The sequence below is a fragment of the Callorhinus ursinus genome, unplaced genomic scaffold (genome assembly GCF_003265705.2).
Source record: "Callorhinus ursinus isolate GAN/ISIS: 27379988/994484 unplaced genomic scaffold, GSC_fseal_2.0 scaffold30, whole genome shotgun sequence".
NCBI classification, from domain to species: Eukaryota; Metazoa; Chordata; class Mammalia; order Carnivora; family Otariidae; genus Callorhinus; species Callorhinus ursinus.
Window position 1 is genome coordinate 11,419,760 of NW_027397092.1, and position 115,464 is coordinate 11,535,223.

The window sequence follows — 115,464 nt, forward strand, 5'->3', positions numbered from 1 at the left end:
CTTTTTGAGGAACCTCCATACTGTCTTTCAGAGTGGCTGCACCAGTTTGCATTTCTACCAGCAGTGTAAGAGGTAGAACCCTTTACGTTCTTGGGGCACCCGGGTGGCTCAGTCGTTAAGCATCTGCCTTTGGCTCAGGTCGTGATCCCAGGGTCCTGGGATCGAGCCCCACATCGGGCTCCCTGCTCCGTGGGAAGCCTGCTTCCCCTCTTCCACTCCCCCTGCTTGTGTTCCCTCTCTCGTTGTCTCTCTCTGTGTGAAAACAACAAAAACAACAACAAAAACCCTTTACATTCTTAAAAGTTATTGAAGATCTTAAAAGAGTTTTTGTTTATGTGGGTTCTGCATTGGACATTAAAACCAAAATGAAAAATTAATTAATTTATTTGAGAGAAAGAGTGCATGAATTGGGGGGAAGGGGGGGAGAGAGAGAATCCCAAGCAGACACCCCGCTGAGTGGGGAGCCTCACACGGGGCTCGATCCCATAATGCATGAGATCATAACTGGAGCTGAAACCAAGAGTTGGACGCTCAACCTATTGAGCCACATAGGCACCCCTGAAAATGCAAGATTAATTAATAATTAACTCACAGGCTAACATAATGTTTAAAAACATTATAGTTAAGAAAAATAACTATTTGCCAAAACAAAAAGCAACTTCATGAGTAAAAGAATCCGTGACTCTCTCTCTCTCTCTTTTTTTTTTGACAGATTTTATTTATTTATTTGTCAGGGAGAGAGCACAAGCAGGGGGAGCAGCAGAGAGAGGGAGAAGCAGGCTCCCCAACGTGGGGCTCGATCCCAGGACCCTGGGATCATGACCTGAGCTAAAGGCAGATGCTTAGCCGACTGAGCCACCCAGGCGCCCCGGTGCATCTCTTTCACGTCTTGTTTAATTGAAGGCAGCTAGAGTCTCCTAGCTGCTTCTGCTTTCCCTCTGCTGTGATACTTCCTGTTACGGGGAGTTTTCAGCAAATGCCATTGTAGGCTAGTGTAAGAACAGGGATGAAAAGGCCAGATAATTGTTTGTAGTGCAAATAGTTTTGGCCTTATAGACCCTCCCCGAAAGGTCTCTAGGAACCTCAGGCATCCCTGGATCACACTTGGACAACCACTGCTGGACAACATGTGTGTATTTAGAAGAGTTTGCCCACCGGGGAGTTTTATAAAGAGAGCAGACCTCTGAGGCCCCCTGAGACCCCACAATCTTGGGCTGTTGGCCACCACAACCCATAACTTTCACAACTTTACTGCAAAAAGAATTCCTCAGGAAAGGAGCTAAATAGAAAAACTTTACCCTGGCTCTCCTAGTCTGTTTGGGCCGCTATGACAGACCGAGTGGGTGGCTGATAAACGTGAGAAATGTATTTCTCACAGTCTGGAGGTAGGGAAGTCCAAGATGGAGGCACCAGCAGATAGGGTGTCTGGTGAGGACTCTGTTCCTGGTTCATGTCAGAGTCTTTTCTTTCCGCTGTGTCCTTACACCGAGGAAGGGGCAGGGCGCTCGGTGGGGTCTCTTTCATTAAGGCACTAATGCAGCACTTCCCAAAGTCTCTCCCACCAATACCCTCCATATTGGGTAATTCACATTTAATACATGACTTTGGGGAGAGGAGGGAAAACGACAGGAGACAAGCATTCAGTCGATAGACCTTACTTGAAAAATACTGTAACTGAAAGTTTTTTAAAGCTTTTTTAAGTTTATTTATCTAAAGATTTTATTTTTAAGCAATCTCTACACCCAACGTGGGGCTTGAACCCACAACCCTAAGATCAAGAGTCGCATGCTCTTTGGACTGAGACAGCCAGACATCCCCTAAAAAGGTTTTTAAACAGAGATTTAAAGTGCTCTCATGACACAAAGTGTTTCGAAAGGAAAGGAAATTAGCTTTAAACTTAATTCTTCATAGTAAAGTTTTTGTTTATAGACTGCATTATGACTTTTATTGCCAGATATTTTATTTGCCCGACATCTAAAACCTTCGTTTTCCCAGGTAATGTTTGGCATCGTTGGTGGTTTTAATCTTTCCAGTGCATTATCTTCTCTGCACTACATTTTATAGGGTGCTATTTATTTCCATTCAGAAAGACACGTTTAAACAACACGTTTTGGTCAACATTCTGCTAGTAATACATTATATTTTTAAAAATAACTTATTCATTTATTTCTGATTATAAAAGTAAAATATACCTAGTGAAAAAATTTTAGAAAAAAACCCAGCAAGAGGCACTTGTGTGGTTCAGTCAACTGAGCGACAGACTCTTTGGTTTCAGCTCAGGTCACGATCTCAGGGTTGTGAGATCGAGCTCCATTCCTTCCTGGGCATGGAGCCTGCTTAAGATTTTCTCTCTCCCTCTCCCTCTGCCCCTCCCTCACCCCCCTACTTGCATACACACGCTCTCACTCTCTAAAAAAAAAAAGAAAAAAGAAAAGAAAAGAAAAAAACCCAGCAAAATATAAAAAAGAAAATAAAGATTATATATAATCCCAGCTTCTAGAGACAAGCACCATCAATGTATTGTGGCTTAGTCCCCCAGATTTTTTTTTTAAGATTTTATTTATTTATTTGAGAGAGAGAGTGAGCAAGAGAGAAAGAGAGAGAGAGAGCACAAGCAGGGGGAGCAGCAGGAAGAGAGAGAGGGAGAAGCAAACTCCCCGTTGAGCAGGGAGCCCGATGCAGGACTCGATCCCAGCACCCTGGGATCATGACCTGTGCCGAAGGCAGATGCTTAACTGACTGAGCCACCCAGGTGCTCCAGTGCTCCAGATTTTATTCTACATACACAGTGGTAGATATCTTACAGTCAGATGTAGCAAACAATTAAAATGCGACCCATTTCCTTTAATGTCTGGAGTAAACTGAAGCCTGTGAGTGACAGACATAGCAAAAACACATGGCTTTGACTTTTATTAAAAGAGCATTTTATGAATCTAGGAAGTTACTGTTAAACTGTTTTTTTCATAATTTACTAAGGCTGTGAAGGGTTAATTTATTGATGCTATTAATCCATCTAGATTTTGAGCTCAGGGGCAAATAAACCAGAGTTTACCAACTTGTTGGCAAGACTATAGCTTTGCAAATGATAAGGCCTGATACACACATCATATAATTTTATACAGACGCTACGGTAAGAGAAGTGTCTGATGAAATCTTGCAAATGAACCAAATATGGTTTTGTAGGTCTTCTCGTTGTTTAGCTTACCACATTAATTACCCTTTCACATGTTTTCTCTCAAGTGTTCATCCAGTTATTTTCTGAACAGATGGTTCCTTGAAGTCACCTCATTCAAGGTAGGGTAATTAAGCGTGAAAATTATGATATGAAATATGGCCCTGTCTTCCATAAGAGATGCTACAAAGTCTTGCAGGTGGGGTGAATTTAAACAGTGTCTTCAGGTATGTTGTGTTTGAACAGAGAGTGAAGGAGGCTCATACTTATGTAAAACAGGTTATAAAAACAATAGAAGCAGTTGTTCCTGTATTTCTGGTTAGTAAGGGAAGAACTTTCAGAGCTCACTGGCTATCCCAACCACCTGGGGTTTTCCGCAACAAATCCTGAGTGAGTATGTCAGATTTTTCTAGGGCTTGACTTTTCTGCATGGACCTTTTGGATTATAAAACAGTTGTGAAGCATTTACTGTTTTAGTATATTTACTATCTTGGTTCTTTATTTTTTAATTATTATTTGACAGAGAGAGAGAGGGAGTGCAAGCAGGGGGAGGGGCAGGCAGAGGGAGAAGCAGACTCCCTGCTGAGCAGGGAGCCTGATGCGGGACTCCATCCCAGGACCCTGGGATCATGACCTGACCAGAAGGCGGACGCTTAACTGACCTAACCTCCCAGGTGCCCTAACGATCTTGGTTTTTAAGTCAGGCATTTGCAAGTTGCATTGAATCTTCAAGATGGAAAGTTTAGTCTAGTCTAGTTGACGATCTGTGCAGAGGTGGACAGCATCCTAAAGTGTATTTTAGTATTTGTAGGGATCTTTTTATGCCCCATAAGGATTGGAGGCTGCAGTACTAGTATTTAATGAGTGGGAACCAGGAATGCTAAACCACCTGCAGGGTGTGGAAATGTCTCACACAAGAAAGAATGACCCTCATTTTGTACAATTTCCTGTGTTCCATCAGAGTTAACCTACCACAAATATAAATTAATGGTAATTTGGTAGATTTTAATAATGAAGAGTTTATTGTTGTTTTACAGGAAGTTACCAAAAAACCCTGTAATTTAGGGGAAGGTGGTATGGACAAGGAAACCCAAATGAATTAAAGACATAGTCTTTGGGGTGTCTGGGTGGCTCAGTTGGTTAAGCCTTCCGCTCAGGTCGTGATCTCAGAGTCCTGGGATCAAGCTCCTCATAGGGCTCCCTGCTCAGTGGGGAGTCTGCTTCTTCCTCTACCCCTCCCCCCTGCTCCTGCATGTGTGTGTGTGAGTGTGTGCTCTCTCTCTCTCTCTCAAATAAATGAGATCTTTAAAAAAAAAAAGACATAGTCTTTGAATAATTTACTAAATCTGAGCTTCTTCCTTATGTGATGTATGATTATAATACTAAAAAAAATTGGCAGTAAATAAACTGGAAAGGGGGCTATTAGTGCTGATTGAATCATTTCCCATTTTAAAAACACTGTATTTGCTCTCACTGAGGATACATGGTGGGCATCCCATTGTGTCACCTGTAGTAGTATTGAAATTATGCAGTGGCATGAAAAAGGATTTTGTAAATTTGCAGTTTGGAAAATGTGACAGCGCTGGTGGGGTATATTAACACTCTTCACTTATTCACTTTGGGTGGGGGGATATGCTACCTCGTCATTTTCTCCACTAAGATGGTATGTTGTCTTGGCATGGTATCCTTATTTCATTTAAATTTCTTTCTCTTATCATTTACAAGTATGAATCACATTTGTTCCCCTGCTGTTTCATTTTTCTGTTTTTCTTGTGTGGAATATCTTCTGATGCAGTTATTTCTCAAAGCCAAACCTTTCGATGACAAGGAGGTGCAAGGATCGGACTACTTCATATCTTGTCATGCTTCACTACTACCCAGAGTGGAGTCCCCTGGGGGCAAAGCCTCAGCCTTGCTTGGAGCTGGATAGTCTTACAGAATCCACGGCCCTCCCAGAACTACTGAATCACAATCTGCATTTTTGACAAGATCCGAAGGGCATTCATAAGTGCATCTAAAGTTGGAGAAGCACCGTGATAATGTAGCCATGCCCTAGGGTTCCTATATGGAAATATTGAAAAATTATGTAATATTTTTAAATTTTATTTAAATTCAATTAATTAACATATACTGTATCATTAGTTTCAGAAGTAGAGTTCAGTGATTGATCAGTTGCATAGAATACCCAGTGCTCATCATATCACGTGCCCTCTGTAATGCCCATCACCCAGTGACCCCCATCCCCCCACCCCTCGCCCTCCCCTCCAGCAACCCTCAGTTTGTTTCCTAAGAGTCTCTTACGGTTTGTCTCCCATATAATATTTTAACATAAATTTTGTTACAGGCTGAATTGTGTCCCGTCGAAATTCATATATTGAAGCCCGGATGCCCTTGACCCCAGAATGTGACTGTATTTGGAGACAGAACCTTTACAGAGGTGATTAAGTTAAAATGAGGCCCTTAGGGTGGGACTTAATCCAATCTGGGAACAAAAGAGTCGTATTGCAAACAAAAACAAAAACAAAAACAAAAAAACGGACACATCTATCATTGGAACAGAATAGAGAGCCCAGAAATAAGCCCAGACTTATATGGCTAATTAATCTATGACAAGGGAGCCAAGAATCTACAATGCGGAAGGGACAGTCTGTTCAATAAACGGTGTTGGGAAAACTGGACAGCCACATACAGAAGAATGAAACTGAACCCCTAACCTACACCAAACACAAAAATAAACTCAAACTGGATTAAAGACGCAAACCTAAGACCTGAAACCATAAAACTCCTAGAAGAAAACGTAGGGGGTAAGCTCTTTGTCATTGGTCCTTATTGCTCCTTTCCCTTGTACTGTTCTAGAAAGTAGAACGGCCATTTATTTTTCTCACTGGTAATCCCTAAAACGTAAATATTTATTTATTATTTGACAAAATAAAAAATTGATGATTTTGACTGATGCACAATTCAAGAACATGGGTGGTTGCCTAGTATTTCAGTATATCCCTCTTGATCCAAGATACAAGAGAATTTGTTTTCTTTACATGTTTGGGTACAAGGGCCTTTATTTTGTGATAATGTTAGTAAGTCTTGCTTTATTGTACTGTGACTAAAGAATGTGGTCTGTATTATGTCTACTGCTGGAAATGTGTTCCGGTTTTTTTGTGGACTCGTATATGGTCAGGTTTCAATGGGCACTTGGAATGCAGATGTATTACCAACTCTGAGGGAAAAAATATACCATGTTTTATTGAATCTAAGTCACAATGTCTTAATTTTACATTTTAAAATCCCTGGTTGAGATTCATCTTTCCATTTTGGCATCTTCTAATTACTCTTGGCCAGATGGCACTCGAATGTGGTTGTTATTGCTGGCGCATGGACAAGCTTGGTCCCAGCTGTGTATGTCATTGACTCTTCAACTGAGTTATGTTTGCATTGCTGGCTCTGTACATGTTGGGTTTAATTACCATTTTGAATGTGGGTGAAAAGATTATAGTATGTTTTGGCACTGAAACTAAAAGTTACTGGGCACAGAGAAAAGCTTGGAAATAAAGGCAGAAAGGTATAAATTTGATGTTGGTAAGGCAAATATTGTTGATGGAAGAATTGCTGTAATTCTACATTTTCTTGCAAAAACAACCAAAGACCTTCTAGAACCTTAAAACAATAAAGGACGGTAACTATGAGTAGATGGATCTGTGTGGCATTTTGTTCTTGAGATACATACAGGAGTATACTTATTGTACACCAAACAGAGCGACTGATTTTAGGAGAAATTGCCAAATCCCTCAAAAGAGATGAAAGAGATTTCACAATAAGCAGAAGATGAGACTTGTTCATGTATTTTGCAGGTCTACAATTAAGGCATTGTTTCATACTTTGATAGCATTTATTCTGTCCATGCTACATAAAAAGTGTTACGTTTCACAATTGATGGCATCTTTCATTTAAAGAAATGTGATGCATTGACCAGTTCTACCTTATCATGTTATTTACATCCTCATATCCTTCTTAAAAAATCTATTTGGGGGCGCCTGGGTGGCTCAGTTGGTTAAGCGACTGCCTTCAGCTCAGGTCATGATCTTGGAGTCCCGGGATCGAGTCCCGCATCGGGCTCCCTGCTCAACAGGGAGTCTGCTTCTCCCTTGGACCCTCCCCCCTCTCATGCTCTCTCTCTATCTCATTCTCTCTCTCAAATAAATAAATAAAATCTTAAAAAAAATTTAAAAAAATAAAATGAAATAAAAAATCTATTTGATCTGCTTTCGACTTACAGGTGCAATTAAAGTCTCCTAAGGTAGATGTGTCTAATTCTGTCTGTTATCTCCTGTAGTATCTTCTCTTTGCAGATATTACCACATTTTGGGGGCATCTCTATCCATGACCGTTATATCATCATTGTAGATTCCATCAATTAATATTTTCAGTAGCCCTACTTGGTCTCATTTCATGTGTTTTTGGCATAAATTCCTATTCAATGATATTAAGATTGCAATTCCTGCTTTCTTTTACTTTGCATTTGCCTAGTTTACTTTTGCCCATCCTTTTATTTTCAACCTTGGTGAATCACTTTGTTTCAGGTGTGTTTCTCATACAAGATACAGAGTTTGGTTTTTGCTTTGTGATCTAATCTGAAAATCTGTTTATTTGTAAAAGGTGAGTAAGCACATTTGCATTTTTTTTGATGTGAGAGGCATATTTTATTTTTTAATGTCCTTTTTTATATTTTCTGTTTTTGGAATTTTAAAATTCTTTTGTGATGTAATTTGTTTTCTTCGCTGTTTTGATAATTCTGATATTTGGTGAAGTTTGCATTTTTGATGACTTTTCTTTTTTTAAGATTTTCTTTTCTTTCTTTTTTATTTTTTAAAAAGATTTTATTTATTTATTTGACAGAGAGATAGAGAGCACAAGTAGGCAGAGAGGCAGGCAGAGGGAGAGGGAGAAGTAGGCTCCCCGCCGAGCAGGAAGCCCGATGCGGGACTCGATCCCAGGACCCTGGGATCATGACCTGAGCTGAAGGCAGCCGCTTAACCAACTGAGCCACCCAGGTGCCCCTAAGATTTTATTTTTAGGTAATCTCTACACCCAACATGGGTCTTAAACTTGGATCCGTGAGATTAAGAGTCGCGTGTTCTGTTGGGGCTAGCAGGTGCCCCCATTTTTTCATGACTTTTATAATTTAAAATGTTTAGTTTAGAAAATATATATTTAGCAAATCATATATCTGATAAAGGAATTATATCCAGAATATATAAAAGACTCTCACAATTCAATTATAGAAGACAAAAACCCAATTTAAAAACGGACAAAGGATTTGAATACACATAGCCCTAAAAAAGATACATGAATGGATAATAAAACACATGAAAAGATGCTCAAGTGATTACTCTCAGACAAATGCAGATCAAACCCACAATGAGATACTACTTTATATTTTCTACGTTATGGACTAAATGTTTGCCTCCTTCCAAAATTCATATGTTGAAGCCCTAACCTCCTATGAGACTGTATTTGGAGTCAGTGGCTTTATGGAAGTAATTAAGTTAAACGAAGTCATAAGGGCAGGGCCCTAATCTAATAGGATTAGTGTCCTTGTAAGGAGAGGAGAGACCATAGCTCGCTCTCTTTACACACACAAAGAAGTCATGTGAGCACACAGCAAGATGGTGCCCACCCACATGCCAGAAATAGAGTCTCACCAGGAACCAGATTGGCCACCACCTTGATCTTGGACTTACTACCCTCTAGAACTATGAGAAATCTTTCTGGTATTTAAGCCATTCGGTCTGTGGTATTGCCTATGGCAGCCCAACCTCATACATCCTTGAATAGCTATAGTCACAAATATAAATCACTACATGTATTGTTGAAGATGTAGAGAAATTAAAATTCTCATACAGTGCTGGTGGGACTGCAAAATGATGCAAGCTGCTTAGAGAACAGTTCGTCTGTTTCTCAAAATGTTAAACCTACACTTTCTTTAAGACTCAGCAATTCCCTCTAGGCATCTACCCAAAGAAACGTACATGTGGAAAGCACATGTCCATACAAAACTTGCTCATGAATGTTCATAACGGCATTATTCACAATAACTGAAAAGTGGAAGTCACCCAAACGTCCATCACCTGACGAATGTATAAACAAATGTGGTATGTGCAGACAATAAAATATTCACCAGTGGAAAGGAATGAGGTATGTATTACAAACTTGAAAATATCATGCTAAGTGAAATGAGCCAGACCCCAAAGGACAAATACCGTATGATTCCATTTATGTGAGATACCTGGAAGAGTCAAATTCATAGAGAAGGGAAGTAGATTAGTGGTTACCAGGGGCTGCAGGAGGGCGGGGGGACAGGCAGAAAATGCAGAGTGATTGCTGATGTGTGTGGTCTTTTTGGAGTGACAAAAACGTTCTAATACTGTGGTGATGGTGGCACAACTCTGTGAAGACCACTGAATTGTATACTTTGAGTGGGTGGCCTTTATGGTGTATAAATTATATCTCAATAAAACTGTTAAAAACCAGGGGCGTCTGGGTGGCTCAATTAGTTAAGCATCTGACTCTTGATTTTGGCTCAGGTCATGAAATCAGGGTTGTAAGATTGAGCCAATAAATTTTTATTTTTATTTTATTTTTCCAATAAAAGACATGATGACATAATTTAAAGTTCCATGCATTTCAAACATGGAAAAATATATACAAATAATATGTAAAAGAGAGAAAGGCATAGTAGTATCAGGCTATAGGAATAAGCTATAAGAGAAAAAAACATTACTAGAGTCAAAAAGGATCACTACATATTAATATAAGGCTCAATTCAGATAGAAGATATACAAATTCTAAAGTTTTATCCATTTGCTAACATAGCAACAAATATAGAAAGCAAAATTTATTAGCACTTTGAGAGGAAATGGGATAATTCCCTATGCAAGAAGGAGATTTTATTTATTTATTTATTTATTTTTAAGATTTTATTTATTTATTTGAGAGAGAGAGAGACACAGCGAGAGAGGGAACACAAGCAGGGGGAGTGGGAGAGGGAGAAGCAGGCTTCCCGCTGAGCAGGGAGCCTGATGCGGGGCTCCATCCCAGGACCCTGGGATCCTGACCCAAGCCGAAGGCAGGCAGATGCTTAACAACTGAGCCACCCAGGCACTCCAAGAAGGAGATTTTAATATATCTCTCTCACTAAATGATCTTTCAAGCAGAAAAAAATCATCAGGGTATTAAAGACTTAAACAACACGATTAACAAGCTAGATCTAAAGGATGTATAATCAGATACATTCTTGTCAAGCACATATGGAATTTTTAAGATTTACTTATGTGGTAGCCACAAAATAAAACACATCCAAAACTATCCAAAAAAAGACCACAATCTCTGTAACACATATAAATTTTACTGCAATATTTTAAAAACTAACAAGTTTCTAAGCTTAAAAGTTAAATCTTGAAGACGATTCTTTGGAAGGAACAAAAATTTCACTACCATCTACAAGATCAAGAAAAAAAAGGAAGACAATATTATGAATGAAAAGGGAGACATCAGTATAGATGCAGGACAGATTAATACGAAAGGACAAATTAGGGACAATATTATCCTAATATATTTGAAAACTCCATGAAATAGATAAATTTATGTAAAATATGACCTAATAAAATAGTTCAAGGTGAAAGAAAGAATCCGTATAGTCTTCTAACTATTAATAAATTGAATTAGTAAGTTTAAAAGCTTTCCCTACAGGGGCACCTGGGTGGCTTAGTCAGTTAAGTGTCTGCCTTCAGCTCAGGTCATGATTCCAGTGTCCTCGGATTGAGCCCCGCATCGGGCTCCCTGCTCAGTGGGAAGCCTGCTTCTCCCTCACCTCCCCACTCATGCTCTCCCTCGCTATCTCTGTCTCTCTCAAATAAATAAATAACATCTTAAAAAAAAAACTTTCCCTACAGAATAAACCTAATAATTTGGTTCAAATAATTTGATAAGCAAGTTTTACCATAAATTCAAGTGCCAGATAGTTGTAATCTTATTACTGAGCGTAGAAAAAGAATAAGCCCTTCCCAAATCATCTTAATAAACTGGTATAACCTTGATACCAAAAAGAAGTGTAAGAGAAAAATACAATTTAGCCTCACTCATTAACATAACGATAATAAAAATTCCAAGCAAATTTATAAATTGAATTCAGCAGTATATAACAAATATCTCACAGTGGATTTGGGTTGACTCCAGATATGCAAGGATGAGCCAACAGGAAACAATGTGTTAGCGTACTTCACCCATGCTGAAACATTTCAACATGTGCAGAAAATTTTTTCCAGACGCAATTCCAGATGAAAGGTAAAACAATAAAGCTTTTAGAGGAAAACATATGAGAATTATCTTCTTGATCTTGGAAGAGGGCAAGATTTCTTAAACAGGACATAAAATACACTAACCATAAAAGAAAAAATTATAAAATGGACTATATTAATATCTGAAATTTTAGTTCATCAGTAGATAGCGTTAAGAGATGATGAAAGCAATTCACAGAGAGAAGATATCCAGTAAACCTATATCTGATAAAGGATTTATGTCTAGAATGTATAATAACTCCTACAAATCAATAGGAAAAGGACAAACAATCCTAGTAGGAAAAATAGGGACATGATGTAAACAGTGACACCACATAGGAGGATGTCCAAATAGACAACACGCATAGAAAACACATTCAACTTTATTAGTAGTCAGGAAAATGCAAACTCAAGCCATAGTGAGATACCATTACAAACCCACAAAAAAGGTTAATATTAACGAGGCAGAAAACACCAAATGTTGGCAAGGCTGTAGAAGGACAGGGATTCTCAGACATTCCTGGCAAGACTATGTAAGTCAGGGCGCCTGGGTGGCTCAGTTGGTTAAGCGACTGCCTTCGGCTCAGGTCATGATCCTGGAGTCCCGGGATCGAGTCCCACATTGGGCTCCTTGCTCAGCGGGGAGCCTGCCTCTCCCTCTCCCTCTGCCTACTACTCTCCTGTTTGTGTTCTCTCTGTCAAATAAATAAGTAAAATCTTAAAAAAAAGAAGAAGAAGAAGAAGACTATGTAAGTCAGTCCAACAAATACTGGAAAATGTTTGGTGATACCTATTTTCTCTGAACACATTGCATCTCCTATACCAGAAATTTCACCCCGAAGTGTATATGCAACAAAGATTCTTACATAAGTCACCAAAAACCATGCACTAGAATTTTCATGGCAGGGCTATTTGTAATAGTCCCCAGTTGGAAGTAATCCAAAAGCCTATCAACAGAAAAATGAAAAAACAAACTGATATGTTTACACAGTAGACGACCATACAGCGCTAAAAATGATGAATCACTCACATACCTTTTCTCAGGAGGCTACCAGACAATGTGGCTTTAATTAAGGGAGTAAACCAAGATAAAGATATGGTTCTGAGAAAACAAGGATCCAACACAATGGACAGATGAAAGGATTCTCCAGAAAAATGTTGATGAGACGTCCCGGAGCAAGGGCTGTTCGGCAGACCTGGAGAGCCCCCTACCCTGACTGGAGCCCACTGGCATGCTCCAGGAGGGAGTGCTACACGGAGGATGGACTGAATACCTTATATATCTGAACTTATTGAGAAAAGAATTTCAAAACTGAGGGAAAGTTTAGGGTTTGCTGTGACCTGAATGTTTGTGTGTCCCCCGCCTCCCAGTTTGAAATTTCATTGTTGAAATCCTAACTCCCAAAGGTGATGGTATCAGTAGGTTCAGGCTTTGGAAGTGATTAGGTTATGAAGGTGGAGCCCTCACGAATGGGATTAGTGCCTTTATGAGGAGAGACCCCACAGAGCTTCCCAGCTTCTTCACCATGAGAGGATGCGGTAAGAAGTCTTCAGTCCAGAAGGGGGCCCCACCTCCACCAGGCTGGTGCTCTGGTCTTGGGCTTCTAGTCTCCAGAACTATGAGAAATATGTATCTGTGGTTTATAAGCTGCCCAGTCGGTGGTATTTTGTGATAGCAGCCCAAATGCACTGAGTTAGGGTTGAACTAGGAAGAAGCTCTACACAGAGAAGACTGAGCAAATGGGGGGGGGGGGTAAGTAATTATTAAATCTAGGTAAGATAGGGAAATAGAGATGAGGCAGGGATATATGATATACAGAAAAGAGGGAATATTTAAGTATACCACGTGGCTAGTGTTTACATAGTCATAACAAGGAAATACTGGATATTTAAGTACTTTTGTATTTATTTATTTTTATTATTTTTTAAAGATTTTATTTATTTATTTGACAGAGAGAGACACAGTGAGAGAGGGAACACAAGCAGGGGGAGTGGGAGAGGGAGAAGCAGGCTTCCCGCTGAGCAGGGAGCCCGATGCGGGGCTCGATCCCAGGACCCTGGGATCATGACCTGAGCCGAAGGCAGATGCTTAGCCAACTGAGCCACCCAGGTGTCCCTTAAGTACTTTTATAATATAACTCTATTTGGAGTCAAGGGGATGAGAAGTATGCTTATTGCCAAGTGCAATGTATATGGAGTTTGTGTGTGTGTGCGTGTAAGAGAGAGGATAGACAGACTGACAGACTTACCAAATCCATATTAATTCCTCATCACCCATAGCATGAAATCAGTAGATAGTGTCTAAAATGGGAAATTCAAGAAGTGGTGTCATATGCACATTAGAGACTTGGAGCTCAGTATCAAGAGAATGAGCAAAAATAGTCCAAAGCTCTGGGAAATGGGAAATGGAAGCAGTATGTGAGTGGGGTGACAGGCTGGGAGGTAGGAAGAGCAGGGATTGAAAAAAAATTTTTTTAAAGATTTTATTTATTTATTTGAGAGAGAGAGAATGAGAGATAGAGAGCACGAGAGGGAAGAGGGTCAGAGGGAGAAGCAGACTCCCCGCTGAGCAGGGAGCCCGATGTGGGACTCGATCCCGGGACTCCAGGATCGTGACCTGAGCCGAAGGCAGTCGCTTAACCAACTGAGCCACCCAGGCGCCCGAAAAAAATTTTTTAATTTGAATTCAATTAGCCAACATATATGCCTCATTAGTTTCAGATGTATAGTTCTATAATTCATAAGTTGCATATAACACCCAGTGCTCACAACATCACGTGCCCTCCTTAATTGCCCATCACCCAATTAACCCATCCCCCCACCCACCTCCCCTGAAAAAAATTTTTTTAATTTAACTTTAAAAATAAACCTTATGGAATCATTTGACTCTTTATACCATGTATTTAAAATTTTTGGTAAAAAAAAAAAAGAATGTGTGGTCATCTGTGTTGAATGCCCCCTTACGAACACAGAAAACAGAAAAGAAGTGATTTTTTTGGCAACATGGGTTCTTTGATGACCCTGGGAAAGAACAATTTAATTTTACTACAGAAATTAAGGACAGATCTGGGTGCCTGGCTGGCTCAGTCAGTGAGCATGTGGCTCCTGATCTCAGGGTTGTAAGTTTGAGCCCCACGCTGGGGGTAGAGGTTACTTAAAAATAAAATCTTTTAAAACCGTAGATAATGATAAACATTGAAAATACTTAGCCAACATTACTTTTCCAAAGAATGGCACATATTCTCATTAAGGCTGTTATTTTTATTTTTATGGGTTTTCTCTCATCTCACTTAACGTGCAGAACCTAGAGGAATTACCCACATAAATTACCCACATACTTTTAGTTTGTTATTAATTACAGGTTATCCATTGCCTTTCTCTCTAAAGTCATTTGGTTGTAGAAAACTTCAAAGGATAAATCATGTGTAACCTTCATGTCTTCCCGCCCACCCCGTGCTCACCATGATTCTTTCCTTGCACCTGAGGGCTTCTCCCACGTGAACTAGTTATGAGTCATTCTTTGCTTTCTGGGATGGGTTCCACTATCGGCCTGTGGAAGTTATGAAGCCAGCGGTCTAGGTGAAGGCTGAATAATTAAGATACACAGTTACAGTTTCCCACCCTGTTCTCTGCACCAACCCCTTCTCACCTTCCAACCAACTTGGAATTCCATTGGAGAAGAGGAGGGAAGGAGGGAAGAGACCACACGGGAAGAAGTGGGTGGTAAAAGGTCTCGGTGTTCAGCCTGAGCAAGGAGGACCAGTGTCTTGGCAGGTCGGCTCCTAGAGGCCCTCCAGGCTCCAGCCTAGTAAGGATGCTTCACTGCTCTGCTGCGTGGTTCACAGAGCACCGTCTAAATGCAATCTCCACCTCTAGAAATTCCATCCAGAGACCGGGACCCTGGGGGTGGTGGAGAGGGAGGTCCAGTCCTGCATGTAGCTTTGTCCATCTGCACACCAGGGAGTAAGACACTTAACCTTTTTGTAGGGTGACTACATTAATATCAATAGTTTTATTCTTTTATTCAGCATTTTTTCAATGAGTTTGCGAATGAAAACCATTATTTTTCTCTGCTTTTAGAAAAATAAAATATTTCCGGAATATCAACACCAAAGTTCGCCAAAAATATTTCGTACTCTTCTCTTTACGGCATTACACGTTGGATAAGGCCATGGATGGCTCGAGGCCAAATGTGATTTAAAATACATACAATTCCAAGGAATGATGAAGTATGAAGTAACTAATTTTGAACTAGTTTCAGCTGAAGTGTTTGTAAGATTTTTTTTTAAATGACCCAAATATTGTTTTTGAAAAACCTGGAAATGCTCATACTTATAAAGAACTTGGCAAATTCCATGTGCTTGGCTAGACAAATATGAAGGCCTGGCAGTTCCAAGCACCGTAATCTTGCACTGACACTGCTTGTGTAAAAATGATTTCTGAGGTTTTAAGTACTTACCTAACCGTAGCTAAAAGAGGCAACAATCTTTTGTTGAAAAATCCTGTAAGATTTCCTAAACATTGCTAACACTGACTTTCATTTTAATCTTTTTTCTAACCCTTGGAGAGACTAAAAAGTGAATTCTCATTTTACATTTCAAGAGTTCGGCTTTATGATGATAAAAGTCGCCGTTTCCCTGACAGTTCTAAAGATGGGTCTCTAAGCTTCATCCAAACGCTAGTATATTTTCCTAAGACTCCATTGTTTCAAAACTGAGGGTTGCTGGAGTGGTTGGGGGTGGGGGAGGGATGGGGTGGCTGGGTGATAGACATTGGGGAGGGTATGTGCTATGGTGAGTGCTGTGAATTGTGCAAGACTGTTGAATCACAGATCTGTACCCCTGAAACAAATAATGCAATATATGTTAAGAAAAAAAAAAGAAGATAGCAGGAGGGGAAAAATGAAGGGGGGGAAATCGGAGGGGGAGATGAACCATGACAGACGATGGACTCTGAAAAACAAACTGAGGGTTCTAGAGGGGAGGCAGGTGGGGGGATGGGTTAGCCTGATGATGGGTATTAAAGAGGGCACGTTCTGCGTGGAGCACTGGGTGCTATGCACAAACAATGAATCATGGAACACTACATCAAAAACTAATGATGTAATGTATGGTGATTAACATAACAATAAAAAATGAAAAAAAAAGACTCCATTGTTTCAGAACTGAAAGAGTAAAGATATTTCTAAATGAAACCTACATTTTATCTGGAAACCAAAAAATGCCTATCATCCTTAGGCCGTTTCCACATTTGCATAGCGAAGCATAATGGCTAAAACGTTAGGGAATCGGGCACCCTCCCTGGCATTTTAAAAGATGTTAAATCATTTTTTTAGAAGAAGATATGACGTGTGACTGAATGCATGAGATTGTCTTGCATCTGGAAACACAGATTTAGTAATATTGGATGGACTCTTCCTTCTGTTGCTGGAACATACCCCCGAGGGCATTTGAGTGTCCCAAGAGTACAGCAGTTGCCTTGAGCAAAGCAAAAGCAGGGTTTAGAAACAACTCATGAGAGCATGATTTAGGGAATGTGGCCAGCAGTTATATCAATTTCCACCCATTTTGAGGTTTCCACCAAAAAAAAGAAGAAGAAGAAGAAGAAGAAGAAGCCAGTATGCTCTTGGTCTGCATTAATAGCTAAGCATAGTGGACAGTTGCTCCCTACTTCAGAAACGTGACATTTAATTCTGGATGTTGTGTTTTGGAAGAAAAAGAGACAACTGCCAAGTCCTCATGGAGAGAGATCAGGAGCATGAAGCGCCTGGACCCGCGTCACACAAGGAACAGTGAAACAAATTAACCTGAGCGTGGTTAGCTTTGAAAAGTGTTATCTCCCTTATGCTGGCTGCCTTCACATTTTTGGAAGGTGTTTTGTGGAAGATTGATTAGACCTAGCCCATATTGCCTCAGGGTGTAGAACCTAGACCAAAGAATGAACGTTACAGGGAGACAGATTTTGGCAAAATTTTCAAAAGACCATTTTTATTAATGTTTTCCAAACACGGGAGGAGGTGCTTCAAAAAATATTGAATCGCAGTCTTGAGATCTGTCGAAATAGGCTGGACAACTCTTGGCAAGGAGATTCAAATATCGGGTGGGTTGTCAATGAGGGCATCTTTAAAGCCAATGCCAGTGTCCAATATAAGATTTCGGAACTTGGAGCTACAGTGCAAACGTTCTGTTCTCTTCAAGAAGTAACTGCGGTATCCCGTATGATAATTTGCAGCGCAGTGTTTCCCCTGTGCACATCCTCCAATGATCCCCCACCCCCCACAACCAATGTGATTAGGACTTTCTCAAGGTGCTTTTTCATTCCAAGGAGTGGTCCTTGTTCATGTCTCACCACTGGAGCCAAAAATCAGAGGCGCAACCTCCACCCTTCTCACTCCTGCCTTAGGGACATCCATGTCTAAAGAAAGTGGCTCGAGATTAGAAGGAACTTCCATACTGTTATTGCTGCAGCCAGAAGGAGGGAGTCTGGTATCCAGCTGAAACCGGGAAAATCAAAGCAATTCTCGACTCACATCTGTTGCTGTCACGTGGCATTGCTCATCCTGTCCAAAGCTCCGAGGCTGAAACTGTGTCACTAACACAGACCCATCTCGCACCCTGGGCAGTTCTGCAAGACGTTTCAAAGAGCCATGAAGAGCAGTACCTGCCCTGGTCAGTCACAGGGCCTGGACTCCCAGTGGGACAACCTTTCAGACTCAGTCACGCAAGCCAGCCCCCCCAGGATGCAGGCTAAGTTCTTGTCTGTATGTCCCCAGAGCTTAACCTCTATGCACCACACTGGGCAGCCAGGAGAGAGAGATTGAGTTTGGAAATGTGGGAAGACTTGATGCATCCCCATGAAGTTCGGCCAGTAAAAAAGGACAAACCAAGTTAGGAGAATCGGAGCCCCTTTGACCCAAATAACTAGTTTTTATGTGTCCTCTAGATTTCCTAGCCAACTGGGATATTGCCACTTAGTGGCTGGGGGGTGGGGTGTTCTGGTTCCTGTCTGCCTGGATTCATATCCCAGTCATGACTTCTCGAAACCTCTGCTCCTCATCTTCCTGTTCAGGATCAGAGGAGCATCTGTCTTATTGGGCAGTTGTGCAAATTAAATCAAGTGATCCACATAAGAAAAAGATTTTAGAAAATAATGAGCATTCAGTAAATTCTGGCTATAAGCCAGATGCTTCTCACCAAGGTCCAGGGTGCTAAAAACCCTAAGATTCTCAGGTGCAACGGGGAACACCTGCACAGAGGGTTTTATGCTAAAATCACATAATAAGTTAGTATAAGTTAGTATAAATCCAATGATTTCGGGGCTAGTTTTCCATAGCATCTAGTTATCTCCTTTTTCTTTCTTTTTTCTCAAGATTTTTACTTATTTATTTGAGAGAGAGAGGGAAGTCACAAGCAGGGGGGAAGGAGCAGAGGCAGAGGGAGAAGCAGACTCTCTGCTGAGCAGGGAGCCTGAGGGGGGACTCGATCCCAGGACCCTGGGATCATGACCTGAGCGGAAGGCAGACGCTTAACCGACGGAGCCACCCAGGCGCCCCTCCTTTTTCTTTATACATATCTTTAGGATTCTATTTTTTTTCTCATACTTCAGTGTATCTGTCCTCAGAAGCACTAAGCCTCCTTTTTTTTTTTTTCCCCAACCTACTCCTTTCGACTGGCCCAGCACCTTCTCTCTTATGGCAGAGAGGCACACGAAGGTATGAGGAAGTTAAGGAGAGACAAAAAGGAGGAAGGAGAGGAAGAAGAAGAAAAAGAAAGCAGTTTCCTACTTAAAAGAGAGACTGCTTGTCATCTGTCGTGGCCAGGTGCAAATTTTCTGCCCTTCACACACACAAGTCTTTGTTCCCAGCCCTGATTATTTTCTTAGGCTGAATCTCCAGAAGTAAACGGCTGAGAGAGTGAATGAACACGTTAAGCTTTTTCGGACATATTATCAAGTTCCCCGGCCGCAACTCCTTTGGCCTGGCTTCTGGAAATCTCTCCTTGACTGGATTTAGGCATTCTACTGGCCACTCAGCTTGCCTTGCCCACACTTGGGTTTGCAAGGTTTGGGTGGTATAAAAGTTGTTCCCTGCCACCCTCTACTTAAACTTTAAAAAATCTGGAGAGTTCTATGGTGGATGATCATAGAAATCACATTTGCTTATTGCTGGCATGCAAGGGTTTCTGGTGTTTCACCATTAAATATAATGTTGGCTTTTGGCTTAAGGTAGACACTCTTAAAATCAGGTCAAGAAAATATTCATCTTGCACTAGTCAAAATTCTTGGTTTCAAGGTTCTTTCCCCTCAGAAACAGAATCTGGGTGACTTACTGGAAGAAAATTTCGCAAGGCTATTTGATCACTCATGGAATCTCTGGGAAGACTGAAGATCCAAACTCAACATATAAAAACAAGAAAGGCTGGGAATCATGAAATCGGGGATTCCCTTGAAGTGTGGGGGTTTTGCTTATTCCTTGAATATCCTGTGGGAAGTGTCCATTAATACCTATCAGGCTTGCAAATCAAATCACCTGAACTCATCTAGTTTAAGGACGCATCTGATATTTGAGTCTTTGATGCAACATTCCTACCAAGTGGTGACCCATCCATCTCTGCAAATGCCAGTCATGGTCTTGCCAAGTTTCTTTGACTTCCTGTAGCATTTACCCATTATTTCTCTTTCTATCCCTTAGGTCGTCAGAAAAAATCTAATGCATTCTGTTTCCTTTGCCTACAATGTTTTTTTTATAAAGCTTTCATAAGACGCGATCTTACTGATCTTTTAAAAGTAAATTCAAATTTTATCTCTTATAAAAGATGAAAAGCTGGGTAGCTTGATTGCAGCCAAAATTGTTCCCCAAAACTAGTTAGGTTGAGATGCCTCTGCCACCCTTTGCAGATTCTACCATCTCTGCCGTCCGCAGAGGAAGTTCTAACTCACCCCTGCTTCTTTGCATTACCCACTCCTGACTCAGAGTCCTGGGTGAGGTTCTCTGGTTGCTCAGGTTTGGTTAGTGTTTGTTCTGTGGGTCCCAGGGTCAGGAAAACAAGCGACTGGCTTTTTAAGTGGTTCCCCTCATCCCACCAAGAGTCACGAAACTCCATACCCCATAATAGGATACTGACACCGGATAGTCAAAAACAGAAATGTCAAAGTCGGCTACCCATCTATTCTGACTTTACTAAACTATTTTACCGGGAGTCAGTAATGATTACCCTTCCAGCATTTGAAATGACCATATGATTTTTTGCTTCAGACCTAATGCTACAGTAACTATATTTGTAGATTTAGTTGAATCATCTTCCCGTTCTTGGAATAAAAGCCACTTGGTTTTGACAGTGCATTCTTTGAATGTACAGCTGGATTCTATTTGCTACTATTTTATTTAGGGTTTTCATGGTTGGTTAATTCATGGGTGACATAGGTGCACATGATCCTTTTTAGGGTTTGAGACTGATATTTTGATTCCATCATAAAATACTTTGGATGATCTCCCTCTCTATTTCTTGGAGCAATTTAAACACTTGCAAACACTTCTCTATTGCATATTATGTACTTCTAAGTGTAATGTAGTGTATGTATGCAGTGTAGTGTATTATGTATATTAATTAACTCATTGGATCTCTGCAACAACCATATGAAGTTAGTACCATTATTTTCCATTTTACACAAGAAAAAATTGGCAAAGTGGTTAAGTAACTTGCCCAAGGCCACAATGTTAATCAGCATCAGAATGATACGTTCCTGAACATTAGAAAACTTACCCGTGAAATATATCCAGGAATGGTATTTATTTGGATAAGATGCTCTTTGACAATTAAAAAATAAAATCCTAGAACAGTGGTTCTCAAAGTATGGTTCTCCAACCAGCAGCATCAGCATCACTTGGAAAAAGACCTAGTGACTCAGAAACTCTGGGGTGGGTCCCAACGATCTGTGTTTTAGATGTTTCTGATGCTAGCTGAAGTTGAAGAATCACGAAGCTAGAAATATAACCATACTCGTCAAACATTCAGTGGAGCACTGCTGAACCAAGAGGTAAGGGCAGATTCAAAGTTTAGGATTGGAATCTTCAAGACTGTCTTTTGATGTTGTTTGCATAGCTCCTCTTCCTTTGGGGAACTGGTTCTCCCCTACAGCAATGCAATCGTGTGATTTTTGGTGGGGTTGCTCAACCAGGACCCTGCTCCGTGGACACAGAACATTCCAGACATTCCTAATATCCTATTTATCTGGTTTTAGTAGGCCAAGCCTGCAACCCAAGTCAGGCCAACGAAAATCCCTTCTGGGCTTTACATTTAGAGCTGTTTTGCTTTTTGCATTATGGAGGTGAGGGTAGATGATAACTGGGGGATATTGTCTGATGATTTCCCTGTCATGTGGAGAAGGTCCACCTGCATAGAAAAGAACAGGTTCAGAACAGTGAAAAAAAAAAAAAAGTTGAGAGAGAAACCTGACAAGCTTATCTGAGACCCTGGATGTGTTATCCTGAAACCAGCCCTCCCCTGAATTTACCGGTTACACAAGCCAATAAACTCTCGCACGCTCGGGCTACTTTGAGTTGGGTTTCTGTCACTTGCAACAAACGGAAAGCTTGCTGGCACTAGAAGTAGGAAGTATAGAGAGAGTGCTAACCTATTTCATCGTGGCAATATGTTAATTTTCAAATCGACTAGGATTTTTCTTTTTTAAGATTTATTTATTTGACAGAGAGAGAGAGAGACAGCAAGAGAGGGAACGCAAGCAGGGGGAGTGGGAGAGGGAGAAGCAGGCTTCCGGCAGAGCAGGGAGCCCCATGTGGGGCTCGATCCCAGGAGCCTGGGATCATGACCTGAGCCGAAGGCAGACGCTTAATGACTGAGCCACCCAGGTGCCCCAAATCGACTAGAATTTTGACAACACCAAAGGGCTTACCTAAATTATACTTTTGTACTCCTTCGTACCTTACACATGGTGTAGCCGGTTAAAATAATTTGGCCTTTTTATGCAGTTGGCCCATAAACTTGCATTTTGTTTGAACCCAAGCCATTACTTCCATCTGTCCCCAGTCATCTATGATACTTTTGTTCCCCCCACAGCCGGTAGCTGCCACAGAAAATATCAATTCTAAACTGCAGACTCCTTTGGGAGTTTGCTCACTTGGGAAGAAACTCAAAAGGGCAAACCTTGGCGGCTCTCTTTCCTCTGGCTTAACCGTAAGGGAAACCCTAACACATAGGAAGCACTCAATAAATATTTGTTGAATACATGAAATGAAACCCAGGAGAAAATTTTATTAAAATAATAACTTTTAAAAAATCGAGGATTTTATTTCAGCAGCTCAATTCAGCCTCCATGCATCAATGTGGGGAATGTATTCACTTTGGCAAATCTTAAGTATCGGGGCCGAGTGCAATTACGGTAACAGATGCTGGCTCACGGAGCATTTAAGCCTTAGGCCGGCACAACCAGGGCACCTGCACCACATGGCCCTGGGCCTATGGGCTTTGTCAGGTGGTAGGTGAGCTGTGAGCCTTCAGCCAGGGGCTACTTATCTCTGACCCAACTTTACCTCCTCAGCTGTCCAAGTGGATTACTGTATTGTCTTGGCTCCTAGCCAAAGCTGGCTTAGATGTGTATTTCTGAAATGTTTATGGCCAGTGAGATTCCTGCCTGAGTTGTGCTCAGCACATTACTCTGCTGAGATATCCCTAATGGGATATAAATTCCAATGAAAAATAACCTCAGGGAGATCTGTTCATTCCAGTTGGAGTACTGGAAGAATCCCTGCAAACATTGTTGTGGTTTTCTTTGTGATTCTGGCTTTTTTTTTTTTTTAATTGGCCTTGTTAAGAAGAAAACGATTAGGTCTCCCGGTAGATCATTTTTATTTTTTTTTTCCAAAAGCAAATTTGTTTAACCTACAAACGTCAGTATCCTTTGGCTACCCGAGTCCAAAAAGCATATACTTTAAAGAATGAACTCCAGGGTGCCTGGGTGGCTCAGTTGGTTGGGCGACTGCCTTCGGCTCAGGTCATGATCCTGGAGTCCCGGGATCGAGTCCCGCATCGGGCTCCCTGCTGCTCAGTGGGGAGTCTGCTTCTCCCTTGGACCCTCCCCCCTCTCATGTGTTCTCTCTCTCTCTCATTCTCGCTCTCTCAAATAAATAAATAAAATCTTTAAAAAAAAAGAATGAACTCCATGTTTTTAAAATTTTTTTTATCATTTTTTAAAAGATTTTATTTATTTATTTGAGAGAGAGAGAGCACAAGCAGGAGGGGCAGCAGAGGGAGAGGGAGAAACAGGCTTCTCACTGAGTAGGGAGCCTGACATGGGGCTCGATCCCAGGACCCCGGGATCATGGGCGGAAGGCAGACACCCAACCGAATGAGCCACCTAGATGCCCCCAGAATGAATTCTTTGAAAAAAATCCATAGAATTGCAAATTTCATGTATTCCAGCTATAGTTCACTAATCCTTTCTGGGTATTCTTGACATTCATAGAACAGAAAAATATGTCTCATGTTTAAAATCAATAGTCTAGGGGCACCTGGGTGGCTCAGATGGTTAAGCGTCTGCCTTCGGCTCAGGTCGTGATCCCAGGGTCCTGGGATGGAGCCCCGCATTGGGCCCCCTGCTCAGTGGAGAGCCTGCTTCTGCCTCTCCCCCTACTCATGCTCTCTCTCTGTATGTCTCTGTCTCGAATAAATAAAATCTTCAAAAAAAAAGTCTTTTAAAAAAATCAAAGTCTATTTTTTAAAATATTTATTTGAGAGAGAGAGAGAGAGCATGTGAGTGGGGGGAGGGGCAGAGGGAGAGAGAGACGGACAGACTCCCCACTGAACGTGGAACCTGATGAGGGGCTGGATCTCACGACCTTGCGATCTTGACCTGAGCTGAAATCAAGAGACCAACGCTTAACTGACTGAACCACCCAGGCTCCCCTTTGTTTGAGTTTTGAAAGGGCACAATTCCACCTCCCTTGAGTGGTTGAGAAATAAACAGAATCACATTGTTTATTATGGAAATATACAAGTTCCAATTTGCCAAAATAAAGTGTCTGACGCATACCTGGGAGGTTTTGGCATGCCCTAAAGATGCTGTTTCTCTTGTCATTATACATTTACCAAATGATTGTGGATTTTGAATAATGCAGCAGACACTCCCATTTGGGCATGGAAAGCTTTGAGAACGTAAACTAAAAAATTAAAACAGCACCTTCTCTTAGAGAGTATTTTATACGGGTATGGACTTTTACAAAAATAGAAGTCAGTTCCTTTAAAAACCCAAAGTCACATAATACCAAGGATGATGATGATGAAAAAAAGTTCAAAGATGTTTAAGAGCAAAAAAATATATACTTTAAATACAAACATCCCAATATCCTTACTTCTTTACTCCTGTAAGCCAGCTGTCAAGCAAAGTTCAAGAGTTTAAAACCACATAAACAATATTTTCCAAAACTTGCTGACTCAATTAGCTCTCCCAAGTAGTTGAATCTAATTTGGGGGGTGGGGGATTGTCAGAGCCACCTGGCTCCCTCTGCTCAATCATATCCTATGTTTTGTGACACTGACCTAAACCCCCATTTAAACTTTCTTGTTCCTTCCATGCATTCCATTCTGGAAGAGTCCAAAGCACCCAGCCTGATGAAGCAACATTCTATTAATAAAATGTAAAGCTCAACTTTAGGCAATAACTTAAACCTCTGAAATTGCTGTTCTTCTGCCCTCTTGGATGCTCTTTATTCTCATCTTCGCTGGCTCTGCACCTTCTCCTATTACCTGCCTCAGGACATTTGCACACTCTGATCATTCATTTTGGACACACCTCCCTGGTTGATGCTCTCTAGGAGAGATTGGATCTGTGCACTGTCTCTGAGGATGAAAGATGCTCCCATCCCCAGCCTGACCCTGAGGACCAGCAGAACCAGAAAGCCAACCACCTGTGGTCAGCAGGCCAGCCCTGCCCATCTCTTTTGGGGGCCCCACCTCTGCTCTTAGTCGTGTCTAATCAACGCTTTCAGGCTTTCCATGAGAGATAGACTCAGATCCTCCCCTCTAAAAAGTAAAGCTGAGGCGCCTGGGTGGCATAGTCAGTTAAGAGTTTGACTCTTGAGGTTTTGGCTCAGGTGTGATCTCAGGGTCTTGGGATTGAGCCCCATGTGGGGCTCTGCGCTCATGGTGGAGTCTGCTTGGGTTTCTCTTGCTCCCTCTCCCTCTGCCCGGCACCCCCACCATGTGTGCATGTGGGTCTCCCTCTCTCTCTCTCTCTCTCAAATAAATAAATCTTTAAAAAAAAAAGTAAGGCCAAAGAAATCACCATATTTAACGCAAAAAATAACAAATTAAATATAGATTTCCTTAAAATACTTTTTACTGTGTCAAAAAGAGCTAAACACTATTCCAAAAGGTGTTTAGTGTATGTTGATGACACTAATGTAAAAAAATTTTTAATCTCTGAATTTCTTTAAATTTTTTTATTCACCAGGCTCCTATAAAGCACCAAATGGCAAAAGGGACTCTCTGTCCTGTGCACACACCTCCATTATGCCTCTCCCCCGATTTTTTTAACATGATATGACCCTAGAAGTTATGTCATCAAAAGCAAACCATTTTAGCAAGAGAAAAGGTAGTTTTCTGCTTGGGGATGCATCTGCAAGCCAAGGAGAGAGGTCTCAGAAGAAACCAAACTTGCCAACACCTTGATTTTGGCCTCCTAGTCTCCAACACTATGAGAAAATAAATTTGTTGGTTAAGCCACTCAATCTCTGGTATTTTGCTATGGCAACAATTGCAAGCTAATATAGTATGTGTACCAGCAATTTCACTCCTAGTCATGTCGCCAAGAGAATTAAAAGCATATGACCCCACAAAAAATTTGTACATAAATGTTCACATTATTCATAATAATCCAAACCCCAAATATCCATCAAATGATGAATAGATAAAATGTGGCATATCCATACTGTGAAATATTATTCAGTAATTAAACAGAATGAATTACTGATAAATGTTACAACACAGGTGAATCTTAAAAACATTAGGCTAAATGAAAGCAGCCAGACACAAAAGACTACCTATTATATGATTCCATTTAGTCTTTATTTTTTTAATTAAAAAAACTTTTTTTTATTAGAGGGAGAGACAGAGAGAGAGAGAGGGAGGCAGATGGAAAGGGAAAGAGAATCTTAAGCAGGTTCCATGCCCAGCCTGGAGCCAGACCTGGGGCTCGATCTCAAGACCCTGAGATCCTGACCTGAGCTAAAACCAAGAGTGGGATGCTCAAGTGACTGAGTCACCCAGATGTCCCTATATGATTCCATTTAAATGCAATGTCCGGAATAGGCACATCTATAGTGACAGAAAGTCATTGCCAAGGGGCGCCTGGATGGCTCAGTCGGTTAAGCATCTGGCTCTTGAATTTGACTAAGGTGATGATCTCAGGGTCTTGAGATCAAGCCTCGTGTTGGTCTCTGCACCAGCTGTGGAGCCTGCTTAAGATTGTCTCTCTTCCTCTCCTTCTACCTCTCCCCTGCCACGCGTGGATGCGTGGACTCTCTCTCCAAAAAAAAAAAGAAAAGAAAAGAAAAGAAAAAAGCCCTTGCCAAAGATTGGAGCTAGGAGGGAATGGTGGCTGATGAGTAGGTTTCTTTTAGGGGGGATGAAAATGTTTTGGAATTAGTGGTGATGGTTGCATAACTAAAAACCACTGAATTGTATATTTAAAAAGACAATTTTATAGTATGTAAGGTATACTCAGTAAGAAATCCAATCTGTCCCATCTTATAAATATTATTTATTATTCATCCAATATGTCACCTAGAGAGGAGGTAAATAGCCAATGGTCAAACACGTGGTCAGACAAATTTGGGTTTGTATTTTAGCATCAGGAGGCTCAAATTCTTTTTTTTTTTCCACTTTTTATTTTGTTGTAAAATCAGAATTACAAGTAAGTTTCAGCAATAGCACACAGAATCCCCAAGTATCTTTCACCCAGATTTCACAAATGTTAGTATTTTTATCACATTTGTTTTATCCCTTTTTCTTTGCATTTGTTTATGTACCAGTATAACATAATACATAATATAGATAAAAATATACTATGGATATACACACACTTTTTCTAAATTTTTTGAGAATAAGTTGCAGATATGATGCCCCTTTATTCCTAAGTACTCCAGTGTCTACTTCCTAAAAATAAGAGTATTCCTTTACATAACTACAAAATCAGGAAACTGTCATTGATACAATATTACTACTTCACCTGCAGATTTTATTCAGATCTTTCCAATTATCTGCATAATGTCCTTTATAGCAAGAGAAGATACAAGAACAAATGCTGCATTCAGTTTTCTGTCTCTTTAGTCTCAATCGGTGGGGAACAGTTCCTCTGTCTTTTTGGTGTTTCCTTATGGTTAAACTGAGATTAGGCATTTGTGGCAGAAATTCCACAGAATTCTCAGGGCACTATGTCAAGAAGCACTTTATATCAATTCGTTATTTATCTGGTGACTTTAGCTTTGACCCTTGGATGAAGAGGTCTACCCATTTCCTCCCTGGGAGGGTAACTATTTTTCTCTTGGTAGTTAAGAACATTGTGGGGAGATGCATGTCACAAGCTGCCTCATCTGCCCGGTGATGCTAAGGGTGCCAAGGGGCTGTTCCTGCTGATGCAAACTCACCTTCTCATCTGCCACGCCCCGGGCTTTGCCTGAGCTCTCTGCCCTGCTGGTGGGTCTGCTCCACCTGCCCCAACCTCTGGATCCAGTTCCTTCCTAGCCCTGATCACTAGGGACACTTTCTGGGCTGTGTTGTGATTTGCCCTTTAGTAAATGCTTACCTAATGGTCAATAGACTGCATACTTCTTGGGGGCAAGATTGGGTTTCATTCACAGTTGTATCTTGGAAGGCAGTAAATTGTGGGTTTTTTCAATGAATGGGTGAGGAGAGACCCAGTGAAAATGATTTGCTTGGTTTTTAATGTTTTTGTCCCTTCCCTGGGCCTTTAGACTTAACTCGTATGGAAAAAAGCCCTTTTGAAAGATAAGAATAAAGATGTAAATCCCTCTTGCTTCAAAATCAAACAGTTTGCTTTGGGAAGAGACCTGGGTGACCACATATTCCAATCTTGGTAATTTATAAAAGAAATTGTAAAGATTCCCCGAGATGAACCCGAGCTGGGACCAAAATTCAGGTCCCTGTCCAGGATTTCTTCACAGGGCTAAATTACCTTCAGTCTTGGCCCAATGCTTATAACACACAAAGTACTGTGGACAAATTTCATGACCTTGGCAAATTAAGGTGGCAAATTAAGGTTGCTCCATTCTTTTTTTTTTTTTTTATCCAGGTAAAAGTCATATAACATAAAATTAACTGTTAATCATTTTATTTATTTATTTTTAAAGATTTATTTATTTGACAGAGAGAGAGAGAGAGTGCACAAACAGGGGGAGTGGCAGGCAGAGGGAGAGGGAGAGGGAGAGGGAGAAGCAGGCTTCCTGCCGAGCAGGGAGCCGATGCGGGACTTGATCCCAGGACCCCGGGATCATGACCTGAGCCGAAGGCAGTCGCTTAACAACTGAGCCACTCAGGCGCCCCTACTGTTAACCATTTTAAAGTGTACAATTCAATGGCATTTGTTGCATTAGATTTTTATTTCTTCCTTCCTTATTAAAAAAATGTTTTAATCTCACATGTGATGTTCCATTAGACCCTTGTTCCACTTAAACTCCAGATAAAGTTATTTTCAGAGGCAGGATGGGCGAAAGCTTGAGCAAAGAAGGGATGAAATCAGTCCTTCTCCCCACCCCCTACTTCCTACCCCATATACTCCAGCAAGGGAGATGCTTAGTTAACCTTTTAGTGGACACTTATAAAGACAATAAATAAGTCACTCCTTCAAGTGCACTATTTTATTTATTATGGGTTTTTGTTGTCTTCTTATTTTCCCTGTTATGCTTTGGGTAAAAAAAAAAAAAAAAACGGGGGGAGGCAGGGGAAGGCCTAGCAGCTTTGATGACAGTTTTGGTTTGACTCATCATCTAACTGAAAAGAGTGGGGTGATGACTATTTAGGAACCCCTGCGGAGGTGGGAGTGGTGGCTTTGTCTCTTTGTCTCTCACCCAGTCTTTGCAGCCCAAATGGGCTCCACCTCTCACATGAGTCTTTCCCCCAATTTCCAGCCCACCGTGGTTCCCCCACTCTGGAGCTTGCTTTTGGGGCTACTCATCTGCTTCCAAGAGCAAAGCCCTGAGTTTTTTGAGTGGTCTTTTGATACATCTTGCTCATTCTCTACAATTTGCCTGAAGACTCTTTATATTTGAAATCTCTTTGTATTTACTGCTTTGCTTTAATTGGATAAATATGTATTAAGATATAACTGAAGTTCTTTGCCCGTGCATGCAATTTGTCAGACTTGTGTGGCACCTAAAGTTTAAATACACATGGCTCTTACTCCCTCTGAGAACTAAATCCGAATAGGAAAGGTGAATAAGATACGCTTATTTGACAAAGGTTTTTGGAGCTTGCATGATGGTAGGTGCTAAGGATGCAAAGATGAATTGGACGAGGTTTTGGCACTCAAGGACTTACAGTGTCGTGAGAATTGTTACTGTGGGCTCACACGAACACTCATTCCGTGAACTCCACTGAGAGACCCCTAGGAAATGTTTGAAATTCTCATTTAGATCAGCGGAAGTTGGTCTTATAAGACATCCTTAGGAAAAGCTAAGCCTATGAATTCTTTTTTTAAATTTTTATTTATTTTTGAGAGAGAGAGCACAAGCAGGGGGAGAGGCAGAGGGAGAAGCAGGCTTCCCGCTGAGCAGGGAGCCAATTCGGACTCAATCCCAGGACCCTGGGATCATGACCTGAGCCAAAGGCAGATGCTTAACCAACTGAGCCACCCAGGCGCCCCCTATGAATTCTTTTAATATCTTCTCTTGTAAAGAATTCCTTGAAGGATAAAGAACACTAATTAATTGGTGGGAGGAGGTAAGAATCAATAAAAGGATGTTCTAGTTTGGTACAGATTGGAACTCTAACCAAATCAACACATTTAATCTTCCCCAACACTGCCCCCGGTTTTAGGCCATTTCTTTTGGGGCACAGAAAAGATCAGACACATTCTACCCATGCCCTGGATGGAGATTTTCAGGTACAGCTAGATATTGGTGTTTCCAGAAGAAAAGGAGGAGGGGCAATTCATTTTCATGAGAGAGATCGTGAAGAAGACACCACAGGTGCTTACTAGGATTTTAGTTTAATGGGAAACACACCCTGAGTGTTAGACAAAAACAAGATTGCTGCTTTCGTCTGAACTTGAGAAGCTGGAGAGTCTCTGGGTATAATGACGCTACCCTGCCTCACACTAGACAATATGCACCTGTTAAGTTCCTCCAGCATTAACTGGGTCTATGAGACAACATCAGCCAGCCCAGTGAAGGTGGCACAACAGGATACCGCAGACTCTCTGGCTCCTACTGCAGTCTGCATGTGTTGCTAAGAGTTCTGCTCCATTTCCTGCTGTCTACGTTTTTTTGAAACCTCCCTACCATCTAATGACTTAGGACTTTTACATCCTGAGTAGGTCAGCATGAGCATTCGTAATCTGGTGCTCAACCAGAGAGAAGTCTCTCATTTGGTTATGAGAAACTGAATGGTAACTTTCAGGGACAGTTCACAAACAGTCTCCTGTGTGATGTTGGGATTCTGAAAGGAAGTCGAACAGACATCCTTTTTTTTTTTTTTCCAGCCATTCTTTACTCAAAAAAAAAAAAGTTTAGTGTTTAAGTTAACAGGCCCCACATTTTCCTGCAAATTCCTTAAATCATTTTCTAACACACAGCTTTAACTCACCTTCAAATTCCAAGCACATCAGTTGTGGCCATTTAGAGTTCTTGTACGCCAGCAAGGACGGAATTAGCCAGAACATGACCCTGTGATCTTCAGTTAACCAGAAACCATAAATTCCATGTTAGCACTGAAGTAACATCCTATTAGACATGCGTATCCTTTTATGTTAAATTGAGTTTCCTCTGGTTACAGGTGACAAAAAAAAGGGGGGGGGAAGAATAAAAAGAAGAGAGAGAGAGAGAGTTTAAGCCAAAAACCAAGGGGTTGAGGTACTGTGGGAGAACTTTGGAGCATCTCCTCAGTACAGGGAGGAGGGACCCCAGGCCTTGAGAGGGCAGAAGCAGGGCGTCTCTGTTGACCTCGCTGAACATGAACACATCCAGGGACTTTCTCCATAGAGCGCTTGCTGCCTCAAACATTTCTAGATCAAAATGTTCGCTTCCTGGGAGAGAGACACTGACTGTTCTTTCCTCAGGATTCAGCTCTGGACCAGTCAGTCTTGATGATAGGGTAGAACCAGACAGCAGAAGCAAGACTTAGAAGAATCAAGAATCCACTCTTGTGGGCTCCGTGGAAGCTCTCAGAGAGAAGGGGGCAGTTCACTGCCACCCACACACCGGCTTTAATTCTATAACCACATATTACGGTTAAAGGCAAACCTTGGTTATTTTCCATTGTAGAGTGATGAATGCATTAAATGATACATCCTTTCCTAATATTTTATTTTTGCGACTTTTTTTTTTTTTGCATTAAATGAGGACTGGTGCAGTAATAAGAGGGAGAGGTGTGACCAGTGGAAAATCCAGGATGAATCTGGCATCTCGGTATGCAACGGGAGATATGTGAGAGGCAAAAAACTGGCAATTATTATGAACACACAGTCAAGGACAAATCTCTTATTTAGTTAGCTTTTTAAGTAGAATTTAACTTTTGGGGCACCTGGGCAGCTTAACTGACTGACTCTTGGTTTTGGCTCAGGTTGTGATCTCAGGGTCATGGGATTGAGGCCTGTGCTCAGCGGGGAGTTTGCTTGAGATTCTCTCTCTCTCTCCCCCCCCACGCCCCCCCAGCATATGCTCTTTCTCTCTTTTTTCTTTTTTTAAATGTAAACTTGTTTTGTTTTTTTTTTAGATTATTTATTTATTTATTTATTTATTTATTTGAGAGAGCAACAATGAGAGATGGAGAGAGAGCACATGAGAGGGGGGAGGGTCAGAGGGAGAAGCAGACTCCCCGCCGAGCAGGGAGCCCCATGTGGGACTCCAGAATCATGACCTGAGCCGAAGGCAGTCGCTTAACCAACCGAGCCACCCAGGTGCCCCTCTCTCTCTCTTTCTAAAAAATAAAGAAAGAAAATCTTAAATAGAATTTAACTTTTAAAAAAGGTCCAAAAATATATCATTATTTTGATATGTCATAGGGGTTAATTGGCTTCTAGTCTTAAATATGTGTATCTGTATAAACACAGGCATGGATTTTTTTGATATCGTCATACTTCATCACATCCAAACGTTATGCTATCTACAGTCTTTCTAAATATGTAGACGGAAAACTATAATTAACTATGTCTAAGTTATGTACATGTAATTATAACTGTTGGAGTCACTATTTTGGTAGTCTGTCTTTATATGAAGTCCCATTTCTTTGTCTCCTACTAATGTCCTAAGTCTCTTCCCCATGATATATTGGACCTCATACAGCTAATGCAAGACCCAAGCTGGAAAGATGGTGGAAATGCTTTTCTGGAAATCCACAGGACAACTCAGTATGCCCGCGGTGACCCCAGAGTGGACAAACACTTCATTACCAGGAAGGGGTTTATGTCAGTCCCTCCCTGTCCTCAGCTCATGGTGTTGTCAGAAAACTACCAAATGCAGGCCAAGCATGCACAGATCAGTTTCCTGCCTGGTTAATATATTATGTTCATTTCTCGAGAAGCATATAAGCAAATGTTTCTTCCTCTTCCAGAACTTAATCCTGAAAATTCTCATTCTAGACTGCAGCAAACATTGACATTTCCTATGAATCAATGAAGATGTCATCTCTTGAACTATTTGTCTCCTTATCATCCCATAAGCTGGTTTGTTTTTTTTTTTACAGTTCTCTAAAAAATAAACTCTTGGGGATATTTTCCTTCTTTTCATTATTCAGGAATGGAAAAGATGCCTATTTTACTCCCTCTGTCAACCTCAGCCCACAGACTGTGAAAACACATTAGTCACTCAATTTACACTTCTGAAGGAAAACAAAACAGCAAAAAAAACACACAAACAAACAAACACAAAAAAACAAACCCTAACAAAGCAAGCTCTATGGTTCTCAGATCATCAGATGTTTCCAAATAAAGTTTATCAGTTTGCATCTCAACTGCCACACCAAAATTCCTAAAAACCCAGGGTAACAAAGCAAAAGAAAGGGACTTCTGCTCCCGTTGGAATCCTGGTGACACTCCTGGGGGCAGCCTGGGCATGCACCCCTTAGCTCAGCTCTTCCGAGTTCCCCCAAGGAAGCAAGGCTAGTATCTTGTGCAGCCTTTCTTTCTGCCCCTTGTTCTTGAAATACTTTCCGGGAAAGCATAGAAAGAGATCATGGTTTGCAGTCAAGCTGTCCCGGATTCCACTTACTCCTCAGACCCTTGGTTGTGAGGCCTTGACCAGTTCTGTCCTCATTTGCTTCTTCCTTTAAGTGGAAAGAAGCAGTATTTGCTCTCAGGCCTGTGGCAGAATGGTCAGCAATAGCTACTGTTCCTGGTGGAAGAGAGATTGCAAAAGGGACACCCTACGAAACTGACCGGCGCTCTCCCTTGTTCCACACGCACCTGATACTTGAGTCATTTTTTCAGAGGATAGTAGCCGTGGGGAGGGGGTCCTACTCGGGCATTCCTCCTCTGTGTTGTGACACGGAGAAATGCCTTGGGATGTGAGCTGACATTCTGCCTTGGGGAGGCTGGAGGGCCTGAGGCTGCCAGAATCCAGGGCCTGTTTTCCTTATCTTTTCACCCTGATGTGCTGTACAAATATTCTCATCTCCATGCCAAGTGTGAGTGTGGTTGTCGGCCTGTTGGAAACCTTAGGCACAGCGTTTAGACTAGTGTAGGCAGCAGTCCGGGGAGCAGTGGCCGGTACTTCTTCACGATAAATGTCTGTATCTCCTGTGATCTAACAGATCCTTCTCAGGTCCGAGAGGGGGCATGTACAAGGGTTTCACCATGGCAGCCGACGCAGAGGCAGGCACTGGGTGGGTGCCAGACATGGGTGTCCACCATGAAGCCCTGAGTAATAGACTAGCTGTAGACACAGCAAGACCTTGCTCAGGGAATAAAGGAAGAAAGTGAATGAGATCTACAACATGGTATCACTTATACAAGTGTATCAATGTATACAAAATGTATACATTTTATAATTACACAGTAGACCAAATAATATACATTAAACATTCAAAATGGTTCCCTATGGGAACTGGAAATAAGAGTGGAGAATGGAAGTTACAAGGAATGGATGAATGGGTAGATAGATAAATGAATGAAAATAAACGAATGAATGGATGAATGAATGAATGAATGAGCTGGGGATATGATACAGAGGAATTGGGGATATGGTTGACTTAGCCCAGGGGCGCCTGGGTGGTTCAGTCGATTAAGCATCTGATTCTTGATTTCGGCTCAGATCATGATCTTGGGATCGTGAGATTGAGCCCCACGATGGCTCTGCACTCAGCACAGAGTCTGCTTGGGGTTCTCCCTTCCTCTCTCTCTTGCCCTTCCCCCCACTCAGGCATGCACAGACTCTCTCTCTCCCAAATAAATAAATGGAATCTTTTTAAAAAATGATTCACTTAGCCTGTTGCTTCTGTATTCCTAAATGAAAAATAATTATCATTTTTTTCTGTGTGTGACTTTTTTTTAAGATTATATTTATTTATTTGACAAAGAGAGAGACAACGAGAGAGGGAACATAAGCAGGGGGAGTGGGAGAGGGAGAAAGCAGGCTTCCTGCTGAGCAGGGAGCCCGATGCGGGGCTCAATCCCAAGACCCTGGGATCATGACCTGAGCTGAAGGCAGATGCTTAACGACTGAGCCACCCAGGTGCCCCTGTGTGTGTGACTTTTAAAAAAATTGGGAGGCAAATGTTCTGGGCAATGCAAACATTTCCTTGGAAGCCACGGAAAGTGGGAACGAATAGCAATTTAACAAAAGTTAAATGTCAAACCAGGAGAGAAAAGATATGTATGTAGCCTGTTTTTCCCATAATAATTATAGAAAGGTGATTTTTGTAAAGAGAGACCATTACTTTGAATTAAGATGTTAAAATCACTAGGTGTATTACATTAATAGTTTTAAAGAAATGCGTTCTTCCATATTGTAAGAAGATCACTAGGTGATCTAGGAGGTCTAAACTTGTAGTTTCCACGTAGATTCGTGAGAATGATAGGGGTTAGTAGGGAGGATATTTTCCCTTAGCCAATTCTGTTTTGCTTGCCTTACCCCTGCCAACAATGAGAACCTGTTAGACCCTTCTGATTTCCATCCCCTATTCTCTTCCTGGCCAAAAATATCGGAGAAAGGTGTCTACAGTCATTCTGATAACAGTTTGGTTTGTCTTGAAGGTGGCTCTCCAGCGGGGCACTAGGAACCTTGAGGGCTAGGTGGGATTCCGACATGTGCTGACAAGTGGAAAGGACATCGCAGGTGGAGGGAGCAGCATGACTGACGGCCTGGGGATAGAAATGTGCCGGGCAAATTCAGGCACCTGTCTAGAAATGAAGAGACCGTACCCTGCCCAGCTGCGGGCTTGACCAGGCTCCCAGGAGAGCTCAGACCCTGCGGCTGCCGGTGATGGAGCGTGGGGAGGGTGCTGTCTTACATGGGGAGGGCCCGGAGCCGGCAGCTTCTCGTTGAAATAGCATAGATTAAAACAAAAAGCCCATTATAGCCAAGCACGGTTTTCATTTTCACTAGATAATTCTTTTTTTTTTAAAGATTTTATTTATTTATTTATTTGAGACAGAGAATGAGAGAGAGAGAGAGCACATGAGAGGGGGGAGGGTCAGAGGGAGAAGCAGACTCTCCGCTGAGCAGGGAGCCCGATGCGGGACTCGATCCAGGGACTCCAGGATCATGACCTGAGCCGAAGGCAGTCGCTGAACCGACTGAGCCACCCAGGCGCCCTTCACTAAATAATTCTTAACTTCCTTCTGGCAGGGCTGCCAATTTCTAGATGAGGTTGTCCATCTCTGCCAGGTTCTTCTTACTTGTTCCCTTCTGTTTCTTTTCAATGATGAACTTCTGATGGATTTCAAACCCGGGGGTGTTTCTGTTTCTATTGTCCCTGATATACCTGTTTAATGTGCTATGAAAGGAAGTGGCTAGTTATCCATTAGACAAGAGGAACAATTTCTCGGTTCCCAAAAGGCTGTATTGTTTAACACCAAGTGCCAAATTCTTAAAAGCGAAAATCCTAATAGCTTTGAAAAATTTGTAACAGTTTTGTTGAAATATCAGTCACATACAATTCACCCATTCAAAGTGTATACACTTCCAAAGGGTTTTGGTATATTACATTCTTAATATTTTTTAATTGTGATAAAACATATATAAAAAACCTTGGCATTTCCCCTATTTTTATTACAATTCAAGTTAGTTAACATACACTGTAATATTAGTTTCAGGTGTAGAATTTAGTGATTCAACACTTACATATAACACCAGTGCTCATCACAAGTACCCTCCTTACTACCCATCACCTATTTAACTCATTCCCCCACCTACCTCCCCTCTGGTAACCACCAGCTTATTCTCTACAGTTAAGTATTTGTTTCTTGGTTTGCCTCCCCACCCCCATATTCATTTATTTTGTTTCTTAAATTCCACATAGGAGTGGGGTGTCTGGGGGCTCAGTCGGTTTAATGTCCGACTCTTGATCTCAGTTCAGGTCTTGACCTCAGCTCAGGTCTTGATTTCAGGGTCGTAAGTTCAAGCCCCTCACTGGGCTCCAAGTTGGGCGGGGAGCCTACTTAAAAAAAAAATTCCACATGAGTAAAATAATATGCTATTTGTCTTTCTCTGACTGACTTATTTTGCTTAGCATAATACGCTCTAGCTCCATCTATGTCATTGCAAATGGCAAGATTTCATTTTTATGGCTGAGTAATATTCCTTTGTGTGTACATGTGTATACACACACACACACACACCCCATATCTTCTTTATCCATTCATCAGTCATGGGTATTTGGGCTCTTTCCATAATTTGGCTATTGTTGATAATGCTGCTATAAATATCAGGGTGCATGTGTCCTTTGGAATCAATCTTTTTGTATCCTCTGTTAGTAAATACCTAATAGTGCAATTGCTAGATGATAGGATAGTTCTATTTTTAACTTTTTGAGGAATCGCCATGCTGACAAACCTTGGCATTTTATGTGTACAATTCAGTGCTGTTAGTTACTTTCATGATGTTGTGCAATCATCACCACAATCTATTACCAACTGTTTCATCACCCCCAAACATGATGCTGAGAATATGGTTATGCCATAATTAGGCCTAGATGGGGGAGAGTTTTGTTTATAAAAGAGGGTGTTTAACATCATCATCCTCTGAACATGGATCCCCATTGCAGGTAATCTGCCAACCCCCCGCTGCCTATCTACACCTGGGCGGGGGGCAGCATCCTGGGGGTCAGTCCCTACGCACAGGCTGCTTTGTGCTTTGCTCATCTCCATGCCTGAAGGTTGGAGACCTGGAGAGTTTCTTTCTCTTCTGGAGATCACAGGGATCGAGGAAATGTCACCAGGCACAAGGGCCAGAGGCCTTAAGACACAAGCCCTGGATTTTGCACCCGAGTTGGGGCAACCATTCCCTCCACCTCTGTCCTCCGGTTCCTACTCCCAACTCCCCCACTTACCCATTTTCATGTGTTTAATGTACTTTATTTTGTTTTATGTATTTGGTTTTATATAATTGTGAGATGCATCAGTTAATTTGTACTCCTGCCGTTTTAACTGTGTAAGTCATCTTTACCCGGACCCAGATAAAAGGATAAGGTTTCCCTTCCTTGTTTCTAGATTATCACTGAAACTGGCCTTTTCCTCATATATTCCCCTGGACACAGCTCCCTGACTTACCTTAAGGAAAAATACACACATGGCTTTTTACTAATGCTCTTACCTTCAACTACATGTCTTTCATGAGCAGTATGTAGTTTATAAGAGAAACTGTATTCCCTGGTTCCTCTCTTTTTAATTCTAAGTCACTTTTCCAGAAGCTCTGTATCCCTTAGGGTTCCTGGTTGCAAGCACAGAAGCTGATTCTGACTTACGTAGAAAAGGAAGGCACTGACGACTACCAGGTAGCTCACAGGATCATGGGACGGCTAGAGCCCTAGATCAAAAGAAGCTACCTGGGGCGCCTGGGTGGCTCAGTCGTTAAGCATCTGCCTTCGGCTCAGGTCACGATCCCAGGGTCCTGGGATCAAGTCCCGCATCGGGCTCCCTGCTCAGCGGGAAGCCTGCTTCTCCCTCTCCCACTCCCCCTGCTTGTGTTCCCTCTCTCCCTGTCTCTCTCTGTCAAATAAATAAATAAAATCTTAAAAAAAAAAAAAAAAGAAGAAGCTACCTGCCAAGGGTCCCAGAACCTCTCTGGGAAGGTCATTGTTGCTGCCAAGGAAGGGAAGATTCTGTAGCTGCCACCCCCGCCAACACTGCATCTAGGCTGGTGCCGGTGCTCTGTCCCGGCTGCCTTTGGAAACTGGATGTAGCTACAGGAAAAAATTTGCGGCTCTTCCATGGCTTTGAGTCGAGTTCTGGGGCTGGTGCCTCTGCTTGGCCAAACTTGGCCTACAAAAGAAATGGCTGGTTGGTTGGCTTTTTTAGCATCTAGAGCAGGAGGCAGACCTTGTCTCTTTGCTAAGACTCCTAGGGTGAGGGATTCCCCAAATGGAGGAAGACCGTTCAGAGAGTGAGCAGCCGAAAAAGTCACAGATGTCCCCTACAGGTAGGAAGCATCTGGCGTTCTGTACGGGTCTGAGTCATAGCTTAATTTTATCTAATTCAGAAAAATTCTCTAAACCAAAGTTTGTTGGTCTCCCTTTCCTCTGGTTAGGAAAATGAAAAGATACACTTGGGTAATTTCTTTCAGCAAGTTTGTTTGGTAAAGCAAAAATTTTGACATCAAAACCTCACGGTATTTTTTTGTTTTTCAAATTTACACTGCTGTGTTTGAGATACAGCTCTGGAGCAAGTCTTTTTCATAGTAAGCTTAACTGAAGCTTATCTCCAATATTCTAATCATCTTCTTATTCTGAGCCAGTGTTCACAGCTTTATAATTTTCAAAGTTTGTTTTCTACCACCTTTCATCCTTTAAGCGGGCACTGTTAGATTTTCTTTAAAAAAGTATATTGCTTATATTACTATAAGGTAGGAAGAAAGAAAAAAGTCAGAGCAAGAACAAAATACAGAAAAAAATACTGTTGTATTTGTAACCAAATCCAAGTAACCTAGTAACAAAGATTTTTGTTAGTGAAACATCAGTTTATCCACATTGCATTATTTTTCAGGTAAATAGGAAAATCATAATTCTTGTCTGTTAATAGCTGGTCTGTATTTGTTTACCAGTTAGAAGTTTCACTCTTTTTATTCCATGAAGTCTCAAAATCTTAATCTGCTTCACTGATGTCCTATTTTTCTGACATCTTTAATAAGTGATGACATCTGAGTTGTCATTGCTGCCTCATATCAAAGGTACTTCTCACCATTTCCTGTGGCTTTATACTGAAATGTACTATATTTACTTAATGATTTTATATCCCACCGCTGTCCCCAAAACCCCAAAGTGGTGACAGAGACTCAGTGCGGAAACTAGGTGCTTGCCTATCCTTAGACAATTGTCAATTACAAAACAAATTGGATTCCAGACCTAATGATTTTCCTGGGCAGAGATGTTTCCAGTAAGATAACAGGCACCAGAGACAGAGAGCATTGCTCGTGGGAGGGGAGAGAAAGTGATTTGTGCAATTCCCTTCAAAATTTTAGAAATTCATGGTCCAGGCTGCTGCTGAAGCCTGTTCTTATCTCTTGCTAGGAGAGGCAAAGGATTCTGACCTCCCCAAGCCACAGGATGCAGAAAGAAGCTGGTGCGGTAGAGGAAAGGGAGGCCAGCCAGATGGTGGAGGCATGGAGAGCAGGGAGAAGTAAGGGTGAGGGTTGGGGTGCTAATTAGCTTTTCTTGTCTCACCAGCAGTCTGTGGCAAGCAGATGGCTACACCCTTAATACTACCCTTTTCCTGGCCAGGACGCAGTAGTGGTTGATCTTGTGGTCGTGCAGAGAGTGTGCATTTTTTTTTCCCTCTTCAAAACGTGGAAGTGGTAGAGGGACACACAAAGTCAAAATCTAAGTTTAAGTATTATATGATCTAAGAAAAATAGATCTTATCTCCTATCTTTTGCAAGATGCCCATTAACTAGGTGCCAATTGATGTTTTGATAACATTAACTAAAAGACATGTATTCTTTCTGTTATAAAAATCAATCCAAACCAATCAAACTATGCCTGAATATCTACATAATTATCAATAAAATGACAAAAACTGGCTAAGAAGTTTAAACTCAACAGACATAGCATGTTGTGTTTGGAGAGAGGTTGGCTTAGAGATAATTATAAAAAGATTCAGGAGCGCACATGTCAGAGGGCCTAACATTGGCTTTTCCTTACATACTCTGTCAGTTTCTGTGCGGTGGGAACTGTGTCTTGATTACTTCGTAGTTTCTCTAGAGCTGGCCATACTGGTACTCACTGAAAGTTTGTGAAATGGAATCAAATTCTAGGAAGTCGATCGCTACATGTACTATGCAATATTTGTATAGGTATTGACTCTCTACCGAATAAACATTAGTGAGCATGACAAAGTAAAACAGTTAACATTTTGAAAATGCAGTGTTGTAAGAGGCACTGATTTTTCTCAGTACTGGTATAATGTTCTAAGTGGAATAGAAGCTTTTAAAATTGGGAAGTAAAAATTCTAATATCTCTTTTTGTAGAGGAAAGGAATAAGTACTTACTTAGCCCTGAATAAGTACCACATACACTGTGTGTACATGAATGTTTTCAATCCTATCAACATCCCTGTGAGGCAGTTCTTTCTCTGGTTTTTACAAATGAGGAAATGGAGCTTCACAGATGTTAAGTAACTTGCTAGGGGTCACACAGCGTGTGACTATGCAGGATTCACACTTGGATATTCCTGATTCTAAAGCTTGTGCTGTCCTGCCTTTATGCTACCTAAACCCTAACATATCTCCATTGGTTTCCCCAAATATTCTCAGTTTTCTTTGTTTAGCGATGGGTCAAATCAGCCTCTGAAGTGTTCTCGGTGTTCTTTCTCTTTGCCTGTCCCAATGGCAGAAGAGATCAGGCATCCAGCTATTGACTGCTTAATCTCCTAACTCAAATCATTTGGGGAGTTTAAGAGACAAATGGGAGGAGAAAGTGTATTTCTGGTGATCCAGAACAGAGCACTAATTCTGATCCTAACATGCAATTCTGTACCTCCCTTCCACCGAATTTCCAAGCTTTCACATTCACTTATGTTTGCTAATACATGATACATGTATCTTACTCTTGTATGTGATATTTATCCTATTGGCTGAACATCTTTTAGATGTCCCAGCATATCTGATGTTAACCAGATTCCATTTCGGGTGGATGATATATCTATGGTTCGCTTACTCATTGCTTTAGCATGCACATTTAATTTTTAAAATATGCATTTTAAAAAAATATGCATTTTTAAACAAGTGGTTCATTTCCTGAAATTTCTTCATCAACAATCGTGACCAAAGTTGGAGGAAGCATGTGAGATGACATAGTAAACCTGAAACTGAAATAGGCTATTTGTGTTTAAGGAGAAAAACCTTTCCATTATATCTTATTATTGATGACTCTTAGTACTACTTTATCAATAATAGTTACAGATCACATTCTTACTTTCAGACAAGAATAATGTTACAGATCACATTCTTACTTTCAGACAAGAATAATAAAAAAATAAGTTTTCCAAATGGAATTCTTACAAAGTCTTTAAATCATTGTTTTGAGACGTTTTAAGTGTATCTCTTGACTCATGACTACCAGAGTCCTTTGCTCAAAGGAAGTATGCAGAAGTATCTCTTAGATAATGCAGACTCATGAAAAATGAGAGATCGGTGAAGGCCAGGGTACTTAGATCATCCCTTGTTGTATATTGCTCTACTCAAATAAGGGGGCCCATGAACAGAAAAGTAACTGTATTTCATCATCTGCAGTGTCTCCCAAGGACATTCATCTGCCGTAAAGAGTCTTATGATTTGGTTGAAATGACAGACCCAAAAGCAATATGCTAGGTTCTAAATGACTGCTCTAGATGATAATGCCATAGGAGTTCATAGGAGGAATGACATTTTAAATATTTGGGGGTGAAGCCCACATTTTGGATCCCTTTTACTTTTGAAAAGAAAAATGCTGGGCTCACTCCTGTGACTTCCCTATGACAATTGAGACCTCTTTTCTCCATTGCTCACTTTGAGTTCAGCCCAATTTAAATCTCTTTCAGGAAGTATATAGTAAATGACAAAAAACTCAGAGGTTAAGATTAGAGAAATGAAACCAGTTTCTTTTAAATGACAAAGGGTTTCTGAAAACCTCATCAAGGAGCTGATTCAAGTCACCACAGGGTGATTTTTCCAAGGGGATGTCACAGCGGAACTTTTCTGCAGTCATGGCTGACATGGTGGGCTGTCTGACCCAGTTACTTCTGACAGGTAATTGTATACTCGCTTATATGGTTCTGGCTGTAATTCAAGAGCCCCAGCGAGACCAAGGGCAGGAGCCGTGTGCTCTACTTCCTGTCTGTTCTCCACAGCAGTGTCTCATAACGTTGTCATCCCATGAGCTCCTGTGATAAACACAAAATTCTCATCTGCCCCCTCAAATCGAAAAAAACCCCTTAGAGGCAGGCGGATTTCTATCTTCTCCCACCACAGCCAGTTTAGAAAAAACAATTATTTTCAAACAAAGCCCGTTTGGCTGAGAAAATTTAGTAAAAAATTTAAAATAGATATTATTGAAATTACAGGTAATTTTTTGGCTTTTAAAATATAAAATATAAAATAATAATATTAAATAGCTTTTATAAGTCTCCCTTCTCCTAATCCCCCTTTTAAAAATTACTTTTTCACTCTTACTGAATTAAACTTACGGTGTGCCTTCAGTTGTTTAGAAAGTTGTTATGTCATTAAAAGAATTCAGGTCCCTGGATTGCTAGAGATCAGTATTTGTATGTGAGCAACAGAATGATCAATGTCCAAATATGTAATCTTACAAAGTAAAATGAATATAATAGTGAAAAGCATAATTTCATAGGTAGAAACTACTTTTTTAGATTTCTTTCTTTCTTCTTTATGAAGTTCTCAGTTTTGTAGTATTCGTATTCCCATATATTCCAATCTTTCCAAGACCAAAATGGGAAAGTTCTCTTTAAGTCACTGGTTTCAGCCTGAACAACTGTGTCTTCATTACTCAAATACATCTTATATTATTTTCTTATTTAAAAACTTTTTTAAAGATTTTATTTATTTGTTTATTTGAGAGAGAGAGAAAATGCAAGTGGGGGGAGGGACAGAGGCAAATAATCTCAAGCAGACTCTGTGCTGAGCGCTAAACCCGACATGGGGCTTGATCTCATGACCCTGAGATCACCACCTGAGCTGAAATCAAGAGTGAGGTGCTTAATTGACTGAGCTGCCCAGGCACCCCTTTAAAAATTTTTTTAATTGAAAAAAATAATAAAAAATTTAATTGAAGTTTAATTAACATACAGCGTTATATTCATTTAAATTCATCTTTTAAATCTGATCAAGTCACTTCTTAAAAAAATGACTGTGTACAATTTCTGTCTCCTGAAGAAATCACACAGGTATTAGAGTCCACAGAATATTTAGAACTCAAGCAACAAGTAAGGTGGAAACTTGTCTATTTACAAAAAATTTACAAAGTACATCTCAGGAGTTTTATAATCTAATCTATAAGAGACCAGAATATGTTTATTTTTATTGTGGTAAAATTTACATATAGTGAAATGCACATGTTAACTGTATAATTTAGTGAGCTCTTGATAATTTTGTCCACATACCCATGAACTTATCATCCCAGAAAGTTCTTCAATGCCCCCTTCCAATCAATTCTCCCCCCTTGGACATCCACTGTTCTGATTTCTTTTACAAAGATTACACTTATTTGTTCTTGAATTTCATGTAAATGAATCATATAAAATGCACTTTTTCTAATTGCTCAATATTAATGTTCGTGAGATTTATCCACATTGTTGAAGGTATCTGTAACTCATTCTTTTTAATTGCTGAGTGGTCCTTATACCATGATTTATTTGTCTATTCTCTCGATGGGCATTTGGATTGTTTCCATTTTGGGCTATTATAAATAACGCTAGTATAAACTCTGCAAGTCTTTCAGTAGCCATGTGCTTTCATTTGTCTTGGGAGCAGAATTGCTGGCCTGCAGGGTAGGTGCATTTTTAACTTGATAAGGAACAGTTGTTTCTGAAGTGGTTGTACTCTCATAAGCAATATAGGAGAGTTTTAGTTGCTCCTTTACTCAACATATATGCAAATCAATGAGGTCTCTACTTTTCTATGTCTTGTCTTTCAGGGACTTTAACAGAATACTTTTGGTAGCATTAAATCCTAGGTGTGCCTACTCAACATTCATTAATACATATACTTTATACAAAATACAGAGTCATCTAGTTCTATCCCTGAAAAATTGGGTGTGTAAAGCTAATTTTTTGGTAAATCAAATCACTTACTGAAGTAAGTCTTCCCCTACTTTGATGTCTAGTTCAAATTCTCTTTTTCCACGACATTCTCTCATGCTGCTCTGGACTGTGGGGATTTATTCATTCTCCAGATTTTAGCAGCCCCGGTGATTTGAACTTGTCATCAACGTCACTCCTTTGGACCTACATCATTCATAGCTTGATTGATTCACCTACTTATTCTGTGTATATATTTCATTTCTTTTTTTTTTTTTTCAAGATTTTATTTATTTATTTGAGAGAGAGAGAGAGCATGTGCGGGGGAATGGGCAGAGGGAGAGGGAGAAGCAGACTCCCCGTTGAGCAGGGAGGCTGATGTGGGGCTCAATCCCAGGACCCTGGGATTATGACCTGAGCTGAAGGCGGACACTTAACCGACTGAGCCATCCAGGCACCCCTACATATTTCATTTTTACACACACAATACCTTTACTGAGGGAACGAATCACAGTTCACACTTAAAAAAATATTTCTTTCATAGGCTACAGTGTAATGCCTTGCACACAGGAGTTACTGAACAAAATTTCCTGCTTAATTTGTTTTCTACCTTAGGTTTGCCTTAGGCAAGGCATTAACACAGTTTAAGTAATTTACTTGTTTTAATTATATGACAATTTCCTTAATTCTCCATTTTTCTTGACCACTGGAAGCTGGGCCTAAAGTTAATTGTTGATGAAAATCTGCCTCCTTTACCACCTTACTAATTCCTAGTTTAAAGCACCCTCTCCACAGCGTGGTCTGAAATAAAAAGCACACCATAGGAGATTAGGGAGTCCATCTGGGGTTTCCCTCTAATTCTCCCTGGGGCCTGTGGTTTGCCATTTACAGTTCTGAACAAAGTACCGGATTCATCTTCCAGTCCCTGGAGGCTGAAATTCTTCCAAGCCCAGCTCAGAGATCATCTGTTTCCAAGTGGGGTCTTCCTTCTCTGGTACAGAGGTCTTCCTTGTCTGGTCCTTGATGCACCTGCACCTCTTTGTTCACACCTCCTTTTTAGTACCTGGCACTTTGAGGCAGAATTTATTTATGTTTGCCTGTCTTCAACTGGACTGTTGGGCTCCTCAGAGCAGGGATCATGTACCTCCGTCACCCGTGCTCTGCATGTAGTAAATTCTCCACGAATGTTCAATGAATAAATGCATGGATTCATGAGTAGACGAATATGACTTTTTAGGTATCCTAAACCTTTAAGAAGTTATATTTTAACTTTATGTATGTACGTATATATGTATGTAAAGTAAAGTATGTAAAGCTCTATGCCCAATGGGGGGCTTGAATGCATAAACTCAAGATCATGAGTTGCATGCTCTACTCACTGAGCCAGCCAGGCACCCCTGTATTTTAACATTCTAAATTTTTTTATTTTTTTAAAGGATTTTATTTTAGAGCTGGGGGAGGAGCAGAGGGATGAGGAAACTCCATGCTGAGCACAGAGCTGGATGCAGGGCTCCATCCCACGACCCTGAGATCACAACCTGAGCTGAAACCAAGAATTGGCTGGTCAACCAACTGAGCCACCCAGGCTTTTAAAAATATGCAAATCTCTGGAGAATTTTAGGCAAGAAAGGGACTGCTTAGGTTAATTCTCTCGCTCTCTTTTCATGAGGTAGACACATACTGTTTTTGTTTGTCCAGCATCCATTCATCACTTTTTGGGATGCATTCTTCATTCTTTATGGAACCCATCCCATGTGGTTTGGTGATTATAGCCTTGACCTCCAATCTCCCTGTCCCCTGCCTATCAATGCGCTGGATTTTGGCCTCGGCTTGGCCAAGGAGGACATAGTAATTGGTTCAGGGCTGAGCACACGACCAGAACAAGCAATCAAATCAGTTTTCCTGAGATTTGTTCCATTGTGAGCTACTAGGAGAACTTAGGCTTGCAGTGCCCAGAAGTCAGCTTTCCTAACTTGTGGAGAAGAGCTTGTGTTGGAAAAAAAGTTACTGGTGGAGAAAAGCAGTGCAAAGAGATATAGGGGACTATTTGATGATGGGGATTGAAATCTCCTAGTGGCCTGGACCAGTTTAGATTTATATTTCAATCACGTTCAGGTTTAATACCCCTCAGATTTTTCATCCTTCCAGTCCTACCTGAGATTGAGTCTAAGCCCAGGGAGATTTTTTTTTAAGTGTCTAATTCCTTTTTTTTTTTTTTTTTAAGATTTTATTTATTTATTTGACAGAGAGAGAGAGCACAAGCAGGGGTAGTAGCAGGCAGAGGGAGGGGGAAAAGCAGGCTCCCCACCGAGCAAGAAGCCCGATGCAGGGCTTGATCCCAGCACCCCGGGATCATGACCTGAGCTGAAGGCAGATGCTTAACCCAATGAGCCACCCAGGTGCCCCAGTCCAGGGAGATTCTTAACAGCTGTAGGGAGAGCCATCTGCTTTTTGGTTTTGCTCAGTCTCTACTCTGTACTGGCCTTTTCTAGATGTGGTTCTCGTGGTTCCTGAGCTCGTTGGCCTCTGTCACTTCTGTCCACGGTGCTTCTGCTGAATTGTGTATGGCTCCACCATGCCTCGGGTGGGCCTGTTCACCCAGGTCATTCTGTATCGTCCCTCTCCCACTGATTCATTTCAATCTGTTGGCTTTTCCACCCCCCCCCTTCTACATCTTCTTATGGACATAGGGAAAGTATCTTAGGATTCTCCAAAGAAACAGATTCAACAGGATATGTATATATAGACAAAGAAATTTAAGGAATTGGCTCATGTGAATAGGGAGGTGAGCAAGTCTAAAATCTGCAGGCTAGGTTGGCAGTCTTGAGACCCAGGAAAAGCCACTGTTGCAGTTCAAGGCTGAAGGCTGTCTGCAGTTAGAATTTCATCTTCCTTGGGGGAGGTCAGTCTTTTGTTCTTTTCAGGCCTTCAGTGGATTGGACAAGGCCCACCCACATTACGGAGGGCAATCTGCTTTACTCAAAGCCCACTGATCTAAATATTAATTTCATGCAAAACACCCTCACAGAAACATCCGGATAATGTGTGATCACATATCTGGGCGCTGTTGCCCAGCTCCGTTCAACACACAAAATTGACCATCACAGAAGTTTAGACTATTCGACATTTCTTTTATTGCTCCTATACCCCTTGCTGCCATTTTTTTTGAGGCTGCTACCATGGTTCTAGAGAAGGCTGCTCTTGGATTCTGCTCTGCCGAAGCAACAGGAAGACAACAGGGAACTTTGTTGTGAGGCACAAACCATCTCTATTCTTGGATCTTCAACTCCTACCCTCAACTTAGCCCAGGGGTGGGACAAGAGACGGTGACTCCCACAAACTCTCCTTCCTTCCCCAGTCAGGAGGCTCTTATTGGAGAAGAGATGGTAGGGATGGGAAAATGGAACGGAGGGAACTCGTTCAGCCAGACCACCTTTCTTTTCAAATCTTTTCCTCTACCTATATCAAAACTATTAAACTTAAAAACTGAGAATGGTGTGATTGTCTTTAGTCCTGGTTTTACAATGCCAGCCTGAGAAGAATGGTACCCCAAGATTGTGGTAATGAAGAACACGTGGACATCTGGTTGAAAATTCATTCTTTTATTTTAGTACATCGACTATGGGAGTATCATATTTTCCTTTTCATCTGCTTTCTTGAACTCAGCTGTAGGGTCAGGAAACAAAGATATTTTAGGTGAGAAAAGTCTCACCTCTTTAGTTTAAATTTAAATGAATACATTTAAATGTTATTGGGTAGGGATAAAACCATCCATCAAAGACTAAAGACTTGATCATGAAAAAGGAAAGCCCTTAACTTTTGAGTAGGGTCAGTTCCAATCAGAGTAGAAACAGCCGAATTATGTATAAATACACCTTACACTTTGACTTCAGTCTTTTTTATTTTTACCACTCTAAAAGTAAAGATGCAGAATATAGGGGGAAGGGGCATACCTTTGTAGGATTAAAAAAAAACTGTTAAAAACCAGATGCATAAATACTAATTTAAGAAATGCTTTAAAGACAACCTAGAGGGGAGAGGGGTAGGGGGATGGATTAGTCCAGTGATGGGTAATAAGGAGGGCACGCATTGCATGGAGCACTGGGTGTTATATGCAAACAATGAATCATGGAACACTACATAAAAAAAATTAATTAATTAAAAAAGACAACCTTTATAAGTAAAGCAGCATTATGACCATAATTTGGCATAAAATAAAACTGAAATGCAAGAACGCAAATTGGTTTCTCTTTTCAAATAAATTCTAAGTTATCACTAAGACAGAATCACTGGGTTAAAAGAACTCTGCCAATTCTACTTTTGCCAAATATCCAGATCTCAATAAGCAATTTGGAAAATGACTTTGAGCAGTATGTAAATTTCATGCAGCTTTGCTAAGAGAACAATGCTTTTGAAGATGATAAAGACATCTTTAAAACTCTTTGGCTTTTTTTAAAATACAAAAATAAAAATTAGAGTTTGAAGGGATGCTGGATAGTCACTCAACCTTTTGAAACATGATTTATTGTTATGCTTTCATGAGAACTGGAAACAGTATTAACTTTGCCAAGTGTATTAAATAGAAACAATGTGGCCTAATAAAAGACCATGTATAGATTTATTTCTTCTTGCATTTATTCAGCGATGGTATTCAGTGATCCTATATATCGAGGAGATACCATTTAGCAATATTTTTCATTTTGTGCTTCAGCCCTTGCTAGCCCATTTGTTTGCACTGCATGATCCGCTCTCTGCCACCTGTCTCTCTCCCTGCACAAATTGGGTTACTGTGAGCTTTCACTATCTCCTTCCTTTCTTCCTGCCTCCCCATCCCCCATCCTAGTCGGGGGCCCCTTCTGTCCAGGTATGATAGGTATCCTGTATTTTGCTGTCTCAGATCCAAATGATATACAGAAAGTAGGGCAAATGTCCAATAAGTTGTCTCTATGTCATGAGGTAGCTCTGTGCCGTGGGAAGAGTGTTGAAGAGGGAAACAATGTCATGCCAGGTTGAGGCTTGGTGGGGATATTATATATATATACGCCATATATACATGGCCTAACCAATAATCAGAACATGTGCCCTGACAAGAAAGGGACAGTTTATTTATTCTATTTTATTTTTTAAAGATTTATTTATTTGACAGAGAAAGACACAGCAAGAGAGGGAACACAAGCAGGGGGAGTGGGAGAGGGAGAAGCAGGCTTCCTCCAGAGCAGGGAGCCCGATGTGGGGCTCGATCCCAGGAACCTGGGATCATGACCTGAGCCAAAGGCAGACGCTTAATGACTGAGCCACCCAGGTGCCCCGAAAGGGACAGTTTAAAGGAAAAACAGGGCAGCATATTCGAAATCATGATTGCCCTCGTAAATGAAGCAGCACTGTCCCCAAACTTACATACTGTTACCTCTCTTCTCATTAATTGGGGAAGACATTAGCAGTGATGGGATTACAGGACTTACATAAATGAAGAGGGCTGGACAAACTTATTATGAAAGAACAGGGGGAAAATACTCAAGGTACAGTGTTAGGCATGAGAATAGCCAAGAGAATAAGGGAAGTGTATGTTTAGTCAAGTACCTGACCAAATGTTTGCATGATTGCTTTAGTTTTATGGCTAAGAGATTTTCCATTTTTCCCCCATTTTTAAAAATTGCTTTTGATTGGAGACATAGAATTACTACTAGGAAGAATTACTAGGGGTGCTTGGGTGGCTCAGTCAGTTAAGTGTCTTCTTTGGAGTTAGGTCATGATCTCGGGGTCCTGGGATTGAGCCCTGCATCTGGCTCCCTGCTCAGCAGGGAGTCTGCTTCTCCCTCTCCCACTGCCCACCACTCATGTGCTCTCTCTCCCTCTCTCAAATAAATAAAATCTTAAAAAAAAAAGAATTACTAGCCATCCCATATTATATGTCTAAAATGTAATCTTTACAAACCCGCTGCAAGGTAGGAATCATCCCCATTTTCCTATAAGGAAACCAAGGAATAACTTCCATAGTTACACAGCTAGCAATAGCAAATCCTTAACTGTCTGACTCCAGTGTCTTTGTTGTTTCAGATGAGAGGACATAACCTGAGTCTCCTAAACACAATCTGAAATTGAGGGATTCTATCAAGAGAAAGCTTCATGGGCTTGAGAGTAACAGAGAACAAGCCTGAAATCACTGCACATCCAGTTTGGACACTTCAAAAGTGTAAAGAAAATACTTAAAAATACTTTTTAAAAGGCCGAGGCAAAGGGGAGATGGCGTGAAAACCAAACCATCCGGGTAGTGGAAAGGGCCTCCAGGAGGTGGGTTTACGTTCCAGGGCTAGAGTCTACCACCTTGGATCAGCGCTCACCTTCCTTAGTAATTTGGATTTTCACCAGTAATTTGGATTTTCAAGACCTTCTTAAGTTATTAAAACTGTCTGAATATTTGCTTTTAAACTAACATCAACTTCAAGATACAAGCCTTTCAAGTCTTTCTCACCGAGGTATTTTAGATAACAGGCCAGAAAGGAGAACCATTAATGAGATCATCTTCGCTCAGGGTGCCCAGAAATCCCTCCAGGGTGATACGCAGCCTGGTGCCCTTCACTAATTCTTATGTACACGACTTGATTAATATTTAAAGAACATCCTGGTCTTCATTTCTACCATTATTAAGGTAGCTAACCTGTCATTACTCTACAGATGGGTTCCCACTAGATTATGAGGTGGCCTTCTAGGTTATAGTTCAGGGCGAGGCTCTGGCGTCAACTGAAACTGGGTTCAAACGCCGCCCTGTCCCTCCCCGGCAGCCTTAAGGAAATTCGTCTATTAAATGGGTGAATTTTCGAAGGGAAATAATACAGTTCCCCCACCACAGAGCGGCCGCGTGGACGGATAACCTACAAAAAGCCCGGTGCAGGGCGCCTGGGTGGCTCAGTTGGTTAAGCGATTGCCTTCGGCTCAGGTCATGATCCTGGAGTCCCGGGATCGAGTCCCGCATCGGGCTCCCTGCTCGGCGGGGAGTCTGCTTCTCCCTCTGACCCTCCCCCCTCTCCTGTGCTCTCTCTCATTCTGTCTCAAAAAAAAAAAAAAAAAAAAAAAAAAAAGCCCGGTGCAGGGCACAGTAAATTCCGGCAAACGTTAGCCTGGAAGTAAAAACTTTTCAAAGCGATTAATGGACATTCTACTAGAATTAGTTGTCAGTTACATTTTGGGGGATCATTTCTTTTTTTTTAAGCAAGAAGTCAATTTCTACTTAAATCTGCACACGTTTAAGATTTTGATGCACTGGATTTTAGTGAAGCAAGACAATCTGGCAGCTTGTGCGGGTTCCTTCACACGTTAATGTCACTTGCGACCCCAAGTCAGGGTTTCTGGCTTTTCTGTGGGCTCGGTCGCTTCAAGACACGCACGCATACGTCGATTTGACAGCGAGGAGGTGCTGGGATACACCGTTTTCCCTCCGAGAGAAAAATAAAGGCTTGCATTTGGCACCGGCACGCGGCGGGTTTTGAACCTCGAACACCAGAGCCCATTACGTAACTCCATAGCGCCCGGGCCTCCTTTGTAAGCCCCGAGCCCCGTCCGCCCGGGCGGGGATAAGGTTACAAAGTCCGCGGTCGTCCCGGCCTCTAGGAGCTTTGCGTGTGGCTGTTACGGCCGTTGATGTTTGAATTTCCCTGAACCGCTGGGTGTAGGCGGCGGCGCGGACCCGCCCCGGAAAACCTCGGGGCTCCTTCCCGCCACTCGCAGGCCCGGCCCCTCCGGGGGTCCTCGCGGGGTGGCGGGAAGGCCCGGCCGCCGCTGGGCCCTGGGCCGCCGGGCGAGCAGTCCCCGGCGCCCCACTCCGCCGCCCTCAACGCTTCCCCAGCCACGCCCAGCCCCGCGCGCCAGGCGGACGGTTGCCCGAGGCTCCGATTTTGAATTTACAGGCCCGGCCCCCGAGAAGCGGAGCGCGCCGCCGGCTCTCCATTGGCCGGCGACAGTCACGTGGAGGTGCCGGAGCGCGCCGGCCATGTTGGAGAGTGCGGCGCCACTGCCCGCGCCACCTCCGCCCCCCGCCGCCCTGCTCCCTCCCCCCCGGCCCCCCCCCCCCCCCCGAGTCGCTCCGCGCCGCCTGAGAGGAAACAAAGTGCTGCGGGCGGGAGACTCGGCGGCGGCGGCGGCGCGCGGACCCTGCTCGGCCTTCTCGGTCACCCTCGCCCCGAATCTTCCCGAGTGTGTGTGTGAGTGTGTGCGCGTATTTTCTTACAAAGGGCAGTTTACGATTGACTGATTGGCAGTCTTCCCCCTTTGCCCTTTGTGCTGTAACCCGGCTCCCGCCGACCCAGGTGCTTCTCCCTTCCCACGCCGGCTTCTCCGCGGGCGCGGGTCGTCGGTTTGTGCCTTCGGTCTCCGCTTCTCCCTCTGCAGCCCTCTCCGTGTCCCGTGCTGCCCGCGGCCTCCCCGCTCTGCTCCGCCCGCCAGTCGCCCCGCCGCCCGCCATGGCGACCGCGACCCCCGTGCCGCCGCGGTCGGGCAGCCGCGCCAGCGCCCCCGCTACGCCGCTCAGCCCCACGCGGCTGTCGCGGCTGCAGGAGAAGGAGGAGCTGCGCGAGCTCAACGACCGGCTGGCCGTGTACATCGACAAGGTGCGCAGCCTGGAGACGGAGAACAGCGCGCTGCAGCTGCAGGTGACGGAGCGCGAGGAGGTGCGCGGCCGCGAGCTCACCGGCCTCAAGGCGCTGTACGAGACCGAGCTGGCCGACGCGCGACGCGCACTCGACGACACGGCCCGCGAGCGCGCCAAGCTGCAGATCGAGCTGGGCAAGTTCAAAGCCGAGCACGACCAGCTGGTCCTCAAGTGAGTGCCCGCCTGGCGGCCGCGTTACCTCACAAAACAGGCGGGGGGGGGGGGCCAAACCCGGGGGGGGGGGCGGGAGAGCCGGGCCAGGTGCCCACGCCCTTCGGAAGGAGAATCGAGTGTTTCTTAGCGGGGACAGGGGTCGCGGAGGGGGCTCGAATTGTAGCGACGGTGCGACCGGGATGCACATTTCCGTCTCCCGGCTACCGCGCAGGGCAGGGCGAAGCGTGCACCTGAGGCCGCCAAGGAGGAGCGGCCGGCTTCGGGCCTCGCACCCCGAGATCTAGAAGGGTTCTCCGGCGGGGACGCCCGGCGGGGCCCCGGTGCGGGGTGGTGGCGTCTGGGCGCGCGCTCGAATGCGCGCTCTGGTTTCCGGCCGGACGGGAGACAAAGCGGCTGGTGGGTTTGCGGTGCAGGGATAGCCGGCCGGGGAAGATGGGCTGCCCTCCTCAAGAATGAATGAGCTCTGCGCGGGCGGAGAGAGGAAGGGGAGGGACCTGCCTCCCGCTTCCCGGTCTCCCGGGGGTGGGTCCCGCTTTGGCGCGCTCTGTCTGGGCCCTGTGACATTTTGCGATCGTTCTACGCCTGCCTTGGGCGGGGAGGGAGGGGCGGGGTCTAAACTGCGCGCCTCTGCCCGCCCAGGGCAAGTTGGGTTTTTAAGCTCTTCAGCTTTCTTCGGGGAAGGGTGTCCTTTCTTTCTGCAAAGTCAGGCGCAGGTCCCCTTGGGTGCTTTTGTGGACCTGACGACGAAAGCTGGGGTTTTGCATGTCATGGCCACCGTTCTCCGATCCGCGGACTTCCTACCCCCCCCAGCAGCAGTCTCCTCCCCGAGCTTGTGCACCCCTTTAATGTAGTCACTTGGGTCTTTCTGGTACTGGAGAGACCTTTTCAGCCCCCGCGTCTGTCATTGTGATTAACGACCGGCCAGGGCTGGGGAAAGGGTTGTTGTTTTGAGTGTGAAGTGTTGTGGAGAGGTTGAGTTTGTAATTATTACGCCTAAGGGGGTCTGAGTTTTCAGTCCGGGGCGTAAGGATAAACTTGCAAGGCTTTGCTGAGCCTACCTTGACTTTGCGATGAACAAAATGGCAAATTATAATCAGTACGCAACTATGTCATGCTTTAGATATTTGTTAAATTTGCTTCCGGAACTCATGGTCTCCGTCCTGCATTGTCCGTTGAAATTTCTGGATATGTTTGACTCTTGACTTTGACTCAGCCCATGAATGTCTTTCTGTGTGTGTCCTTGTCTCAATCTCTGTGATTTTGTATGTGTGCATCTTTACTTCCCCACCTTATTAATATTTGAAAAATGGTTCATAAAAAGTAAGTGCACTTGATAAAAAATAATTGTAGATTGGCTTATAGTGAAAGATGGGTGACATTCTGCTTTTTCCAGGAGGCAATTGTGTTTAGCTCTTTTTGTTTTTATTTATTTGGGTGTTTAGTTTCATAACTCAAAAATAAGCTTATTTTTCTATTTCTTGGATTTACCAACCTTTGGAGTCATCTTTTGAAGTGGGTCATTTCACTCACTCCACTGTCCATTTTTTTTGTACTGTCCAATTTTTGTATTTTTTTGTCATTGAATTTCTTCATATCCTAGATGCCATTGCGTGTAATGACTTGCCATTACTGTATGTACCACTAAGAAAAAAAAATCAGAACCAGCTGTGTAGGATCCATCCTGTTGGACTCATTTCTGTTTCAGAGATGTTAAATGTGACAGATTACGTATCTGTTATGTGCCAGTCACTGTTCTATGTGCAGAGATTACAGAGATTTTTAAATAAATTTAAGTAAATAAATTACTGATCTCATGTTGCTGAGTACGGCTCGGCAATACCCAGCAAATGGATAAAGGTCCTGTTTCATCTAATCTGAAGCATTTTGGTGCTGATGCTTTTGTAATCTTTTCAAAAGTTAACAGCATTTTTCAGGCGGTAACAAGACTGCCACCTGGCTGACTGTAGTTATAAAATGGTATGTATGGAGGGGGAGGGGGAAATGGAGGAAGGGAGCCAAAACATACACACAGTTACAAGATAAATAAGTACGAGATATGTAATGTATAACACAATGTCTATAGGTCATCATGCCATATAATATATAGGGAAGTTAAGAGGCTAAATGCTAATGGTTCTCATCACAAGGAGAATTTTTCCCCCTTTTTTCTTCTTTTTGTATCTACATGAGAAGATGGATATTAGTTGAACCTGTTGTGTTAATCATTTCTCGTTATATGTTAATCAGACCATCATGCTGTATGCCTTAAACTTACACAGTGATGTGTGTCTATTTGTCAATTAAAGTGGAAAAATGCTATGTATGGGTTGTAAGATGCATGCTAGTTTCAGCAAGATAAAAAGTGAAGAATATGTGTATTAGAATCGATAAAATAATGTTTGTGGTATAATAAGTAATAACAGGTATTAGAGGAATAAAAATAAAGCATGGTGGGGCGCCTGGATGGCGCGCAGTCAGTTAAGTGTCTGACCCTTGGTTTCGTCTCACATGATCTGGTAGTGAGATCTAGTCCTGCTGTGTGAAGAGTCTGCTTGGGACTCTGCCTCTCCCTCTGAGCTCTCTCTCTAAAATAAATCTTTAAAAAAAAAGTAGAGGAGGGTGAAGGGATGGTGTGGTTAAGGAAGGCCTGCTTAGGGATTGAAAATTGAAAATAATACCCCCTGAGATATCCTTTAGTGTGCTGGGATTAAAAATACATTTTTAAAATCTGTATATGTATTCCTTTTGTCCGTATCAGATGCATTTTCTTTTCTAACGTGCCATCGATTGCTCAAAATATGCCACGTTTTACTTCACTTGAGGTTTCAACACTGATATTTAAAAAAAATTTTTTTTAAAATATTTTATTTATGTATTTGAGAGAGAGAGTTCATGCATGAGGGGAAGGTAGGAGAGGGGAGGGGCAGAGGGACAAGCCAACTTCCCACTGAGTGTGAAGCTTGGGATCAGGACCTGAGCCACAGTCAAACGCTTAACTGACTGAGCCACCCCGGTGCCCCACCCCTGATTTTTTGGGTACAATTTTGTCCCTAAAATGGCCTTTTCATTTGTCTTGTTGACTAAAGAAGACTTTTTAAAGATATGTAATTGTAATATCTTTTACATAACTATTCTTTTTTCCCCTGAGCCTTTCTGCACTTAAGACATGTTGTGCAGCTGACATCCTAGGAATCAACCTGATTTAGACCCAGTTTCCCCTAGATCACATATTTTCCTTTCCTTGGTGTCTTACCTCATTTTGTTGGAGAATGATGTTGGAGGGCATCTTGAGTAACTTTACTCAGAAAAATTGGCAGGATGTAAACTCTCTGAGTCCTGTGTGTCTGAAAGTAACTGTTTTGTCTCATGCTTGATTGATAGTTGGGTTAGGTATAGAATACTGGTTCAACATTTTTTCCTCAGAACTTGGGAATTATATTGCTCCATTGTCTTCTAGCGTCCAGTGTTGTAATCTCTGATGCCAATCACAGTTACTTTTTTTTTTTTAAAGATTTTATTTATTTATTTGACAGAGAGAGAGAGAGAGAGAGTGAGAGCAGGAACACAAGCAGGGGGAGTGGGAGAGGGAGAAGCAAGCTCTCCGCTGAGCAGGGAGGGAGCCTGATGCGGGGCTTGATCCCAGGACCCTGGGATCATGACCTGAGCTGAAGGCATATGCTTAACGACTGAGCCACCCAGGCGCCCCCCCAGTTACTTTCTTTTGGTAATTGCTTTTGCCTTTCCTCTGTGTAAGCTTTGGAATTTTCTTTTATCTTGATTTTCTGAAATTGCATGGTGGTGAGCCTAGGAATGGGTATTTCCATTATGCATTCTTACTGTTGCCAATAGTTTCTTTTTATTTAAAGCCTTGATCTTTATTTAGCTCTGGGAAACTTACTTTATTCCATACCTTTCTGTGCTTTGTTTTCTTTGTTCTCTGGTGGAGATGTTGAACACTTCTGTCTCATAATTTTTTTTCCCATTCTCAGAAATTATTTTGACTCTTCTCTAGGTCAATAGTGACATTGTAAAGGCTGAAGTCATACTTTTAATTCCAAGAAATCTTTTTGTACAGGTATTCTCTTCGTTCACTTTGTTTCTGTTTTAAGGATGCATTATTTTCTTTATTCTGTCTGAGGATAATACTTAGGATTTTCTTTTTTTTTAAATTCTTTTCTGTTTACTGGATTATCTCTTTTTCCCTCCCTGGTCACTTGATCCTTTTGTTTGGTTTAGTTTTTTTTGCAAGTGATTTTTGTCATGTGCATGATCCTTGGTTGTCACCATTTATAAATGAATGGTTGAGCATCACTGCTTTGTTGTTCAGGTAGCTCCTTCCCTGCCTTTTCTGTTGCAAGGACAAATTAGGACCTCTATGTATGAATGGGCTGTGCCCTTGGCTAACTTGTTGGAAAGCCTGTAGGGTAGGATATGCTGCGGAGGATCAGGTGCAAAGCTGTTCCATGAGTTAATGGCCCCATTTTGAGTCTCCCTCACTTTCCCCTGTAGTCCTTCTATGCATGTTTTGTGGTATGTATTTTTATATACTCTTCATCTTCTAGAAATTTGTTGGGATGTCTGCTGATGATCCCTTCCCAATTCACTTTGATGCTATAGGTTTATTTCATGTGGCATACTTAACTGCCTTTTTCTAGGGTATAGTGGGGTGGCTAATGCCTATATGTAGAAATCTTGCAAATCGTTTAATTTTGACCAAAATTGAAGTATAATTTGTAAAATGAAAAGGAAGAAACTTTTTGTCTGTTTGGGTCCATTTAACTCTTTTGTTTGATAATTATTTTCTGTTTTTAGTTTTTTATTTAGAGTCTTTGTAATTAGTGTATCATGTAGGTGGGTTAAGAAAATTATACATTCCAGGAGCGCCTGGGTGGCTCATTCCGTTAAGTGTCTGCCTTTGGCTCAGGTGATGATCTCAGGCTCCTGGGATTGAGCGCCACCTAGGGCTCCCTGCTCAGTGGGGAGTCTGCTTGTCCCTCTCTCTGTGCCCCCCCCTTCATGCTCTCTCTCTCTTGCTTTTTCTCTCTCGAATAAATAAAATCTTAAAAAAAAACTACAGATTCTAAAATTACTTGGTCCCTTTTTGGTTCCTCAGCACACAGCGTACCTCAAAGACGGAAGAATTCGTGGAGACCCTTGGTCCTGCTGGAGAGAATTTGACAATAGCTTCCAAACACTTGGTCTCTCACAGAAAAACATCTCAGATCTAAGATACAGCTACTCTGATTCAGTCCAAACATACTTAATATTGATTGGAAACTTTTTTGGGCAACAATTTCTAAGAATGATGATGAGTGCCATCAGTCAACACTTTAAACAAAAAGGGAAGATTGATTCAGTCCAAACGTACTTATATTGATTGGAAATTTTTTGGGCAGCAATTTCTAAGAATGATGATGAGTGCTATCAGTCAACACTTTAAACAAAAAGGGAAGATTGACATTCAGAATTTCAGTATTAACTAATTATACAGGGAAGCTAGATATAAGAGAATTAAATTTGTTGGTCGGTAGTTCAGTAATTTATTTTGTGGGTGCACTTTTTTTTTCGGTGATACAGGTTCCCAGTTTTTTGTGTAAAATCCTTAAGGCCAGGTGTGTTCTGGAAGTAAAAACACTTTGAATTTTAAGAAGGTAATGTGCATGTACTGTATAGGATATCCCCAGTGGGGTCGGGGGGGGGTAGCACTCCATTGTGAAACAGATATTTCTGCGAAGAAAGATATTAATAGTTATAGTAAGTGGAGAAAGATGACTAAAAATAGCCTCATGTCCATTTAGGTCAGGTTTTATCAGCAAATGAATTAACAAAAATTTTAGGTTTTAGAAACTCTGGAAGTGCATATAGGAGAATATGGATTTGTGTTTTTATTTTTTATTTTTTAAAAAATATTATTTATTTATATATTTTAGCGGGAGAGCACATGAGTAGGAGTGGTGGGAGGGGCAGACTGGGAGGGAGGGAGAGAGCTTGATCCCATGACCCTGAGATCGTGATCTCTGCCAAAAACAAAAGTTGGACACTGAACTGATTGGCCACCCAGGTGTCCCTGGATTTGTGTTTTTAAACTGATTGATTTTTATTAAGTTCACTGGATTCATCAGGTTCTAGAAGTTGTCTTTTATTCCTCATTTGTTTTGTGGTAGATTTTAAAACTTGAAAAGGTGCAAAATTAACTCTAAAGTAAAGTTTCTCTTTTTGAGAGTTATGAATTAATTAGGAAAGTGGTGATGGGGGCTCACTGGTATATAACATAATGGATGCTGTAGGGTTGTTTAAGATGCTGAGCCAATTTTACTGTCCCTTCATTTGAAAAAATTAAAAAGAACATCTCATGAAATAGTTTCATGTTTTATAGGTATTAGGGCTCAAAGCCACTGTTTTAAAATTAATCTTTGAGATAATGTACAAAATCTAATGATTTAAAGCATAATTTCTTGACTTTTCAAAACAAATGGTGCTTCTTTTTAAATATAATTAAATGAAAATAAAAGTCTATTTTTTGTCCAAAGAGTATAATGTTGACCGTGTTTCTTCATGGTATATATACACCTGAAGATTTGTTGACTTTCCGTCTCCAGTCCCAAGCACCATTGCTTTGAGGAAGATGGATTTGCAGTTGAGGGGTTAAACCTTATTTGTATATTTCTTTGGGCAAAATAACATTCTTTTGATTTTGCTCTGTTATTACATTAGTAAGGAAACTTCTAATGGGAAATTTGGATTTGCGTGTTTTCATTTAAAAGTGCCTACTGGTACTTACTTGCTGCTAACAAATATATTTGGGGCACTGTCAGTCACAATAGCATGAGATTGGGTAGTATCAAGCAGGAGCACTACATGAAGTTGCAGCTTCTTATTTTTTGTGACTTGGGGCAGGTACTTTAATTCTTTGAGTCTGCATTTCCTCATCTGTATAATTAGGGTTAGGAGTGAGTAGTAGTTTTCGGAGTCTCAGGAAGAATTAAGAAACTTAAACCATTTTTTAGCCTTTTATTTACTTGTGTCATAATAATGGATGAATTTTTATCCAGCAGTATTTGTATAAAATATTGCTAATATTTTAGCAAGGAAAATTGCTAAAACTGTAGCCGTTTTAAAGAGTACTGAAATGTAAATATAAAATAATTTTTCCTATTACTTTCCTAGTGGGGAGGGGCATTGGAATTTACTATATATTTGGACTTAGTACATGTATATACTTCCTTTGTTGGCTTTCTACATATTTTAGTCACTGATGGAATTATAAGAAGTGTCATAGGGTAAACAACTCTGCAGGCTTGTTTTAACATTCTTGTTCAGTTTTCAAACCTAAAATACTAAATGCTAATCTGCTTTAGGGAATTTTTCTTTGTACATAGGATGATTAGTTGAAAAACAGAAACCTTCATGTTTTACTTGTCTTTTCTTCATGTCATTATTTTTCTCTGGTAGAAACAAGTTGACAGTAACACCTGGCCTTAATACAGGAGCTATAAACCTGCATGCTAAAGTTAATTTTCAGGGGAATAGATGGAAGGATGAAACCCCTAGAATTGGTGTTAAAGTCTAGGAAGCAAATCCTAAGTAATTAAACTGTCATAACACTTCCTTCCTGTGCTTTCAAAGGATGTTTGGTAGAGCAAGTTATCTTTTGGAGTTGTTGGAATCTAATCCCTAGGTTTAATCCCTTCAACTAGATAATCTTTTAGTGTACCCAGATTCAAGAAAGTAAACATGGAATGAAAGATAAAGCATCATAACAATATGCTGCTGATTCTTTTTTTCCCCCTCTGCACAATCTGTTAATATTTGTTCTTTAATTTGTCCAGATGACATCACCTCTGGTACGTCTGAGTTAGAGATCTTTAGAATTTTATATCATAAGTGTAGGTCTGTTTTCATTCACAAATAGTGAGATTGAGGCTGAGGCGTCGAGTGATGGGAACCTAACTGAAGTTCCCAGTTATTACTGGGATCTAAGGAAGTTTCCTAATCAGGGTTTTTAACTTCTTTTTTTCACTATACTTCTGTGAGAAGGGGATTGTGTGTTGGCTGTTATATTTGGGGAAATTTTAAAAAATGAGCTTTTTTATTGTACAAAAATTATTATGTTTTATGGAAAATTAGAAAAGACAGGTGAACACCAAGAGGAAAATTAAAATCACCCTTAGTTCCATAAAAAAGCTCTGAAGTTTTTCTGTTAATATCCATATTATTAACAGAAAATTTTTTAACAAGATTTTATTCTTGATAAATACTGATATGTAACCTTTTTTCATGCAGCACTATTTTGTGAATATCTTTACATGTCAGTAAATGTACTGTACTATCATTTAACACATTTTAAAGATATATTGGTAACTTCATTGGTCACTTAGCTTACAGTGACCAAGGATGTACGCTTCAGGGCGCCTGGGTGGCTCAATCCGTTAAGGGTCTGCCTTCGGCTCAGGTCATGATCCCAGGGTCCTGGAATTGAGCCCCTCATTGGGCTCCCTGCTCAATGGGGAGCCTGCTTCACCCTCTCCCACGCCCCCTGCTTGTGTTCCTGCTCTCGCTATCTCTCTTTCTGTCAAATAAATAAATAAAATCTTTAAAAAAAAAAAAGGGTATACGCTTCACAGTGACTATATATCTACCCAATTTCTCAGAGGCCATTAGAGCACCACGATTATCCTCTTCTCTCTTGCTGACAATATAACAGGTTTTTTCTTCTGGTTAACTTAATGGTTAAATGTTAACTAGTTTACTGGTTAAATGTTAACCACTGGGTAAAGTAATTACCATTTTGCCAATTTTTGAAGCACAGATGAGTGTCCATTTCCTGTTTAGAGGAATTTAATTTTAATTTTGGAAATTTTTTCTAGTTTTTTTTTTTTTCAAGAGAGGGGAGAGGCAGAGAGAGAGAGAATCTCAAGCAGGTTCCACACCTAGCACAGAGACTGACATGGGGCTTGATCTCAGGACCAGGAGATCATGACTTGAGCCGAAATCAAGAGACATACCCTTAACCAACTGAGCCACCCAGATGTCCCAAGTTCTTGATCATTTTTATATCATAATGCTAATGTTGTTGGCATAAAGGGGTCAAACAGTCAAAACTCAAGTTATGATCTTAGGTTTTTGCTGATATTTTTGGTGTAGGCCTAGATGATAAATACTGTTTTCCTTAGCTAATCTGTTTACTTGGTCCTGTTTGCCTTCACTGCATTTGGATTTATTGAACACAGAATTAGAGTGCTTTTGCTGCTAGAAGAGGTCTTGGATCCTGCAATCTAAACCAACTCATTTTGTTGATAAAGAAATTGAGACCTACGGAGATTAAAGTACTTGTGCAAGATATAGGACAGAAAGTGCTAACATTGACTTTGTGCTTACCGTGTTCGCCAGGCACGGTGCTAGAGGCTTCATGGACACTGTCTTTTAAGCCTTATGATAACCCTGTTTGATGAGTGAGGAAACTTGAGGTTCAGAGAACTTAGATAAATGGAGCTAGAATAAGTCCTAGTTCTGTCTTCTAGCATTGCTAGAGAGTTTTTACATGGATCATTTCAATTTTTTTTAAAGTAAGCTCTGTGCTCAACATGGGGCTTGAACTCATGACCTGGAGATCGAGAGTCATGTGCTGCACCAGCTGAGACAGCCAGGTGCCCTCCTGTGCCATTTCATGTAATCCCTACATCAGTGCTGTTCTGTGGGTTTACCAACCTGAAGCAGGCTCACCACGCACTGTCATTGTATTGGGACTTGAACACTTACATGGGACAGTTGATTTTCAGGTCTGTTTGGTTACTTTTGCAAATGGTACTGGATGTGCATTTTTCTCAGTGATAGTTCATAGTCCCCAAGAGGTAATTTTGGATTTGTCAGTAGAGTGCAGAAATGGAAACAGCTGTTTGAAATAATAATGGAGGGCTTCACTTGCTAATAAGGAAAGGGTGGAGATGGATTTACCTTCTTTCTTAAAAAGCTACTTTCTTTCTTTACTCTCTGCCTTAATAGTAATTTTAAGAGGAATTAAAAGCTCTAAGTCTTTAATACTCATGAAACAATGATTTTTTTAAATTTAAATTTAAAAAAGTTTTTTTTTTTTGAGAAATGTTCTTTTCATTTTTTATTCAGCACACATTTGTGGAATGGTACTATATACCAGGCCTTGACCCAGATGCTGGGAATAGATGGGACACTCAGTCCTTGTTATCAAGTTGCTTATAGTCTTGTGGGCAAGGAGGAACACAAACACTGTGCTATTGTGATAACATAAATGCAGGACGTTAGTACAGTGTAATAAGTGTTATGATGGTAGGTATCCACATGGTGCTGTGGAGGAAAAGACTACCACCTAAGGCAAACTTGGAGCCTTTTGAAGTTTTGAAAGACATCCCAAGGGGACTGGGGAAGCACTGAAGTCTGAGCTAAGTGTTGGGAGCTAAGTAAGTACGAGTTGGCTGGAAAACATTAGGAGAGGGTGTTTTCCTGAATGGCAAGTAGTTTCATCTAACTGGAGCAATATATATGTATGTATGTGGTAGAGAACAGTTGAATTTTAAGAAAGGCGGAGGCTCAAGAAAAAAGTGACATAAATGGATGAATGGTCTGGCCATTCTGTGGAGGAAACAAAGAGTAGAGGTAAAACATCCGTAAGGACACTTGGGAAGTTATGAGGTGGCCCCTGAATTCAGGTAGGCAGTGGGAAAGGACAGAAAGTGCGATTAAGAGATGCTAAGCCTGGGAGATTGGGGAGAAGAGTCTAGAGTGACTCTGCTTCTCTGCATGGTTTCCTGGGGAAAGTGTTGCTCTTAGAGCTTGATGGATAAGGAACTGGTTTAGAGGACCTACTCAGGGTTAGTGGTGAATTAGTGTTGTTTGTTGGACTTCTAGGTGGAGGTGTTGGCTGGCAATCTAGAGTACTTTCCTGGAGCTCTGAGAAGAGACTTTGATTGGAGGTATAGTTTTAGGAGCATGGGTGATATTTGCGGATAAAGACAAAAGAGAAGGGGGCAAAGACATGGAAAACATCTACATGGGAGGCCTAGGTAGAGAAAGGAAAAACCCACACTGGAGATGGTAAGTAACAGAGAAGTAGAACAAGGTTGCGTCATAGGACAAGGAGACTTAAGAAGGAATGCTAGTGTAGTTTTGGTATGATGAGGCCTAAAAGTATCTATTAACTTCGGTGGCTGGAAGGTTATTGTTGACTGTGAGTGCCTAATGCTAGTAAAGGGAGGTAGGATCAAAGGAAGTGGGGTAATTAAGGAAGGAGTGGGAAGAAAGAGACTGTGAGATCCCTTGTACAAGAATGTTGGCTCTGAAGAGGAGACATTCTTACAGGTTTATTCAAAGTAGATTCTCAGTTGAACTTTGTATCATAAAACATCGGGTAGGGGACCAGAGCACTTATCCCTCTGATAATGCACTTCACCGCTTTTGCTTAAAACACTTCAGTAGCTTCTAGGATAAAGACTAAACCCCTCAGTATTACCTAATTGCAGGGTGATCAAATAGAGATACTGGTATGTGTGAAAGAGGAAGCCATAAATTATGCTGGGACAACTGGCATGAATGGATATTGTCCTGGGCAAACGGACATATTGGTCATCCTGCCTCAAAGTTCTTCCCTGCATGAGCTGGCTCCTTTCTGATTCCAGCTTCATCTCTCACCATACTTGGGCTTGCTCTCTCCCCTCACTGTGAAGTCCTTTATTCAACCCTGTTTACCATGCTCCCTCTTAATAGCAACTTCGCAAAAGAGCTTTCCTTTGTCTGCACTTCTCTCATCCTTGGGTTAACTTCTCATCTCTCGGATGTCCACTGTACCCATTTTTTAGGGAAGTCTTCCCTGACTATCAGATGTTTTTAATATGAGCCTTGAAAAACAAACTAACCAACCTAGGACTACCCAGCAGTGTTTAGGTGTGTACATAATTAACAGTTCTCCCAAGGCTTCTCATGAAAAAAGGTTACCTTCATTTATTTTCACTGCTCATTTGGTATTTATTTCTGTGTCTAAATGACATTACTGACTTTGTGCTATGGAAGATGGGGAATTGAATTCTTTATTCTATTATCCATAATATATTTTCTTCCTGTTATCCTCCTAGTACATTACATTTTAGTTTAGATTGGTTTAGATCAGTTTTTGTTTTTTTTTAAAGTATTAATTCAGTGTTTTGCTACAAATTCTTCTTTAACACCAGGTAGCTCAAATGTGGCTTTTAAATACAGAAATGATATTATCGTAATTGCAGGTTGTACTGACTTATATATGACTTTAGTAAAGGGGAACCAGAATATCAGGAGTAGAGTTCAGAGGTAAAGAAAGCCTTCAGTTCCACTTTCAACTCTGTTTTGTTATTTTATTTTATTTTAAAGATTTTTTTATTTATTCATTTGAGAGAGAGGGGGCATGAGTGAGACGATGGGGGGAGGGGAGGGGCACAGGAGAGGGAGAAGCAGACTCCCCACGGAGCAGGGAGCCTGACGCAGGGCTCCATCCCAGGACCCAGGGACCATGACCTGAGCCGAAAGCAGACGCTTAATGGACTGAGCCACCCAGGCGCCCCTTACTATTTTTTTATTTTTTAATTGAAGTATGCTTGATGTACAATCTTACATTAGTTTCAGGTGCATGACATAGTGATTTCACAGTTCTGTACATAATGCTGTGTTCACTACAAGTGTAGCTACCATCCGTTACCGCATAACTCTATTTTAATACCATTGTACAACTCTGTTAGAGTACCAGTGCTGTATTCCCTGTACTGTACCTTTCATCTCTGACTCATCCGTTCCGTGACTGGAAGCCTGTATCCCCTTTCCCCTCAGCCATTTATCCATCCCCCCCCCCGTGCCCCACCCCTCTGGCAACCTTCAGTTTGTTCTCTATATTTATGGGTCTGTTTCTGCTTTTCAACTTTATTTTAAGAAAATCAAAAGTGAGTGCCTGCTCCTGGGGCTCCCTCTCCCAGAGAGGTGCATTCCCTTTGCCTTTCTAGTTGGTGGTCTGCTCAGAGCTCTACGTCTGTCTCTGTTGTCTCAGTTCCTGCAAGCCAGCGTGCCTGCTTCTGTGCATTTATGAGCATCTCTCGAGGTAGTTGTAGCCACACTACGCTCCTTACCAGGGTTGTCCAAGTCATCTCCTGAGGTACTAATTATTAATTATTTATGTTATCGCTGGTGTTCTGGCTAGAAAACTGCATAGGTTTTGAGAGGGTTGTTCCAACTTTATTTTTCCATTCGATCCATTACTCTAGTGTCTGTAGATGTTAAGAGTTTTCAGGAACGCATATGTCTATTGTGTTACGGCAGCCATGCCTGTGTGTGCTATGAACATAATCTCCAACAGAACTCCTTAGAGTTCCGTCCTTAGTTTTTCTTCCCTGTACCCAACCTTTTGATTACCTAGGAAGATAACATTTTTTCCCCACTTAGTTTTGTCTAATTTATATAGAAAGACTTGATACTGTAAAAACATCAAGTCATTTGGAATCACTTTTTTTTTGTTCTGTTTTGTTTCTAATTTTATGTTACTGAAGAAATATCATTCAGAGCCTTGTGCGCTTCTCTAGGCTAGTTGTGTTGCCTGAACATGGATAGTTTGAATATAGAATTCTAAGTTGTAAAGGATATTTCCTAAGGATTTTGAAACCATGCTTTATAGTTTTCTAGCTTTTGTTGTAACTAAGAAGTACTAATGAGTGAAAAATTAGAAAGCTTGTAGCATCTTTTCTTTTTTTTGGTCCAATTCTGAAATTTTCTTTTTTTTTTTTTTTTAAGATGTATTTATTTGGGCACCTGGGTGGCTCAGTTGGTTAAGTGTCTGCCTTCGGCTAAGGTCATGATCTCAGGTCCTGGGATCAAGTCCCCCTGTTGGGCTCCCTGCTTAGTGGGGAGTCTGCTTCTCCCTCTCCCTGTGCCCCTCCTCCCCTGCTTGTATTCTCTCTCAAATAAATAAAATCTGTATTCACTTATTTATTAGAGAGAGAGCATGCACAAGCAGGGGGGAGGGGCACAGGGAGAGGGAGAGAGAATCTCCCAAGTAGACTTGGCACCCAGTGTGGAGCTGGATGCAGGGCTCAATCTCATGACTCCGAGATCATGACCTGTGCAGAAACCAAGAATTGGACACTTAACTGACTTTACCACCCAGGTGCCCCCAGTTCAGAAATTTCTTAAGGACGTTTCTTGGTGTCGATCTCTTTTTCTTCCATTTTGCTGGTCACATGGTGGTAGTTTTCAGTCTGGAAATTCATGTCCTTCAGTCCTTGGCAACTTTAAAAAATTATTTTATTCATGATTTTCTCCTATTTTATTACTGTCTGAGACTCTTGTTATTTAGATGTTGGGCTTCTTAAATTGATTCTTTAGTGTTCTTATTTAAAAAAATTTTTTCTCTCCTGGATGTTCTCAATTTTATCTTCCAGTTTTTGCTGCCCTGTTAAAAATTTTTCATAGCTTCTTAGTACTCTCTTGATGTTTCTTTATATTGTGTTGATCTTGTTTAAATTTCATGGATGCAGTACTTCCTCTTACCTTTTCAGAAGTCTTTATTTCCTTCCCAGTTCCTTTGTGCTCCAAGTTAATTTCTTTTTCTATTTATTTAGGTCTTTGCATGTGTCAGTGCAGGGAATGGAAACCACTAGATATCTTAAGCAGAGAAGAAAACGATATGGGATGCAGGTGCTTAGAAAAAATTATTAGAAGGGGTAGAGGTGCTGGAATGATGCCTGGAATGCTGTAGATTTGGGGAGCTTTTATGTCTGAGGCCACCAGTGGAGCCACTGAATTTAAAAAAAAAAAACAGTGTATGGCTACAACTCAGGACCAGGCAGCTGCCTCTGCGGTTGCTACAGATACTTGCCTCATCACACCCAGCAAACTGGAGAATGGACATTGGACCACTCCCTTGGAGAAACTTCAGACCACAGAAGTGTCACATAGCAGTGACCCTCAGGAGTATAGGTGCAAAAATTCCCAAAACGAAATAGTAGCAAACCAAACCTACCACCTTGTAAAAGGACTACATTCTATCACCAGGCGGGTTATATCTTGGGAATGCAGGGTTGGTTCAGTCTGTGAGAGTCAGTACTGCAGTAAACCATATTAATAGAACAAAGGGCAACAACCATCTCAATAGATGCATAAAAAACATATGACAAAGTATACTCTTCTTTCATGATAAAAATATTCAAATGAGGGATAAAAGGAAGCTTCTTAACCTGATGAAGAGTATCTATAAAAAATTTATGGCTAATATCATACTTAATGGTAAAGACTGGCTGCTTTCTTCCTAATATCAGGAGCAAGACAAGGACCACTTAGCATTCAACATTGTACTGGAGGTTCTAGCCGGGGCAGTTAGGCAAGAAAAAGAAATAAAAGGGGGCGCCTAGGTGGCTCAGTCGTTGGGCGTCTGCCTTCGGCTCAGGTCATGATCCTGGGGTCCTGGGATCGAGTCCCACATTGGGCTCCTTGCTCAGCAGGGAGCCTGCTTCTCCCTCTGCCACTCCCTGCCGTTCTGCCTACTTGTGATTCCTCTCTCTCTCTGTGTCAAATAAATAAATAAAATCTTTAAAAAAAAAAAAAGGAAAGAAAGAAAAAGAAATAAAGGCATCCAGACTAGGAAAAGAAGTGGTAAAACTATCTCTGCAGATGTCATGATTTCATAGGAAATCCTCAGGAATCTAAAAAAACAAAAACAAAACTTCTTCGATATCACTTACAGATGCATTAGAGTACCTAATTTTTTCCAAAATCCTACCTGCAAGAAATTCTGGAAAATGGCATTTTTAGCTTTCCTGTTTAGGAAAGCAGAACTGGGAGGGTGGAATGGACGTTGGGTGAGTTAATCCACAGTGAAGAGTTTTTCTCAGATGTTTGATGACTGTTGGATGTACCTTTATATTCAGGAATGGCTGTCAGAATCTGATGGAAAGCCATGTGCATGAGTGGGGCTTCTTGACCAAGCTTCACTGTGGGTGCAATGGCAGGATTATTTCATTGCGAACCCGCACTGTCAGTGTTTTTGTCTTTATGGGGTTTAGCTGCCCAGCTTACCGTAAGCTCAGGGAGGTTGAGAGGAGATATCAGCATCTGTACAAGTCCTCCGAGTTCCCCTATTTTTGGGTGTGTCATGTAACTGCCCTGTCTAAGATTCTGCTTCCTTTCCTTAGAGAGTAAACCTTTCATCTTTTGCCATGGTGGATGAGGGTCTTTTGGCCCAGGAGCATGGAATGGAGTAGTTGTCTGCTTCTTAATAGATTTTCGGCTAGTTCTACTTAAGAGTTACCAAGGTATCTCTTGTTATCAACAGTATCTGTAGTATAAAGTAGGTTACTTCTCAGGTATCCCTGTTTCTGGCTTAGGATTCAGCGCTCTTGTGTTGGCCAAGCTCATTTTCACTCATTCATCCATGTTCAGCTTCCGCAATTTTGTCATTTCCTCTTTACTTTTTTCATTATGGATTTGTGCCTTCGCTGTTTTAGTTGGGTTTCTAGAAGGGGTAATAATGGAGTTGTGTTTAATGTGACATTTTTATCCAGAAGTTATATCACGTACTCTTGCAGCACGCTGTACTTTCTTCTTTTTCCTAGCACTCGTTGAGAAAGTTGCTGACAAATTTAATGTGTTAAGATAATTCTTCATGATTGATTTCCTTATGAGAGTGGAATCTCTTTGTGGATGGGGTTAGTGTCTGACTTTGTTTCCTTTTGTATCAGTACATTTTTCTAGCACTCTAGGCTCTGCTAAGATAATTATTGACTTAGTAATTACCATTTTTGTAGGAGGCTATTTTCCTATGAGATTGGGTTGCATGAAACCCATGGAGGAGCAGTAAAATAACTAATCATACTATTAATTTCTAACTCATTATCTGGCTTAATTTTCTTTGAAGTATTGATTACCTCTTCCATATATTAGTTTGTTTATTGTGTGCCTCTACCCACCAGAAAGTACCTTCCGTAAAAGCAGGGACACCCAGCATTCAAAATTAACATGCCTTTTATTATCTAGCCATGGTCCAGACTTAAAAAAAAAAAACAAAAAAACTTCAGTTTCAGTTTTGTTCACTGCTGGTTTCTAAGCCCCCCAGATCAATGGTCTGGCACAGAGTTGTGGTTATCGGTTGTTTTTTTCCCCTAATAAGTCATTTTTTATTAGGATTTAAGCTCCAAGCGTGCCCTGTAAGCAAGCACAGAGGTAACTATATATACGAATCTGTTTTGTTCAAATAAATGGTTCTGTGGTCCATTTTAAGTCTTATTTAGTATTTTTCCTCATTATAATCTGATTTCATTTAGGGTTTGCCTGATTCTGATTAGGTTGTTGTAATTTGTTGACTGCTCAGCTTATTGAATGAGTAGCAGAATTTTTTACCACCAGAAATTATCCACTGCAGCTTTTGAGTTTGTGCAAAAGCATCTTAGTCTTTTTACTAGTGCCAGAGGAGACCCTTGTTAGTAGAAATTGTGATCATAGGACTTTCTAGAAATTTTGTGTGTTACATTTATTTTAATTGCAGGGAAATTCATTAAATTTCCTCAGTAAAAATATTGTGGATCACATTCCTTTTTCCTTTGAAAGGGAAGATACTTTGGGGACAGAATTGAAGCTGGTGAATGCATGTTGGAGCAGATGCACATTTAATATGCATTTTGCATCCATTATTATGAAATAGTTTAGTTTTAAGACAGAAAGAAGGTTTGTGTTTGGGCTTAATAATAATCCTAACCTTAAATTCAAAGTGAAGTTTATTTATTTATTTTTTTAAAGTGTGGACCATGGCTAGATAATAAAAGGCATGTTAATTTTGAATGCTGGGTGTGAAGAGAGCCTCAGAAGCTGGATTGATCGTCACTGGAATAATTGCTGTAGTGTTGAGTGGTGTTGAGCTGCCACCAGACAGCTGTTCGGAAGAACCTTATGGGACCTTGAAGCCCAGAGTTCAGACAGCTGGGTCTGATCGCCTCGGCTCTCCACATAGAGTGGGTCTCTGCAGAGGGGTTTAAAAACCCCTTGTTTTGTGGTTATGATTAGAAATAACAGTTTCATATAGAGTGATTTCTGTTGTGTTATCTGATTGCAGGTGAAGAACTAAATGGCTTTTCCCTTTCACTGCCTGTAATTTATTTGTTTTTTCTAAATAAGAATGTTATTTATTTCATACTGAAATGAAATGTTAGTGCTGAGTTAAGAAAGGCAGCTAGACAAAGAAAGGGTGTTGTTGGCATGGGGTTCTTGTGTTCCTTTTTCATTTTTCTTTATCGTCTCCTTTCCATCTAGGATATTACAGTATGTACATTAGGGAAAAGTCTCAATCTGTATTTGTTGAGTGTCTATTCTTTTATAAGATGAACCTGACAATGTATAATAAGCTTCTAACAATTGCTAGGAAGTGATCTAAACAAGCAGAGGGTTGCATAGTATTTTGCTATAGAATATTACGAGTGGAATTTAAAACTGACTCGAGAGCGGTGTTTGGTTCCCTTAAGTTGTTCTTTTGCCTAACATGTTAAAGCAGTAATAAGAAACCCCACATACTTGTATTTCTATTTTTGATCTCTAGAAACATGAATATTTCTTTGTCTAGTTATTTTTTTTCAAATTTACAGCTTTTAAAATTCTATATTCTTAAGTCTATCAGTATTATAACTTGGATGGATTTCTCTAAGAACACACCTTTCCAACAGATTTTATTAGGCATTTATTGAACTCTTGTCTGCTCTTTGATATATACAGTATAATAATTGGTGAATTTCATGGAAACGACATTTAATATCCAGAAATGACTTTTATATACCTTTTTCTTAGGTCATTATTAGACCAACTAAGAGGTCATCTATAATTTAGGTCTTTTATTTTGAATTGCTTAATGTAACTCTTTGTACTTCTATTTCTGTAATATTTCAATCAAGGAGCAAGGACAAAATTACTTGAGAAAATACTGAAAATTATGGCAGTTGTGAAAGAAGGAAACCAAACCCAAGCATGTGATAGATAGTTCCTGTCCTGAAAATGAACACAGATGCTTTGTAGGTGATACAGAGAAGCTGAGCTCCAGGATTTCTTCTGTAGTTATGCTATTGGCCAATCTAGACAGTTCATTCAGCTGAGCATTTGTGATATAAATTGACCTGTGTGACCAATGAAACGTTAACAGAAGGGCAGTAATTTGCCATTACTTAATTAAACTATTTTGTAGTAAGTTTCAGATTATGTTCCAAGTATGTGTCCCTCTAAGTTTACTTTTTGATTTCTGTTCCATACTAGTTACTTGTTCCCTCTTTTAAGTGGCTCATCAGTTTTTTTCAAGTGTTTCTACAATAACAATATACTTATTCATTTTTAAGTAGTTACTGTCATATGCTTACTAGGTCTTGAGTGATTTTCTCTGTGTTATGTATATGTAGTATGACTTTATTTAAAATGTGCTCTGGGGCGCCTGGGTGGCTCAGTTGGTTAAGCGTCTGACGCCTTCCGCTCAGGTCTTGATCCTGGGGTTGTGGTATCAGCCAGGTATCGTGCTCCCTGCTCAGCAGACAGCCTGCTTCTCCCTCTGTCTTTGCCACTCTCTTGCTTTCTCTCAGATAAATAAATAAATAAATAATAAAATCTTAATAAAATAAAATATGCTCTACATTTATTACCTAGTAATGATGTGTTTCCCCTAAGAGCTACATTGAGCATTCATTTTCTTTTTTTAAAAAATTTTTATTGTTATGTTAATCACCATACATTACATCATTAGTTCTTGATGTAGTGTTCTATGATTCATTGTTTGTGCATAACACCCAGTGCTCCATGCAGAACGTGCCCTCCTTAATACCCATCACCAGGCTAACCCATCCCCCCACCCCCTCCCCTCTAGAACCCTCAGTTTGTTTTTCAGAGTCCATCGTCTCTCATGGTTCGTCTCCCCCTCCGACTTACTCCCCTTCATTCTTCCCCTCCTGCTATCTTCTTCTTTTTCTTTTTTGTTAACACATCTGAACATTCGTTTTCTAGTGGTTTTGCAATCGAGTACATTTTTGCATCTCTCATTTCTTTATTGGTGGGGCTTGTCAGCGTTGGGTACACTTAGGCAAATGAAGGATACTCAAGGAATAGGAGACTTGTCCAAATGGAAGAGGTAGTGCAGATATCTAAGCAAGTTCCAGCACTGAGTTCCAGAGCCAGGTAGTTCAGTGCAGAACCCAGGCTTGAAATTATAATCCTTAAGACAAGTCAAGGTCAAAGAGGTGGTAGGCTGGAACACCAAGATGAAGAAAGCAGTGAAGTACAGGGTGTTGCTGGTTGTAGGGAGTGGTCAGGAGTAATTCAGAAAGTGGCAATTAAGCAGTTGTATTTAGGTTAGCCCTGTAGGCCTCAGGAGGTTCTAGGGATGGGTCCCAAAGGTTAGTGGTACTAGGTTCTTTTGGGAAAGTACATCCATGTTCTATCCTCCAAGTTATGGCTGTTATTCTTGAGTCACTACTATAGAATGTTAACAGAAATGTAAGTATATCCTCTCACGCTGATTATTTTTTTAATGGTCAGATATTTGGGGGCACCTGGGTGGCTTAGTCGTTAAGCGTCTGCCTTCGGCTCAGGTCATGATCCCGGGGTCCTGGGATCAAGCCCCGCATCCGGCTCCTTGCTCTGTGGGGAGCCTGCTTGTCCCTCTCCCACTCCCCCTGCCTGTGTTCCCTCTCTCTCTGTGTCTCTCTCTGTCAAATAAATAAATAAAATCTTTATAAAAAATATAATGGTCAGATATTTGATTAGATCTGGTTACTTATTACTGGTGAAATTCAAGTTTTCTTGAAATGAAAGCTAATTATTTTTATTAAGGGAGGCAATTCTCGATTAGAATGGAGTGTCAGTTACATTTTATAAAAGTTTTCTTGGTCGCATTTGGGGTTTCGGTTCTTCTGTAAGCATCTACTGTAAATGGGTATGTTTTCTGACTTACGTTCAGCAGTGTGAATATTTCTAGCGTTAGATTCATATGGTGAATAAAAATGAAAACACAGGTCTCTTTATCTGGAGGTGTGGGAATAGCTTAGGGTAGGTCAGCAACACTGAGCAAATCCAGTTAAGAAATACTGTCCAAGAAAAATGCCACCAACCCCTTAAGTGATAACTTCTGATAACTTTGGATTCCTAAGTTGCGCTTTCTTCCAGGGCATCGTCAAATGTGACTCTGTGCTTAGGTGGCGGCTGCAGCCAATTAATGTGTTGTGTATGTTTTAGGATGTCATTTCTGCAGGTGTCTGTACTTTGACCAAGTGCTGATAATTAGATCAAGACTTCCTGTGTCATATGTAATGAATGAACAATAATAATACAGTTAGAAAACTGTGACAAGATTATGTAACTTTCTGCATGGCCCCCAGGTGTCCTTGGTATTGGCAACTTATGTGCCATATAAAACTCATTGATTCAAAGCTTATCAGATGGAGACTTGCGTGTAGTCTTAATTTTTTTATGGTAATTGGTAAGGTGATAAGGAGGGCATCTAGGTATGTGAATTTTAGAGATTATAGAAGTATCACAGTTATTTTTTTTCCTCTAGAAAAAACATATTTTATATAGCATAAAAAAGTGGAGTAACTTTCTGGGGAGTGTATGGGGGAATTTCTTCTAAGAATTTCCAAAATAGGGCACCTGGGTGGCTTAAGCCGGTTAAGCATCTGGCTTTGGCTCAGGTCATAATCCCAGGGCGGGGAGTCTGCTTCTCCCTCTGTCTGACGCTCCCCCTGCTTGTGCTCTCTCTCTCTCACAAATAAATAAAATCTTAAAAAAAAAAACAAACCCCCCCCCCAAAAAACCAATTTCCAAAATAGTCATTGTCTACAGGTTGTCTCTGTGGAAGATCGAGGATAGTAATACATGGTCCTTGCCCTGAAACAGTTCTGTCACTTGAGGTAGCTCAGTACATCCGCAAACGTGGGTTTGTATGAAAAGTGTAAGAGAAGTATGTGCAAGGTGCAGAGGTAGTAATGTAACTGTCTTCCTCTTCCTTCCCCTCTGGAGCCAGAGCACATAAAGTTAGCTTTCCTTTGCAATTTTAAGGACATTTTCAACTTCTGATTTCTATCTGCCTACTTTGTTTGCTGTGTGATGTGAAAGAGCTTTAAGAAATAATTTATAATAGAATAACTTATATTTTTACAGATTAACAGTTGCATAAGCAACTAAGAACTTGACATCAAGTTTCAACTGGTACCATTGAGTGACTCAAGGTACCATAAATTAATAGCATATCCTACTCTCATTCCCTTTACTCCATCACTTCTTGGTCTTTTTTTTTTTTTTAAGTAGCCTCCATGACCACTGTGGGGCTTAAATCCATTACCCTGATATCAGGAGTCGGTTGCTCTACCGACTAAGCCAGCCAGGCACCCCCACCACTCCTTGGTCGTATTTGGTCTTGATTGTTGTTGTTGAAGAAATAACCATGTTCTAGTTATGTAGGTGCACGCTCTTAATTTTGGCTTCTTGTATTTCCTCTCTTCTTCAAGATGTTGCATGGTATCTTTCGCTTGTGTTGTAACATTCTGAATTTTGAAATGTGCATGTTTTATTATCCATTAAATCAGTGATACCAAATAGAATATGCAGTAGCCTCTAAAATTGATGTGGTTTTTAAAAAATTCTGTATCCTTCCTGGTGGGCTGTTTGGTTTCTGGGAAGCACAGGTTGACCTTCTTGCCAGGAGGTACCACATTTGGAAGCACCACATTATGATCTGAGATTTAAATATTGGAAAGTGGTGTAGTAGAATTTTTTTTTTAAGGTTTTATTTATTTATTTGACAGAAAGACAGCCAGAGAGTGCACACAAGCAGGGGGAGTGGGAGAGGGAGAAGCAGGCTTCCCACAGAGCAGGGAGCCCGATGCGGGGCTCGATCCCAGGATCCTGGGATCATGACCTGAGCTGAAGGCAGACGCTTAACGACTGAGCCACCCAGGTGCCCCTAGTAGAATTTTTTGTACTTAACTTTTGTTAAGTAATTTTAAGCCAGTAGCTTTTGTGAATATTGTGTAGTACTCTGTGAAATATGATTTTGTTTTAAATCATATGTTTTATGACATGTATTCCTGCCCAGCTCTGCTCATTTATGTAGTGGGACAAAATTGTTCCTCACAAGCATTGATTCTGTTCTAATGAGTTCCCAGCCTTAGAAGCCAGCCCTTGTATGAACTGGACATTTTTGTTATAAATTAATGACTCTATGGGATTGCTTTTTTTTTTTTTTAACAGCTCATTTCTCCCCTCCTCCTAAACCATCTCCAGTGAAAGGATGCCATCTTGTGGTTTTGAAAAATACAGGATTTAAGAAAAAAAAATGACTGATAGGACTGCTGAGATTTTATGTATATAGTTGTTTTATGATGCCAAAACGAGTAAGAGATGAATACTATTAATTCTTCTCTTTAAATTATATGTGCTCATCCTTTGGACAGTATTTTTCTTCATTTTACTTGGATAGTAAAAGATTATTTTGAAAATTCCTGTTAACTGAGAGTTCCTCTTCTAGTGCATTCTCAATCATCAGTTGTAGAAATGCTCTTCTACAATAGCAGTTTTAATTAAGAATTGTTACTGAGATTTTTGGTATTAAGGCTCTCCCAGTGCCACTAACTAATGATAACAATTGTTTGGAATGAAAAAAATACTGTCCTTTAAACAATTATTTGTTTAAAGAATTATTTGACAAAATATATTCAAAGGAAACTTCATTCTATAGTATAGAACTACATTTAATAAAAAGTGATATTTTATTTTTGTTTGTTTATTTAAAGATTTATTTACTTGAGAGAGCTCGCATGCACAGGTTGGGGGAGGGGCAGAGGGCGAGAGAAAGACTTTCCAGCAGACTCCCTGCTAAGTGCAGAGCTCAGCACAGGGCTCCATCTCCCAACCCTGAGATCATGACCTGAGCCGAATCCGATGCTTAACTGACTGAGTCACCCAGAGGCCTCCAAAAGTGGTATTTTAGAAGACAAAGAAACCTCAATTCAAACCTCATTTTTGTAGTTAATAGTATAAACAAATGATTTTTCCTCAAGATATTAGGAAGGCCCTTCTTTGTAAGTTAGAGAAATCTTAAAGTAACTTCTTATGTAAGAAATAGAATGTATTTTGCAAGCTTGGGATCAGTGAGTTCTTATGTAATATTAAGGGAGCTTATATAAAATAAAACAGAAACAGACTCAAATACAGAGAACAAATATGGTTGCCAGAGGGGTTCTGGTTGGGTACAAGACGCGAAGGAGATTAAGAGGTACAAACTTCCGGCTGTAGATAAGTCACGGGGTATAAAGTACAGTAGAGGGAATATGCTCAATGATACTGTAATACCTTTGTAGGGTAACAAATGCTAACTGCATTTATCATGGTAATAACCATCTTGTAAATGTATATAAATGTCAGATTGCTAATATAATACTGTATATGAACTATACTTCAAGTAATTCTACACGATAGAAGTCTACATTCTATACAAAGAAGAATACTAAATTATTCAAGAATTTCTACATGATATATCAAGTCATAAAATTGCTTTTTAAAATAACTTCATTTTCACTTATTTAATCTCATTTTGTATCTTGATTTATGTCTCCTGTGCATCTTGGTTTATAACATTGTATTTTAAAATAATAAATTTCCATTTCTTCCTAAACATTTCTTATTGAAACATGTAATGAGTATCTCTTTATAGAACCAAGAAGGGCATATGTTCTTACTCAGAGACCACCAGAATTTTGGAACATTGGCCCAGTAGACATCTTTGATCTAGATTCATTAGTAATCATGAAAGGGCCCCTGGGTGGCTCAGATGGTTAAGCGTCTGCCTTCGGCTCAGGTCATAATCCCAGAGTCCTGGGATCGAGTCCCGCATCGGGCTCCCTGCTCCTTGGGAGCCTGCTTCTCCCTCTGCCTCTCTCTCTCTCTCTCTCTCTCTCTCTCTCTCTCATAAATAAATAAATAAAATCTTTAGGAAAAAAAAAAGGGAAATCATTGAAGGATAAAGTTGTTATCCACCAAAACTCTAGATTTAATGCTCCCGAATTGCTCCTGTAATTTTAGATTATAGTAGCCTTTATTTAAACTACATCTTCTTTTGTTTCCCCTTTGGCAGGAAGGGAGAAGGCTTCAAGTCAGGGGTATAATTTGATGTCTTGCACTTTTTCAAATGTCTTACAGTTATGCTAAGAAAGAATCAGATCTTAATGGAGCCCAGATGAAGCTTCGAGAATATGAAGCTGCACTGAATTCTAAAGATGCAGCTCTGGCCACTGCACTTGGTGACAAAAAAAGTTTAGAGGGAGATTTGGAGGATCTGAAGGATCAGATTTCCCAGGTAAGGCAAACTCTGGTATTGAGCCGTGTTGGGAGGTTAATTGCCCCATCTAACTGGGTTGATTGATTTGATTTTTGAATTAATTTTAAAATTTTTTATTTAAAAAAATTTTTAAATTTTTTATAGCTTCCCTGAAGGGTAGTTTTGAGGCAGTAACATGCAAAGCATCTTCACCTCTCAGTCATTTTATCTGGGTCATGCAGATCTTACTGCTGCTCTTCTTCCTTTCTCTTGTGTTTATGCTCATTCTGTCTTCCTCTCAAAACCTATTTCTTTACTGTACCAAAATGTAAGAAAAGAAAGGAAAAGAAAAAGCCATACCATTGCTCTACATACAGGAAAAAATGAAAGTGGTAGCTAAAATCCTTGGTGGGTCTTTGTTCATTACCTGTTGCCATTTACCAGATCTGAGAGATGTTTTTGTGTGGCACTCTTGGTGGGACCAGCATTTGGACACACAGTTCTGTGATAAAGGTTGTAATAAGAGACTCTCATACACTGATAAAAGAAACAAGATAAAAGATACCGAAATTTTAATTCTTGATTTGATTCATTCCATAGGTGTCTCTTAAATTCATTACTAAATAACTGGTATGTGATTTTTATCAATTCTTTCTCCGTGTATTAGTTGGAAGCCTCCTTAGCTGCTGCCAAAAAACAGTTAGCAGATGAAACTTTACTTAAAGTGGATTTAGAGAATCGCTGTCAGAGCCTTACTGAGGACCTGGAGTTCCGTAAAAACATGTATGAGGAGGTAACTATATAATTTTATTTTTTTAAGGAGTGGAGGGATCTTAAATGCTTTGTTATAACTATGTATGTAAAAAATGGAAGAAATTTTATAGGTAAATTATTCAAGGTACTGCTGCTAAAAGGTTGTATACAAGAACTCAGGCTCTTATAATAAACAGATATGATTTCACTTTAATTCCTAAGGGCTTGGTCATAGCACTTAATTATTCTCAACCTGCTTGAGCATTTGTATTAGTTGTCTATTGCTGCCTAATAAATTACTCTAAAATTTACCAACTTAAAACCACAAATCTTTATTATCTCACAGTTTCTGAAGGTCAGGAATCTGAGAGCTGCCTAACTGCATGGATATGTTTTAGGGTCTCTCATGAGGTTGCAGTTAGGCTTTCAACCTGGACTGGAGGAACTGCCTCTGAGCTCATTCACAGATTGTTGGTATGAAGAACCAACTCATCATAGGCTTCTCCATGGGGCTGCTCATGATACGGCTTTCCTGAAGAAAGAGTGATGAGAGAGAGAGAACACAAGACAGAAGCTTCATTACCTTCTCTAACCTTTTTTTTTTTAAGATTTTATTTATTTATTTGAGAGAGAGAATGAGATAAGAGAGCATGAGAGGGGGGAGGGTCCGAGGGAGAAGCAGACCCCCCGCTGAGCAGGGAGCCCGATGCGGGACTCGATCCCGGGACTCCAGGATCATGACCTGAGCCGAAGGCAGTCGCTTGACCACCTGAGCCACCCAGGCCCCCTTCTCTAACTTTCTAACCCCAGAAGGGATGTACTGGCACTTGCTGTCACAGACCAGCCGTGATGCACTGTGGGAGGGGATTCTATGAGGGCGTGGCTGTCAGGAGGGAGCCATCATTGGGGGCCACCTTGAAGGCAGGCTGCCCACAGCATTTCTAGTTACATATGTATATTTTAAAATATCATTCACACGCCTTAGCCTCTGTGGTCAAGCCTTGGCAGGTAGCAGCTGTTGCCAAAAAACAAGTAATAAAATTGAAGAACGGGGAATGTATATTTTCTCAAGATTGAAGAGGATTGGAATTAACCCAGGGTATGGAACCTGCAGTTAAATACTTAAATGATTTTAGAAGTAATATAATTTTGAAAACAGCAACTAACAGTGATTTAAAAAATGGGGAATTATTATAGAACTTAACATTTTTTTTGTTAATTGGTGAAAAAAATAAAGTAGAAATTTGACTTTTTATAACTACATGCTATTAAAACATGTAGGTATTGGGGCATAGTGCACTCACTGGACAAACAGACTTTGGACAACTCTCGTCATTTATTTAAAAATGAAATAACCAATACCTGCTCTTTTCTCTTGGAGGAGTAGTGATGATCAAAGTGAAATATTTTGTGCAGAAGTTCCTTGAAGTGTAGTGAATGCTATCACATAATTGTTAACTACAGTTTTGCTTTATAAATGGAGACATTTTTATATTAAGTTGATTTACATTTTTGTTTTGTTTTGATAAAATTGCCTGTGATATATATCATTACTTAGTTTTTATGCTGTGTGTGGACTCCTATATCTTTAAACCAAGTGTAGGGTATTTTTTTGTTTGCAAGTCACTGATTCTATATAAAGTAATAAAAATGGCACCAGCAAAAAGTAATTGAGTATTTTTAGGTTGCGTAGCATCTTTGAATATTTTGGTGTTTGCCTTTTTGAGAATGAACTTAAAATATTCCTTTTTTTTTTTAACATAGAGGATATGATTCTCGTCAATAAATATACTTCAGTTCCTTAATATGAACAGTTAAGGGGGTGAGAAAGAGGAAGAAGAAAAACAGGAAGAGAAGGAAAGGAGGTAGACAAAGGGCAAAATCATTAGTAGGTGCTCAGTATTTGTTGAAATAAACCTTTTATTTGCATGATTTACATGTCGTTTGCTTCATTAAATATCTGTGAGCCTTGGGAGGTTAGTAACAGAACTGGAATTTGAACACTGGTTTTTGGATTCTGTCAAGTGCATTTTCCTCTGCAGTGAGCAGTTAAAAGAAAGATGAAGGAATGCCTAGGGAGCCATATGCAGGAAGACACAGAAACAAACATCAGTGGGTTATATCCCCCTCTTGTGGGCTCTTTAATTATTGCCCATTAAAGACGTGCATTTTCAGAGCTAGAATCTGGAATGGAAATTTTACTCTTGGACTTGTGTTCCTAGCCATTTTAGTTTTGGGTAGTTTCTTAAAACATAAATTGAAGGATTATGCCTACTATTTCTGTTCTTTAATAGTGAATGGTCATATGTACTTAAGAGAGTAAAGTAATATTGGTAATAAGTTTTCATATCAATTGATATTGATACCTTAGCACCAGCTGTTAAAATACTGCACATAAATTAGCTTGCTCTGCCTATTGCATCTTAGTATGTTTAAGAAAATAGTTTTATTAAGCTTAAATCTTCTAGTTAGTTGTCCTGAGTGGCAAGTTTAACTTTTCATGGGCATTTTTTCCAGAGACATCCTTAGGATCATTATTACACCAGTTTAGAAAAATGATGACTGTTCAGTGTACATAGTTATCCATGATTTCATGGTACTTCTGTAAGGTTTCCAGGCCATTTCTTGTCTTGAGAGAAATACGTAGCTATGCCACTGATAAGAAACATAAAAATCTTAGGGCTTTAGGTGCTACCCCTGCTTCTGTCATTGGTTCCATCTCAAAAATCTTCTCATTTGAAAACAAAGGCAAAAATTGGTCTGTTCACATGCCTGCTCTAGGACAGACCCGGGGAGGTGAGTTAGAACACTTCAAATGGCCCCGATGTCATGCAGACTTGTACCAGGGCAGCCACGGTAGGTAACTTGGTTTTCTGTTATTTTTCCCCCCAGGAGATCAATGAGACCAGAAGGAAGCATGAAACCCGCTTGGTAGAGGTGGATTCTGGACGTCAGATTGAGTACGAGTACAAGCTGGCTCAGGCCCTGCATGAAATGCGAGAACAGCACGATGCCCAAGTGAAGCTGTACAAGGAGGAGCTAGAGCAGACTTACCATGCCAAAGTGAGCGGTCTCCCTGAGCGCCGGGAACCCTTCCCGCGCTCACCCACAAGAGTGTGACTTGGTGTCCACTTGCTTCCAGTTTTCTTTAATGAGTTCGCCTAGAGTCTCTGAAAATAGAAAATGGACTTTAAAAAATATTTTCTGTAAAGTAAATGTTACTAGAAATTATTCAAAGAAAGTAGGATTATTTCAGTCTTATCAGAGGTAAGGGTTTCCCTTTTTGTCCGATTGGTCGCTGTGCCATGTCACAGTAGTTAAACCCAAGCCTCTGAAAACACTTCTCTTGCCATGGCACGTTGTAGTCGCGCTGTCCTGCACACCCAGTTAGCGGTGGGTGCCAGACCGCGCCTCATCTGACTCCTGTGGCGTCATTGCACAAAGCTTGTGAGCACCACACTTCAGGCTTTTTTGAACAGAGGCCAAGTGGGAAGTCTCTGATATTTCTTCCTCTGCCACTTTGTTCATTTAAAATATATTCTAGGGACTTCCCACGTGTGTACATGCAGATCATGCAAAAATCTAACACCGAGTACAGGCTTTCCTAGTAAACGATTTTATCCCAGTGTGTTAAATGTGACATGATTTGATTAAAAAGAGTTTATCAGTGGAAGACTTAGAAAAATTAAGGTCACAGAGGTGTTGAAAATACTTTCTATTGAATGGCCTCAGACTATTGATGTTGTGTTTAATCTTAACATTTTATGAATTAATTGGCTAGTGAAAGGGAGAGATCTTTGAAATCCTACCCTGAATTATCTAACACTTACTCAGTGCTAGGCATTGTGCTGGGCAGTGAAGGAGCTAAAGTCTAAGGGAGGATTGGTCAGTCACATAGCCTGGCCCCACAGAGAGCCAACAAATGCGCCTCGGACACATGCAGAATGGAATGTTAGGGGCATTTGGAGAATTAGGATGTTTCTATCTAAGGGGCTGTTTTTTGCTCTGGAAAGAAGTGTTTCTATTTGGTGGGCCATAATCTAAAATCTAATAGTACTTTCTGTTTTTGGCTTTATATTCTGTAATTAGATTTGGTGGGTTAGAGATATGTGATGTTTATTTTCCTACAGACGTCACCCACAATTAAGTTGCTCCTACCCCTTCTCCTTAGTTGCAGAATTATCTGACACGTTAGAGATATAATGGGTGCAATATTTAAGTCATAAACTTTGGAGAAAGACCCAGGTGTAGTACCATTGTTAAGCTCATGTATTGGGATTTGAGCCTCAAGTCAGAAAGACTTTAAAAGAGAATCTGTACCACGTCAGCAAACTTCATGATGCTTTTCCTGTTTCATCATCCAGTTACCAGCAGGGCTTAGGCTTGAGATGAAATGCCTTGAAATGAATCACACTTCCTTATTCATTTGTTTGAAGTCACTAGATAAGACTGACTATTGGTTTGTTTCTTTTAGCTGGAGAACGCCAGGCTGTCATCGGAGATGAATACTTCGACTGTCAACAGTGCCCGGGAAGAACTGATGGAAAGTCGTATGAGAATTGAGAGCCTTTCATCTCAGCTTTCAAATCTACAGAAGGAGGTAAGTAATAAGCCTCTTCCTCTAGAAAGAGTCTAAGTTGCAAGTGAAGGCCACCTTCCTCACTGTCGTCTCCCTGCTCTGCTCTGCCTGATGTGCTTTGCTCTGCCTGATGTCACTTTTCAGAGAGCACAGTATTTTCCTGCACTCTGGTTGCCCAGTATTTTCCCGATGTTTTCAGTTTGCATTGCATAAATGTTCTCTGAGCGCAACTGTTATTCCTAAATTAATAGATTACCCAGAGCTCAGGAGGTTAACATGCTCGCTTATTTCTGGGGCTTACCCCTGGACCCAGATTTCCTGACCCATCTTGCAGCCTCATCTGCAAACGGCGCTGTTCCTGATGTACTCCTTTTTCATCACATTGGGAAACCATAATAAGAAAAACATGCAAAAATTCTTTGTGAGTGGTAAATGCTTTGCTATTCTAGACAAATTCTCTTAGTGTTTGAACTCCTTACTAGTCAGGGTCATGGGAAGGTAGCATTAATTGCATATTAAGAATTTAGTAACTACTTCAGTCATCGGTACACCCGAGTGACAAATGATTGCATCGCTGGATGTGCCGACCGAGTGCCTGTGAGTATTTGATGGCACAGTCTAGGTGCAGCTTGGGCAGATGTGGACGCTGCTTGAAATCGGTTTCAGTCTAATGGTAGTGTTGATGTGGACACAAAGTACACAGACACCACCTAAGTACTCAGAAGGCTTTCCTAATCTACTGCTCACCTTAATTACTTGGGAAGAATCTCCAGCTTCCTTTTCCCTTGAGGGAGATTTTTGTTGTTCTAAATTTTCTGTGTAAGAATAAATTTTACTGTTGGATCCTATTGGCTAGTATTTTGTTGAGAATTTTTGCATCCATTTCATCAGGGATGTTGGTCTGTAATTCTCCTTTTCGATGGGGTCTTTGTCTGATTTGGGGATCAAGGTAATGCTGGCTTCATAAAATGAGTTTGGAAGTTTTCCTTCCATTTCTATTTTTTGGAACAGTTTCAGAAGAATAGGTATTAATTCTTTAAATGTTCGGTAGAATTCCCCTGGGAAGCCATCTGGCCCTGGGCTCTTTGTTGGGAGATTTTTGATGACTGCCTCAATTTCCTTAGTGGTTATGGGTCTGTTCAGCTTTTCTATTTCTTCCTGGTTCAGTTTTGGTAGTTTATACATCTCTAGGAATGCATTCATTTCTTCCAGATTATTTTATTTGCTGGAATATCATTGCTCATAATATGTTCTTTTTTTTTTTTTTTTAAGATTTTATTTATTTATTTGAGGGAGAGAATGAGAGATAGAGAGCACGAGAGGGAAGAGGGTCAGAGGGAGAAGCAGACTCCCCGCTGAGCAGGGAGCCCGATGCGGGACTCGATCTTGGGACTCCAGGATCATGACCTGAGCCGAAAGCAGTCGTTTAACCAACTGAGCCACCCAGGCACCCTGCTCATAATATGTTCTTATAATTGTTCATATTTCTTTGGTGTTGGTTGTGATCTCTCCTCTTTATTCATGATTTTATTTATTTGGGTCATTTTTCTTTTTGAATGGAGCACTGGGTGTTATCTGCAAACAATGAATCGTGGAACACTACGTTAAAAAGTAATGATGTAATGTATGGTGATTAACATAACATAATAAAATAAAATTAGAAAAAAAAGAATAAACTTTATTCCTGATTAAGCTCTTTTTGTTTTTTCTTTTATTTTTGGTAAAATGTTTTTCTGATTATAAAACTGAAGACATTGTAGGAATTTAGAAAACAAGGCAGACAGTGAAGTGCATAAAAATAGGGTAATGTAAACAAAATTAAAATAGAAGCTTTTACATTGCCTATCACGTGTACTTTATTATTTGTAACATAATTTAAAAGATTATTTTAGATGTATTTTGTCCTGATAGTATTTTGAAGTTTTCATATAGCACTAGAGCTGGGAAGGATCTTTTGAGTTCACTTAGGCACAGACCTAGGTGAGTATAATTACTTGCCGAGAAGCTGCAGGTTGATAGATGGGTTTCTCTCTTAGCTGCCAGTTTTTCCCTTTACCCCTCACTCTCTTCAAAGATCATCTTTTTTCTATTGCACCTTTCTAAAAAATAGGCACCTGTGTTCTTACTCTGAGTTGACATTTACTATTCTTCTCCATTTAATAAATCATACTCCAGTTATCTCCTTTCCTTCAATTTCCCATGTCCCTACTTTTTTTTTTCTTTTTATTTTTTTTGGCTGCTGCATATTCCCCTTGATGATGCAAGCTGTAGAGGTTTTACAGACTGGGGTGGGGAGGGGCGGGGGGCGGTCTGAGACTTGCCTGCAGTTAGATAGTGAGAGGCTGGGAAACTCGGTAGCCACGTTCCCTGACTCAGGTTCAGGGCTGTTTCCCTGTTGGCTTGTAGGTTCTCTTCCCATCCTTGCAAGTTTTTCTGATTACCTTCTGGTTAGTGGTATTTAAGCGATGTTAGGCGGGGCCTTGGGGGTTTCCAGGAGCTAAGACCTTATGAAATAGGAGAAGCACCTTCTTCAGCCAGAGTAGTTTTAAATTTCCCTATCTTTGGGGAGCTGGGGGGAGGGGGGTGTCCTTTCCTCTATTCATTACTGATACCAGATTTTGTGATAAATAATATATCTTGAGGAGTATCTTCATTAGTTGATAAACTTTAGCCTCTTAGATCATGAAAAAGAAAAAAGCCACCCCTCTCGGTATTACCCCATTGTGTATCTTAATAGCATTTGGTGTTGGGTCATACCAGCTTCATCATGCTGCCTCTTAGGACATACAGTTTCCTTTTGGTTATGTGACTCACATTAGTGAAGTACTTCTTCATCTTTATTTAAAATAGACATAACCTTGGGGCACCTGGCTGGCTCAGTCGGTAGAGCATGTGACTCTTGATCTCAGGGTTGGAAGTTCGAGCCCCATGTTCGGTATAGAGTTTACTTTAAAAATAAAAAAAAATCTTAAAAATAAATAAATGAAAAATTAAAAAAAATAAAATTGGCATAGTCTTTAAAATGCTGACTCCAGAAAACATTTTTTAATAATATAGAGATGGTAGCAGTATAATGTTTTGGAGTTAGGAATTTCATATATTGCTTATAGCATTTCTGTTATTTCTGTCTGGCCAAATTAATTGGTTGGTCACAGTCTGTTTGGCTTGCAGAAGATTCTTCACAGGCACTTTGAAAGCACCTCTGAGTTTTGTTTTTCTAACACCCAAACTGGAAACTTCTATTGTAGCTAGACCATAATAAACTAGTACAATTATGTTACTTACTATAAAATAAGAAAACCAGGACTGTCAAGTCAGTTATAAGATACTTCAGAGTGAGAGGTAGGATCTTACAGATAACTAGTTAGACCTCTTCATTTTTCAGGTGTGACACTGGCTTAGTGAGGTTAGTTACAGTCTTCCCAGAGTCTCAGAGGTACTTGTTGGCAGACTCAGGAAGAAGGGTCTAGGTCTGTCTCTCACGTCCTGTTCTTTGTATTTTCGCTACATAACAGGTGTATTGAATGTACTGAAAATACAGTTCAGATATTTCTAAATGAATCACAATAACTTTAAAACTTTTTTTATACCTAAATTTTGTTTTTCTCCACTTTCAGAACTCTTTAACGTCAGAGGTAGGCAAAGAGACGTTTTGGGGTTTACAAATCTAGGCTCAGATGTTACCTCTGAATCTTGGGTACTTCATGCCTTTCATCAACTCTCCTTTAGATTCCACCTTGTTGCTCCTTCTGTCTACCTCCCACATCAGAAATACAGTGGAGAGGTTGATTGAAGGAGAAGCATTTGAACTTAAATTTTATTAGAAGCCTGTGAGAGGAAAAAAATGGATTTCTTAGTTTATAGCATGGTTTTTGCAAATGCAGTTTAAGGGCGAGTTCTTGAGGCAGGAATTATGTTTAGGATCACTCTTAAGATGAATGCCTGCTTCCGATATAGAGTGTCAGATGCTACTCTATTTTTAATTGAGTGATTATTATTTTTTTTTAAGATTTATTTATTTATTTGACAGAGACACAGCGAGAGAGGGAACACAAGCAGGGGGAGTGGGAGGAGGGAGAAGCAGGCTTCCCGCTGAGCAGGGAGCCCGACGCGGGGCTCGATCCCAGGACCCTGGGACCATGACCTGAGCCGAAGGCAGATGCCTAACGACTGAGCCACCCAGACGCCCCTGAGTGATTATTTTTTAAATAACCTTTTTACTCTGACAATATTCTAGATTTACAGAAACATTAGAAAGACACTACGGCAGGTCCCCTGTCCCTCGAAGTTTTCCCCCATTTTAACCATCTTACATTCTCATGGTGTATTTGTCAACATGAAGACACTACTTTTGGTACCTTACTATTAACTAGACTCTAGACTATTGAGATTTTACCACATGTTCAGTTGCTCTTGTTTTTCTTTACAGGGTATCACATGTCTCTCTAGTCTCCCCTGGTCTGACAGTTTCTCAGGCTTTCCTTGTTTTTTTATGACCTTGGGAGTCTTGAGAACTGGCAACTTACCTGTGTATTGTCCCTCAGTCTGGGTTTGTCTCGTGCTTTTCCCATGAGACTGGGGTTCTGGGTTTTAAGTAAGTGCCCTTCTTGACACGTTGTATCAGGGATCACATGACACCCACAGGGCATCACTGGTGAAGGTACTGTTTGCCAGGTTTTTCCATTGTCAAATCACCCTTTCTCTCTTTCCATACTCCGTTCTTGGAAAGCAGGTCACTGTGTCCAGCTCACTCTTGAGGGTTGAGGACAGGAAGTAAGCTCCACATCCTGAAGGGAATATCTACATTTATTAAGTGGAATTCTCTGAAAGATTTGTCTCTTCTTTCTTACTTATTTATATTGTATTCATCCATTTGTTTATATTAGTTGGACTCATGGATATTTATTTTACACTTTGGGTTATAATTCAATACTACCTTCCTTTATTGGCTTAGGTGGTTCTGTCAGAATGCCTATTGTGTCCCCCCTTTTTTGAGCGCTTCTTTATTTATAGTACTATAAGATGCTCCAGGCTCATCCTCTGTTTTTCTTGCCACAGCCCTGGAATCAGCCATTTGTCCACACAGCCCTGGTTCTTTTTACTGGAGAGTGGTACATAGAATTTAAGATCTGGACGCCGAGTGCCTCACTGGTACTGGGGTGTCATTGCTTCTAGGCCCTCTTGTGGATGGAGCTAGGTAATATATGTGGATATGCCAAACCATGTTTACACACTCTCTGTAATTGTATCTCTGTACACTTGTATTTATATTAAACTAAACCCACGTTCATACAGATGTTTCTGACTAACCCCATACCACAGGGTTCATTTTTGGCTTTCTTGCTTGCTTATCTATCACTTTTCTCTTTGAGAGTGAAAAACCTGTTTTCTACCATCCTGTTTACTTATTTGTTCATCCCGGGTATAGATGTAAAGTGCTTTCAAAATTTTTAAGCCATACCCCTGTGAGGAATACATGTACTAACTAGAGTACAGTGTTTCCGCACAGTGCAGATTCTCCTTTTGATATTTAGTCTTCCAGGTTTAATTTTTGCATTGTGCATGCCCTTTCTCTCCTGCTCTGATGCTGCTACCTGTGATTCTAAGGGCCTGAGCTATCCATCAGTCTTTTTGAGTTGATTACCTTTGTCATTTTCTGAGGCCACTGAGATGAATTCAGTCTTGGGAGAAACACGGAAGAGTAATTAACCTAGTGAGACACAAGGTTTCTCAGATGAACTTTCTGGTCACAGGTTGTGTGATTTCTCATTTTTTATATACCAAATACAAAGTTTCTATGTTTACAGTAACATCTTACTGTAAATATAGAACACTGTGTTGTATATAGTCTCTGTATGCTGACTGAGCATGAGCGCACAGCAGTTCTACAGGGACACTATCCCTGAGCTACTGGAATCCCTTCCTGTGGTTTCTGAAGAGTCCCAGCAGTTCTCCACAACATCCTTTCACCTGCCCTTAGGTTTCTTTAGTCAGCGTGTTTCATTTTTAGTTAATTTATACTTTTGAGTGAAATGGATTGTAGGGGGCTAGACTTGACTTTTATTAAAACTATAGCTTTTAAAATTTTGTTTTATTTGGCCAAATACAGAAAAATTATATGTACATTTATGACACTTGCATTTGATAAATTTATCTCTTTCTAAAGTCTTTTTATAAGCCAAAACTTTCCTGAAGTTGTATTTTGTGTTGGAGAAATTTTGGTTTTTAATTTCTTAAAATCTGAGTCTCTTTTGCATTCTAAAGATAGAGATTCCTTCAGGTTCTATTTGTTTTCCCGTCCAGGAAATGGTTTAAAAATAGCTGCTTTGTGTTAGTGTTGGAATGTTCCTAGAAAGTAAATGTGTTCCCTTGACTCTGAAGTCTAGAGCATGTTTGGAGAGGATTCAGGAGCTGGAGGACTTGCTTGCTAAAGAAAGAGACAACTCTCGGCGCATGCTGTCTGACAAAGAGCGGGAGATGGCGGAAATAAGGGATCAGATGCAGCAACAGCTGAACGATTATGAACAACTTCTCGATGTCAAGTTAGCCCTGGACATGGAAATCAGTGCTTACAGGAAGCTCCTAGAGGGCGAAGAGGAGAGGTAAGCGCCTCAGGTGTCCCTCTACCTCACAGTTTGCTTCTTGCCCCCACCCTTTTTATTTAAAGAGTAATAACTAGGGTTGGGCCTTTGCAAAAATTTTATTTTAACATTTAAGGCAATTTCAGGCAATTTCAGGCAAAATAAAGTATTTTCTCTGTTGTTTTTTAACATCTAGGTGTAGAGGTAAATAGATATGGATCATATTTCTACCAAAACAACAAAAAATGTTGTTTAAGGAGTCTTATTAATATTATTTTAAATGCTGGACTGTTGTAAGATATGGAGTATTTTTCTTGAGCTTTTGATTATTTAATATTTTGTAAAATACTTAGTTTTCTGAAAGAGACATTATAGTCACTTTTCAAATCTGGTTAATGTGTAAATCCTTTGATACCTGTTCTTAGAAAAAGTTTCTAAGGGAAAGTGTCTGATTTAGAATAGGAAGCCATTCAGTTTCATTGTTACATGCATTGTGATTGTAGTTTTATGAAAAGAAAACACAGGTATGAAAAAATCAGGAAAAGTATACTAAACAGAACAGTGGTTGTGGTAGGGTGGTGGTAGGTGGGTTGGTTCCTGCCCCTGTGTTTTCCACAATTCCTGCATAGTGATTATATTCTGTTCCTAGGGAAAACATTCAAATTATTGCTTTTTTAAAGAATAGTGTGATGCACATGTTAGCACAAATAAGCTTATCTTAGTTAAGAAGTATATTGGCCTTGTCCAGCAGATCTTCAGTAATGTTTTGCTTTAGAAATGCACATGCAGGAAAAGAAATGCATGTGCAGGCTATTAATGTCCTTTTTTCTAAAGTAGGAAGGGCATAAGTGTCTTATAAATGGAATGTTTGTTTTTCCCATGTAGATTGAAACTCTCTCCAAGCCCTTCTTCTCGTGTGACAGTATCCCGAGCATCCTCTAGTCGGAGCGTGCGCACAACTAGAGGAAAGCGGAAGAGAGTCGATGTGGAAGAGTCCGAGGCGAGCAGTAGCGTTAGCATCTCTCACTCTGCCTCAGCCACCGGGAATGTCTGCATTGAAGAGATAGATGTTGATGGGAAATTTATCCGCCTGAAGAACACTTCCGAACAGGTGAGAAACTGACCCCCCCTTTTCTCCAGGAAGGCTTTGCTGACTGGTAGATGATTTCGCAATTGCCTTAATGCCTCAGACTTTATTTGGATTCGTAGTCTTCACAAGAATGAAGTAAATTATATTCGTGAAGTAAAGTATACCTTAAAATAGGAGGAAGAGGAGATGCTACACTTAGTGGCTTAAAGGTTTTCTTCCTTAATGTTTTTTTACAGAGCCAGAGCTTTTTTCCACACTTGGTCATTCTTGCACAGTGGCCTTCCTAAGGATGAGTTACTCTTACTCCCCGCCCTAGCCAGACTTGTGGAAAAATTGGAGTTGTGAGTGTAAATGGGAGATATTCTTTCATAGCTGTTAACCTCAGCAAAGGAAGGAAATGCGAGCCCAGACTCAGATATGTGCAGGGAGTATTTTTCTCTCTGGATAAATGAGTGAATACTAATGATTTGTTTGTCTGAAGAATAGTATGGAGCCCTATCTTGAAATTATTTGTTTAAAAGTAAACAAAATATTCATAGGGAATTCTGAGGTTTCGAGCTGGGGTCTTTGAGAGCTCAGTAGTGAAGGTCCTCCCTGGCTAGGCATCATGGAGCTGGAGGTCTTGGAGGGGTGTGAGATGATGCTGGAAGGCAGGTCTGGGGGTTCGTGGACGTGCAGTGGGATGGATGTCACTTTCTGAAGCATGTGTTCAGGATTTGTCACATGTTGTTTGTGAAAAGCATTCCTTTTCTCCTCTGTCTTGTGTGTGGATGAGTAAATAATTTGGATGGGCAAAGGAAAGCTAGCAGTTCACGTACTAAAGAGAATAGGCTCCAAGCCCTCTTAGTCACGACTTTAAAAGCCAAAGAACAACAGTAGCCTCTGCTGCTTCATTGTTGTAGTTTGGCTGTTTTTCAAAAGGCATAACAGCCCTGTGCTGAGTTATTCTAAAGCTGGCTTTCAGCCTGGTTTATTCTTGTCTTTGAGTTAGAGATGGGTATAGATTAGTGCAGCTAGTTGCTTCAAATACCCTGCACCTTTCCTCAGGTGCCCGGCAGCCCTTGGCAGCTTGGGGACCAGAAATGATAGCCATCACTTGGGACTGGTCATTGCATCACTGACCCTTTTTCAGCCCCTTATGCTTTGAGATAAGGGAGTTAAGTGTGGGCAGAAGTGGGATAGGTGCAGAAGAAAAGGGTTATATTTTCTTCCATCTGTTTTTAAGCTTATGTGTCTGTATTTTATTAAGATTTTATTTATTTATTTGAGAGAGTGAAAAAGAGAGAGAGCACGAGCAGGGTAAGGGGCAGGGGGAGAAGCAGGCTCTCCACTGAGCAGGGGGCCCGAAGTGGGGCTTGATCCCGAGACTCCATGCCGGGATTCCAGGATCATGACTTGAGCTGAAGGCAGACACTTAACCAACTGAGCCACCCAGGCGCCCTTTTGTGTCTGTATTTTTTAAAGCTTAAAGTAATCAAATATTAGATGTTTATAATCGTGATTATGACTGCTAGATTGTATTGTAATATCATAGACCCACCCAATCTAGCAGTGAATACGGACCATTTAGTTTGGTTCACATCCCTTTTCTTCCAGTTTTGTCTTTTTTAAAATTAAGTACCTTAATATTAAAACTGCAGCATTGTTGAAGATACTGTTTTGCTGAATGACAAAACCATGTTTTCTTTTTATGGTAGGAAAATATGAATCCGGGAAAGACAGCCACAGAGCTGTCTTAGCTTAACTGCCTGTGTAAATTCATTTGATTAGCCATCACTTTCTGTATACTCGATGTGACCTTGTTTTACTCTGTTTATGAATAGGATCAGCCAATGGGAGGCTGGGAAATGATCAGAAAAATTGGAGACACATCAGTCAGCTACAAATATACCTCAAGATATGTGCTGAAGGCAGGCCAGACTGTTACAGTAAGTGAATTTATCATCATTTAATTTAACTTCGCTGTCTTAACAAACAGTTAAAGTGATTCAAGAAAATTTTTGGCTTAAAGAGAAGCATTTTAGAAATGGGCATTAAAACATCTTTGACATGATTAGGGAATTACAAGTGCTATTAAAGATTTTAAAAATTCTATCTTATTGAGAGCGGTAATTGACTATTAAAAGTGAAAGTATTGACCTTTGAATTCTTTTTATTTTGTCTACTCCAGTAGATATAAAACAGCTGTCTCTTGACTGATTGTAGCCCAGTCTGATTCAGGAGATACTGCTTGGCATAAAGAACTATTAGGAGGATAATCTGTTAATGCTAAGGTATGCCTTAACACAACAGTCATCAGCCTTGGGTGACCCTCAGCATCATCTGGGTAGTGTTTTGTTGTCCAGGTCCCACCTCACCCTTAGTCACCATCTCTGGTGTTGGATTAGGGAACTTACGTTTTGAATGAAAATTATTAAGTGATAGGTCCTGTTATAATGAATCACTTTTTAAAACATACTATTTTAGAGAGGGTAACATGGTTTTTACAGTGTTTAAGTTTCTAGATTTAAAAAGAGATGGGCTTTGTGACACTCTGACTCTATTTTGAGTTCTAAATGGTTCACTGTTGCTGTGTTCTGAAATGCCACATCTTTAACAGTCACTAAATATCATAGCATACTTTTTAGAGAAGTAGCTTCATTGAGCAAATACAAAATTCCTTTACTTTTACTTAGTAAGTAGATTTTGCACACAATGTGTTGACTTTGATATAGATGTGAAAGAAGTCCACATTTTTATTCCTGAAGTATGTAGAAGTGATGGTCTCTTTTTATCAGTTCCTTTTAAAAAATATTAAACACATATTTTAAAGTTTATGATTGATACACATCTTATTTAGTGTTTAAGATCAAAGGCTCAAACTGGTTAGGACTTCTCTTTTAAATAGTGTGTCATAGAGCTTGATACCACATTGTGAAAATATCAGATGCTAATTTTGTAATGGTAAAAAATGGGAACAAATGTCCTAACCACGCTGTTCTTTCTTCTCTAGTAATTATTACGGTGAGAGAAAATTGTTCAGTCCTATTATGTGTCTTATGGAAGCTGCATAACGTGGTGGAAAGAATCTGACATTCTAATTCAGAAGATTCAGATTTGAGTGTGCTTTCTATCTCTCTAAAGTAATGTGAAACCGTTATGCCAATCATCTGCTTTTTCCACTAGTTATAGTTCCTCAGGGACCAAATAGATATATATACTATAGGTCTAGTGGAGAACTCAATTACCATGTGAAATGTAATCCTTTTTTTTTTTTTAGTAGCTAACATTAAATGTGATAAGCTCTTTGGAACATGGTAGTGATAAGTAATCTTACTATAAAATTGTACCAGGCAATAGCAAAGATCAGTTTAAAACTCTAGAACACAAATAAGAGAAATATATATATATATATATTTAAAATTTTCTTGTAGGGGCGCCTGGGTGTCTCAGTCGTTGGGCATCTGCCTTTGGCTCGGGTCGCGATCCCAGGGTCCTGGGATCGAGCCCCGCATCGGGCTCTCTGCTCAGTGGGGAGCCTGCTTCTCCCTCTCCCACTCTGCCTGCTTGTGTTCCCTCTCTCACTGTCTCTCTGTCAAATAAATAAATAAAACCTTAAAAAAAAATAAAATTTTCTTGTAGCCACATTAAAGTAAAAAGAAAGGTATGAAATTAACTTTAGTACTATATCTTATTTAATGCATTGTATCCAAAATATTATTCTTTCAACATGTGATCATTATAAAAAATTATTTGTCAGATATTTTACCTTTTTTTTTTTTTGGACTAAGTGTTCAAAGTTACAGCTATCCTCACAGTACCATCTCACTTTTGACTAGCCATATTTCAGATGCTCAGAGGCCACATATGGCTAGCATATTGAATAGGATAACTCTGGAACATAATAGTTTTAGATTAAATTACCCAGTAAGGTTACCGACCTTTTGTGATTATTATTAACACTAAACCAATTCTATGATTCCATATGAACCATGGTGAAAAAGTATTGCTTGAAATTAGGAAAACACTAACATTCCACATGACCTAACAGCCTGGATCCAATTGGTTTTTGTTTTATCCCAGTTAACGCTCCCTGTCCCTTTCTAGTTGTAATGCTATTTCTAGTCTTCCTGTTGCTATCATGTGGCCATTTATATTGTGAAATAATTTATGGGGTGTAAAACTTCTCTATTTTCGTATGGTCTTTTAGAAACCTCAAGACTGGTGGTAGTAACCCTATACATGAGGACATTGAGGTTGGTAGAGCTGGAGTGATTTGTCCAGGGTTCACACCTAGGTTTTCTGACTCACATTTTCTCCACTCTGCCAGTACTCTTTTGCCAATAAAATGCATTAAAAATATAGCAGAATTTCCTTGCTTATGAGACGGGAAAAGTAATTATTTGTTTGCCTCTTTCAGTAGTAGTCCTGTTTATCGTTAATTAATGGGCTATTTGTTCATTCCCTGCATGCATTCTGGAGTTCAGTCTCAGACACTCCTGGGGTATTGTGACACTGCCCCTCCTTGGAGACATACCAGTTTCTATAAGAATATTCTAGATGGGCTGTCTGCTGCAGATTTTTTGAGAGGAATTAGTAGGATCACCTCACTGACTGCTGTTGGCCGCTGGAAGATACCTTTGGAAGAACGGCCCATAAAAACCCTAACAGGGTGCTGACAGGGAGAGCTAATCCTTGCTCAGTGAGCCAGCCCTGCTGTGTGTGGCTAATCCCCTGTTCTTCACAGCAATCCCGTTTCTGTCCCATTTCATGGATAATGAGAATAAGGCCACTTGCACACGTTCAGCTGACATGTCGAGGGGCTAGGAGGTGAATGTAGATAATGTCACCTCAGATCCCTAGGCGTCAGCATTCCCATTTATCAGATGGGGAAGCTGAGACCTCAGTAGGATCTCCTGGACACACAGCTAGTTCGTACAGCAGGTCTGAAGCTGGGACACAGTTCTGAGACTTAGAATCAGGGGTTCAAGTCTCTTCATTACGTTGCCGTCAGTAGGATGTGGGAGGGCTGGGTTCTGGATGAACTGATGTCCTTTCTTTTTTCTAGATCTGGGCTGCAAATGCTGGTGTCACAGCCAGTCCTCCCACCGACCTCATCTGGAAGAACCAGAACTCTTGGGGCACTGGTGAAGATGTGAAGGTTATATTGAAAAATTCTCAGGGAGAGGTAAGGCCGTTTTGTCAGTACTGCTCCAGTGTCTGTTCCACTCGAAAGTTCCTTGTGCAAGTGTGATTTCTTTTCGGAAGTCACATTGAAATGTGAAGTAACTGATGGCTTACACCAGACCAAGCCTGCTGAGTAAATCAAAGTGAAGCCGACTTCACGTTTTAGGAGTGAAATGGGAGTGTATCTTGGAGCACTGAACGTGAGCATAGGCTCCAGTTTCTGCCTCCCCTGCCCCCTGACTTTGTCACTTCTGGCAAGTTCCTTCACCTCTCTTAGTCTTCTCATTTTATTTTATTTATTTATTTTTAAAATTTTTTATTGTTATGTTAATCACCATACATTACGTTATTAGCTTTGGATGTAGTGTTCCATGGATCATTGTTTGTGCATAACACCCAGTGCTCCATGCAGTACGTGCCCTCTTTAATACCCATCACCAGGCTAACCCATCCCCCCACCCCCTCCCCTCTAGAACCCTCAGTTTGTTTCTCAGAGTCCTTCGTCTCTCATGGTTCGTCTCCCAATCTTCTCATTTTAAAATGGAGGATAATAATAAGACAAGTCACAGAGCTGTGATAATACTAATGTAATGAGTATAACATAAATGAGATACCCATTGGGAAACGCTTGGGATGTATCTATCTGGCTTCTGGTAACTATGTTATTAGCTATTAGCTATGGGTCCTAGCTCTCAGAATGTTTGTGAAACTCTTGAGTTTGAAGATTTTGGAGTGTACATCTGCTTGATGTTTTTGTTTTCAACCTATCAGTCCTAGATTTTTATCAAAGAACCTTCCCTACCCTCACCGTAACATAAAGACAACCTGTGCCCTATGCACGCATGCACACCAGCCCACCCCCCACCCCCCAGAAATGGGGCTCTGTGAAGTGGGGTTGTGAATACAGGCCAGCTTGCAGCTTCCCCTTCAGGTTTCCTTCTCTGCTCCCGTGATGCCAGCTGCAGACCTCTTACCCTGTCTGGTGCTTGGCCCATTGGCCTCTCTCACTAGAGTCCTAAGCACATCAAGGGCAAGGACCTATTCTGCTTTTCCCTGGCACATAATAGGCATTCAGTAAGAATTTCCCTGGCTAAAAAAATGTTAAAAATTAAACACAGACCTGCCCTTAAGTTCAGAGAAATAAAGTAACTAACAGGATTTGCCGTGGGGGGTCCAAGGTGTCTGTGTTCCCAGTCCTCTGCCTGGCGGCTTTCCCATCCGTCCCTCACTGGATGCATCTGCTGGTCCTTGGACTGCTCTTCATTCGGAGCCCTTGTCCACTGGGGAGGAGTTCCCGTGATCTCAGGCCGAGCCAGGAAGGGAACGGCCTGTGATTCTTTCACTGTAGACCTCGGCACAGTTGTGTGAGACTTGGGGGCAGCTCTGGGGAATTCACCCCCGATACCCGGCCTGGCTCTCAGGAGGGGCGTCGTTGACACATGCCATCAGTCACTCGTGGGCTTCAAGCTGTTGGGTCTTTCTCCTGCTCTCTCTGCGGAAGCCCTTGCTTGTTTCTTGTGTTGGGCACGTTGGGGTCCTTCCCCATCGCTGCTGCCCCGCTGCACTGACCGCGGCTCTGGTGCTGGGCACCCCCCGATGTCGGCATTGGTGGGCCACGGGGCTCCGGACACGGCCTGTGATGTGGGGCTGTGCCGACGCAGCAGGCTTTTGTGTGCCCTGGGATCAGTCCTCACCTCGCCCTTTGTTTCTCTTGAAACTGGATTCAGGTTACGAGTGATCTTGTAGGAGGGGTTTGGAATGTAGCAGGTTGAAGAGCCCCCAAAACATCTTAGATAGAATGGCCTGTGGACAAGCAGATACCATGAACGGGATGGAGCTTGAGGTGGTGTCACAGTGATGTCTCCACAGAGCTAACTACAGCTCAGGTTTCCCTTCATAATTTAAACCCTTGAATATTAGATTATTTGGTTGGTTGGATTGTCTGTTGTTTTTAACCAACTTCTGTCTTCTGCTTGCTGGGCTCTATTAAGTGACTTCGGTCAGAAACGAGGAAGGTATCAGGAATACAGTTTTTATGTCTGTGGTTGTCACACAAATCACATTTGGTATTTAGTCCTTTAATTCTGAAACCATGTTTCTTAGTAGGTCCCAGGCCATATTTGCAACAATCCATAATTACCACCATAAAGACCATTGTTCTGTAAGATTGTAGATAATTGGCTTAAGTTAGTTTCATTTTTTACGTGTATTTTCCTCTTGCTCAGGCATTGGAAATGTCAGAAAATGCACTTGAGCAATCTATAATGGGAATATACGGGCTCACACAACCAAAATCCAGAGATAATGGACTTGATCCAGTGGCTCACCCAGTGTCCCCAAGGATCTTCTGTGTGTCTGTTTTCTGAGTGTCTTCCTTGGTTGATGCAGCATGGGTGCCGGATGCTCCTGGAGGCGCATCGTTCGAGGTTGTTTTTTTTGTGGGCAAGAGCCTTGTTCCCTGTGAGTTTCCCATCCTGGACGCCACTCGTATGTGCCAGCTTGGGTCAAAGGCCCACCTCTAAACCAGTCCCTGGGAGGGTTTAGAGGACACAGCTTGAGCTGCCTTCTCCCCTCCAACAGCTCGATCCTACTCTGCTCCTGTGACTCATGTGTCCCATCTCCATGGGAGAGAGGGGGACCCAGCTAAAACGGGGGCTTTGACAAATGAGGACGGGGGATAGTGGATGACTAAAAACAGCAAATGTTGACTTGCTAAAATAGAATGTTTTTCTTTCTTTCTTTTTTTTTTAAGATTTTATTCATTTATTTGCCAGAAAGAGAGAGAGGGCGAGTGTGAGCACAAGCAGGGGGAACGGCAGGCAGAGGGAGAAGCAGATTGATTTCCTGCTGAGCAGGGAGCCCGACGCAGGGCTCGATTCCAGGGCCCTCAGGTGATGACCCGAGCTGAAGGCAGACGCCTGACTGAGCCACCCAGACGCCCCTAGAATGTTTTTCTATGAGGGAAATAAGAAAGCAGTCTCTCTGTACCTTCCGAAATATAGTCATAAATGAAACTTTTGTATATGTGGATGACTTCGTAGGTGTACAGAGATATCATAGTTTAATGGTCGGCCCCTCCACTCACCAGAACCGCTCGGATCTGTAGGTAACAATTTGCTGACTTCTGTGGCGTAGGTACCCTCTTGTTTTAGGAGGTTGCTCAGAGAAGTTCCCCCGTGGGGACTTCAGGCTGTCAGCGTGTCGTGACTGAGCAGAGCTGGAAGAGGTGAGCTCATCGGCTGGTGCTGGCTGGAGTCCTCCCGAATCCTGTCCCTTTATGTGTGCAAGGCCTTAACAGGGACCCACAGATAATACATTTTGTAGACAGATCATTTATGTGGGTCTTTTAGGGCACTTGATAGGGCTGGATATCTTGCTGAGAGGAATTTTTTTGATAAAGACATTTATCTACTAGCACCTTGACTAATAACAATTTCCTGGGCCTCAACCTCCCAACAATTTTTGGTTCTAAATTTGTTTTATGATTTTTCTATCAATTTTTAGACCTTATTTAGCGTACTTGTTTTTCTGTGCAGGCTTTCTGCATTAGATTAATTGGTTTTTAAGTGTCATCAAATGAAAAGTGCTTAACAACATGCTTACGTTAAAAGTAGTTAAATTGAATTAATTTATGATTAACTTTGTTGGGCAAATTGCTTTTTCTGAGTTTTGCATTTGGGGACAATGTTCTTAAGTCACATGCTTTAAGAACCCGCATTTCCAGATGAGGTGTGTACACTTGTCACCAGCTGCCCGAGCTGGAATGTAAGATTCTCTAGCAGGTTTTCTTTGACTTTTCTTGCCTCATTTTAGGATGAATTATGGAAAGCTGGGTACTCTGAGATCTTTATGAGAATTCCTTTTTCTGTTTTGTGTGCCATCCCCCAATCGATCTCTTACTTCAAAGCATTATAATTGAACTAAGGATTCACATGCCTTTTTGTCAGTGTGGGTTTGGTCACAGCAGGCTGATATTTGTGAAATGGCCGTTTGTGTGTGTACCACTGACTGAGCTCCCAGAGTTGAAGTTTCTGGCTAATGGAAACTCTCAGAATGGTCCCTCTTCTTTGGCCATGCAACAGTAATCAAAATTCCCCAGAAAACACTAGTGTACACCTCGCTTCCTTTGTGAAATATATCCTTGGACATATTTTAAAATGGAGCTCTCATTTGTACGACACAGTGTTTTTGGTTTTCTTTCTCTGCCATTTTAAACTAGCTGGTTGTGTGTTAGATTCCAGATAAGCTTTTACTGATGTAATTTTAGCATCTTCATCGGTGGAGTTCTCTTTCTTGAGTGACCTTATGATTTGGTACAGAATAACGTGAGCAGCTCTGTGGCACTCTGCAGGACGTACTCATTTACTTGCTGCCAGATCATCAGGTCAGCCTTCTGCTCACACAGAGACACTGCTGCATTGTGTAAGTCCAGGAGCGTCACCTGTGTGTGAGCCCTTTCTGCAGGGAATGGAACTGGTTACATTCTGTCGTGCCTCCAGTGAGTGAGTGATGGGACTGTTTTCTGTGTGGAATATGCGGGAGCTTCTTCACTAGTGTGTTGGTAGTAGGGAGTGCTCGTCTGTCTTGATTCCATTTCCCAAGAGGAACCAGTTGCTGAGGGTGGACTGTTGCCACCATGGTCCCCGAGATCACAGCACTTGGCCTTCACCTTCATTTTATTCAGCATTTATTTAGTGCCTTCTTTCTGCTAGGAGCCAGGATCTTGAAGCTGAATTCATGCTGCGTGTTATAAAGAATCCAGTGTGCTATATGGTTCACAGAGTTCTCAGGAGCAGAATGGGATCAAAAGCCTGGGAAATGTAGCAGCAGGTGTTTCACGCAGGACACCAGTAGTTCCCCTGCCAGGAATATTGGAAATCTAAGAGCTGCTACCGGTTATGCAAAATTTCCTGCTCAGTAGCTACAGCTATCGATGAACCACTTTTTTCTTTTTAAAAAAATAATCCCTAATGTAGGAAAGGTGCGGTTTCTAAAAGCTAAGCAAAGAAAATTTCCCTCTCCCCAACTGCCTTTGTGATTTTTAAGTGTGGTTTTAACTTGAGATCGAGCCACTCTTGTTTTAGGAGGTTGCTCAGAGAAGTACAGTCTTTAAAACCACCATCCCCGAAGAGGAGGAGGGTGAGGAAGACGCGCCTGAAGTGCTGGCAGAGGAAGAAATTTTCCACCAGCAGGTATAACTCTAATATTTTTAAGTTTCATTGACAGAGTTACATAAAAACCAAAATCAATAGTGAGTTTGGTTTTTTCCCCCTGTTACTTGATGAACCACGTAAGTGATTGGCCAGGTGGGTTTGGTTCGGGGGATATTCAAGATAGCGCAGTCGAGTACTGGAAGAAAACGTGAGCACTTCTTGTAAAGCATTTGTTTTCTTATTATGTCACATTTCAGTTTTGTTTTATAATGCACCTAGGTGTTCAGGTAGGACTTGTATATCTCTTATAAATAAGTATATATGGGCTGGAATGCGTGCTTAAAAATTATTGAAGAGTTCTGTGATAGAGAAGTTTAGATCACTAAATTAGAGTATCTGCATATAAACTTTAGAAACCAGAGTAATATTCAATTGCAGTGGGAAACAAAATTCTTGCTATATTAGGTTCCTAATCATCTAATTACAAGATAGATTTTAGCTGATGCTTGGGCTTTTGAGAGCTCTTGAAATAAAGAAACTCCAAATTTGATTTTAATTAATTAAATTGGAATTATTAATAAGTAGTAAGCCTTCAGTTTATGTTCTGAAGCTGTTTGAGTCAGATGATTAATCAGAATTCCTGCCCTTAATCCTTCTAAGACTTTGTCTCTGTGTCTGCAGACTTATAAATCTCTTTGTTTTGCTTCACTGGCCCCAGTCCTACCCCCAAAAACGTTCTCGTATGTGGTTAGCCGCCAGGGTTGAGGACCACCTGAAGTGGGTTGTATGAGGTAGAATGAATTTTTGGATACTTCCTCATACATTTTGGAGGACTGTTTAAGAACAGATACTTTAGGCTTAGCTTGGACAAGAAAACAAGGACAAGTTCCATTTCCTGCCCTTACTGGGAAGCATCGTAGTGACCGAAAGGAAAGTAACAGCGTAGGAGATGCCTCAGGGTGCAGGACAAGTGGCTCAGAGTAGAGCTGGAGTGGGCAGGTGCTGGAGAGCTAAGGCCGCCAGAAGAGCTGGCAGGATCTCTGGGAAGTATGCTTGTCCAGCATTTGGAAGGACTGGCAGTTGTTTGGGTAGCAGGAGACAGCCTGTGGTGTTCTGCGGGTGTTCCACTTACCTGTTGGCTGCCTTAACACCCCCCCCAAGGCTTGTGCCTTCAAACAAGTATTTCTCACTTGCCGTGAGCGGCGGTCTGACTGGGCTGAGAGCTGGGCACTTAGCTCTTTTGCTCCACGTGATAGTGAAGTTAATGATGCGGTTGCCCCCAGCTGCGACCGTGGCTGGGGCTGGAAGGTTCTCGTTTCTCTCCATGTTCCTTTATCTTTCAGTAGTTTAGCCAAAGCTTAATTATAACATGGCGGCTGGCTTCCAGGAGGGTGAAAGAGGGCACCAGATCTCTTAAAGGCTAGGCCCATGTTCTCTTAGCCGAAGTGAGTCTCGAGGCCATCTCCAGTGCTAGTGGGGGTAAAACAGTCGTCAGCTCTTGACGGGAGGAGCGGCAGAGAATCTGTGGTGATCTTCCGTTCACCACAGGGGATGTGTCAGGACTTATGTGCCAAGCATATCTGTCCAGTTGTATTGGAGGGTGTGTGTCAGACATACAGGAAATGGGGGGCTCGGGGGTGAGTGTGCAGTCGGGATGCCTGGGCAGATAGCTTCTGCACACTGTGGAGCCAGGGAGCCGCCGACACCGAATCCGCGGTTGACTCCAGCAGGGAGACTGCAGAGACACGGAGGGACTGCGTGAATGGAGGTTCATAAGGACGTGGTGACAGAACTTGAGCGGGGCAAGAAGGAAAAGAAGTCAGATGTGCGAGGCTTTTAGCTTTTGTGATCAGAGTAGGTAATGATTTCAAGGTTTGAAAGAGGGAGGACAAAATGGTAGATATTTTGACTTTGCATTAGAGAACGGGTCCAGTGGCCTTTCGAATCGATTAGAAGGGTTTTTTTGTGACCTTCACCAAGCCAGTTTCAGTCCAGTGCGGTGGTAGGTAGGTCACAAGTCAGACCGTGAGGTTTTAAGGAATTAGTGGTAACAGAGAAGAATGGAGGGAGCCATTTTGACTTCACATTTGAGGACGAAGCCAGAACACGTGCTTTGGGACGCGTAAGCGGAGGACGCAGCCAGCTGGAGTCCCTGATGTGGTTCAGAATGGAACCCGCTGACCTCCTGTTTCCCAAGTTATAAAAGGAGGTTATTTATTGAACAGCCACTTTCAACTTCAGCTGCATATTATAATTACTTAGGGAGCTTTAAAATTACATATAAATAGATACCACTTCCCCATTTAAATGAGAAATTCTCATTTAGTTGATCTAGGGACCTAGATCAGATTTTTTTTTTTTTTAAGCTCCTCCGGATCTGAATGTGCAGCTGGGGTTCAGTGTCGCTGTTCTGGAATTTGTTGGAAGCAGTCTGTAAGAGAAGGTTACAAAGGGTATTTGAAGTCAGGTAATACGGATTTGTCCTGTCTCTGCCTTAGTTGAAAGTACTGTCATCTGCTTTCATAGCACTGATTTTTCTTTCTACTTTTCCTCATCAGGGAACCACAAGAGCATCCAATAGAAGCTGTGCAATTATGTAAACTTCTCAAGTCAACGGTCTTCCTCAGAATAAAGAAGTATGGTAATCCTTACCAACATGCAGTGCAGAGCCTTCTCAGAAGCACAGAATATTTTTGTATTTCCTTTATGTGAATTTTTAAGCTGCGAATCTGATGGCCTTAATTTCCTTTTTTGACACTGAAAGTTTTGTAAAAGAAACCATATCCATACCCTTTGTTGCAAGATGTGAATTATTGACACTGAACTAACTGTGTACTGTTTGGAAAGGGTTCCTCAAATTTTTTGACATTTTTTTGTATGTGTGTTTTTTTAAGTTCTTACGAGAAGGGGACGGGAGGGTAATTAAACCACTGTGTGTCTGGGTATAATCTGAAGATTGCTCCATCTAGATTAGCAATCTGCTCTTGATTACTCTCTGCTATATATAACGGTGCTGTGAGGGGGGTCATTTTTCAATATATCAAACTTTTGTACTGAATTTTTTTGTAATAAACAATCAAGGCTACAAAAATTTTTAATAGAAAAGAGAAATTTTGTAAGAAGGCAATATTAACCTAATCATCATGTAAGCACTCTTGGATGAAGGATTCCACAAAACTTTGTTTTATGGTTACTTCTCTTAGATTCTGAACTCACGCGGGGATGGGGAGGTGGGAGGGAAGGGTTTCTCTTAAAACGCAGTAGCTGTGTTTTTAAAGATAGTGTAACTTGCTTTAATTTCCTATGTTACATTAACAAATAAACGCTGTTTTAATATTAATCTGCTGTCTTTTTTAACTTTAAAAAGCCCAATTTTGGGGGGAGAAAAATACTGTTTTCATTTTGCTTTTCATAAAAATAATTTGGCTTCTTGTTTAAGCTAGTTGTTTCTTTAAGCTTTTTTTTTTTTTTTAAAGATTTTATTTATTTGACAGAGAGAGACACAGCGAGAGAGGGAACACAAGCAGGGAGAGTGGGAGAGGGAGAAGCAGGCTTCCTGCGGAGCAGGGAGCCCAACGTGGGGTTCAATCCCAGGACCCTGGGATCATGACCTGAGCCGAAGGCAGACGGTTAACGACTGAGCCACCCAGGCGCCCCTCTTTAAGCTTTGATAATGAGGGAGATAAATAGAGAAATATACTTTCTGGTATGTTCCCCCCCTTTTCAGTACTGTTGTCATTAATAATGGTAGTAACAATAATAAAAGCAGTGATAATAGCTAATGTTTTGGAGCCAGGCATTGTGCTCAGTGCTTCATATTTTTGAGCTTATTAACAATAAGACCTTTCAAAATCTCTTTAAATAGGAGAGCCAAATGGGAACAGGGACAGTGGCAGAGGACACTGAGGAAGACATTCCTCTTAAAGGAAGAAGATACCTAGAATCGAGTTTTACTGTCTCGTAGAGAAGAGATCCTGAATAACAGGTACCTTCTAGAGGTTGAAGGTGTGAGGGCTCTGACCTAGGTAGGTGTGTGCTGTGGGGTGGCGTGGTTATGTATGGTAGTAATTAGGGTGTCATTTGTTAGGGGTTTAGGGCATTTTTGTCTTGTGATTGCTTTAGCCCAAGTGTGTTCATCTTGTAGAAAGTGGGAATGTCTGGACCATCCCTAGAACGGACAGATGATCAATTTCGGAAGCCAACCCAGAGTCAGTGCTTGGTTTGCCCTTAAAATATTCCTGCAGGAAGCAGCGTAAAGACTGCCCGCTTTCTCCTGAAAATAACCCCCAAAGTCTCAGAATCCTGTGCTCTGCAGATTTACTGCAGACCTGGTGCCCATCCCAGACACAAGATGAATGGTGGGGAAGATACTGTGTCTGGTGAAGCAGATAAAATGATAACTTCTCAACCCGGATTTGTCTTCAGAATGAGAACGGCACTGCAGCGTACGGCCAGACTCGGCTTTGAACCGTTTTGCCACAAGATGGGGTTCTTGCCATGAGAATACACTTGGGGTACTTTATTGCTGGGTAAATTAGGTTCTGGAATTGGACGCTTGCAGGCGGTAGGCATTAGGAAGCATTGGCGGCTGTACTCGGGAAGAGTGGTGCCCGCTCTATAACCACCCAGATGGCCAGCGAGGGAGGGCGAAAATCCAGGACCCTGTTAGTACAAGGTGTGGCGTCCCTGGATGTGTAGCAAGCCGGAGGTTGTTGGGTTTACTCAGCCTGGCCAAGTTTAGACTTGGCCTAAAATTGAGGTTTTCAGAAAGCGAGCAGTACTTGAACCTGTGTCCCCCCGCCCCACGCCCCAACATGAGAGGCAGAGGGTCAGAGCCCCTGTTGCCTCCTGCGTCCTCACTGTGTCGCCACATCCATGGAGCTTACAGGTACATTTCTGGATTCAACTATTTTACAAGCACGAAATTTCCCCTTATTTTATCTTTGGTGTTCTGGTTTCACCACTATTTAGACAGGGAATTTTTTTTTTTTTTTTTTTTTTTTTTAAGTAGGCTCCATGCTGTGCATGGAGGCTTGAACTCAGGACCCTGCGATTAAGATCTACTGCGGGGCTTGAACTCAGGACCCTGCGATTAAGGCCTGAGCTGAGATCAAGAGTCGGGTGCTTAGTCGACTGAGCCTCCCAGACGCCCCTAGACACAGGATTTTTTTTTTTTTTTTTTTAATTTCCTCTTGTGTGTAGGTCTAGATATTGTGTTCTTCATTAAGAAAATTTGGGGTGTTCTTAATTTGTTGAATATTATCTCTTTCCTGTTCGCTGTTCTTCCCTTTGGTGATTTCTTTTAGATTTATATTGAACCTCTTTCGTATCTTCTAGATTTCTCTGTGTTGTATTCTCAGGAACTTCTTTGTATTTATCTCACTAATCTTGTTCTCAGTCTCAGTTTTTTTTTTTATCCTTCTCATTGAGTTTGTAATTTTGTTGACTATACTTTTCATTTCTGGAATTATCTTTGATTCTTTTTCAAATTTGTCCTTATTTTCAACTCTTCTTTTGTTTTTCTTCCTTTTAAAGAGTCCTCTTAATCACACTTGTTTTATGGTCTCTCATCTATGTTCCTGAATTCTTGTGGAGATCCTAATTTTCCTGTTAGCTGCAGAAAAAGGGATGGTTTGCTCTTTCATGGGGTTTTTAGGATTGCGAACTTTTCTTCAGCAAGCGTGCTTTATTTTGTGAGTGGTTTGTATACCTACTGCACAGAGTAATTTGAGAGTTTCCTGTGCCAACTCCCCAGTGATTATAGTGGATTGGACTATATTGCCGTTTTCTCATCTTGTGGTGAAAAATGCTCTCGGCTGCTGGTGCATGGGTCTCCTTGGTTTCTCACAGGTCACTTGCACCTGCTGCCCCCAGTCCCCATCAGAAGTTTGCCTTCACTCTGCATCGGCAGGCTTGCTGTAGTGGGAGGTGTGGGAGCACCTGACGGTTCTGAGCCTTTTGCAGCCGGCTCCCTTCTGGGTCCTGCCCCTGCATGGAGATCGTGCCGTGTTTCCTACCCCAACCTCCACCCCCACTCTGAATTCTTGCTTCTTAATGGCACCTGGGCAATTTTTATTCTTATTTTAAGCTTGGCTCTATATCACAGCAAACATTTAGTTACAGTTTATTAGTTTTGCAGTGAAGGAAGGGGTCCTCCTTGCCGGCTTATTTCCGCATCACACATCAGTACAAACATAGGCACGCTTATTTGCATATGTGTACGTGTATGTACTTTAAGAGAGATGATGATTCTAAATCATGTTCCTTTTGGTTTCAGTTTCTCACCCACCATCCCTTTCACGAAATCTTAAATTACAAAGAAAGTTCTTTGAATGCCCTTTCTTTTTCTGGCCAAATCACATGTTAAAAACAAAGTGGGAAATTAAAAAGTGTCTTTAAATAACCTGCTTGTGAATCACTGGCTTCTAAACAAAATGCAAATCTTTTTAGTTCTGTTGCGTGAAGGAGCAGCGTGGATGTGAACTCTAGGAGGTACCACCAGAGGAGAATGACTTGTGCCTCTGAAGCCAGATTCTGGTATTTCCATGATAGTTACCTGGGAAAACCCAGAATTCTGAAATTGGGAAGACCCCTTCCCTCTCCTGCCAGAAAGAAGAAGGCACAGAAGGACGCGATATTTAATATTCTGTGTTTCTGCCATTTGCCTGTCTCACTCATGAGACACTCAGAACCAAACCGTTGGCAATAAGGAAGATACTTAGGCAAAATACATGTACAACTCACAGAAGTTGTATTTCAAGGTGTTGCTGGGAGAGCTTCTCATGAACATGCAATCGGGGAGAATCGGTAATCAGTGGGGAGCAGTCCGGGGGGTGGACGAGGCTTTGCTGTTCCGGAGGGGCAGCCAGAGCGAGGCGGAGGACGATCACAGAGGCAGACCAGTGGCCGGTGTGCCCTGGAGGCCGGCCCCGCACTGAGAGCACGAAATCCCTGCCCTCCCTCCCTCCTGCTAGTCCGTATTTTCCTTCACTTTTAACGGCACAGTAAATCCTGTCTCTTGCTGACTTTTCTCCAGAGGCACAAATGCACCTCTCAGTGTAAGGAGACAGCCTGTTCAGTAGGTTAATTACAACGATAAAGCACATCCTCGCCAGACTTACTACGTGAGTGCTTCCCTCCACCAATCTGAATTGGAATTCTCGGCTCGGATGCCCGCCAAGTTTGCTCTTAGAGAAACGCAGCTCTTTTTTTTTTTTTTTAAGATTTTATTTATTTATTTGACAGACAGCGAGAGAGGGAACACAAGCAGGGGGAGTGGGAGAGGGAGAAGCAGGCTTCCCGTGGAGCAGGGAGCCAGATGCGGGGCTTGATCCTAGGACCCCGGGATCACGACCTGAGCCGAAGGCAGACGCTTAACGACTGAGCCACCCGGGTGCCCCGAGAAACACAGCTCTTGTTCGTTTCGATAGTTTTTATCCCTCCTTTGGCTGTGTATTGCTTCCAATGGGCCCTGTTCGGTGGGTCCTACAGATTTCTCTGCAGTTTTTAATGCTATTTTCTTAATCATCAGTGTTGATTTCTTTGATTTAGAATAAGAAAATCCTCACTTGCCTGTTAAGCCTTCCTTCATGGGGCGCTGAGCCCACAGCGTGGGTACCCTCATCCTCTCGGCGCCCCCAGCCTCCTCCAGGCTTCTGGATTTCCCCACACGTCCTGCGTGGGGGGTACAACCCCCCACAGAACTGTACTAGCGTGGAGATACCTTCACCCGTATATTTTTTTTTTCCCCTCAGTGTTTGTGACACAATCTGGATAATTCTTTTCAAATGGCCTAGTTTGTTGCATGCGCTGGAGTGTTTCTATGACCGCTTTCCATATAGACCTGTGTGCTCTGACTTCACTTTCGCTCCCACTATTAGCTGGAGCGTCCACTGTGTCCCCAGAGGGACGCGGGTGACCAGTGCTCAGTAGGTCCCACCTGGCAGAAGGTGACTGTAGCCTAGGGGCTGAGAGTGGTCTTCAGAGGACGTGTTCATTGTCTCGTGTCCCCAGCTCCGAATCCCAGAACCCTTGTCTTCTCTTTCCCTTCTTTTTCCCCCAGCTCTACATTTGAGCCAGGGAGATTCCCGGCTCACACCACCCTTCACCAAATGCTACTTTTTGAGTTAGCCTCTGGCGGCCGGAACATTCTCTTCCAAAGCCTGGGATTGTGACACGACCCAGCCTTCCCGCGCTGCGTGTGGCCAGCTTAGGCCGCTTCCAGTCAGTGTCAAGAGGGAACTGAACCCAGGCTCTCTGTGGGGCCAAAATTTTCCTGATTCATTTTCCCAGTTGCCAGTTTCTTATCACGCTGTTGTCCTGCTGAGAGAAAAACTGGGCATGTGAACCTTAGAAAAAACGAGCTGAAAACGATCCAAGCGTTGAGAGCCTGTTGCGTGATCATCATCTGTCCCCGTCACAAAGGCAACCAGGGGCCTGGCCTGCACTCAGGGCTGCAGCTGGGGGTCCCCAGAACAGTGCTCCTGTGTACAAATCTGGGAGGGGGTCCTTTTGTGCAGAAGGAAGGGGTTGGGCATAGAGGGGGATGTTTGGGTGACTCACGGTGACCTCAGGCCGGAAGTTGCTGCCAGAGTCTGCAGCAGGGCCCCTGGCTGGGGGGACCCTGGGGAACGTGGGGGGCCCGGGTAAGAGAGAGTGGCAGGCACGGGGTTCTGGAAATGCAGTGCTGCCCCTCGAAGGTTACCTTACTTCAAGTTCGCGGGACCGCACCGGGTAAGTGGTACCCTTGCGTTGCAGAGGGGTTAACAGTCCCACAGGTCAGGTCAGTCGTTCCCTGGGGGATTCGGTTTTGCCCTGGCGCGGCCTGAAATACAAGAGGAGAGATCCAGTTGTTTTCAGGGGAACTCAGTCTGTTCACCCAGGTCTGTATCTGACGGCTCCACCTATTTTATCCCAGGTGGCTGTCAGAAAATAACTTACAGAGCTAGTTTACAAATGAAAACGGTGCGATTCATTGTCCAAAATGAATGGGAACAATTCCAACTGTCAGATAATCCCCAAATCCCTATTTCCAATCTGTTGTTTCGAATGTTCCGCAAATGAACGGCGGGTGTAATGCGTACTGTCTGCACGGTGCCATTTATTTTTTTATTTTATTTTATTTTATTTTATTTTATTTTATTTTATTTTATTTTATTTTATTATGTTATGTTAGTCACCATACAGTACATCATTAGTTTTTGATGTAGTGATCCACGATTCATTGTTTGCGTATAACACCCAGAGCTCCATGCAGTACGTGCCCTCCTTAGTACCCATCACCGGGCTAACCCATCCCCCCACCCCCCTCCCCTCTAAAACCCTCAGTTTGTTTCTCAGAGTCCAGAGTCTCTCATGGTTCATCTCTCCCTCCGATTTCCCCCCCTTCATTTTTCCCTTCCTTCTCCTAATACTCTCCGTGCTATTCCTTATGTTCAACACATAAGTGAAACCATATGATAATTGACTTTCTCTGCTTGACCCATTTCACTCAGCATAATCTCCTCCAGTCCCATCCATGTTGATGTAAAAGCTGGGTATTCATCCTTTCTGATGGCTGAGTCATATTCCATTGTATATATGGACCACATCTTCTTTATCCATTCGTCTGTTGAAGGGCATCTCGGCTCTTTCCACAGTTTGGCTATTGTGGACATTGCTGCTATGAACATCGGGGTGCATATGGCCCTTCTTTTCACAGTGCCGTTTAGAAAACGCTTCCATGCAGATGAGCTGACTTGTGCAGATGAGCTGACTTAGTGAGGGGCTGGCCAGGAGCCCACTTCCCACAGCGCCCCGCTCGGGCACCAGGGCCCTTCCTGGAGCTGGCTGCGCCCCAGGACGCATTTTTCCTGATGTCAGGGACGTAGGGAAGTGTTGGGATGTCCAAGTCCCCCCTGGCGGAGAGTCACCACTAGGTAAGCTAAACCGGTGGTGGGGACTCAGCGAGTAGTGGAAAGCAGGCTGGGCCTCAGGGAAGCAACCTGTTCACAGCGTATCTGGGGACAGGGGAAAGTGTCCCAGGGCGGGTCAAGTAGCCCCACTTTTCCTCTTGGGTGGTGGGGGCAGGCTCTGAATAACAGGAATGATGATTGGAACTGGTGATTGAGCTCTGACAAGAAAGGGGGTTAAAAAAATTTTTTTTTTAAATGATAGAGAATTAACCATTCTGTGAAACATGCCAAGTGTAGTTCTGGGCCATGTTCCAAGTTTGTACTTCCCCACATGGGGCGGGGAGGGGGGCGGGCAGACAGGCTGGGAAGAGAGGAGGAGGCGTTGCTGTCACCTTGGAGCTAGCTTTGTGAATGGGAACCCCTGGAGAGAGCAGCGTTCGGGGACCACGAGTAGGGTCCTGAGAAAGCTGATGTTCCGCTCCTCCGTTTCCCAATCTGCACCCCGAGACTCAAAGTCCCATTACAGGGTGTTGATGGGAGAATTAAATTAGATCGTGTAGGCAGATCACACCAAGTTAGTAGGTCTAAATAAATAGTAATAATTTAAAACTAATGATTACTTCAGATTTTTTTTTTTTTGAAGATTCACTTATTTGAGAGAGAGAGAGCAGGGAGGAGGGGCAGAGGGAGAGAGCATCTCAAGCAGACTCCCTGCCGAGCGTGGATTTCCCCACGCGGGGCTCGATCCCACGACCCTGAGATCATGACCTGAGCTGAAACCAAGAGTTGGATGCTCAATCGATGGGGCCACCCAGGCGCCCCCAGAATTTATGACTCGGGGTATTGGGAAGGAGGGTGAGATTTTCTTTACAAAACAGCGGGGCTATCCGCGGTTCTTATTGTTGGAAATCCACATGTGAGAACTGCGCTGATCAGAGTTAACATTTCTCCCCGTCAGCTCAGTAGTTAAGCGAGGAAAGCCAGTGAGAATGCTGGACGCACCAGATTTTACTCACTTTGTGAATAAATACTAATTTCACCAGACGTTTCTTGAGCGCTTACTGGGTGCTGTGCTGTGTCTGGGCCCCGGGAAGACAGTGTTGGGTAATCTTGTCCTGACGCTGATTAGCCAAGGGGACCTCAGGTGGTACCGAAGGGCCATGTCGCTCTAGCCCTGGGTCAGTCCGATCGCCAGCCCAGGGCTCCCCTGGGCAGGTGGAGGCAGAACGGTGAAGAGTGATCACATCTCCAGGCGGGTTATCTGCACCAGCAACGGCCCGCAGCCCGGCCCGTTTCCCTGGTCTCCCTGATGGTCTTGGACCTGAAATTTACAGGCACCCAATTCATTCCAGATCATTTCCCGCGGCCCGTCCTGCGGCTTGCCTCCCCCGCGCGGAGGTGCCCCCTCCCTGTCAGGTGCCTCCTCGTTTCCCCGGGGGAGCTCTGTCAGTACCTCTGACAGGCTGGCCTCATCCGCGCCTCTGCCCCTGCTGCTCCAAACCAAAGATGACGGTGACAGTGAAGGTGCCCCGCGTGCTCAGGGCTCCAACGGGACAGGGTGAGGATTTTTGGAACACGTCTGGCAATCACTTCCGAGTTTTCCGTCGTGAAAATCCGAACCAGTTGGCCATCGCCCTCCCTCGGTGCTCTCCCTGTGCCCCGGGCGTGCGCGCTGCGTGGACGCGGATGCGGAATGCCCACCTGCTGTGCTTCATTTTCTTCCCCCCCCCCGCCCCCCGGGGGGCTGGGATGGCAGGGTCTCCCCAGTCCTGAGGTTGGCTGTGGTTGAGTGCAGGTTTTCATTTAAATAAAGGACAGTTTGAGCCTTCAGCTGGGAAAGGGGATTGAAGGGTCGCCGGGCGAAGCCTTTGGCAGACTAATGCGGCGTGTGACCCCCCCCCCCCGCTCCCTCGCCCCCGCCTAGCCTCCCCTCCCCTCCGCACTCAGGGGGCCAGAAGTAACTGTGCATCTTTGGCCTCTCTTCGCCAAAATGCCGGCGGGGGGGGCAGTGGGGGTGGGAAGCACTGAATTACGAAATAAAGCGAGGCAGTTGGGGCGCTGTTGTCGTCCTTGGCACGCGCGTTCTAAGTTATAGTAATGCGAGCAGACCTCATGTACGGGGGTGGGGGTGGGGTGTGCGGCTGCAGGGCGCTCTGTTCTTGAGCACTTTGTTGTCCCGGGCTCGGCAGGCGACAGCTGACTGCATGCGAACGGCTTTGGGTGCTCTCGGCCGAAAGACAAGTGACTAATGTTCCCTGATGCTGTTTCTGTCGGGGAAGCGAGGAGCCTGACGGGATTCCAGAAGGCTCTGTGTGAAGGGGCCGGCTGGGTTCCAAGAAGCACCGGGCGGAGCAGGAAATGTGCACATGCGTGCGCCGCATTCATTGACTTGTTCCCACGGCAGATTGTCCCCCGTCTGGGGGCGCATGAGCCCTCTTGTGTTCAGAATAGCCACCAGGAGGTTGTGGAGACAGATGTATCCTCTCATCTCTGGTCCCCTGACCCCGGTGGGGCACACGGCCCCTTCTCCCCTGAATCCTCCCTGGGTCCACTGTTGATTCTCATACCTGCTGCCTCATTCTTTTAACTCCGCAAGCAACCTTGTTCCAGGCACCTCTTCCTTGAGTGATGCTGACCCTAGCCAAGGGGAGCTGCCTTTGGGAGTGTGGGAGAGGAGAGGGGACGACAGGGTTTCACAGGACTTCACCTTTATTTTGACCTTCACCTTTATTTTGGAGCTGCTTTGTCCCACATTCTTGAAATGCCGTGTGTGTGACAGAAATTTTTTAATGTGCTTGCGTGCACACGTGTGTGTATGTGGGAGTGTATTTTCTGGTTCAGAATAACTTCTTAAAGTGGTGAGTTGTCTGCTAAGAGAACTCCAGTTTTGGTCCTCTGTCTAGGTGTTCTTTTTTTTTTTCTTTTTAAAAAGATTTCATTTCATTTATTTTATTTTTTTTTTAAAGATTTTATTTATTTATTTGAGA

At 41.7% G+C, this 115,464-nt stretch overlaps 1 protein-coding gene across 1 annotated transcript; it reads left to right on the plus strand.

Moving 5' to 3' along the window:
• The first annotated feature begins 53,213 nt into the window (after positions 1 to 53,213).
• On the plus strand, positions 53,214 to 105,924 carry LMNB1 (lamin B1). Its single transcript, XM_025860863.2, has 11 exons — positions 53,214 to 53,950; positions 79,145 to 79,301; positions 79,930 to 80,055; positions 82,908 to 83,078; positions 84,490 to 84,615; positions 90,976 to 91,196; positions 92,061 to 92,286; positions 94,089 to 94,193; positions 97,313 to 97,432; positions 102,516 to 102,623; positions 105,143 to 105,924. Exons 1-11 carry the CDS (start codon positions 53,592 to 53,594, stop codon positions 105,182 to 105,184), a joined length of 1,761 nt encoding a protein of 586 aa, XP_025716648.1. The 5' UTR covers positions 53,214 to 53,591; the 3' UTR covers positions 105,185 to 105,924.
• The last annotated feature ends 9,540 nt before the right edge of the window (positions 105,925 to 115,464 follow it).

Coding starts and splice junctions, on each gene's coding strand:
- LMNB1 (XM_025860863.2), top strand. CDS start 53,592: ATGGCGACCGCGACCCCCGTGCCGCCGCGGTCGGGCAGCCGCGCCAGC. Junction 91,197..92,060: donor CTAGAGGGCGAAGAGGAGAG/GTAAGCGCCTCA, acceptor TTTCCCATGTAG/ATTGAAACTCTCTCCAAGCC. Junction 97,433..102,515: donor TGAAAAATTCTCAGGGAGAG/GTAAGGCCGTTT, acceptor CTCTTGTTTTAG/GAGGTTGCTCAGAGAAGTAC.